General features: G+C 34.3%; 9 protein-coding genes, 1 long non-coding RNA gene, 1 other non-coding gene and 1 pseudogene across 19 annotated transcripts; 7 read left to right on the forward strand and 5 right to left on the reverse strand.

Moving 5' to 3' along the window:
• Positions 1-9,379: 9,379 nt before the first annotated feature.
• Positions 9,380-14,359, forward strand: LOC132617809 (uncharacterized). The gene is made up of 6 exons (XR_009573840.1): positions 9,380-9,510; positions 9,737-9,998; positions 12,132-12,269; positions 12,375-12,663; positions 12,887-12,986; positions 13,881-14,359. It is a non-coding gene; the product is annotated as an uncharacterized LOC132617809 (long non-coding RNA).
• A 10,674-nt stretch (positions 14,360-25,033) lies between these two features.
• LOC132618984 (bidirectional sugar transporter SWEET2a-like) lies at positions 25,034-28,870 on the forward strand. Of its 2 annotated transcripts, none has more exons than XM_060333969.1 (6): positions 25,034-25,218; positions 26,463-26,499; positions 26,611-26,827; positions 27,325-27,423; positions 27,573-27,692; positions 28,483-28,870. In XM_060333969.1, the coding sequence occupies exons 1-6, from the start codon at positions 25,146-25,148 to the stop codon at positions 28,591-28,593; spliced, it is 657 nt and encodes a 218-aa protein (XP_060189952.1). In that variant the 5' UTR covers positions 25,034-25,145; the 3' UTR covers positions 28,594-28,870. The 2 variants fall into 2 exon arrangements, with proteins under 2 accessions (XP_060189952.1, XP_060189951.1); XM_060333968.1 differs by having other exon boundaries at positions 25,037-25,218; positions 27,325-27,483.
• A 951-nt stretch (positions 28,871-29,821) lies between these two features.
• Positions 29,822-34,310, reverse strand: LOC132617122 (eukaryotic translation initiation factor 4E-1). The gene is made up of 5 exons (XM_060332044.1): positions 34,030-34,310; positions 31,895-32,060; positions 31,680-31,805; positions 30,169-30,234; positions 29,822-30,084 (listed from the first exon to the last, which is right to left on the reverse strand). Exons 1-5 carry the CDS (start codon positions 34,263-34,265, stop codon positions 30,034-30,036), a joined length of 645 nt encoding a protein of 214 aa, XP_060188027.1. The 5' UTR covers positions 34,266-34,310; the 3' UTR covers positions 29,822-30,033.
• Positions 34,311-54,431: 20,121 nt separating this feature from the next.
• LOC132619040 (glutamine synthetase cytosolic isozyme 1-1-like) lies at positions 54,432-58,084 on the forward strand (annotated as a pseudogene).
• A 2,585-nt stretch (positions 58,085-60,669) lies between these two features.
• LOC132616697 (uncharacterized WD repeat-containing protein C17D11.16-like) lies at positions 60,670-69,837 on the reverse strand. 8 transcript variants are annotated; one of them, XM_060331278.1, is made up of 19 exons: positions 69,686-69,834; positions 68,876-68,927; positions 67,885-68,019; positions 67,497-67,696; positions 66,821-66,897; positions 66,645-66,740; positions 66,415-66,538; positions 66,261-66,319; positions 66,115-66,180; positions 65,532-65,602; positions 65,350-65,446; positions 63,155-63,229; positions 62,946-63,044; positions 62,267-62,410; positions 62,123-62,152; positions 61,976-62,038; positions 61,735-61,812; positions 61,405-61,510; positions 60,670-61,324 (listed from the first exon to the last, which is right to left on the reverse strand). In XM_060331278.1, the coding sequence occupies exons 3-18, from the start codon at positions 68,001-68,003 to the stop codon at positions 61,424-61,426; spliced, it is 1,485 nt and encodes a 494-aa protein (XP_060187261.1). In that variant the 5' UTR covers positions 68,004-68,019; positions 68,876-68,927; positions 69,686-69,834; the 3' UTR covers positions 60,670-61,324; positions 61,405-61,423. The 8 variants fall into 8 exon arrangements, 7 of the variants coding, with proteins under 7 accessions (XP_060187261.1, XP_060187262.1, XP_060187266.1 ...); XM_060331279.1 differs by lacking the exon at positions 68,876-68,927 and having other exon boundaries at positions 69,686-69,837; XM_060331283.1 differs by lacking the exon at positions 69,686-69,834 and having other exon boundaries at positions 60,670-61,339; positions 61,423-61,510; positions 68,876-69,648.
• An 8,916-nt stretch (positions 69,838-78,753) lies between these two features.
• LOC132620265 (ABC transporter B family member 9-like) lies at positions 78,754-94,687 on the reverse strand. The gene is made up of 11 exons (XM_060334938.1): positions 94,484-94,687; positions 88,279-88,488; positions 86,536-86,780; positions 85,713-86,238; positions 85,347-85,620; positions 82,562-83,243; positions 82,433-82,467; positions 81,980-82,194; positions 81,250-81,516; positions 80,822-81,091; positions 78,754-79,398 (listed from the first exon to the last, which is right to left on the reverse strand). The coding sequence occupies exons 1-11, from the start codon at positions 94,685-94,687 to the stop codon at positions 78,754-78,756; spliced, it is 3,573 nt and encodes a 1,190-aa protein (XP_060190921.1).
• Positions 94,688-98,284: 3,597 nt separating this feature from the next.
• Positions 98,285-104,328, forward strand: LOC132618540 (uncharacterized). Its single transcript, XM_060333576.1, has 4 exons — positions 98,285-98,663; positions 100,875-101,506; positions 101,643-101,741; positions 103,979-104,328. Exons 1-3 carry the CDS (start codon positions 98,552-98,554, stop codon positions 101,733-101,735), a joined length of 837 nt encoding a protein of 278 aa, XP_060189559.1. The 5' UTR covers positions 98,285-98,551; the 3' UTR covers positions 101,736-101,741; positions 103,979-104,328.
• Positions 104,329-116,286: 11,958 nt separating this feature from the next.
• LOC132620266 (PKS-NRPS hybrid synthetase cheA-like) lies at positions 116,287-117,960 on the forward strand. Its single transcript, XM_060334940.1, has 3 exons — positions 116,287-116,361; positions 117,104-117,608; positions 117,677-117,960. Exons 1-3 carry the CDS (start codon positions 116,287-116,289, stop codon positions 117,958-117,960), a joined length of 864 nt encoding a protein of 287 aa, XP_060190923.1.
• Positions 117,961-117,975: 15 nt separating this feature from the next.
• LOC132620267 (uncharacterized) lies at positions 117,976-119,197 on the forward strand. The gene is made up of 3 exons (XM_060334941.1): positions 117,976-118,266; positions 118,424-118,480; positions 119,129-119,197. The coding sequence occupies exons 1-3, from the start codon at positions 117,976-117,978 to the stop codon at positions 119,195-119,197; spliced, it is 417 nt and encodes a 138-aa protein (XP_060190924.1).
• An 8,011-nt stretch (positions 119,198-127,208) lies between these two features.
• Positions 127,209-130,896, reverse strand: LOC132620268 (uncharacterized). Its single transcript, XM_060334942.1, has 9 exons — positions 130,345-130,896; positions 129,355-129,680; positions 128,889-129,102; positions 128,608-128,778; positions 128,476-128,508; positions 128,265-128,375; positions 127,982-128,183; positions 127,790-127,882; positions 127,209-127,665 (listed from the first exon to the last, which is right to left on the reverse strand). Exons 1-9 carry the CDS (start codon positions 130,888-130,890, stop codon positions 127,229-127,231), a joined length of 2,133 nt encoding a protein of 710 aa, XP_060190925.1. The 5' UTR covers positions 130,891-130,896; the 3' UTR covers positions 127,209-127,228.
• Positions 130,897-137,450: 6,554 nt separating this feature from the next.
• Positions 137,451-137,553, forward strand: LOC132620533 (U6 spliceosomal RNA). Its single transcript, XR_009574978.1, has one exon. It is a non-coding gene; the product is annotated as a U6 spliceosomal RNA (small nuclear RNA).
• Positions 137,554-138,758: 1,205 nt separating this feature from the next.
• On the reverse strand, positions 138,759-141,640 carry LOC132617893 (membrane protein PM19L-like). Its single transcript, XM_060332962.1, has 4 exons — positions 141,373-141,640; positions 140,482-140,701; positions 139,221-139,266; positions 138,759-139,088 (listed from the first exon to the last, which is right to left on the reverse strand). Exons 1-4 carry the CDS (start codon positions 141,506-141,508, stop codon positions 139,002-139,004), a joined length of 489 nt encoding a protein of 162 aa, XP_060188945.1. The 5' UTR covers positions 141,509-141,640; the 3' UTR covers positions 138,759-139,001.
• Positions 141,641-142,198: the final 558 nt, after the last annotated feature.

Consider the following 142,198-nt stretch of genomic DNA (forward strand, 5'->3'; position numbering starts at 1 on the left):
TGCGCAACACAATTTTTAGTTTAAGGATCGACTAAAATTGCAACAAATTGTCGATATGAACCAATTTTGAAACACAATGAGTTCAAAGTTAGGAACCTGAAATGTTGAACTCAATACTTAAGTCCTGGGTATATGTCTTTGCTTTATTGGTATTACGCGATACTAATTCAGATTAGTTGGATCTCATATCGAAACCGGTGCGAAACAAAAAATTGTTTTAATTACTTATATGGGAAAACAAACGACACATTATTAAATGATAGTCACCTCCAAATATATTTTAAGTTTTTAATTATTTCTTAAACTTGAATTTATTTTAGTCTTAAGAAACTTAATCTCTGCTGGAAGATAGGAGGCCAACAGGTTTCATGGATAAAGTCAAAAAGTTTATCCAAGAATTAAGCAAAACGTAATAGAATAGAACAGCTATATGGGGAGAATATTTTCCCTTAATCAACATGCGAAAATCTGACAAAGAAATATTTAACAATGAATAAAATATGGCTTAAGTTAAATAGCATATTAATGATCTGTAGGTTTGTTGTTTAAGGTACCACGTTGACATGATTACTGCATATTCTGGCAACAAAGACAAATTAAGATACTACCAAATTGAGATTATAAAATAACGAAAAGTCAAAAACTGTACGATTGGATCTCTGAATATTGTGGGCGTTTAGAAAATGCTCAACACCAATTATTATGCCTCAATCCATATCCATATATAATATAAAGTTAGGCATAGATAAGGTGATGTGACACCTCTCTATGGCCTAGAATGCTATTTATTTTTTTTCTCATTTTTTTGAATTTTATCTCTTTTATTTTAATTTATGTGATATTTTTAAAAGTACAAAAAAGTACCTCATTAATTCTCTAATAATTGCACCTTAATGTTCTCTACTATTATGATTAAATAGTCACGTTCTTGCTTTGGCCGGTTACAATTCTAAATCTAATCTATGACTTTTCATTTCCCCTAATCTTAGGTTAAAAGATTATCTTCTGATTAATTCACTATTGAAGAATGGACAGATAGAATCATTTCATCTTTTCTTTACTTTCTCTGAATTTGAAGAAGAGAAATTTTTATGAATCAGACACTTCTCGGATTGTGAGGTTGCATTTAGCTTCACAAGTCTCGGATTGCTTCCGATAATTAGATGTGCGGTGATTTGACATAAACTTCAAAGATGAATCCATTGGTAAGTCTTCAGTTATTGCAGAAATATTTTCAGGTAAGTTTGGGAGTGTACAAAAAGTCAATGAATCGTGTATGTGTATACTAACAAATCACGGTTTCATTTGCGCATAAGTGGGGCATATTACGACTCTTCGTGTTATTAGGTACATTCGAAGTCTACTTTCATTTTGTGGAAGTGCAAATAATTTTGTTAATGATTTAATGCTTTTTGGGTTATCTTTGACCATGTATCTAATATATCTATTCATACACAACAATATTAGCAGATATGCTAATATGGAAAGCCGATGAAAGATCTTAAAGACTAATTGTGCTCTCAATCTAGGAAATTAAATAAGGTCACATATGCAATGTCAATTATTGCAGAACAAGATCGACATATAGCAAATGAATATTTTGATACTGATGAATAACAAAATAACTTCAACATGACATATAACTTGTAATTGCACAAAAATGTGTTAAATTGATTTCTTAAAAGGTGATATTTTCCACCATTATGGCAGGATGAGCATTCTTCCTTTTGTGAACTATTTGTAACAGATATCTGCTATTTCGGATAGAAAAATAAAACATAAAATAGTTTTTGCAGGAATGTGTTTTAAATTGAAGCCCGACTTGATGAAATTGAAAAAGTTGGCACCAACGTGTATAGAAAGGGAGGCTTCGTCAAGTATAACAAGGTTCCAAGGAGTTCATTGAACGATAGTAGCTTATACATCTCCAGTTAATTTTTATGTTTTGCTTTTTCATGTTCATCTATACTAAATTAGTAGGGCTGCTTCATATTTGATCTAATATGCTCCTCACAATTCTTTTTGTCAATTTTTTAAGATAGAATGTTAAAAGAATCATGACGATATGTTCGATTTGTGATTTTTGATATTTTTATGATCGCGCTAAGCGCGGGTAAGTACACTAGTTTCAAATAAGATAGGATCGAATTACATGAGCGTTGTTCATTATTTTATTCACTTTGCAGCTTGTATAGGTAGCGACTTGATATTTTCTGAATCATTATATGAAAAACTACAAAGACAATTCTTTCAACAACGACATGAAATTAAGAAGAATGGGTCGACGAAATATTAACAGAAGACTAAACAATATTGATATACCCTAGAATAATAAGTGTTTTTACCACTAAATATATTGACAGCCTCCGATTATTTCATTGAATTAAAATTTAAAATAGGTATGCTCAACGACATGAATCATTTGAAAAATAAACATATTCGTTCTATATCATATTTTTTACACGATCAATTAGAAAATTGACTCTGGTTCGTGTAAAAAATATGATTAGGAGGACTACATGTGGAGAAATTTGGCATAAAGTTTGATATCGATTTCTCAGAATTTGATGACTCCAACTCCATTAACAATTAATTACGAATCATTTTCCGATTTTACACCTATTATCTCAAACGGATTAAACTAATACATTGAGAAATATAATTAACTAATTATTCATTTCAATTTAATATTATATAATTGGACGATGTTGACAATTGGGATTATTGTATCTTTGTATTCTTTTAGGTGTGCTAGGTGTCAAAATTAAAAGAGATGATATTTACGTATCTGTTGCTTTCTTTGATTTGCTACTCTATTTCTTGTTTGGATGTTATAGAGATTCAAAACGTCCAAAAAAATCATTTATTGATTAATAGTATTGACCAATTCTATAGACCATTTCTTGATTTTGTCGAATTGTATAAGCGTACGCATACATTTGTAATAACTTTCAGTTACATTCTCACAAAACTCTTTATATTTAATCTAAGAAAAAAGAATCAGATTTGCACATGAAAATATTCGAGATAAGGGTAAATAAATATTGTTTTTCGCTTTCTTCATTATTCTCTTTTTGTTTTTTTTTTGGAAAACCCTGGAACTTTTCTTTATCACAAAGTATAATTTTGTGGAAGTCCACAAAATTAAAGAAGCATCTAAAAACTCCCATTTTTTTTTTTTTGAAAAGTGGATCATACACTTCTCGACTAAAATCTGTACTAAAAACGAACTAGTAATTTAGTTTGTGGTAATTAGGATAGCAATAATTACCATGCTAACTTTCAAACGTGAAATTCAGTTGATCAGACAGCAAGTGCATGCTAGTAACTCAAAGCAATAGGCAAAATACTTTTCAAATATGGAGATTATTGGAGAGGGAAAAGATGAGGTAAAATAACTATGGATTAATTTGAAAATGATTGATTGTTATATAACAAGTTCTTTTAAATGAAAATGATTTTCTAGCAATTCCTTTATTGAAGAAAACGTCTAGAATCAAATTATATAATTAAAGCATCGTGGCTTGAACAAATAGAATCGGTATATTAATAACACTTTTTTGTTCTCTAGTGCAACCTTTTTTCTCTTCCCAAAAAGAAGAAAAATAGCATTTTGCTGGTATAAAATTCATTGTACCTATTTTAGAACTTGTAGTTCTGATCACATGCATACAAAGATTCCACTTATTGTTTTCTAGCTTTTAACTTACCAAAATAGTCCGAATGTGTCAAAATCTTACATTTCAATATGTGACAAAACAATATGAAAATTTTATTCAAAACTTTAAAGCAATGGATGTAATAGTTCAAGATTGTAATAAGCTTTTCAAGAAAACGTCGTTTGTACAGTCAATACAGGACAGATATATTCTCTAATACCTTTACGTACGTGTAATATAATGAAATTCTTGGGTTTACATGGTTCGAAAACTTCTATTTTAATATATTTTTTCTTACCTTTTTTATCGACTTAATATTGAGTTTGAGAGAGAAGGATTAAGGCGCTATAGTGAATCGATGGAACGAAATAATTAAGAGATAATTAAAATTCTAGAGCAATTAGACGTCGATGGACTTGGTTGAGGGGGAACATGTGAGAAAATTAATTAATTTAGAAGTTGCATATTTACAATATAGACGTAGTGATCAGTTTTGGTACGTTTTCACATAATAACAAGATATTCAAATTTTAAGATTTATGTTAGCATATGGTATACGCGTTATCCAACAATAGGTATAACTAGGAATGCATGTGAATCTTTTCAGATTTAGTAGGTAAAAGAAGAAACATTCGTGTTCAATTTCAAACCATGGAGATCATTAGAGAGTGTAAAAAGGGAAAAAGATATTTACTTGAGACACTATCAATTCAAGAATATTCTTAGTTCCATCCTCTTCTAAATGATTTTTTTTTTGTCTTATTCAAGAAAACTTGTAGAATCAAATAAATTATCATGACTTGAAAAAGTAGTTAGTAGGACTAACACTTCTCTAAAAGGGACAAATGTAGCAAATTTTAGGTATATATTATTTCCTTCTACCTTTCAAACACTTGAAGATAAGGTTTTTATCCACTTGTTATGTTAAGAATTCAAAATGTCTCAATAAAATGATACTCCTCTACCACAACAAGTGATTAGCCTAAAAATTGAACTAATAATCTCTAGCTAGCTATATATCACAATCGTGATGTCACAATCAATTAGGGTGGATTCAGTGTTTCAGCATCGGATTTATCCGATTTCAATATTTTTTGACATAAGTTATAAAGTTTTGTGTGAAAACTTACAAAAAGATATTATATCTGAACATAATTTAAAACACAATGAGACCAGTAATAAAAAATTTAAAAGAATGAGACCAGTAATAAAAATCTTAAAAGATCGAACCTGTCAAGTTAATTAAAATCCTGAATCTCTAAAATATCCATCAAGGAAAGGAGAATAAGCTAATTTCTTAGTCAAAACGGAAAGTGTAGTATTAATTTTGATAGCAACGTGAGACCAAAAAAAAAAAAAAAGGAAAGAACAGAAGAGATACGTACTGTTATTATTAAAAAGTAGTTACGGAGTCAGTGTTTTGGATTCGGGTTTATCCGAACTTAATATTTTCAATACAGAGTATAAAATATATTATGTGAAACTCACAAAAAAGAATTATATCCAAACACATAATTTTAAAAGTACAATGAATTCAACAATAAAGACCTTAAAGGTCAAACCCATCACGTTAAAATCCTGAATTCGTCTCGGATCTCAATCTCTAAAGTATCATCAAGAAATGGAAATAAGTTAATTTGTTAGTCAAACGGAAAGTGTTCTTTTTAATTTTGATAGCAACGTGAGACGCCAAAAAGGGAGGAATAATAAAGGAGAATTACGTATTGTTAAAAGTTGCGAGTTGTTTGCGCTATCGCATACACTTTAGATTAAATTATGATTATGACACTTTTAATAATGGCTGAATAATTAGGGCATAATCAATTATTCAAGGTTCAATTAACTAATTTAATAGGAATGATCAACTTACCCACATATTAAATGATCAAGTAATCTAATCGTAAAAGTGATAATACACAGAGTCCGTTTGAATTAGCTGATTAGAAAGTAGCTGATAAACATTAAGTGGTAAAAAAACACTTCTAGGTACGGAAGTTGATTCAATAAATAAATAGTATACTTAGAAAGAAGCTTTTAAACTAATAATATAACTACAGCGGCAATACCGCCCAAGAAGTGGCGATTTGGATGGAGTCTCGTTCATAGAGGAAGAGTACGCGTGCTCATTTAGTGTGTTTGATGAAAACGTATTGATAAGCAATATTTTTGTTGAAATGAATGTCTGAATAAATGTCCTTAAAGCTATTTTCAAAAAATTGGATTGAAATATATCTTACATAAAAACTGCAAACGAAGGAAATAAGATATAAAGATAATTAGGTTTTATGTTTTCGCAAAAGTATCTCAAGATAACAAAATATATTAAAGACAACATCATCGTAAAATTGTTTGGTCAAACTTATAATTAGTTGAAAGTCACAAGTTGAGGATAACCCCAAATACCCCAAAATAGCCCCTTACCCTGGCCCAAATTTATTTGTAATCGCCAAACTTATATAATTACACTTTAGCCATTTTTCCACCTCTAAATGCCTTCAGCCTTTCTTCATTCTTCACGCCCCTTTCATTTACAATTTACAATTTCTGTAATTTTCTATCTCTTAGGTTTATTAGCTACCACATTTCTATTGTTACAATGGATAATCCTCATCAAAGTCGATTAAAATACATTCGTTGTGGTGCTATTTTGTTTGAATAAGTGATGAATATATTCATTGCAAAATATGCGATAAAATATTTAAGCATGACAAAAGACCGGGCGCGGGTCAATTGCATAAGCACTTGGTGTATAAGTTCTCAGACAAAGATTGAATTTGATCGAAAAGAAGAAACAAAGGAAGAACAAAAGATCGTTCTTAGAATTTGAATTTTGATGATCTTTATATTTTTTAAGTTTATGAAAATTAGAAAAATCATGTTTGTATGTTTTAAAATTTTCAATGTTATCAACTTAAGTTTGAAGTTTCTATTTAACTTTTTGTAATATTATCAAATAAAGACAAATTATTTTTCTATTCTAATGTTTGATTTCTCACACATTGGTAAAAGATTTTAAATTTTAAATCTTTCTATCCAATAAGTTTTATGCAAAAAAATAGTTCAATATTAAAATAGTACGCAGACCCTTTTCCTTGTTTTCTTTTGAGCCGAGGGTCTTTCGGAAACAGCCTCCCTACCTTCCAAGGTGGGGGTAAGATCTGCGTACACTTTACCCTCCCCAGACCTCACGTTGTGGGATCCAACTGGGTATGTTGTTGTTGTATTAAAATGGAAAAGAGTCAGATTTGGTCGGTACTCTTCAGAAAAGGTTATAGCTGCCCTTCGTTATACAATTTTGCCCTTACCGTCCAACTTTGGGCTCATATTTACCCCTGAGCCGTTAGTTCCCCTTATTATCCTACATGGCGCTTACGTGGATATTATTTTCTCCCAATTTAAATCTAATCAAATTAATTCTGACCCACCCATTAAACCGACCCACTTGCAAATTAAATCCACCCCAAATATTCCCAATTTAATACCCACTTTAGTATTGGTCATCAATTTTTCTAGAAATAATTTTCGGTTACTTTACATAGTTGCCAAGGCTGAACTAAATTGATATATTGGTACCAGATTGCCGAGACAGATGAATTTTGAAGTGAATATGAACCCAGGACTATAATTAGGTGAATTCAGTATACTATCGACGTAGAAAATACCAAATTTACCCCCATTGCTTAAAGCCATGTTATCTATAGTTTCTGCCTAAGAAATGTAAAACTAGCTTCCTATGAGACTAAAAAAACCAGTCTATTTTAATCGGGCTTCCCCATTGATGACCTTCTTGATGAAGAAAGAAAGGTTGGAGTTGTAAGTTAACTGGGTGGGAAAGAGTAAAATGGTTACATCATTGTGAGAAACCATATTCTTGCAAAATGGAGGGAGAATGTGCAAATTTGGCTGTCACATGGGGCTTGGGTCTTTGGGAATATTTGGGGTTATTTTGCAAGTGAGTTGAATTTAATTTGACCAGATTTAAATTGGGAGAAAAAAAATTCACGTATGATAATAAGGTGGGGACAATGAGAATTAATGACTCAGGGGAAAATATGAGCCCAAAGTTGAATGATAAGAGCAAATATATAAAAAAAAATGTAATAAAATGTCTTCCCGAAACTTATGTAAATATCAATTTTATGTTTAAATTTTTTTAAAAATTACCTAGCCCGGCTAAGCCCAATTAAACTCCTAATGGGGTAGGGGGTGAGCCAGACACCTTTTTCCCGCAAAATCCATTTTCAATGTCTTCACTCCTGTGTACAATTCCAATCATCAGTACCAAAAATTCAAGAAATTATAAGCTTCCCTCAATTCCCTTTTAACTACTGTATATGTACGTACAACTCTTCACTTCTATGCATACATTTCTCTAATTTTGATATTAGGGTTTTGGGAATTAATAAAAGTTGTGTCTTTTTTTTTTTTCCAACTTGAGTTTTGAGGATTAAGATAAGTTTTTGAAGTGTTTTTGGAGTTGGGTCTTGGTTATTACTATGTGAGGTTTCAAATTTATTTGTTTTCTTATAATTGGTACTATAATAATGTTTTGATAAGCTAAAAATTGTGTCTTTGTTTTCCCTACCTTGGGTTTTGAGGATTAAGATCAGTGTTTGAAGTGTTTATGGAGTTGGGTCTTCGATATTACTAGTGAGTTTCAAATTTATATTGTGTTTCTTATAATTGGTAGTTTAATAATAATGCTTTGATAATGTTATAAATTTTTATTTTGACCTAAAAATTGTGTCGCTTTTTTCCCACCTTGGTTTTTGAGGATTAAGATAAGTCTTTGAAGAGTTTTTGGAGTTGAGTTTTGGTTATTATTGTGCGGAGTGTCAAATTTATATTGGGTTTCTAATAATTGGTAGTGTAATAATAATAATAATGTTTCGATAAAGTTATAATTTTTTTTGAGGTAAAATTTGTGTCTTTTTCCCCACATTGGTTTATGAGGATTAAGATCAATTTTTGAAGTTTTTTGGAGTTGGATCTTGGTTTTGAAGTTTTTTGGAGTTGGATCTTGGTTATTATTGTGTGGGGTTTCAAATTTATATCAGGTTTCTAATAATTGGTATATAATAATAGTGTTTTGATAAGGTTATAATTTTTTTTTCCTCCTTATTTTTGAGGATTAAGATCAGTTTTTGAAGTGTTTTTGGAGTTGGGTCTTGGTTATTACTATGTGGGGTTTCAAAGTTGGCACATTAAAGTTGTCTCGGCCCAATCCGAATCCATGAGGGGAAAAACTTTAAGGGGTCGGGTTGGTCCACTTGACTGACTTAAATTAGCATGAATTCATTATTTAAACGATCATTGAAGTATAGTTTAGTCAGCACCAATGCGTTTTCATCATGATATAACTCTTCAAATTATGATGGATTCCTTTATGGATTTTCAATGTTAAGATGGTTTTCTTTTTTAAAAACAAAATGTTAATAGGAACATTAGCCATGTGATTACAAACATTATCTTAGATGATCTTGTCAAAAATATCGTTTGTCAGTATGAAGATTTAAGTAGTATATTTCAAAGTCCTGAGATATTAGACGAAATCATATATATATATATATATATATATATATATATATATATATATATATATATAAGCAGGCCAAAGGCCCGACACGTGGCGCTTCTCATCAATCAGAAAACCCATTTTTCTTTTTCCTCATATTTTTGGCTTGAATCCTATTTTCCCTATTTGTTTAGTATTTGTTTTAGAAAAACAATAGTCACTTACCCGCGCCGCTTCCTCTTTATTTTTATTTTTTCCCACGCAACGCTTCGCTACCGCTTTCTCTTCCATTACAACACTTTCTCTTCTTTCTATTTTATCTCTCTGTTGCCCAAGGTATTCTCCTCTTTACCTTCCTCAGATTCTTAGGTTTTCTTTCATATTTCTACTTTTCAGAATTAAACCTAACCTTTTACGCATCTGTTTTCCAAATTCCTGTTTACACATTTATATAGGCATTCTTTCGAGATCCTGTTTTAAAAATTTATTTTATGTTTTTTGTCTACTATCTTCACATTATATATAGTCGATGCTTAATGCTTTGACTTATGTTTAATTGCAGCAATCAAATTTGCATTGTTTATTCAGTCCGTGTTGGCATCACAGTTGTGAAGAGGAACCACATCACAAATTGTTCCCAGCTTAATTGGGGAGAAATAGAAAGAATGTGACATGCTTATTGTGACCTCATGAACTGTTCGAAAAGATGCCCTATAGAGAGATCTTGGCCACGACTTCACGAAAAGGTGTTATTTACTCAACAGATGAAAAATTCCCTACAAGGACGGCTTCAGTAAAGGGTGCTATTTACTCAACAAATGCAGGTTGGTAATTCTTTGAAAGTAAATCCTTACCCATATATGTTCTTGGGATATATTTGCAGCATGTAAAATCTACTCCTTTAATGTTTTGTACATGTTTTATCATTTGGTATACCTGTAGTTTGCCTTTGTTGCATGAAGTTAAACAGTAATCACAGAACTGAAGATTTTACTCGCTCTGTCTATCTATGGGTACATGGTGGGTGGATGAGCCATTTTCAAGGGGTTAGCTGAGAGTTTTTGAGTAACCAATGTATAAGAAAAGGTGTTCTTCAGTTGATTATAACTCGTCTTTTTCTTATTCTTATATATATATATATATATATATTCTATTTTTAGAAGACTAACTACATTTTTGATTTAGTATGTAAGAAGTTATTTTCACAGTGGAGTACTCAGTACCCTTTACAAGGCGAGAATTAGGCTTTTTTTTTTGTCAGTGATAAGAATGTGTACTTGCTGGTTGTTAATACATAATGGCCGATGTTGCAGTGACTGCAATTTTCGTTTCGAACGTATCTTTTTGGAAACGTGGCACTCTCTTAGGCCTGGATTCTTATTTATCTACTTTCTCAGTTTTTTGACTTTTCTCTTATTTTCCTACCTTTTTGCCTTTTTCCTCATTGTTTTAATAGCTCATCTATAACAAAATGTCGTTTCACATCCATCCTGAAACAGTTAAAATTATAATGAAATAGTATTTACTCTCCCAAACGTAACCAATATCTCTTCTACACGGTTGTCTCGGAAATGTAAAGATTACCCTAAGGCCCTAACCCCATACTTTTCCCTGCTTCTACCTCTCCATGGTGATCGTTGCTTTGCAGGGGTTGCGGTGATCTTTTACCCTTCTTCATTTGATGTGGCTTAGGAGGAATTGAAACGACGGTCCCATAATTGCTTTGAGTTTTTTTTTTTTTTGGTTTGTGCCTTTGATGCAGCCTTCTTCCCTTCCTACATCCAAACCTTAATGCAGATTACAAAGACGAAAATAACAATGGGAGAAATCAATGCTCCCTTATTTCTCCTTTCAATTCCTTAGACCCATATTTTCCATGAAAAAGGGTAAGAAAGTTTTATTCAACTTTATTTCATTTATTGTTTATGCAATTCAATGCAACTTGTATGTGTGCTATGTATATGGCAGTTCTTTGTCAAGAGAATACAAAGTTTGTCTCCATGAAAGTTATTATGATCTTCAATATAGGTCTGATTTTGTCCCTTTTATTTTTCTGTCATTCAGTAATATGTTTAAGAGAATTTACCTCAATCTCAAAGTCATTGTTCATTAAGTGAAGGCTTGTCATACCATTGCCCCTCTCTTGGATCACTTCAGTATGAGTGGGTATTTGGTTTATTTATAATTCATCGAGAAGACTTCCATTCGTTCCTCCTTATTTTTTGTGATCTAAACCTACTATTTTTGTTAAACTGATAGGATAATGGCATATCCGCGGACACCCTTGCAAATATCTGTACTGAACCGATTCCTAAGACAAAAAAGGGAATAATAACTATGATATTAGTTTTATGATGGAGCCAAATGAAACAAGAGGCTGAAGAGAGCACCATTTTATGTATGCATCCATCCTCTAGTCCAAGCAGCCAAAAGAAGTATGCAAATAACATATATTCAGGGAATGACTTCTTGGTGATCTATTGAAGTTGAAAGTCAATAAGATTAAATCTCATGAATTTTGCATATTAATCTAAAGATTGAAAATAAGTATTACTGTGTGTTGTTTTTGCACTGCTGATTTCTCTTAGATGCAACACTTGTGTCTTATTCACTTTTCTCCCAATTGAGTGGAAAATTTAAAAGGTCGGTGCTCATTTTGTTCGGTTTAATTCTCAATTGTTTTTTTGAAGTTTGTTTTGAGTTTTTACCTCTTTGTTATGGCAAAGTACATAAGTAATTTCATGCAGATTTAATGATAATTGCTGACAACCACTTGTAAAATAAGTAACTTGCATTTTCACTGGAATAGAGATTTAATTGAAAACTCATGATCTTGGAACAAATATTTCCTGCTTCTCCATTAATTTAGGTGACATTTGATGTTGGTTTGCAACCACTTCTTGAATGTATCTCTCTGTTGATCCCCAATGAATTTGATTCTTTCTTTGTCTCTTCAGGAATATGATGTTGCATCAGTTTGCTATTGATGAAATCTTTTATCTGAAGTTGATTCGGGGATTTACTTAGACTTTTGGTGGTGTAAGGAAAGCCCGCAAGTACTTTAATATAATCCGGAAGATTAGAAGTTGTATGCAGTAAGTTGTATTTCTTCAAGAAATGGCTTCTTCTATTGCTAAACTGGTTGTCATTTATTAGCCTGCCATCATTCTCAAAATCTTTTACTGTTGTTTTTTTCCCAGTTTGCGACTTCATTGGAGCAGGTTGTTTCAGCGTAAAGAATGATGACTTGGAGCAGGAATTCTTTCGGTTATAAGTTTTATTATTGTTCGGCAAATTTGCTTTTGGAATTGTCGTTTTTCTTCACACCTTTGTCTACTAATTCTGGGAAGTTGCCACAACAATATTGATCAGCCAAAAGTTCATATAGAGGGAGAACCTCAGATGAGACTATGAATGCAGAGTATTACTTACATAACTGTTCATTTCCTGAAACTTTTCCCGAATAAACTATTGATATTCGAAAATCATGTGAGTATTTATGGAGTTCCGTTCGTTGCTTTTTTCATTTTACTTTGAATATAAATAGACATGTAATTTAGCGTCCATTTGTTTCTCAGAAAACAAGTTTAAGAGATCTTTTTAATCTATTAAAAATTTATGTGATCTTCTGTTGACTACATATTATGCTCGATATCAACTTATGGTTTGAGAACATGAAAGTTAACTATTATTGTTCATTTTTTGAATGCAGAAGGAAGTACTGAATAAGAAGACGCAAAGCAACGGGACTGATTGGCATGTCTTGAGGCGGGTCATGAAAGGGATTAAGACTGTTGACATCCCGAAACGATGTGAGTAATCATAGATTTCTGGTCTTTGCATTTTATCCACACTTGAAATGTGGACGAATATGTAATTTAGTGGCCACTGTTCAGAAAAACAAGTTTAACAGATCTTGCATGAAGGAAAATCAAAAGCTTTCACTTCTCCCTAAATTAAAGCGTGGTTGGAGGCAACAATAGTCTCTCTGAGTACCAGCTGGACTTTCTAATATAGGAAGTCTAAAATTTACTGTGGTAATTCAGTATCTAATGTTTCTTATGTTTTTAAATTAGCTAATTTTATCAAAGAGATTATTGAGGTTGATTATTTTGCCCATTCTCTGCTTTCCTCCAATTTTGTAATCGATAACATGTTCGCATATCAAGATGCATCAGGCCAGTAACTTAAAAAGAAAAGAAAAATGTTCATTTTTGTCGCTCTACAGAAAAGGAGGCTTTGCTATTGTGCATATGTTCTGTAATTTAACACTATCTTAGTGTTGTATTTTGATAAAGTACATTACCTTCCTCTAAAAAGAGTACATCTAATGTCATCAAGTATTTTACTGATAGTAGGGCTCCATCTCTGGCAAATTGAGGGTGCAGGTTAACTGTGACTGTATGGCTACCATATTGTATTCTTCAGCTACTACATATTTTGTATTTTGTTGGATTTAAGTTTTAAAAAATGGTAATACCTTTTCATGCTCTTTTAGATACTTATTTTAACATGAAAGAATTAACATCACACCCTTTTAGATACTTACGTTTTCTTGCGGCTCATGGAATTGTATGAACTATCATTTAGATTCTCTTTTATTCCCCTTTCGGCGTTCTCAGAAAGTTTAATAAAATTTGACAGTCCATGAAGAGGCTTTGTTCTTAATTGTATTTTGTCTTGATGTGATTTGATTTGTCCTGCAGGTGATGTTTGACTTGATTTGCTTCAAAACTGGTGTTTTCATAGTATATGGCCATGAGACTGTCCCCGCATTAACTACAGGATTCATGTTTGCAAATGGCTGGTGGGGAAGAACTAGATTTTATTCTTTTGGTATCAAAACTTATATAGGGGAGTATATCATGCACCTCCGGCAAACCTTCTCAAGGTAGTGATACATAGTGGTTTGCCGGGGAAGCATGATAATTCTTTCTTCTATAAGTTTACTTTGATAAGGATATGATGAGAGCTGCTGCCGGTGGTACAAGTGAAGACTTGGGAGGTGATCGAGTTTACTCAAATATCTTAAGTGGTATGAGAAGATCAATTTGCTTTTGTGACTCATTACTGAAGTATAGAATATCTTTTGGTTTCCTATTTGCTATATCAAAGACAGATGTAAAACATATTAGGCAAACAAATTCAATTAATTAAAAAGTAAGGAAGGTTCTATGAAATTCCTTAAAAGCATCACATAGTCCCAAGCAAATTAATGTCGATCATTTTTTATCAGTGAATGCATATCATTTTAGTTAACGCACTCAAAAAAATATGCAATTTTCATTATTTCTATCTACCATTAAGATTGAACTCATCGGGCAAGCGAGGTTTTGAAAATTGTTTATGTTGCCGTTGCACTTTATGCAAATGCATTACCATGTGAAGTACTGAGATATCTTTTATGGGTACACATGATGTTGATCCATGACACCATTGTAATTTAATTCTCAGTGTACATTTTTTTTTTAATCTTTGTGTTTAAAACTGTCTTTTTTATCTCGATTGTATATACAAAATTATATATTTCATAAACTTAAAATGTGTGTTATGATTGCGTGATGCGCGGGCAAATTAACTAGTTCTACTATAAATTTAAGAAAGTGAAATAAAAAATTGAATACATAAGAAAAGAGATATATTGAATTCTTGATGTCGCCTACACAGAAAGAATGAAGTCTTTTTTATTTATTAGAAGGTCAATAATAAAAAAGGACAAATGATGGACTTGTGGGCATTGCATAATTAAGTTACGTTTCGGATTTGCTTATGCCGAAATCTCCCTAGCCACCACCACCTTTCTTCAGGATGTCTTGGACCAATTTGCGAGTTAGAATTGTGGAATATGATCAACTCCGTATCAAATGCCAGGAGGAGCTTCTCGATTCCCAAAAAATTGAGGTGAGTCTTTTGAATGACACACAAGTGCCTCAAACTAAAGGCAAAGAAGGATTTAACTGATGAAGATAGAGTTGAAAGAGAAAAAGAAAAAGATTCTCGACCTTGAAAAACAACTACATGATGCAGATGTAAAATAGGACCAGAGTGAAAAGGAACTAGAAGCTACGGAGGCAGAAATCCTGTTTGAAGTCAATCATCTACGTAAGAGAACATTTTTGAAGAAGACGGAAATAAAAGACATCATCGTGATTGGCTGGATAAACAAGAGGCCCCAGAAACAAACTCTTATCACTCTTAGCACATCTTTCAAACAAAGCAACATTGCGTTATCAGATAGGCTAGTGGTAGAGCTATTAGGCATGAAGCATGGTAATGTGAAAGTCGATGCAGCTTATTGGTTGATAAATGGACATTTTAAAAACTTGATGAAGTAACTGCTAGGAACATCGAATTCGACTATGCTCTTTATGACGATGAGGAGGTGGAGGAGGAGGAAGAGGAATTTTCCTCTCGTGATGACTGAAATGTTTTCTTCCATTTGTTCATGTGAAGTCGAAAGATTTACTTCCATATTTTTGTTAAGTAGTTGAAACATTCTACTTTATGTTTGAAATGTATGGTCCTTAAATTGTAGAGTCTTATTTGCGGTGAAATTTCCTATTGTGAAAAAAAAGGTCAAAAATATATGACTTAATAGTAAGAAAATTCACTATTAAGTGTCACATTTTTTGAGTATTTCTATGGTTAAAAGATTACTGCCGGAAAAGTAAAAGTGAACTGTAAGTTAAAATGAAAAACTCGAAGATAAGTCTGTCATTTGGGCAATTTAGTGTTAAAGATAGAAAGGTTGGGGTTGAGCTTCGATACTTGACTCAAAATTATTTGTCAATAACAAAAAGATTGAAATATGAGGGTTGCAATTGGTTTGAACTGCTTAGCTCGTGCTTGTCGTTTCAATTTAACTAACCTCTCTTTTCAAATAATTTGATGTCATTAGTGGGATTTTGAATGCAAATATTAATCCCTAGACACTTCAATTTTATGTCATTTGTTTGAGGAGTCAATCCTTTATGGATTTTCAATGTTAAGATGTAAAAACAAAATGTTAACAGGAACATTAGCCATGTGATTACAAACACTATCTTAGATGATCTTGTCAAAAACAGTTTGTCAATATGAAGATTTAAGTAGTATATTTCAAAGTCCTGAGATATTACACAAAATTCTACTATAAATTTAAAAAAGTGAAATAAAAAATTGAATGCATAAGGAAAGAGATATATTGAATTCTTGATGTCATCTGCACAGAAACAATGAAGTCTTTTTTTATTTATTAGAAGGTCAATAATAAAAGGGGATAAAAGATGGATTGTGGGCATTGCATAATTAAGTTACGTTTAGGATTTGCTTCAGTTGGAAGCTCCCTAGCCACCACCACCTTTCTTCAGGATGTGTTGGACCAATTTGCGAGTTAGAATGTGGAATATGATCAACTCCGTATCTGATGTCAGGAGGAGCTTCTCGATTCCCAAAAAAATTGAGATGTGTCTTTTGAATGACACACAAGCGATTCAAACTAAAGGCGAAGAAGGATTTAACTGATGAAGATATAGTTGAAGGAAAAAAAGAAAAAGATTCTCGACCTCGAAAAATAACTACATATGCAGATGTAAAACATGATCAAAGTGAAAAGGAACTAGATGCTAAGGAGGCACTGTTTGAAGTCAATCATCTACGTAAGGGAACATTTTTGAAGATGACGGAAATAAAAGAAATCATGCGATTGGCTAGATAAAGAAGAAGGCCCCAGAAACAAACTCTATTATCACTCTTAGCACAACTGTTGAAAATAATAATTCAAAATTGTAGAAAACCAAAATTGGTTAGGATTTGATATTTTAATTCATGTCTAATTAGGATTTATAGTCAAATTAGTATAGGAATAGGTTTTCCTATTTTGAGTTAAAGTAGGTTTTATACTATTATAAATAGGGTTGCTGCTATTTATTTTATGTTGTGGAGATTATAGTGAGCATTCAGAGATTCAAAGAGCTTATCCATAGAATATTTTCCTTCAAATTGGTATCAGAGCTAAATTTCATAAAAACCTTGTTGACCTCATCGTATACCAAATCACACCCTCTATTAACTCCAACACCGTTGATAACCAGCTTTCCCCACAGTGCACTTTGCATTTTATCCAGTATAAATCTTTGTGGGAAGGAGAGGGTTCCAAACTTCTCCTCTACGAAGTTGAAGTAGATGATAGCATCTCGCAGACCAGTCCAATAAAGTACCCCTTTGAGGAAGATACAACTCCCAGAAAAACATGAACGGGGGTACTTTATTATTCCAATCTTTTCTTTGATTCTTCTACGGGAGTTGATTCCTAGAGTTAGAATCTTGATCCTATATTGTTTTTTCTTCTTGAAAACCTGAAGCAATTTGTATTTTTCCATATTCCGATCAAATTCCAAGAACAACCTAGGACTACGTAAGCCATTTGCATTAATCATAGAGGACGACAAAGCTTTTGTCTCCCTGGTAGTGACGTTATACAAGTAAACTTGAGTATCTTTATAGCTATAGAAACAAACAAGGCCATTGCAATGATTTGAGCAAGTAGTGATCTCCCTTGGGTTGAAATATTGACAAGGACACATGAGTTGTAAACGTAATCCTTTTAGTTTTGTTGGGGAATTGGAAGGGTTTTCTACAACTTCACTAAGGAATGAACGTATTTCAAATAAGAGGTGGGTGGCTAGGGGACGGGCTTGAGAACTAGTATTGTGGGACTTGGACAAAGTTGGGATCATGTTGTATCAAATTGTTCCAAGTTTTAGAAACACACCTAAATCGCATGAGAGATTTACCTGGAAGCCATGTTAGTAACTCGAATACTATGTCATCTGCAAACCCATGCTTCTCCTCAATTTGAAGGTTGGTGAGAAAGTGCATCAACAAATTAGAATGTTGGAGAGAAAGTGTTCCAACGATTGTGAAGGTTGAAGAGAAAGTGCTTCAACAATTGAAGGTTGGTGAGAAAGTGCATCAACAAATTGGAATATTGGAGAGAAAGTGCTCCAACGATTGTGAACGTTGAAGAGAAATGCTTCAAAAAATTGGAAGATAGTGAGTGACGGTTGAAGAGAAAGTGCTTAAACAATTGATGGGCTGGAAACAAGTGCTTTAACAATTGGAAGATGGTGACAAGTGCATGAAGAATCAGATATACAATTTTGAATTACGGGAGAATATTGGAAATAATAATTCAAAATGGTAGGAAACCAAAATTGGTTAGGATTTGGTATTTTAATTCATGCCTAATTAGGATTTATAGTCAAATTAGTATAGGAATAGATTTTTCTATTTTGAGTTAAAATAGGTTTTATTCTATTATAAATAGGGTTGCTGCTATTTATTTTATGTTGTGGAGATTGTAGAGAGCATTCAGAGATTCAAAGAGCTTATCAATAGAATATTTTCCTTCAACAACTTTCAAACAAAGCAACATTGCTTTATCAGATAGGCTAGTGGTAGAGCTATTAGGCATGAAGCGTGGTAATCTGAAAGTCGATTCAGCTTATCGGTTGATAAATGGAAATTTTAAAAGGCTTGATGAAGTAACTGCTAGGAAGACTGGATTCGACTATGCTCTTTATGACGATGAGGAGGTGGAGGAAGAGGAATCTTCCTCTCCTGATGACTGAAATGTTTTCTTCCATTTGTTCATGTGAAGTCGAAAGATTTACTTCCATATTTTTGTTAAGTATTTGAAACATTCTACTTTATGTTTGGCATGTATGGTCCTTAACTTGTAGCGTCTTATTTGCGGTGAAATTCCCTATTGTGAAAAAAAAAAAAAAAGGTCAATAATATATGACTTAATAGTAAGAAAATTCACTATTAATTGTCACTTTTTTTAGAGTATTTCTATGGTTAAGAGATTACTGCCGGAAAAGTTAACTGTAACTATAAAGTTAGAATGAAAAACTCAAAAATTAGTCTGTAGTATTAATGAGCAAAGTAGTTAATAGTTATGTAGTAGAAAAACATCGATCGATCTACGTTGCCCTTTGTACATCATGTGATAAAAATCTTCTTAGGTATTATATCTTAGTTTAACTGGACATAGGGTTTTTAAAGGGTAAGAATGCCTTTTGAATCTTGTGGAGGAATAATTTGATCCTACCATGATTCTTTATCGGGTACCAAATCAAGTTAATAAAGAAGATTGAACCAATCGAGGGTGGGAGTGAGACTTTCAACCAGACTTTGGGGGGGGGGGGGGGGGGGGAGTTGGGTATAGTTGTAATTTGCCAAGGCAAGGTTGGGCGGAATCAACAAATATTTGTGTTGTCAGGGTGAAGCGGATATTACTCCATGCTGCTTGTTGCGCGAAGTCAAACTTCGCGAAGAAAGAAATTACGACTTCACCAACCACTCTGGCCCAATCGTCCTACTTCTTTCCTCAAGAGTGCTAAATATTTAAATATGTCATGTGAGATGTTATAATTAAAGAGTTACAAAATATAAAGGATGATGTTTTTAACACAATAAAAAAGAAAAATAAGACAAATAAATTGATAAAGGAGGCGATTTATCAGCTATAAAAAAAAATACTATTGAATCACAAGTCAAACGTAACGTTAAAATCTAACTCGATGATTTTCTTATGTGATAATAATAATGGTAGAAATCACCACAAGGGTGTTATTTGAAAAGAAAATATTTTAAATAATTGCACTTTGCTATATTCCAGTTCCCAGTAACTTATTGACTAGAGAAAGATAAATGCTTGATCAGGCTATAAAGTTTATGAGCTTGAAATGCTAATTTTTCTTAAGTTATCGGGTTCTAAATTAATTTATATATACAATAATAAATAAAATTCTAAACTAAATAGAAAGGTTGAACCCAAAAAAAAAAAAAGATTTTGTCGAATTAGTTTGGATCTTTTCTTTTAAAAAAATATTAGTATGATATGATCTTTTCTCTTTCGTCGTTTTCACTGAAAGTATATGAATCAAAATTTAAAAAATAAAAGTTTGTTCATTCTTATCCAAACATTCATTTGGTTGTATGACACACACAATAAATAAAACATAAGACCATGGGGACAGTGTAATAGATTAATGATAGACTATGAAATAGTCAACGTAAATATTAGCATAATCTTTTCATAATTAGCAAATGTATATTAGGCTTGATCTCTTCCTTATGTATAGCTAATTAGGTTCTATAATTTAGCCTAGCATTATGCTGACAGTTACATACCTACTTTGTATATATTGACTATCATACATCAATACAAATCACGGATTGATTTCCTACATGGTATCAGAGCGGAAGATCAGCCACCTTCGATGCGTTGTACGCGGTGAGTTCGGTGATGTCAGTTGGTGGTATAATGTGCCCAAGTACGGAGTGGACGCGGGCTAGAACCTTGAAGAGATCACGCCTAATATACATTTGCTAATTATGAAAATATTATGTCAATATTTACGTTGACTATTTCATAGTCTATCAATTAATAATATCATAGAAAATATGGTCAATATTGGAAGATGCAAGTGTCCGAATAGAATTAATTTATGAACTAACTATTGTAACCATGTAGTCTCTTCTTATGGTTAAAATCTATTTGATTTTATAGATTCTCAGAATACTTTTAAGTAAAAATGAGGAGATGGTACGATATAATCAGTAATATTATCCAATAAAAGTTTTATATGATATATAATATCGATCTTAATTATACGTCTTAATATAAAAATCTCCTGGGAAATAATTGGCTAAAAACTAAGCATTTATAATAGGCTATATTACCTTTGATGTTAAACATAAACTACAATTCTCTCACCTAGTTTATTTTTTTGTAATTTATGTTAAATGGAAGAGCAAATTTTAAGGTAGGAGTTAGACGTGATTCCCACACCTAATACCTTTAATCCCGATTTATTAACTCTAAAGTAATATTTAATTGAATGGATATATATTTTTATATCCATATAATCATATGGGCCCCAATAAGATAATTGTTAAGTACAGGTGCACTTTAAGAAACAAGATTATACAAAGATTTGGATGTCAAACACATGGGATAGACATAAGATTTGGATTGGTTTATTTTTTAATTTATGTTAAATGGAAGAGCAAATTTTAAGGTAGGAGTTAGACGTGATTCCCACACCTAATACCTTTAATCCCGATTTATTAACTCTAAAGCTTATAGTAATATTTAATTGAATGGATATATATTTTTATATCCATATAATCATATGTGCCCCAATAAGATAATTGTTAAGTACAGGTGCACTTTAAGAAACAAGATTATGCAAAGATTTGGATGTCAAACACATGGGATAGACATAAGATTTGGATGTCAAACACATGGGATAGACATTAACGTTCCTACTAGAATTGTTTTCTCTGATTAATATTTTATACATCAAATTCCAAGTTCTTGATTTGTTTTTTAATATTAGTAAGGGATAGTCAATAGTAAAGAAAACAAGATATACCAACATGTGTGAACGTGGAGTGGTAGCTATATATTTTTTCATATTTGATTAGAGATTTTGGATTTGAACTCTGAGTATGAAAGTTTTTATTATTGAGCAATTTATCCCCCAAGTGAAAATTGCTGGCACGAGTTTAGATTTCATCAGACCCTAATACAAATATCGAACACTGGGTAGGCAACAAAAACAAAAAGAAGAGAAGATATAAAAAAGAATTGCATATAAATGGTTTAGAAAAATATTAGAATATGAATTTGAATGAACCCCGTATCAATACCGTGTTACGCTCTTGTCAGTAATGCCATTTTCTCGATTAGTCCAAATTTACATCGGAGCGGCTCACCAAGGGGTAAAATGTTCTCTAATACAATTGCCTAATTCTAATTCTTCATTTGAAATTTTGAGAAATATTCTGCATGTGGTTCCCCACTAATGGTTGCAACTATTTAGTACTCAATTTGGATGTACATTCATAAACTATGTGCCTGAGATGTCCTAAAATTATAACCACCCCGCAACCCCCCCCCCCCCCCTCCTCCCCCCACCCAAAGCCTCCATCTCAGATTAATGTGACAGAGTCGTACTCGGTACAGAGTTTAAGGAAAGAAAAATTAAAATTTATGTTTTTAAATATGTCATGATATTTTTAGGACTATAAAACATATCATTAAAGTAGAAATAAGAAATTTAAAATAAAATTCTTTCCAAATATATAGAAATATTGTTTTTTTTTTTTTTTACAAAAAATAAGAAACTAATGTTACATAAGATAAAACAAAGAAATAGTCCTTATACGTGCCATTACCACTTTTCCGTTTCAGTTTGTTTCGTAAGAATTTAAACTCTTTTATAGTTGAAAAACTTTTAATTATAAATTTTTATTTTACTTGTACTTAACTATTCTTATTGCTAGAGAAGTTATCCCTACGTTGTAATCCCCTCCTCCATTTCCGTACCCCTATGTAAAATAACATATATATATATATATATATATATATATATATATATATATATATATATATATAGAATAAACGTAACGTTCATATCTAACTTAGTGATTTTTTTGTGTGATAATAATAATAATAATAATCGTAGAAATCACCAAAAGGGTGTTATTTGAAAAAGAAAATCTCTTAAAGAATTACACTTTGCTATATTCTAGTTCCCGGTAACACGTTGACTAGAGGAAGATAAATGCGGAGTCAGGATATAACGTTTATGAGCTTGAAATACTATTTTTTCTTAAGTTATTGAGTTCTAAATTAATTTATACATACAGTAATAAATAAAATTCTAAAAATTATATAAAGATTGAACCAAAACAATTAAATTTTGTCGAATTAATTTAGATCTTTCCTTTTAAAATAATATTAGTATGATATGATATTTTCTCTTTCGTCGCTTTCACTAAAAGTATATGAATCAAAGTTTAAAAAATAAAAATTTGTTCATTCTTATCCAAACATTCATTTGCTTGTATGACACACACAATAAGTAAAGTATTGGACAATGGGGACAGTGATAGATTAATAATAATATCATAGAAAATATGGTCAATAATGGAAAATGCAATTGTCCGAATAGAATTAATTTATGAACTAATTATTGTAACCATGTAGTCACCTTCTTAAGGTAAAAATCTACTTGATCTTATAGATTCTCAGAATAAGTTTAGGTAAAAAATGAGGAGAGTACGAATAATCTGTTATAATTTGAAGAAAAGAAAATAATTCAACAAAGATTTCATTTGCAAATATTATCGGTCTCATACATCTTAAAATAAAGATTTCTTGAGAAATAATAGGCTTTCAACTTATAAAAGAGCATTTGTAATAGGCTACATAACATTTGAACAGTAAAACATAACTTACAATTATCACCTGGTTTATTTTATGTTAAATGGAAGAGCACATAATAAGATAAGAGTTAGACGTGATTCACACACCTTATTCCTTTAATCCAATATATTAACTCTAAAGCTTATAGTAATATTTAATTGAATGGATCGGATATACACCTTGATATCCGCATAATCATATTGGCCCCACGAAGATAATTGTTAAGTACAGGTGCACTTTGAGAAACAAGATTATGCAATGATTTGGATGTCAAACACATGGGAAAGACATTAACGTTCCTACTAGAATTGTTTTCTTTGATTAATATTTTATATATCAAATCCCAAGTTCTTGATTTGTTTTTTAATATTAGTAAGGTGTAGTCAATAGTAAAGAAGAGAAGATATACCAAGATGTGTGGACGTGGAGGGGTAACTATATATTTTTTCATTCTTGATTAGAGATTTTGAATTTAAACTTTTGAATCTGAGAGTTTTGTTAGTGAGCAATTTATCCCTTAATATGAAAATTGCTAGCACGAATTCAAATTTAATCAAGCATTAATATAAATACCGGTCACCGGATACGCAACAAAAACCAAAAGAAGGGAAGATATAAAACTACATCGAGATACATTATATATGTAGAACTGCAAACCGTAGGCATTGGTGGACCAAAAAAGAACTACATATAAAGGGATTTAGAAAAATGTTAGAATATCATATTACATTACATTAGAATCTTTCCTTTCGAAAAAAAAATAAAATTGAATGACCTGTATCAATACCTTGTTACGCCCTTGTCAGTACTGTCATTTTCTCGATTAGTTTAAATTTACATAGGACAGGCTCACCAAGGGGTAAAACTCTATCTAATATAATTCTCTAACTCTAATTCTTCATTTGAAATTTTGAGAAATATTCTGCATGTCCCACTAAACTATGTCTATCCTGAGATGTCCTATAATTATAACCCCCCACTCCAGACCCAATATGTCATGAAATTTTTCTGACTATAAAAGCATATTATTAAGGTTAAAATAAAAAATTTAAAGTAAAATTATTTTTAAATATATAAAGATATCATTATTTTTTGAACGAAATATAAGAAAATAATGCTACATAAGATAAAACAAAGAAATAGTCCTTATATGTGCCATTACCACTTTTCCGTTTCAGTTTGTTTTGTAAGAATTTAAACTCTTTTATAGTTGAACAACTTTTAATTATAAATTTTTATTTTACTTGTACTTGACTATTCTTATTGCTAGAGAAGTGACATGTAATATATGTACAAGATCATAAATTATAAAAAATATTTTATGTATGTAACAAAGTCTTTCTTTCATTTCTAAATTAGCTGATATATCACTCAATCAACGTATTTGTATGATTATAAAAATTTCTTAATGCCGTAATAATAGGAGTTTAAATCTTTTTTTTTTTTAAATAAAGAAATGTATCTTCCCTGATGGAGTAAAAGAAACGTGAATAATAATGTAATATTATGGGTCCCAGTAATGGCTGACAACTGTTGGTTTACATAATTTGGTTGTACTTTTCATAAAAATATTTCCCACTCTGAGCTGTCCTACAATTACATATCTAAAGTTTCCATTCTTTTCCAACAGAAAAAAAACAAAGACAAAAAGAAATATACATAAGTTTGCTTATGTGATATGTGAAGTTTCAAAATTGATTAATCAAAAATGGAAATGTCAGCAACAGGAGGTGGTTTGTTCTCAACTTATTCAATTTGCAGTAATGCTGCTGGAATTGCTGGTAACTCTTCTTCTTCTTTTCTTTTATCTGGCCTTCTTTCTAGTCTTTCGGGCCAATGTCCGAGATCACTGACACGATTAATCCAGATTCGTGTCACCTAGGATTATTTAAGGTGAAGCTTTCCGTACAAAGAATTTCTCTATTCTCATAATTGGAAACTTGAACTTCTGATTAAGAGTGGCGGGATATTTCCGTCTATCCCATCACGTTACTCGATAGTTTCTTTCTGGATCTACTGGTCTGATTAATTCAGATTTGTGTCGTGTAGAATTGTTTAAGGGGCTAGAAATTTCTCAATTCTCAAAGCTCGCACACAAAACCTTTAGTCAAGAGTGTGGAGGTACTATATATTAATCCAACCACATTATTTGGTAGTTTTCTTTTTGGTCTACTGCTATGGTATTGTGAAAGAACTAGTTTTCTTCCAAGAAACTTTGCTGGACAGGCCAATAATTGGATATACATTAGTCAAAGTCTCATAGAATATTGACTTGCTCCTTCTCATGTTGACTTCTTACTAATTGCAACTTATTTATATACATTCAGTGTTTGAAATTACTAGTTCGATTAATTTGGATTCCTGCTGTATAAGGTAACACTTAACGGAAAGCGTTCTCTGCATGGACCTTGATCTCTGGTCAAGGGTGGTTAAACACTCCTTGTGTTTCTGATTGCAATATTCATCTTTAAAACTTCTCTATTTGCTTATAATTTCGATATTTTCTTTAGGAAGTTTGTTTGTTTCCTTTATTTTCTTTTGGAGTTGGGGTTTTTTTTTTTTTTTTTTTTTTTGGGGGGGGGGGGGGGGGGGGGTTGGGTTTAGATCATTAATAATGTTATGGTGTTTTCCTTTTCTTACTTAAAGAATCTGTAATCAATGTTTCTGGTTATGGCAATTGATGGTCCCCTGATGTAGACTCTAGAGATGAATGTATGGTAAGTAAAGTTTTTCCTTTTTTTCTTCGCTGAATCTTATACACATGTGAATTGGACCTGCAGCTTCTTCTTTTTTGTTGGCATGTTCGGACTTCTCTATAACATTTCACTATAACGCTCAAATTTTTTTTGGAGCTGATCTTTTCAATTTATGTTGTATTATATGTTCTCTATAATAGTATTTCATTATAACGGACAAAAAATATCTAGACAGACGACACTGGTATAAAGAGGTTTAACTGTAACATTTCTTCAATTTGCCTTCCACATGCTAGTGACCAACTATTTTTGGTTTATGCATATTGCAGGGAACCTCTTTGCATTTGTTTTATTTGTGTCACCAACGTAAGTATCCTAAATATTTCAAAAAATTGTATAATATGTCGACAACATATGTATGTGTGTGTCTGTGTGTGCGCGCGCATTTAGACTGATGTTTTCCGTCATTTTTTCCAGACCAACATTCAGAAGGATCATCAGAAGCAAGTCAACAGAACAATTTTCTGGGCTGCCTTATATATATGCCCTGTTGAATTGCTTAATATGTCTATGGTATGGAACACCAATTGTATCTCCTGGCATTATATTGGTTTTCACGGTTAATTCTGTTGGAGCAGTATTCCAGTTAGTTTATATACTCATCTTCATCATATATGCAGAGCGATCAAAAAAGGTCAGGTCTTTTTACTTCCCGTTGAATTGTGTGACCATCTCATCTAAAAGTTTAAGTTGTTAGTGTGTTTTATTTACTTAATTTTGTATTCAAAATGCATGCCCCTTTACAGCCTGTTCTGATACAGTGTTGTCATCTCATCTAAAAATTTAAGTTGTTTGAGGAAATGCAACTTTATTTACTACATTATGTCGGAGCAGCATTCCAGTTGCATATATGCAGAGCGAACAAAAATGGTCAAGCTTTGTACCTGCCGTTGAATTGTATGACCATCTCGTCAAAAAGTTTAAGCTGCAGATAGAACACACTTTTATTTATTAACTTATAAATTCAACATGCCCCTTTACAGCTTGTTCCCGGCAAGAGAAAACGCGACTAAAAGTTTATGCTGTTCGAGAGAACGCTACTTTATTTACTTGATTATGTCCTCATATCCCTTAATTTTGTCAAACTTGCTAATAAGAAATGATGCTTATACCATTAGATGTTCAATGCAGTTGAAGATGTTGGGGCTATTGCTTGGTGTTTTTGCTGCATTTGCTGCTGTGGTTTCCATCAGTATCTGTCTATTTCAACCTCCAAATCGACAAACTTTTGTAGGATATTTGTCTGTCATATCTCTCATTTCTATGTTCGCTTCTCCATTATTCATTATTGTAAGTCGATCATTGAGAGCACTGCCTAATTATATTAGTAGCATCGATATCGCTAGCTCGATGAGACTAACAGATATTCTTTTTTGCAGAATTTGGTGATCAGAACAAGGAGTGTTGAGTACATGCCATTCTATCTCTCACTTGCAACTTTTCTTATGAGCCTTTCTTTCTTTGCTTATGGAATGTTTAAGCAAGATACATTTATCTCTGTGAGTAACTTGAATCCCTTCGTTTATGCAGTATTTTTTCCTTATATGCTCTATAATTTCTCTTTCCCTTTCTAATATGGGAAGTACGTCAGAGAATATGGAAGGGGAATATTGGAGTAACGGTAAAGTTGTGTTCGTGTGATCTATGTCCCAAGTTTGAACCATGAAATCAGTTACTGATTCTTATGTCAATGTAGACTACCTAGATTATACCCCTTGAAGTGCGGCCCTTCCTAGGACCCTGTGGTCAGGATGCTTCGTGCACCGGGCGGCGCATTATTACCTTGGAGAGTATGAAGGGAGCCCTTGGTGAAATTGTTTTAGTGTGACCTATCGGTCACAGTTTCGAGCCGGTAAAATCAGCCGCTAATACTTACGTCAGGGTAGATTACCTACATTGCACTCCCTAGGGATGCGGCCCTTCCTGGATCCCTGCGTGAATCTGGGATGCTTCGTGCATCGGCCGCCCTTTTTATCCAACTTTAGAGAATATGACTTTTTTCCTGAAATACCTACCTCAGTTGTGGTTTTTCCATAGATTGTTTTTATTTCTTGTCAGAGTCACATCCAGAATTTAAACTTTATAGGTTTGAGATCTAGGACAGTAACCTCAAGTGCTAATAACTGACTTCGGAATTTAATATATGCTCATATTTTGTGATTCTCTTGATACATATATACAAGGGTTTGGGTCGAAGCTACTGCTATAGTCGAAACCATATATTACACTCTATATCCGCCCCAGATTTCTGTTAATAGAATAACATTTTTGATCTTCTATATGAATCAGGTCCCAAATGGGATAGGAGGAGTTCTTGGGATCATACAACTGGTCTTGTACTGGAGATATAGCAGGCCTAATGAGAAGCCTACAACACCTCTCCTGGAGTCCAATGCATGATAAGCATTATGGCCGATACACGGGAAAGTGAAATATACTTACTCGCTTCAGGTGTTTACACCAAATTAAATAATTTATTTACGAGACGTATGTCTTACATTCATTGGTTTGGTATAAACATGAGTCTTGGCTAAAAAAAAATCACGTCGAGAAGTCATCCAAATTTAGCTTTTTCTTTTCTATTCTCATTCTTTTATTTTGTGTAATAAAAATGGGGAATTGGTGATGTCGCCACTTGGTATAAGTTGATGTTCCATTTGTGTTTTGTATACCAAAAGTGGTGTGATTTGTTACGTGCTCAACTTTTCATTGAGCGCAGCTAATGTTTAAAGTAAAGTGTTCCCAAATGCTGAGAAAATTTCAAGACACTCTCCGCATTTTTCTTTGTTATTTATTTGATTTTTGTGCTCCAAACCGACACGTGTAAACAAATAGAGTATACTAAAGCGCTTGAGATAATCATGTCGAAGAAACTTGGCAAAATGCATTCTTCACTTTCGGATCTCGCAAAGGGAATGTCTTTTTCCTCTGGTTTTAACAATTTTTATTTCCTTTCTCCGAGTTGAGAACATTCACTTGTTACATTAGGTATTGATTCGAGGTTAGTCAAACCATAACTCTTGATTTATTGTTTTGTCAATTTTTATTTAAAATCCACATGACATTAGGTTAAGAGACAGATAAAAAAGGCTCACAAAAATCAAGGTTTTTTCATGGACGTACTGGCAAAAAACTTCATATTGCCACACCCAATGAGGCAGTATATTTCTGCTAATTAACTGGTTAAACCTTCAAGTAAATGGCACCTAATTTTCTCCTATAAATGCATTATTTACACCCTGATGTTTCCGAGAGTACTGTGGTGGAATGAACAGAAATCTTCCATCATAATTAGAGGTCTCAAATTCAAGCCCTGAAATGAAAAAAAATCCTAGCAAGGAGCTTGTTGCCCTTTAATAGGTCTATCAACGTGAATCTAGATTAGTTGAGAACCCAAAAACGTACCAGACATCAAGTAGAAAACCAACAAAAAAAAAAAAAGTACTTTGAAGAGCTCTTTGCGACTAGTACTGCTATTTATGTCTCTCCAAAAACGCTATTCAACAATGCTAGTCACAAAGCTCTCAATTTCTTGGTTCCCCTTTTAACTGTCAATAACTTATGACCATCTTTTTCCCCTTCTTTAAAAGGATGAAAGTAGTGTTGCTAATATGATCCAGTGGATGCCTTTGGTATTTGCAATTTTTCTTTAGACATAACTACACAATCACATCCCAACACATCAAACAATTCAACCATTATATAATTTGTGAAGAAAATCTAGTTCAACCTCGTACTTCAACCTGACTTTCCAGTACATAACTACACAATCACACGCTCGTACTTCAACCTAAACTTTCCAGTGCAAATGTTTCTCACATTCCCACATTGCATCAAGAACTATACTGTGTAACGATTCTTGGCCTGTTTGTCGAGCTTCGTTGCATCATCCTACAAAAGAAGAAGAGTCTTTAAGAGTCTTACAAATTGAAGAGAAACTGATTTCAACGCATACTATAACCAAAAATGTCATACATGAAATATGAAGCCAATCGAATCGCTGTAATCTAGAAACTGCTTCCATTGCTTACCAATGCTAACCTGCAAAGAGATGGGAGAAACATCATGTTACGTATAGTAACAACGATACAAAAACAAAAGCTAACAATAAGCACTAACATAAAAATAATGAATCAGTAAACAACTTAAAGGATTCAATATTATCATTTTTTTGATGACATGGAAACCCGCAACCGCTACCCTTCTGGTGCCCACAGGATAAACCCAGCTCCTGTGCAATAGCTAGCTCGCAAACCACACAGGGGGATTCAATATTATCATTGATGCCCAAACGGGGATCCACTTGCAGAAGTTAAGACTAAAATGGTCTGGTACTTCAAATGAACGAGGCCATCAAAAGGGGGGAATCGGGGAATGTCGACCACTACATATACTCTAGTATAAAGGGGGTATAATACTGGAGAAAAAATAAACGAAGGGAAGGGGGTTAAAGAAAAAGATGGTTTTTTTTTTTTTTTGAGACTTGTAACAGTAGAAAAAGATGGTTTTTATCAAAGCATAAACACAATTGATGAAACAAAACAATATCAGGCATCGCAAGGATATCTAGATGTCTCATCGTTGTTTTTTTTTTTTTTTTTTTTTTTTTTGGTGACATGGGTGTCCGCAGCCGCTACCCTTCGGGTGCGTACAGGGTAAACCCAGCTCCTGTGCAATAGCTCGCAAACCACACAAGAGAGATAACCCGCACTAGGCAAGCCCCGTGCGACGAGCTCGACTCAGAAGGGAAATCTCCTGCTATCGTAGGCAAGGGGTTTCGAACCTGAGACTTCCATTTGAAAGCCCCATGCTCATCGTTGTGTATATGAACGAAGTACTTTCAACCATATGGATGTGAAATTAATACTTAAACCTTGGAACCACTAACAGGATCCCTCCACCCTTAACCTGTTAACCAGGGTCTCAGGTTCAGGTTCAGGTTCAGGTTCGAGCCCCGTGGAGAAATTTCTCATAAGGAGCTTCTATAACCAATGCCGGTTTCTATAATGTACGGCATCCTTCCTACATCAAAGTTTTGCCTTTCTATTAAACATAAAGATGAGTTGATGATGAGGTGCTCCACATATTAACACTTACCCAATAATTAATTCAACATATTATGGTAGACAAATTAACACTTCCTTTCATCCATAAGCATATTTCTTTTTAGCTTCCGGCCATATCTTTTTCTCATGAAAGCAATTCACTATCAAAAGCTATAAAGCTAGACAAATACACAATGTGGCGAAGTTTGAGATATCCTCTATTACCTAGAATGTAAATAAAAGTAGTGAAACTGTGCTATATATCAGATGACTTCTACTTTAACTTCTTGTTTTTTAAGGCTACTTTCACTCCAACTTCTAATATCCTCAAATGGTACTATGTATGTGATAGTATATCTTAAATAAACATCTGCACTACAGTATGTACACAACGAAAATGTCTGTCCTGATCGTTGACACCAAAGATAAGAAGCAAATTACCTGAGCTGTTTCATTTGCAGCATTCTTGGTCCACAAAGATATTTTTTCTCCCTTACCACGGACGCTAACTACAGCTCCACAGATTTCATCTCCATGATCGAATTGATGTCCAATCATCGCCAGCAGCTACAATAACCCCATATGAGAATAAGAGTTGAAATTATATTGAAGGGGCAAATAAAATTAAGAACTGGATGGAAATATCTTCGGCGTACCGTGTATAGCCAGCTGGTATCAGATTTACCCTTAGTAAAACTCATTTTCCACGTCCCTCCATTGGCACATACAGGATCTTCCCACTTTGGCTCAATTTTATGCTTAAAACAAATTAAGTCTGCTCCCACAACTAACTTGCTTGGGTGGTTGATATTATTGTAGGCACTGTTTACAGAATTCAAGCAACATAGTTCAAGGATTTCATCCAGAGCCAATAGCATAATAGCATTTACCAAAACCGTGATGCAGAATATCAAAACAGGCATGTCATAGTCCAAGTTGTACGATAACTCAACTGCCTTGAGAAATAGACCGAAAAAAGAACTCACCAAACAAGGTGCACGCATCCAAGGCCGACATCAAATTCACATTATTACCCAGCTAATGTTACTCAAATCAGAGGACTTAATAAAAAGGTCCATGAATGAAATTGAACTACTGCCCTGCAGCTAAGTTTAGTCTCATCAATCTAGACAGGAGGCGAGTGTATTCTGCCTAATTAAGAAATACTCCCTCCGTCCGAATTTATGTAAAGGTATTTGACTAAGCACAGAGTCTAAGAGAAAAGAAAGACTTTCGGATTTTGTGATCTAAAACAGGCCATAGAAATTTCTGTGAATCATCTTATTTAAGGTAAAATGGGAAGTTTAAAGTTAAATTGTTATAGAAAGGTGTCATTCTTTTTGGGACCGACAAAAAGGAAAGAGTGTGACATAAATTAGGAAGGAGGGAGTAAAAAGAATCTGTCTTTATTTTTAAATGAATAGTCAGCTTGGTATATGAAGACAAATGCACATAGAGACATCACAGCTATGAAGTACACACGCACTTGCTCTTATATGTGAACTTAAGAAAAAGTGTGGTAGTCGCCAGTCGATACTTGAAAATAGTAACGGTATAACTTGCTGAGGAGAGAAAATTAAGACCGAATCGTTATCCACTACCTTATTAGCTCAAAATGGTAATTTTAACATATCCTTTATAGTTGCAAAATATGGGCATTTGATAAACAAGAAAGAGGTTCTTAAATATGAAGCAAAAGAAACTATCCAGACGAAATAACCCAATTGAAGTCATTTCTATACAAGATTGTGCACAAAAGAGAAAGGACTTTTTATAAGGCTAACTTTTCCTAATAAAATCTATTACCATTTTTTCATTTAAAAAGACGCTAGCTTTTCTTTTCTAGAACTTCCCGGGTCATTCTTTACTCCATACTCCGAAATGTCTCAAATTTCCATTCATATTTTGCACGTCCCTCCTTTACACCAGATTATTTACTCTATCCCTATCTTTTTTTCAAAAGTAAAAGATAACAACTGATGATTCATTTCTCTATCCCTGTCTTAACCACCAAAAAGCATAAATATATATATATATATATATATTCATTGAAGGTTAAATGCACTTAGTTCGATCTATGAACCAACATTTAAATCGGTAAGAAACTAAAAGACCAAACTTCCATTTTTTTATTTTTTTTTAGAAGTCGCTAAACAGAAAAGTCAGCTGCACATACAACAGCACCAACAAAAGCAATATAAGTACAGACATATACAAACATATACAGACACTTATACCAACCTATACAAACATATAAGAAGGCAGAGAGAAAGAGAGAGAGAAAAGTTTGTGTCATTTTTTGTAAGAATTTAAAAAATGGGTCAATTTTGGTAACATTGTTGCCCCAATTAACATACAGTGTAATTTTCTCAAAATCAAAACCCTAATTCAACAAAGTCCAAATAACACCAACAAAATTCTTGAAACAGTATAATAAACACCAATAATTTACAAGCAAATAACATAACCAACAACAAAATCAAGCTTGTTTAATGAAACTAACAGCTCCTTAATAAAAATCCAATCTTCTAGCAATTTGAGCTAACCGGTATACGTAAATTATACACTCATTATACACATATCATACATAAATTATACATATACTATACACCCACCTGCTATTTTTAGTTTAAACAACATCCATTTAGGTTAATTTTCACCAAAAAAAAAAAAAAAAAAACCCCATGTAAATAAAAAAAAAAATTAATTTAAGCTAACAATAAACTTATTTAATGGAATATCTACATACTTAACCAAGGCAAAAAAAATCAAGAAAATAGTGAAAACGTACCCCCAAAAGTCTTCAACAGTAGAAAAAGTGTAAACCTTACGAAGTGAAATACCCCAAGCAGCTTGTCTTGATTTAGCCATTGGATTATCAAACCAAAATGTCCATGAATGTTCTAGTGGATGCTTCTTTGGTGGTGTTGTTATTTCTTTGCTTAAATATGATGTTGAATTATCATTTGATTCTTCAACTATTTCACCTTCTTCAATTTCATCATCTAAGGCAGTCTTTTTCTCCATTTCACTTGCACTTTTTTTTTTTTTTTTGTGTGGTGTGTTTTGTAGTTTAGACTTTATTAAGGAAAAGGGTAGAGAAAAGGACCAAAATCATCCATAATGTTTGAGTTTGGATCAAAATCATACATATTCTTTCACATGGAGCACTAATAGTACATTATGTTTGCATAAGTGGTGCACTTTTAGTCAAACTCCCAAATAAATTTAACGGAAAAGAACAAAAATGCCCCTGAACTTTTAGAAAAGGTATAAAAATACCATTTATTCATCTATTTTGCTAAAACTATCCCTCAATTCAACTTTTTGGCTCATTTATTCCCCTTGACTAACGGACAACACTAATTTAAAAATAAAATAAATTGCACATGACATTTTATTACTGAAAAATTGATTTATTCTTTTAAAAAGAAATCTGAAAACTCGTTATTTGTAGAATAAGGAAAAATAATTTTTCAACATCCGTTTCTTTAAAAAACAAATGTAGTAAGCCTTTTATATATATATATATATATATATATATATATATATATATATAAACAGAATTGGAATTTCATTAAAACATGTGGAATTTTTTTAAGTTTGGAAAACTTTTTTTAACGGGTGGAAACCCCATTTTTTTTTTAGAAAATTCAATTTTTAAATCTGAAAAACTGATTGTTTTTTTAAGTAAAATGTGCAAAACTAATGCTCCATACTTTTCTTCTAGATTTTAAAAAAAGAAGATAGTTTTTTTTTTTTTTTTTTAAACACAGTTTTTCCATAAAAAATTTAATTTTTTCAGATTTTTATAAAAATCCAATTTTTCACATTTTGAAAAGAAAAAAAATTAGTGTTGTCCGTTAGTCAAGGTTTTACTCGTTAAAAAAAAAATTTCAAATTTAAAAAAATTCCAAGGTTTCAGATTTCTTTTTAAAAGAATAAATCAATTTTTCAGTAATAAAATGTCATGTGCAATTTTTTTTTTTTTTTTAAATTAGTGTTGTCCGTTAGTCAAGGGGAATAAATGAGCCAAAAAGTTGAATTGAGGGGTAGTTTTAGCAAAATATATGAATAAAGGGTATTTTTATACCTTTTCTAAAAGTTCAGGGGCATTTTTGTTCTTTTCCGTTAAATTTATTTGGGAGTTTGACTAAAAGTGCACCACTTATGCAAACATAATGTACTATTAGTGCTACATGTGAAAGAATATGTATGATTTTGATCCAAACCCAAATATTATGGATGATTTTGGTCCTTTTATGTACTTATAGGGAGCTTTTCATCTTTCGGGACTGTGTTTGGGTAGCTACTTGTAATTACTAATAGCCAAATACACTATAAATTTAATCTCACACTTAGAGCCTGTTTGGATGGGCTTATGCCAATAAGGTTGCAGCTTATAAGCTAAAAAAAATAAGTTGAGGTAGTCTAACTTATTTTTTTTTTGGCTTATAAGCTGCTTTAGATAAGCTAAGTTAAATGGGCTCAATTATTTTTTTGAGCTTATTTTAAGCACAAAATGACTTTAAGCTGGCCAGCCAAATACTCAAAAAAGCTGAAAACAGCTTATAAGCAACTTATAAGCCAATCCAAACGGGCTCTTAATCTTGGATATCCCATCTTATCCCATCAAACTTGGAAGTATTTTATCCCACCTTTCAGTTCGGATAAATTAGTTCAAGAATTATAATAACAGGACTATAATCCCGATCCCGGGATTATAATTTTGGAAATTATAATTCTTGAACTATTTTATCCCATCTGGGAGGCGGGATAAAATAACTCCAAGTTTGATAGGATAAGATGGGATATTCAAGATTAAGTTTGCGATTAAATTTATACTGTGTTTGATTCAGTATAAATTTATCTTGATCGTCAAACAAACACAGTATAAATTTAATCCCACATTTAATCATAAATATCCAACATGCCAAACGACCCCTAATTATATTAATTTATTTTGGATAAATATATACTGTGAACCAAACCTTAGATAGGAGGGTTTGGAGGACCCAAATTAGGGTAGAAGGCTAGTAGATAGTCTCGTTATCCGTTCTTAATAGTAGTCACATTATTGCAATATAATTTCTTGTGCTCTGATTTCTGTTATTATCTGTTATTTACTGTGCTTTGGTTATCTTGTGTCATCTGCTCCGATTTCTGCTATTATCTGTTATTTCCTGTGCTCTGATTATCATGTGTTATCTGTGTCGCTTGCATTATTTCATTTCCATATCGCTTTAAATCTCTTATCCGAATCTCTTAACCTTATCTGACTTCTTTTTATGCTTTTATTGAGCCGGGGGTCTTTCGGAAACAGCCGTCCTACCTTGGTAGGAGTCAGGTCTGCGTATACTCTACCCTCCCCAGACCCCACGATGTGGGATTTCACTGGGTTGTTGTTGTTGTTGTTGTTGTATATACTGTGAACCAAACATAGTATAAATTTGATCTTGTGATACTCCACCTTATCGTGACGCATACAAAACAACCCCTAATTATATTAATTTGTTTGGAATGATTATACCGTCAATCAAATACAATATAAATTTAATCCTGAAATATCCTAACTTTTCTGGCATACGACCCCTAATTATATCAAATTTGTTTGGAATAAATCTACCTTATCGTGTAGACCAAACGACCCCTAATTACCTATGTTAATCTGTTTGTCTGTCGTAATGTAATTACAATAGTATAATTTGTAATCTTCAATTGTGGAAAAAGCATAAATATTACTAAGAGCCCGTTTGGATTGACTTATAAGTTGCTTATAAGCTGTTTTCAGTTTTTTTGAGTGTTTGGCTGGCCAGCTTAAAGTCATTTTGTGCTTAAAATAAGCTCAAAAAAATAATTGGGCCCATTTGACTTAACTTATTTAAAGCAGCTTATAAGTTGAAAACAGCTTATAAGCAAAAAAACAATAAGTTAGACTACCCCAACTTATTTTTTTTAACTTATAGGCTGTTTGCAACTTATAGGCATAAGCCCATCCAAACAGGCTCTAAGTGAACTAATCCAAGCAGCTTGTCTTGATTTAGCAATTGGATTATCAAAACCAAAATGTCCATGATTGTTCTAATTTATGCTTTGTTTTTGTTATTTCTTTGCTCAAATACGATGTCGTATTGTCATTTGATTCTTCAATGATTTCACCTTCTTCAACTTCATCATTTACATCTAACGCTTTCTCCATTTCACTTGACATTTTGTTTGTGTTATGTGATGTGGTTTTGACTGAATGTGGAAAAAAGGATGCATTTATAGGAAAGCTTTAATCTTTAGGGACTGTATGGGTAACTATCAAATACGGTATAAATTTAATCCAAACTTAATCCTGAATATCTCATCTTATCCCATCAAATTTGGGATTATTTTATCCCCACCTCTCAGTTTGGATAAATTAGTCCAAGAACTATAATAACAGGACGATAATCCCTCCCAGGATTATAATTTTAGGAAATATAATCCTTGAACAATTTTATCCCGTCTGAAAGAAGGGATAAAATAATCCTAAGTATGATAGGATAAGATGGGATATCCAGGATTAAGTTTGGAATTAAATTTATACTGTGTTTGGTTGACGGTATAAGTATAAAAACAAATTAGTATAATGAGGGGTCATTTGGTTCGCGAGATAAGGTAACATATCCCACAATTAAAACTGAGATTAAATTTGAACTGTGTTTGGTTGACGGTATAAATTTATCTTGACCATCAGCCAAACACGGTGTAAGTTTAATACCAGACTTAGTCCTGAGATATTTCACATTATCCCGCGTACCAAACGCCCCCTAATTATATTAATAAATTTGGGATAAATTTGTACGTCAACTAAACACATTCTACATTTAATCTCAAACTTAATTCTGGGATATTTCATCTTATTCCGCGTATTAAACAACACTAATATTATATTAACATGTTTGTTTGTTAGAATGTAATTATAATAGTATAATTTTCAATCTTCGATTGTGGAAAATGTGGACACATTACGAAGTGAGCTACCCCAAGCAGCTTGTCTTGATTTGACCACTGGATTATCAAACCAAAATGTCCATGATTGTTCTAATTCATGCTTCTTTGTGGTTATTTCTTTGCTCAAATATGATGTCGTATTATTTGATTCCCCAATAATTTCACCTTCTTCAACTTCATCTTCTATATCTAACGCTGTCGTTTTCTCCATTTCACTTGACATTTTCTTCGTGTGTTCTGTAGTTTTTGACTTCACTGGGAAAAGGGTGTGTACTTATAGAGAGCTCACCCTTAGGGACTGTTTGTTTTGGACCATAATGTAATTTCTTTTGTTTTTTTTTGGTAATTTCTAGACTGCGATTATTTTATCCCACTTTCTATATAGCATACTTTTTTTTTTTTTGGTTTTTCATCCGGTACCCGCATTGGGGCCCGACTAAATCCGGATTCCTGCCGGGTAGTCCCACATTGGGGGGCAAAACACTCCCTAACAATGGTGAGTCCGTACCCAAGGGGGCTCGAACTCGAGATCTCTTAGTTAAGGATGAATTAGTACCAGCCATTACACCACAACCCTAATTGGTCTATGTGGCATACTAATCCCACTATTTTTAGTATAGTTTGTGGGATAAAATAATCACCACGAATAATTAATACCCAAATTATTCCTTTTTTGAAAAAAGAAAAGTTATTACGTCGCCGGACAAACATGTCTAATTATATAACTAGAGAACCAGATTGATTGTCGATAATTTCCTCAACAGACTGAATGGGAATCCATTATAGTTATCTAAGGTTATCATATCTAGTGAGTGGTATTAACAAAAAAAAAATTCAACCAGCTAGAAGGATTTCTTTAGATGATTGTCACAGGATAGCTTTTAGTTTTCAGTCTGTTGCTTTAGATGAATTTCATTCATACTAGAACGCAGGAGTTTCAAAACACCATCAGATGGAGAGTTTGCCGGTTTACTGCTTGAAGTTGTTCACATGGATTTGATACCATAGCACCTGGTGAGAGCTTGAGGTGTCTGATAGTGACATCAATCCAAAGCCGCAGATGATTGCATACTTGACTGATAGATGGAAATTTTGTTACCTCTGCATCAACCATGAGATTTTCCTGTTTTTTAGCTTTAGTTTTAGTTAGCATAGATTATTTCTTGTTCTTGCTTTTTGACTTCTTTGTGTAAATAATTTACTCTTTATAAATAAATCATCACCAACTATTGGTGTGTGATTCTTTTGCTTCAAAATATTTAAGCAGTCTTAGCATATATAAGATAAAAATAAGTGCAGAATAAGAACTACACCATCCCCAGGGAATCTAGTCTGTAACAGTACAAGAGCTACTAAATAGTACAAGTCTGAGTGGCCATACAAGGCTTATAAACATAAAAGGAATAATTGTCCGAAGACAATTGACAGATAATGAGATAAGTGGAAACTCGGGTTGCAGGTCTGGCAGTAGCTCACCCTGAATCTCCAAATAGGATTGCCTTGGGAATCACTCACGAGGGTCTGAAGTGGATCCTGTAACGAACTCTACACTCAGAAAAGAGTACAACAAGGTAGTATCAGTACAAACACTATGTACTGGTAGGTATCATAGGTCGATAATAATTAGTTCACATATATGAAGAAAGAAATTGACAAGTAGACATGTAAACAATCAAGAACACTCATAATACCAAGTCAACATAAGGTAAATCCAAGTATCAAGAGTCAAGTATGAAGTCAAGCAATAAGAAATGTATGTAAGTGTGAATGCATATGCGATGTAATGCACTGGCCAACTGTCAATATAGTATACACATGCTAAGAACGGAAACCTCCACGTCTCAATAGTCATGACCCATGGGGGACCCGTGAAGTCCATGTACACCCTCATCTCGGCAAGAAACCTCAGGCAGCGAGTATAACACATTCCGCTCCGGTAACAACCTCGGATCACAGATTCTCATCTCTCTTTTGCACGATCCGGCAAAGACCTTAGATGTTCCTTTGTCTCACTTATCATCATCAATACCAAGTCACAGTTCATATCAATACATCATATGAAATGAGAATGTATGCCATGCAAGATATCATAATCAACACTAAATCATAATCAAGATCTCATCCCACTCTTATCATAAGCACACATCACAATTCAAGCCTAATCTCATGATTATTCCTCTTTATGATGATAAGTGACATAACAAGAGAGGGATGAATGCATACAAAAGTCACAACATAGCAAGTAAGGCGACAAGCCCACAAACAAAACAACCAACCTAATAGAATTTCACCTCAACTCCATACTTGAAGGCCTAGCATGCTTTCCCTGTCAATATCTAACTCCTACATATGCTTCACTAATTGGAGTCTAACCGAAAGGATAACCGTAACTTACCTCGATGCCGAGCGGGTGCCACGAACTATCCAACACGAGCCTTGCCCTTCCGAAGAGCTTCTGAATAATCAAAGTCTATTCAACAATGTAATCTTCATTAGAAACGAAGGCTAACGATTTCCATATTGCTACAATACTATTCAATTCCGAAATAAACCTTTTTAAAGAGAAAACCGAGCCCACAAGGGCAAAATAGGAATTTTGGGCAAAAATCAGTAAATCAACACTTAGGAAGTCTATTACTATCCCTAAATTACTAATTAAGCATAATGAATGATCAATTTCACCCTTTTATAAAAAAAAAAAACCCAAATTACAAATGAACCTTAGCCTTTCATATTCATAAACCAAAAAATTTAGATAGATTCAACTTAGTATCCACTTAATTCAATTAATTCATGACTAGATTAAACAAGATTTACCAACAAAACTCATTTTCATAGCATAAGATTTCAAGATGTCAAAACTTAGAGTTACAACCTTGCTTTCCAACTAACCCCATTAATTCCACCATGGGTTCTAGCTTAGATCATAAAATAAACATAAATTAGGGTTAAAAGAACTTACCCAAAGATGATTCAAGCCGAGAACTCCTCAATTCGCCCTTAGTGGTTAGTACTCTCGAGGTTTCAATTTGGTGAATGGAAAAGGAATTGTTCGAATTGGGAAAGTATAAAGGAATTCAGTTCAGCAGTCTCTGCTTATGCAGAGCAAGGATCTGCTTAGGCGCTCCTGCTTCGGCGGACCTCATTAATGACTCAGTTTCTGGCGTCTGCGGGATAAGTTCCGCAGAGGCAGAAACACACCCGCGGAAGCGAGATATCAGAAAACCAGAAAATCTATTCACCAAGTTCCACCCAAAATCCCGACATCCATCCGAGACCTCCCGGATACAAACCAAACATGCAGACACATGTAAAAATGCGCTACGGAGACAACCGTGGCCTCGAAATTCCCAATAAAGGTCACCTTAACCCGGTCAACCCCCAAACGGCCAAACTAAAGTTTTCAACCAAGGGTACAAAACGCTCTCGAATGCCTTGGGAACTGAACAAAACATCCCACCAAGTCATAATCGACCCTCCGAACCTCATGAAATCGATGAAATTTTGAAAAAGTCTGTTTACCCAAAAGTCAACTATCGGTCAAACATTTTTTGCTTTAAGGTTCTAACTTCCTCAAATCCTATCAAAACCCGCCCGATGACCTCGGGAACCGTGTCACCCATCCCTGCGGGTCAAAAACACTCTAACAGGGCCAGGGGAAGGGCCAGGGGAAGAGTCAACAGGGGTAAAAGGGTCAAAATGCACATAATGACCAAACATGTCGTTACAATATATCACATCAGTGACGGACAAGAACCCTGGATTCATTATAAGAATTAGGCAATCCTCCTCCCTTTAAGCTAGCTTTTGAGGTGTGAGTTAGACCCCATGCCTAATTTGACATCTACTATTACCACTCAATTTTTTTTAACCTATTACTTAGGCCAAACACATTTCTTCTAAAAAAAACATTTCTTGTAAAAAAAAAAAAGAACTAACATGTCACGCCCCAAACCATGGCCTGGGCGAAACACGACACTCGGTGCCTTACTGCATGTGACCGAGCGAACCACATGGCTTGCTGAATCATCATGAGGCATAACATGAGCGGGATACAACGTGAATGCATGATGAGCCTTTATAAAACATAATAAGTCATAATACTTAATAAAAATACTTGTTTAAACATGAGTGTGGAAATAACATGAATAAGCCAAAAAAAATGGCTATACGACTCTGAAAGTCTGACATAACATAACTGACTTGTCTAGTCTATGAAACCTCTATCATGAGTCTGACTGGAAAACATACTTGCTGGGATAAGGCCCCTAGCGTACCTTAGATGCATAACTAATTATAAAACAAGGAGTTAACTAAACCCCGAATGAGATGGGGCTCACCAATAAGCTGATACGAGTGCTGTCTTACTGAGCAGATATGTCGTCTTGTAAATCAGTACCTGCATCGTGAAATGCAGGCCCCCGGGCAATAGAAAGGGGACGTCAGCACTTTGAATGTACTGGTATGTAAAGCAACTGAATGAAATAACATGGGACATGAAATAATAATGATAAGAACTGAAAGTGAAACTGAAACCTGGTCATGAATATGAATAACTTATAACCGATCCTGGTAAAAATAACATAAGTAGGGAGAGCAATAACTTATAACCGATCCATGGTCTGGTGCTTGCGTCCCGCCAGCAGAACACTCAGTCCTTGCCAGGGAATATGAGATTTAATAAAATATGAAAGGATCCAGTCATTATGAGAGATCGTCCGGGACATGGGTGGAGCGATCCTCATCCTACGGTGGCTACGTAGTTTCAGGCTATCTGATGCCTTCCTCGATAATTAAAGCAACTCCCAAAAACATGAACATGTAAAATAAGTGGCACTTGCTGCCCATGGTTTTCATGAATATAATTTGCTTGTACATGGATATCATGAATTATAGCTTGCTTGCATGAACTTGTAAAACATGTATAGTATTTTCTTGAAAATAGCATAATATATCATAAACTAGCATGCATGAATCCATGGAATGAGATATATGGGTTTTTCATAGATTACAGACAGATTCTTAATAATCATAAAGAAATATTAAGAAATCAATTATGGAATTATAACAATTCATACATAATATAACCATGGACATGGACCTAGGGTTATCATAAGCATGGTATAAAAACCCTAGTTTTCGTAAAGAATCATAATTTATGGATTATGAGGCGTGGGGAAGAACAATGATGTTTTCACACGTAAATAGTAACCCTACATACCTAGTAATGCTCCAACTTGTATTAAAAATCCGAACTTGAAAGAAGAATCCCAAAGCCTAGTCTTGAATTCCCTTAATTGGGTTTTCTTAAAAACCCTAAGTTAAGGACAATAATTTCTTGTCTTAGATTACAAGGATAATTGTTAGACTTGACTTGGCAGGCTTGGAATATGCTTACCTTAATGCCTTGAAATGGTTTGGAGGAGAAAAATTTCGTCCTTAGGGCTTGAGAGACTTCTTTAGGTTTCTTTTATTTAGAAAAAATGGTTTAAAACGAAGTGGGAATGAATATAACGAAGTTGGGCTTTTAACAGGTCGTGTTCAGTGCGCGGCCGCGCAGCTGGAGGCCCACTTCGCGGAGGTGATCGCGCAGCGAAGGCAGTAACACTGCCTCTGGTGCGCGATCGCTCACCTGAAGGGCACTTCGCGCAGACTGCGCAGCGTCCAGTAAAGCGGTCATAACTTATAGCACACATCTCTGTTTGAGCTCCATAATATATGGTTGGAAAGGTATTTCAAAGACCTACAACTCTCATGTTTTGAGTTTTCTTAAATTCCTAACGAAAATACCCGAAAACTGGTCATAAGTACAGACAGTCTCAGACTTAGACGAATTTAGAAGGCCTTAAGAACTTGACTTCAAAACGACTGTTTATCACCCGCGTTCATCCCGAATGGATTCATATAGCTAAAATATCACCTTTATACTAGATTCATATGTTCACACCTATCTCGGATTTACGGAATGTTACATAACACTTCTGATTTTCTAGAAATTTTATCAAGCATGCGATTAAGCTCTTGTGAAAAAATCATTATAAGTTGATGTTAGGTTAGTAAATAAGGCTTTTACCACATTTGACCGCTCGATCAAATCATCACAACCGCTAGTCAAATATATAAAAGATATAAACCAATTATGTCTAAAATATGTACATTACATATTATATATAAAAAAAAATACATATTTATCGTCTATTATTTTAGTGGGCGGTTATAGTAACCAATCCTAATAAATAAGCTCTAAAAACGTTCCTTTTTTTTTTCTGCCAGTATACTGATTTTGAGTGTTCATGTTTCAAATTCAATGTGAAAACCACTCGACACGTAAGGTATAATGGCATCAATAAATCCTGAAGACAACCTTTTTTTTAAATAATTGTAATATTATACATTTCTCGATTCTTTGGTCCCATTGGGTTTTCGCATTTAATACATACAATATATTTAATCGATAATATATATAACATACATTAGTTTACCATTGTAACTAAATTTCCCTTTAGTTACCGATTTCATTAAAGATTATGAATCGTATACAAAAGCCCATAACCTATTTGTTCTTCACCAACGTGTGCTAAAATGTTACTTACCATAAAATATATTTATTGCTAAAATAAAACGATATCGTGATAGCCGTGCGATAATATTTTAAAGTTTAACAGTAAGTAAATGCTATTGTTTAATTACATGAAAAATGAAGGCGATGCGTAAGATGTTAAAAGCGATGATTGCAAGTAATAATCATAATCATAATAATAATAATAATAATAATAATAATAATAATAATAATAATAATAATAATAATAATAATAATAATAATAATGATGATAATAATAATGATAATAATAATGATAATGATAATAGTAGTAGTAATAACGGTAATAATAAAAAATAAAAATAAAATAGCTAATGACTGTAGTAGGATAATGAAATGACGATATTAATAAAAAGCTAAAATTTGTAGTAAAGTATAAATAATTGTTCCTAAAATATTAGAAGCGCCAATAACTATTTTGGGAAGAAAGGCGGGACAAAATTGGGTGTCAACGACTTGTCCCTCTTTGACCGGTAATGATGAAAGAATTTTCGGGCAAAGACGTTGACTCAGTAGCCTATTTTGTCCCGACTAAAAGGATTTTGGGAGACTAAGGGTAAAGAAAATTTGAGAGGATTATGGCCGAACTCCGGTCTTCGAGTTGCCTACATATCTCGGGCTGCACGAGAATCAGGCCGTGTGTAGTTCTGGGATAAACTACGACACCTATGAACAACGAATCCCGATTGGCGTGAATCTTTGCAAAATATTGTCCCAGTGTCGAATTATGATGACACTGAGTATTATGATAGAACTCGAGAATTCTGAAAATTGAATGTGCTGGAATGCAAGCGGAATATTTGGGGTTGGAGATGAGTGTTCGAGGTAGATCCTTGACCCTTGTCGGGAAGTTTGATTATCCTTCCCAACAAATTGCCCCAGTTCGCTGCCGAAGAAATAGTTCCACGTTGCGCTAAAGCTCCTGCGAAACTTAAACTAGATAAAATAGTCAGTAAAAAATAAATATCGAAAGTGAAGCGAAGTAAAATAAGCCAATAAAAAGCTGCAATGATTTAAATAGATGATAGCCTTTGCTGAGGCTGATGCAAATGAGGTTCTAGGCCGATGATTCATGAGAATGATGCCTTTTGGCGATGATTAATGAAAATGAGGCCTCAAACCGGATATGAATATGGGCTATTTAAGCCGAATGATTTATGATAAATGAGGCTTTCTAAGCCGGCATGATGCGATGTGTTTGCAGGGCATTTGAAAGTAATAATGCAATAGATGTACAGTGCGTTTGCGAGCATTGATGCAGTGCGCTTGCAGGGCATCTGAAAGTAATAATGCAATGCAGGTGCGGTGTATTTGCGAGCAATGATACAGTGCGTTTGCAGGGCACTTGAATGCAATGTATGTGCGGTGCATTTGCGAGCATTCGCAGGGCATTTGAAAGTAATGATGCAATGAATGTGCAGTGCGTTTGCGAGCATTGATGCAATGCGCTTGCAGGGCATCTGAAAGTAATAATGCAATGCAGGTGCGGTGCGTTTGCGAGCAATGATACAGTGCGTTTGCACGGCACTTGAAGGCAATGTATGTGCGGTGCATTTGCGAGCATTCGCAGGGCATTTGAAAGTAATGATGCAATGAATGTGCGGTGCGTTTGCGAGCATTCGCAAGGCATTTGCAATGCATGTGCGGTGCGTTTGCGAGCATTGGCAAGGCATTTGAAAGTAATAATGCAATGCATGTGCGGTGCATTTGCGAGCATTCGCAGGGCATTTAAAAGTAATAATGCAATGCATTTGCGAGCATTCGCAAGGAATTTGAAAGTAATAAAGCAATGTATGTGCGGTGCGTCTGCGAGCATTCGCAGGGCATTTGAAAGTAATAAAGCAATGCATGTGCGGTGCGTCTGCGAGCGTTCGCAAGGCATTTGAAAGTAATAAAGCAATGCATGTGCGGTGCGTCTGCGAGCATTCGTAGGGCATTTGAAAGTAATAAAGCAATGCATGTGCAGTGTGTTTGCGAGCATTCGCAAGGCATTTGAAAGTAATAAAGCAATGCATATGTGGTGCGTCTGCGAGCATTCGCAGGGCATTTGAAAGTAATAAAGCAATGCATGTGCGGTGCGTTTGCGAGCATTGATGCGGTAAAAATAGTGCAAGTGCAACCTCAGTGCGCTTTTTGCAAAACTTAATATGTCCAATTTTAAGGCGGACATGCCTAAATAAATTAATCAAGTCCTAATATAAGGCGGATGAACCCAAATGAAATGATTAAGTCCTATTGTAAGGCGGACAAACCAAATAATATTGCGTTCAATTTTAAGGTGGACAAACCTAAATAAATAAATAATTAAATCCTATGATAAGGTGGACAAACCTAAATAATCAAGTCCTATTTTAAGGTGGACAAACCCAAATAATCAAGTCCTATTTTAAGGTGGATAAACCCAAATAAAATGATTAAGTCCTATTGTATGACGGACAAACCTAATAATATTGCGTCCAGTTTTAGGGTGGACAAACCTAAATAAATAATTAAATCCTATTATAAGGTGGACAAACCTAAATAATCAAGTCCTATTTTAAGGTGGACAAACCCAAATAATCAAGTCCTATTTTAAAGTGGACAAACCCAAATAAGTCCTATTAAAGGCGGACAGACCTGAGATGTTCAACTAAGGCGAACAAGCCTAAAATGTTCAATTAAAGGCGAACAAGCCTAAAATGTCCAATTAAAAGCAGACGAACCTACAATGTCCAATTGAAGAGGACGAGTCTAAAATGTCCTATTAAAGGCGGACGAGCCTAAAATGTCCTATTAAAGGCGGACTAGCCTAAATGCGGTGTTCGATTTATGATTACTAAAATTGGTGCGGAGCGAAGAGCTTGATGTGATGCTTGATTTGTAGTAGCGAGCATTCATATGCGGTGAGACGATCTTGACGTAGTGCGTAACTTGCGGCAACAAATACTCATGATGCAGTGCCAATGAATGGGGATCTTCTACCCTGCCAAAATTTACATCTAAAAAGTTCCTGCACTCAAAGAAATTTGTAAGTTTCAAATTTAATCAGTATTAAGTTGGCTTTGCCCTTTGCTTTATCTGAATCTTGCAATTGCCGACTTGATACTATGCGATATCCTTCAAGAATAACTAAAATATGCCCCTGCATTACTCAAAGAAAATTTGTTAGTGTAAAATAAAATGATTGCCTTGCATTGAACACTGAAGCTTTGGCGTTGAATCTGCATTTCTCGTGGTGATGGCATTACAACAATCTGGTGACGCTGATTGTTGCTCGGGATTTCGATTCATGCTTTTGTCGAATAATGATAGGCCATTTGCAAAGCTGCCCCAGTGTTGCTTTGTGGGGAAAATGGAATTTTTCACTATATCAAGACCGTGTCCAAGAATGGACTGCCTACTTATCCCGAAGGAATCAGGTCAAAAGTAGTTCATACAAAGCTTTAGCAAAATTACAAGAAAGGAAGCTGATCATAAGGCGGGTGGGTGGAGAATGCTAGTGACGGCAGATCCTTTTAATCATCCTACTTAGTTTTACGCTTCCTTTTCAAATGTCTCGGTGCCAATCTTGATGGATCACCGGTAACAATAATTGCATTTGCAACTGGAGGGCCATCATTGTCGCACAATTTATTTTGTTGCACGCTGATCTTATCCTTTTCAATCATGTTCTGAATCTTATGCTTAAGTGCTGGGCAATTTTCTGTGTCATGACCTGGAATATTAGAGTGGTAAGCACAACTCTTGGACCAATCAAAATCTGGCGGTAGGCTATTAGGGATCCATCCTTTCTTTGGCTTCAAGAGTCTCTTAGCTTTCATTCTGTCAAATATGCTGGTTAATGACTCTTCAAGAGGAGTAAAAGTGCGGAATTTTACGTGCTCTGACTGTCGTAAGCTAGACTGTGCTTGATCGGGTTGATATTGAAAGCCTCGTTGGTGAAGAGATATATGATCACGCAAAACTTGATGGTTCTGTCGTGACTGCGGCTGATATGTAGACCTGACAGCTGAATCGGTTTCTCTCTTTTTGCCTCGCAAGTTGTTGAATGTCTCAGCTTGAAAAGTTGCTTGTACTGATGAAGTGTCAACAATTCTTCCTGCTCGAACGCCCGCTTCTACTTGCTTTCCAACTTGAATTAGATCAGAAAAGTCACGTAACCGCGCACATAACAACTTTTCATAATATATGCCCTTTTGCATTTGGATGAAAGTTGAAATCAACTCATTCTCAGGCAATGGAGGGCGTATTTTTGAAGCTTCCAATCTCCATCGGATGGCATATTCCTAAAAAGACTCATGTGGCATTCTTTCTATCTCACGCATATCATAAAGATTTGGACTAACCTTGATATTAAACTTGAATTGTTCTACAAAGTCGCGGGCCATGTCCTCCCATGTGTACCATTTGTGAAAGTCTTGTTCTGTGTACCAATCTAATGCTAACCCTGATAGGCTCTGAATGAACAATTTCATTCGTATGGCTTCATCTTGTCCAATTCCCATTAATCTGCTACAATAGTCCTTCAAGTGCGTAACAGGATTTCCTCTGCCATTGAAGGTGTTGAATTTTGGCACTTTGAATCCTGGCGGAAACTCAACATTTGGAAGCATTTGTTTCATCCCAATTAATTGCATTTGTTTCATTTCTCGATCTCTTGTATGGGCATATCGCTAGCTGATTTTGTTGTCTTTTTGTGAAGGGTGCTGCAAGTGCAGGATTTTGGACACTGGGCATCAACGTGACTTGCAAAGCTTCTGGTTTAATAGAGTATCTTGGCGGTATATATGTAGGAGCTGGGTGAGGAAAAATAGTGAAGGAAATGTTTTGGGTTGAGCTGGAAGCTGAAGTTGTGTTAGGAAGAAGGCTGAAGGTATTTCCTAAATTGACCAAAACGCTTCTTTGAACCACATTCTTTTTGCTATCATCACTTTGTTCTCGCACCAACCCCATGCCAGTGTTGAATGATTCAAATCTCTTTGCCATTTTAATCTCGTCCTTAATGCAGATGCGCATGTTGACACCCAATTTTATCCCGCCTCTCCTCCGAAATACCTATTTACGCTTCTAATATTTTTGGTAAATTAAAAAATATATTTATATTTTACTATAATTATTAGCCTCTTATCAATATCGGCATTTCATTATTCTATTACAGTTACTAGCTATTATTATTACTATTATTATTATTAGTTCAAATACGAGCTCAATTTACCCCAATATTTTCGGATTAACCCAAAACAATTTTCATAGGCCACTACCCATTTTAATTCACCCCAACCCAATAATTACCCAAACGGACCAGCCCATACCCTTTTAATTTGTACCCGACCCGACAGCCCAATTCGTTCAAAAACAAAGGAAACCCATTAGGGTTTCCTTCCATTTTCCATCAGCCGCACACCCCTTCTCTTCTTCTCCCTCCTTCGATCTCTCTCTCTCCCTCATCTTCCCCACGTTGCCACTGCCACCCCCATTCCTTCTTGTTCCCCACTCTCACTGTCATCTCCACTCTCTCTGTCCCCCCACGCCACTGTCACCCCACTTCGTCTTGTCCCCCCGCTCCTCTCTCTCTTCTTCACACAAGAAACCCTAGCTCGCAACTATAAATACCAGTCCTTGCATCCATTTGAGGGTTTTTTTTTTGGACTGAGGAAATTCCCCAAGAAACTGAAGTTTCCCAGCGGCCAAAATCCCCTGAAAATTAAAGATCTTGAACCCGAAGATCCACTGAAAAAGGGATCTTGAAATCCCGAAATTCTCTAAAATATATATATATATATATATATATATATATCAAGTTTTCTGTGGTCATAAGAAATTCTAAACGTCGAATCAAGAACATTAAATCAATTTTCTATTTTTTTTTACTTGCTTCTGTGTCGCTTTTAATCCGAGCATCGCAAACTCGGATTTAACGAGTGTTCGAGTGTAGATTGGAGACCCCGCATCCACTTCGATGCACCCGAAGAAGGTAAATCCCATTCCTTTCCTTTTTGGTTTTGTAGTTTTATGTGTTTATATGGTTTAGTTGGATGTTTAGCTTAGCTATTGTATTTAGATGAGTCATTATTACGTTTTAGCTTAGTTTAGATATTGTCGGATGTTGTTGTTGTTATTTAATTTAATGTGTGTAGCTTAGTTTGAGTATTGTTTATTTGTATGTTGATAATTCAATCTAGTAAATTGTATAGATTTATTTAGGTTTCATTCCTAGTTAATTTGGTTAATGATCAGTTAAGCATGTATAGTCACTTGTTGTTTCTAATTGTTTATGTTTGTTTAATTGAGTCAAACCTAAACTAATATGAACCTGTCTAGGTCATTCAGGCTTATTAAAGGCCTGTTTTAGATGATTTCAGTCCAGCCAGTATCAGTGGTCTGTGTTGTTAATTCGCTATTGGGTTTAGTATCTGAAGATCTCGGAGTATGTTTCTTTAAAGGGATACAAGTATGTAAACTCAGTTCTGTCCCTTTTGTTTGGACTCTATATTTAAAAGAAGGAAGTTTCAATTTGTTGAGGTTGTTGTCTCCTTACCATGATTTTTTGCACTCCCCTGCCTTGAATGAAACTTACTTGCCATGGTTTTCATGCATGATGTTGCCTTACAAGTCTAGATTTCCTACACTATTATACTGATATAATGTCATTTTATTCCAAGTTAAATTGGCTAGGTTTTCTCTTAAAAGCTTCTATTTATATACAAATCATTATATTTTGCAAGTCTCATTTTTACAATAAAAATTATTATTTTAAGCTTAACAACATTTATAAGTTTTATTTTTAAGTGGACTACTATGTATTTCTTCAAGTCAGTTTAAATAGCATCATTATGTTTTCCTTTAAAACCTCAATAACATTTACAACCTATTTTTCTTAAGATTTAAGCATTATATTTAATCTGAATTAATTAACCTAAGTTTGGTCGGATAACCGTAGTTAACGGATTCTAAAGGATGCCTAACCCCTTCCCTTTAGGATAATATAGAGCCCTTACCTAGAATCACATTGGTTAAGCAGACTATTAACAGAGGTTTAGTTTTAACTTTACCTTAGTTAACATTTAGGTGTCCTAATTCACCGTTAAATTAATTAGGTGGCGACTCCTTAAAACAAAATAAACAGGAATCACCAAAATGTTGTACTCCTGATTTAACCCGGTTAAAATGGGGTATAACAGCGCAGCCCAAACAATGTTCAATGCAAGGCAACCTCTAAAGAATGCAATAAAACTAAACAAACACAAAATAAAATGTTAGTGCATGAGAATATGCATAGGAATTAAATGCACAAAATAATAAAATATGTGATAAATTAGTTCGTGATTTGATTAAGCAAGAATAGATGACCTAAGTCGTAGCACGAGTGGAGGAGAATGACTTATTGGCTAGTAGGCTCTAATGCTTGAGAATTAATAGAAGAAAAAGCAAACTATATTGGAGTAGAATTTGAAGTTTGAAGAAAATTTGAAAATTTGAAGTTGGAAGAAAAACTGACTTATGCTGAACACCGAAGCCTGGCTCTAACTTGATTCTTATCCTTTGCTAACTCCGACGTATTTCAAAAATGTTGTCCCAGTCTTTAGGACGTTTTTGAAGAAGATGTTTTGGTTGCATGCCCAAAATTTGCCTCAGTTTCATGCTCCTTCTTGGGGGAATATTAGAATTTTGTAATAAATAAGACCGGGCCTTATATAGGCTGCCTACGTATCCTGTATCCGACAGGAAATCAGGTCAAACGTAGTTCGCCTTGCCTAACAAGGGAATTTTTAATAATGCAAAAGATTGGTCATTTAAGCTTGCAAAAGATCATGATTTATCAAGCGCACGACAGTTGAATTTAATATACCCGAGAGTTGCGAAGCATTGGCGGGTTGCAAAAAATGTCAAGGATGAAAACCCTATGAGATTGTCCCTCGACTTGCATGCCAAACCTTGAAATTAATGGGTGCGCGAAGATAAATCTCGGCGACCCAAAATAAGAATGACGCAGTTAAACGGGTGCAGACTTCAAAGAAGTAAGGTACTTGGAAAGTCGGTTCTGAACAACATGATGGCAAAATCGAACAAATATCGAGAAGTGCCATTTGATAGATTGCACAAATAAATTTGGACATCTACCAATTTAAGAAGCAATAAATGGTGAAAATGACAGAGTTTGAAAGTAAGAGGTCCATGACGTAGATCGAGTGCAAAACGGATTCTACGAGGCATGGAGCTAACGGGCCAAATGTTCCGTCGTTTGAGACAGAAGATCATACCCGTAAAGGAAGGACACGAAAACGCTCTAGAATTTGCAGTTTGATGTGAGACAAATTATTTGACACTAATAGATTTGATTAACTGAGCCAATAACGATGGGACAAACAATTATAAGAGAATGCCTGTTAAAACAAAGTTGGAATGATAAGAGTTAACTTTAAGTGTTTGGCAAAAAGAATTTTCAAGGCTAGTTCATGGATGCGAAAATTAGAAAATTTCCTCCGACGATTAGAACGTTGTTGAGTGAAAATCCTTCTTTGTAGAAAAACAGGAATCATGCTAGGAATGTGAACGATCTTAAAGGTGCTCTAGAGTCGCTAAAGTGCGCTAATCGCGGAATAATTTGATTATTATTATTTTAAAATCGTGAAGGTGATGCATGCAATTATATATCAAAAATAAAAAGATAAACAAATGTGGATTCAATATTCTCTTCCTTTATCAAGAGAAACGAAGAAGACATTAGTAAATATCAAGTAATAACATTTCACAAATAAATTCAAATAAAAGCCTATTGCACATAAATTTAAGTAATGCGCTTAGCATCAAGTGATAATCGCAAATAAATTCAAGAGTAAGCATATTGCAAATAAATTCAAGTAAACCACTTAGCAAGCAAGCACGCAACTTAAAAGCTTATAACACAATAACAGCCACGCGTGTTAATATGCAGGGGACCTCCTTATGCCCGAGGTAGGCCTAACGCCAAATATTCGAGATTATGATAGAGTGATCCAAGCCATTTAATTGAGACACTTGAGTTTGAAAATAAAAAGTCAAGTTTCATTAAAATAACAAAAGCGAGTACATTGATGAGACAATAAACCAAAATACATAAAAGGTGACAACCAAAATATGGAGAAATCTTAAAATTGACCTACTTCTTTTCATTGTATTGTTTGTTTGCTCGCTTATTTTTCTCTTAAAAGTTTATTTAGTTGTTGCTCCCAATGGAAAAACCATACATTCTTAAGCATTAGGATGAGACAGATTCTTACGTTTACAGTGCTAAGCGCTCGTGTGCAAAGTCTTATTGCTCTATATGGTACAAGGAACACATCTAGTCCAAAAGAAATTTTGCAGCTCTAAAGTTATCCATCTATGCTCCTATATCCAAAGCACAAGAGCTAATTGCAGCAATTAGCATAGTGTTTTTCCAGCCAAATGTGCGACAGGTTCCCAAGGTACATCATCAGTTCTTGTGAGCAGCAGCATCTCAAATACATTTAAGGTGAAAACTCTCCAAGCCCCTTAAAAAAAAAAAAAAGAACTCAGGAACTGTTTATAACACATATATGACATAGAGTGTCAGGCTTATGAGATCCAGGCAATAAAGGGGGTCTATCGGAAACAACCTCTCTGCCCCGCAAAGATAGATGTAAGGTCCGCGTACAATCTACCCTCCTCATATCCCACTTGTCGGATTACATTGGGTATGTTGTTGTTATTGTTGTATATGTATAATGGATTAATGGAATCCTTTTCTTCTATATGGATATATTGTTTTGAATTAAAATGTATTGTTTTGATGTTAATTTGGTTCTTGTTATGTCTTTATTTTTAATCAGGATTGGTGGATCAGGAATGGATGTCAGGAGCAAAGCCAGGGTAATTAAATCTCTTTTATTTGTTTATTTATTTAATATAACATATTTTTTTTTTTGGCTATTACATGAAGAATTCTAAATCAGTGTTTTTATTTTTTCATACAAAGACTCTATCTGGTCCTGTTGATGATCCTTCAAAGCTACCCAAATGGAATTATGATGGTTCTAGCACAGGGCAAGCTACTGGAGAAGACAGTGAAGTGATCCTATAGTAAGTTGTCTTTAGTATGTAAATTTAGCTAATTTATATTATATACACACCCTTTATGAAAACAATTATTTGAATGTAATCTTGTTTAAATTTAAACAGTCCTCAAGCAATTTTCAAGGATCCATTCAAGGGAGGCAACAATATCTTGGTGAGTTGCACGTTTACCTTTTGAGTTTAATTTTTATACACTAACAATAATAAAATAAAATATATAATTAACCGTCTATAACAAGTTTGATTAGTAACTTGAAAAATAAGACACGTTACTTATTACAGTCTACAAGTCCTATGTTACTCCGATCCTCCAAAAATGCAGCGGGGTGCTTTCTCCAATCCTCATAGTTGTACATTTTTTGATGATCCGACAAGGATGCAGCGACATTTTTGGAGGATCTGAGCAACATAGAGTACAACAGGTTAAACAACACTAATAGTGTAGAAATTCGTTATGCTATCAATGTTCATAAGTTAAATCCTAAACTTTTTACATATCATTAGATCTTGCATTTACTTTTGTTCTTTAGTTCACTATTATTTGGAATATGTGAATAATGTAATTGATATTTTTTCATTCATTTTTCCTCTGTTTTTTTTTATTATTATTATTTTAAACTTAAAGATCATCTGTGATTGTTACACCCCAGCTGGTGAACCCATTCCAACAAACAAGAGGCACAATGCTGCCAAGATTTTCAGCAACCCTGCTGTTGTTGTTGAGGAACCCTGGTATATATTCGCAATGTTCATTTTTTTAAAATGCTGTTTGGGCCAGTTTGCCTGAATATTGACATATCCATTTTAGCTTTCAAATTACATTTTCTAATCCATATATCATTTTGGAAATTCCCTAACTATGTGATAAATTGTGCAAATTCCCTAACTATGTGACAATTTTTTTCCCACTTCACATGGCAATTCTCCTCTTTTTTTTTGTTATTTTCCATCTTTCGGGACATGCTGCTTGGATCCTTCAAAAATGTTGACCCACCCGTATTAGATCCTCCAACACGTGTGTGGCAACATTTTTGGAAGGTTCGAGCAACATAGCTTTCAGGCATTTGTTCTATTAGATTTATGTTTACATGAAAAAAATAGAATAAAAGGAGGAAAATGTGTAATTCAACATGGATGTAGTAACATTTTTGGAGGATTCGAGGAACATAGCTTTCAAGCATTTGTTCTCAGTACCTAATAGGCTAATACGATTTCTGTTCACATTGAAAAAATAGAACAAAAGAGGAAAGGTGTAACATATTTAGTTCCTCAGCCATTACCTTTGTCTCGTTTTTAAATCCTTCCCTCTTATAGTTACACTGATGATGACACTATGCCAATATTGCTTTTCTCAACATGTTATCAAGTTGTGTTAAAATACTAACTAAGAAAATGTGAACAATTTCCCTTTTGTTTCAAGCAACTTCCTAAATCTACAGAATCACATGATTTTTCATTTTACTTATAGACAATCTTAGGTGAATTCGAATTTTCCCTTGTCCTATCGCAATTTGTGATGAATTTTCTAACTTTATGATGGCTTTTAGGGACCATACTACTGTGGAATTGGAGCTGGAAAGGCTTTTGGACGCGATATTGTTGATGCTCATTACAAGGCATGTCTCTATGCTAGGATTAACATTAGTGGTATCAACGGAGAAGTGATGCCCGGGCAGGTAACGAGCCTACTCGCCCTTTCGTTATGTATTTTTGTTAGCAGAGGTGAATCAAGAATATAGAGTTAGTCTGGTCAAAACGAGTGTCATATATGGATACAACTTGGACTATTTATTGAACTTTAGTTTGTTTTTTTTCAATGTGATGTAGTGGGAATTTCAAGTTGGACCTTCAGTTGGCATTTCATCAGGTGATGAGCTATGGGCAGCTCGTTACATTCTCGAGGTAATGTAGCTAAGTTATAGATAAATTTAGCCTTAATTGCAATTTATTTCTCTTACTACTGAGTGGATTTTGACTTGAATTCACTTATTGAACAGAGGATTACTGAGATTGTTGGAGTTGTGGTGTCATTCGACCCCAAACCTATTCCGGTAAGCTCACTAATTTTTATACTCGTAGTGTGAAACAAATACCCTTTTCAGTTTCACCATCAATAACTCTTTTTTTTTCTTTCAAATTTCAACCATATTATGTCTAACGCTGAATTTCCTAACTTCAAATAATCGTTTTTCCTTTCTCGACTATCAAGGTGACTGGAATGGTGCTGGTGCTCATACAAACTACAGATAGAGTTATAAACTAATAACATTTCATATTTCAACTCCTTAATTGATATTTTTCTCTAATTGTGATTGAAAAAAATGAAATTTTCGAATGTTTTTTCCAGCACAAAGTCTATGAGGGAAGAGGGAGGCTATGAAGTCATAAAGAAGGCCATTGAGAAGCTTGGACTGAGGCACAAGGAGCACATTGCAGCATATGGTGAAGGTAACGAGCGTCGTCTCATCGGAAAACACGAAACAGCCGACATCAACACATTCAAATGGGTACGTGAAACTACAGTCTTTTATATTGCCAGTGTATATAAGTTAAATCTTTTTTCAAGAACGAATTCCCTGGAAAATATTTCTTGTATCTCATTTTGTGTAGTCTTTTACATTGTCATTGTATATAAGTTAAATCCTTCAGAAACGAGTTTCCTGGAAAATTATGTCTTGTATCTCATTTTGTGTAGTCTTTTAATCGGTCAGTGTATATGAGTGAAAGCCTTTGACAGGAATGAGTTTCCTGGAAAATACGTCCTGTATCTCATTTTATGTCGATCTTTTGTATTGTCTCGGGCGTTGCAAACCGTGGTGCATCCAGTCGCGTGGGAAGAGACACGGAGAAGGAAGGCAAAGGGTACTTCGAGGACAGGAGGCCTTCATCGAACATGGATCCATACGTCGTTACCTCCATGATCGCCGAGACTACCATCCTCTGGAAGCCTTGAGTGTGTAGCCGTCTTTCTTGAGGATTCAATTAATATTTCTCAGGTGCAACGTTTGGAGAAAGAATTGAACTTCTTAACAACCCTTTCCTCACTTGTCCTTAGAAAGAGTATAGCTAGTCATTTTGATAAATTCTGTTTGTTTGTTGGTTTCCATTTGTATTATACTCAGCAAGGCTGAGTTCATTGCCCGTGATTTGGCAATGTTGTTAAAAAATAACAGTTGTAAATCTTATTAATAACAATATGGAAGGGTTTAACTTAGTCTGTTGCTCTGAGATGCATATGTTATGTTTTCTTAGTTGTACTTGTTTTAAGGTTTCCTTCACATAAAAAGAGGCAACTCGGTGGACTAAGCTCCTGCTCTGCGTGGGGTCTGGTTAAGGACCGGACTAATATTGGATCATGTACGCAACCTTACCTTGCATTTGGCAAGAAGTAGTTCTAGCTTTTTGCAGCTTGAACTTGTGACCACATGTTTACAGAATGACAACTTTTGCCATCGCGCCAAAGCTCTCGTTCACATATTTATACAAAATCGGTCTGATAGAGAAAATTCTTTGATCACTGGTGCAAACAATTTGTGGATTTGATCTCAAGAATATAACATGTCCTACATTGTCCACCTATTCAATATATAGCGGCGCAGCGCTACTTCATATAGACACTAAATGGATCTTTATAACTAGTACAAAGAATTATCAAGACCTTGACTAATTTTTCAATTCCAGTCATGAGTTCACCACATATTGGGTCAATTGAAGTGACAAAAAATACCAATTGATTGGTATAAGCACATAAACAGTTAGAAAAATTAATGAACCTCGAATCTAATTTTTATAGTATGTCCCCCTAACCTATTCATTTATTTTCTTTCTTTGTTTTTCCTTAATAAGAGAATTCATTTTACGGGCAACATAAAATTCATACAACAAATACTCCTACTACACTTTAATCTCAAGCTAGTTGGAGTCGGATGTATGAATCCTCAATATGATGAATGTTGTGTTTGAGTCTATACATTTCAATCTGCTTGTAAGTTCCTTTTCTCAATCCATACAAGCTTGTTTGTTGCATTTACTGCTTTTTAGTGTTAAGATAATCCTCAAGTAATCTGCTTCAACAACCAAAAAAGCAAAAAGAAAGATAGAAAAAGAACATTCTAAAGAAAACTCAATAAAACTTAACAAAAGAAAATAAGTAAAGTTCATATCATATCCTAACCATTACAGACTCTGCTATTTATAACCATCATTGATCATATTCTCTGCAGTCCACCAGTATTTTGATAGCTTTTTCAACCTGGATCCACATCATACATTGCTTCTTCTTTTTTTTTTTTTTTTCTTTCTCATCTAAAGGGTCATTTGCACTTTTGTCCTTATTTTGTGCTGGTCTATAATTTTTGTCCTTAAGATGGGCTGGTCTTTAGTATTTTCCCTTCAGAATCGAACTTATGCCTAGAAGGGCATAAGTTACGCATCATAATATCCACAAGTTATGCCAGCTCGCCTAAAGAATTTATGCCCCTGCTAGATACAAGTTCGATTTTGAAGGATAAAAATTAAAAACCAGCCCATTTGAAGGACAAAAATTAAAGACCAGTACATTTTAAGGATAAACCGTGCAATTACTTCTCATTTAAACAACTGGCCCAAATAACTTTTTTCTAAATTAGTTTCTAGCCCAATAGTATAATTAGTCATGGGCCTGTTCACAACAATATATGTAGTGCTACGCATGGATTATGATCATGGATTGGTGCTGAATTATGGTCAACTATAATGAATACAGCTATTATTCATTATAGCCGGTGGATTACATGCATGTCCAATTTGACGCATTGAAGAAGATAAGACTTTGTCAGATTTGGAGTTTAGACTTTTTAGAGAGTGGCAACATGTAGTTTTTTGATTCAATAAAATTAATGGAAGTTGAAATTCTAGCAATCTCTTCAATTAATTGCACATTAATTACTCTTTATATTAAATGATAGGTCCTAAAGGTCTTTGGTTTTACTTTTTGACAGGTAGTTATTAAAAAATTGAGGCGTGCATATCTCCTAATATAAACTGAAAAGGATTGTTTTTGGATTAACTGGCATCACCTCAATAGCTTCAAAGAAATTTATAATGAAGTCTTTTCAAATAAAGCCGCATTGTTAAAACTCATCAAATGAAGCATTAATTTAAGAAATTAAGGTACTAACGTCTTTCTATATAGCATCATAAAACTTGACAAAGTGCCTCATTTGTTGATAGTAGTTTTTGGACACGTAGGTTGTTGGAAGTGGAGAGTGAAAAGACCAATACAGTATAGAATGGCTACATAAAATCGAAATCCACTGATTCAGATATATTATTGACAAAGAAAGGTCTCACGTTTGGCACGTGTATACCTATGCTTACTGGTACAATGTGCAAAATTTTTATTGGCTTGTTCACTTGGAAGGCATCACTAGCCTTAATCCTTCTTTCTAGCTCTAGTTGTGTCAAAACAATACCCTAGTTGCAAGGACAAAGACTATAGAAGATTTTATCCTTGTTTCTTTCTCTTGTTTGAGACGAGTCATGAATCTAGAATAGTATGGCCTTTTACAGGGAAAGAAGTTGAGACAAAGTTGTCAATTATAGTGCTTGTTGGGGAGTGAAAAAACTGTTTAAAAAATGTTCATGTTAAACATCAATGATAATGATAGCAAATGGGAGTGTTTAAGGAAAAAAGATTGAATACTAAATTTTAGTAATAATAATGCCTAGTTGCAAGGAGAATGACTTCGGTCCATACATGAGTGAAAAATGACTCATCGTACCAATCACAAACAAGGAAACTGAAACTAACCAAAATGAGGGGAAAAAATGACTCTGTTCCAGCTTCACATTTCATTTTTTATTGGGAAGCAGTCCAAAACAACACAAAGATAAAATACATTGAAGAAACAGGACTAAAAGGAAACATTCTGTTTTTCACAAACAGATAATTTCCCAGAACTGCATAATATATTATCAGTCCACTTGTGTGATAACTTGAATCTTTCTGGCTCTCAAACTATGCTATGGAAGTCTTGCTGAAAAAAGGAACCAAAATAGATCAAGATTGTCATACGTGCATATTTCACCTGATGGACTTTCGTTAAATAAAAAAATCAACCAACATGTTCAACAAACTTTCTTTTTCCTGATAATGGTAGTGTCCGAACAGCCGCACCTCAACTATTACATCATCGGGAATCTGTTACCTCCCACCAACACAAGTACAAGATAACTCAGCCTAACAATGTTGAAGCACATAAAAAGAGATCGCCTTACGTTTTTTGTAATCTCTGGTAAAATTTAGACCCTGGTCTCCGATACATGTTCAATGAAATTGTGTAGGTTATGTCCCAAAAAACACACACCTATCTTGATTCCACCAAACTCTTCACTTCCTCTTTCAATTGGTCCAGGCAATGTGCAGCAACAGTACCATGCTCATATGATATATTATGGGGAGACAAAAACCACCCTGCCAAAAACCACCCTACTAAACTGCAGATCAAAATTGACAGACTAGCTAACACTTTCAGTATAGAATTCAACAAATACCTTGAAAGCTACATTTACATTATGATTTGGGTGGCGACGGCCTTTTTTGTGCAACGTATTTCCCATATTTCTTCAACACGGCATCTTCTGACGCAATATCCCATAGCTGCAAATGATAAGCAACGACAATTTCTCAGCCCAAAAACACAAATACAAAAAAATAACTGGATTAGCTACGAACTTCGTAGCTAATAATCTGTTAGTAAATAGGATTAGCGACGGATTTTTCTGTTTAGCTACAGAATTTGTATGTCGCTAATTCCTGTTTTTTTTTTTAATTAGTGACTAGAGCAGCAACAAATCAAAAAATTCAAAAGGAACACAACTCACCTGCAACTTCCCTTTAGAGCCACCAACAGCAAGCAAAAAGGGGCAATCATCTGAGAAGGATACAGAGAAGACAGCTCCCTGATGACAAAAATAAAATAAAAGGGTCGTCATGATAGTATTCCACTAATCAAAACGTATAAACAAACATCTAAAACCTTGTTTTCCTAACATGTTCAAGGACATATATGATGCATCAAACTTGAATATTCAAGAACCACAAAAACATTTGCAAATCACATACAGCTTTCGGATTCCTAGATGCAATGCAAGAAGGTTGATTGTTGGTCAAATCCCATAATTTAACCTGCAGCACAATAATTAAATTAATAACCAGTGGAATAAATCAAAACAAGGTAATAAGCAGCAAACAGAGACAACAAGAAAGTACCATCTTGTCTGTGGAACCAGTTGCAAGAAGCTGCCCAAAATACAAGGGAAAGTGAGGAAAGGCAAATGTTAATAAGGATAAAGTGAAAAAAAGAAAAAGATTCCGCTTACATTTAAAAAAAAAAAAAAAAAAGATCCCGCTTACATTTGGAACTAGAGGATTAAAGGACAACGAGGACGCTGCTTTATCATGAGCATGGATGGTGAAACTTGGCTTTGTCTCCGAAGTCGTACCAGAACTAGCAGCGCGGATGTCAAAACTAGTAACTGTACCATTCTCCAAGCTGACCTGAAAGTTTTAGGAAACTGTTGGGCAGTCATTTCCTAATATCCAATACACATCAAGATTAAGATTCCTGAACTGACTTTAAAATGGATTTACTCATCCTTCAAAGAAACCATTTAGGTGTCATACAGTTATACGATACATAATTAGTGATTGGGCCAAGGGTAAACAGGATTATATGGCGGTTTGAATTTATGCAGTGTTTATTCTTCATTTTAGTCCCATAGACCTGGAGGCAGATAAATACTTCCTAATTTTATGCATTAAATAATACGTGTCGATTTTCAACAAGCAAAAAATAAAACTAATATGCACATGGGAAAAGTAAACTAATTGCCAAACTTAATTTCAAAATCATTCAAACCCCAACCATAGTATATTTACCGAACCATCCAACACAATCCCATCCATCCTCAGTTCCCATACTAATGGTCCCCATGTTAAGAAAATCATTAACTATCTCCCAACTACCGATTCCCATATCAGAATCAAACGTACCAAACAAACAAAGCCTTAACATAGCAAACAAAGAACTGACCACAAACGAATGCTCAGAATGTGGATCCCAAGCCAAGCTTTCAACATCAGCGGCAACTGGAAACTTAAATCCACTGTGAGAAGGTTTCCTACCGTCCTTCTGCAAGACATGTTGAAAGTTGAATTAGCATCTTAAAGTAAGAAACTAATCTACAGTCCTAGCTTTCCAAAACAAAAAGTAAAAAGGAAAAAGGGGAATTGTTTTATCACCAAGCAAACTGTATGATCGAATGACCCGCTCAGAAGAATCTGTGGTGCAAATGGATTCCATGCAACTGCTTGAACCTGCCAAACACAGCAAGATGATGAATCTGCTTCTTTCATAATTTAGCAAGCTGGCCACTAATGGTCTATAAGTAATTCAATTTTCATCAGTTAGATTTCAAAACTCTAGCAAAGACTATATATATCAACTTTAACTAGGTTATTATTGGTTTTTTTCTTCTTTTTTTTTTTTTTTTTTTGACAAGGTAAAAGTAAGGTTATTGGGGTTTCCGATACAAAAGATGAAATGTCTAGGGATATTAGCACTTTTGATCCCTAAATTATTGATAAATTCAGCTTTCGGTCCTTGCGTTACATGACTAAGCATATTCATCCTTCAATTAATAAAAATGTGTCTTTGGTCCCTTCATTTAGAAAATATGTTATATTTGACTATTTACATTACATTTTTTCTTTTTTTTTAATAATGAGAACAGTTTCATTGCACTTGCTGCCTATATTTGGGAACCAGTATTTTAGAGTGACAAAAGAAAAACAAAACAATACACTAGTTACTAGTATTACCGAAGCAAAGCGCGTAGTATAAGGAATACTGTGCTTGTCTGGTTGCTCCATGTGACATATTTCATTGCCTCCACTTTGGCATTAAAGTCTCCTACTTTGCTTCCTTTCCTCTTTTCACACACACTAAAAAGTCCTACATATTTCTATACCATTCTCCCCTCCCCCAATGCCCACACAACTTTTTATCATCTTGTCTAAAATTCAGATCCAATTGAGGCTTTAAATCTTGGAGAGAAGCCTCATTAGATCTTCAGATCAAAAGAGAGTCATAGATTTCAGTACATATGGCTCCACTTACACACTCTTGCAGCTTTACTACGGTACTTTTAGTACTTTGTCCTGTTTTTGTATCATTCACTCTTTCATTCATTCCTTCCAAGAACCAAACCAAACTCATCAAATCAACCACTACCTCTTCCAAGAATCAAACCAAGCATATCAAGACTTCTTCTTCTTCTTCTTCTAGCTTTGGTTCTACCAAGAACCAAACAAAGCTTTCAAAATCAAAACTTCCCTTTTCTGATTCGCAAACCAAGAATAAAACAAAGCTTGTCAAGCCTAGTTCCAATCCTAGTACTAACATTACCAAATCAGATAAACTTACCTTCAAACCCCAGCTCCAAAAGAAGCTCAATCCCACTCCCTCCAAGTCCTCAAATTCAACCAAATCAGTTCTTCCACCACCAAGAAATCCTCAGATCTAACCAAACATATCTCAACCGCTTCTCCCAAGAACAAAATAACCAAAGCCACTAAACCCCAAGTAGAAAAAGGCCTCAGTAGTGAGTCCAAATCCAAAACCCCAAATAAAAACCAGCCCACCAAAAAAACAGCCAAATCCACTAAACCCCAACTGGAAAAAAAAGACACCAATGAGTCCAAATCCAAAACACCAACTAGTAAAAACCAGCCCATAGAGAAGAAAGCAAAGACACAACAAACAACAAAAAAATCACAAACAGCTGGCTTGAAGATGACGAATATGACTTTATTTCTGGATTTACAGATTTACCCTCAAAATTTCAAGAAACACTTTTACCAGATTTGGAAAAAAATTCTATAACCTCAAAGGTTTACCTCAACAAAGCAAACAAAGAAATCACAAGGAACTTCAAACCTTATGTAGGTAACAAATATGCACCAACAATAGCCTCTATAATCTCATTTGCATTCATTTTAATCCCTCTCATCCTTGTTTCACTCATTTTCAATAAAATTAAAGCCTATTTTTTCTCTTCAAAAGCTCTTAATTTTCATCCAAGTATACCTCTCCATTTACTTCTCAATCCTTTGCCTTTCCTCTTTAATCACTGGCTCAGAACCACTAAAGTTTTTCTATGCAACTGCACAATCCACTTACATATGCTTACAAGTGTTGCAAACTCTAGCATATTATTTACATTACATAATTATATTGCCGTCATATATAAAGTAACAATACAAATATAACATATCACATGAGTAATTGAGTGTTGAAACAGTTAATAATTAGGTTAAATTTTTGAATATTCACAAACAAATGGATCAAAACTTCAATTAATTGAAGGTTTAATGTGCTTAAGTCAGGTATTATTAACCAAAATGTTTAAAGAAATGCTAATTTTTTTGAATTCTACCTTGTCAGTATGGTCCTTCAAAGTGAGATTACAAGCTTCGGTAGTCACATCCCAAACCTTGACTGTATGATCAGCACTAGCACTGGCAAGTATATTCCTGCATTGATTGTTGAATAAGACAAACTCTGAAGTTTGACAAATACTAGCAAACATCAAACGCTCAGTCAATCAAAAGTCTATACCTATATTCCTGGTTCCAAGAAAGACCAAGTACTGAATCTGAATGGCTATCCTTCTTGTATTTGATAGATTTCTGCAAGAGGAAAAATTGCAAACTAAGCAAATGGAGCATAAAAGTAAGTTTTCTCAGACAATTATCAAAAACTCAGTAAGGACCATCCACCATGCAAATGATAATAATTGGCAAACTGATTGTTTCCCTTCTTCAATTCTTAAAGAGTAAGGTCCTAAAACTTGTTGGAGGTGGGGAAGGGATTTTCAGCATTGGTATTTCTACGGGGTAGAATGTGGAATAAGAATACGAATATTAGCTATATCTGAATTAAAATAACAAAATTATCCTCGTCACTTTAGACTTAAAACCTTTCTTGTTCCTAAATACACAACAAATAATCACAACATTGTAATTCCTCCATTATCATCCTCACATTACTAATCTTTGCATAACTAATGAAAATCATTGACTGATTTTCTACCTTTAACATCTAGGGAAAATTTCAGCTGGACAAGCTGACCTTGCATACAAGAGCATTCCAAATAAAAATTGGATCAAAGACAGTAGAAAGGTCAAATTGCTTAATTTACCTTTTTACCCTTTTTCTTTATATCAGCAATGCCACCTAAAATAACAGATGGTTGCACCTCATCCATCTACAGAGAAAGAAGATAGTGAGATACAATCAGCAGTGACTCACGAGCTAGTTCATAAAGATCGGTGTGGAGTCACTTACGATGTCCATATCCCAAATTTCTATTGCTGGTTCCATTGAGCCCACAGCTATGAAGTTACCTATCAACAAGTTCATTCATTTATTAACATGAGCAAATAAGAAATCACTTTTAAAGTAAGAGAAAATACTTCAGCAGCATAAAGCTCAACCATACCTTTCTCGCCGCCTTTAACAGGGCAATCGAGCCATGCTGTGCAGAGAGGAAAGGCAGGTATAATATTACAATGGTGAACATACATGTTTGTTTCACCATCTGATGAAACTTCCAAAATCCATATCTGTTGGCACGGATCAGAGTCACAAATTAAAGGGTGGCTTAAAGAAAATTAAAAGGACAATACAGATGGAAGTATTATTAAGTCGTGAAGTAAGTTTTTTACTTGCCTCAAGCTGACTGACATCATCCTCATTGCTTGCGCAAACTATAACAGAATCATCAGGTCTTATTATCATGTCGTCATCATCTTCAGAGTCATTGTCCTGAAAGGAGAATTCTTCTCAGTCAGCAATAATTGAACGGTTAAAACATGATGGAACAACAACCTGATCATACTGCAAACCTTATCCTTGAGATATGGGTCCATGTCATTACTTGGGTAGTACAAGTCTTTAAGTCCTGAACCGAAAAGCTCAATGCCTGACCATGCCAAACACATGCAAAGAGAGAAATGCAAACTAAATTAAAATCCATTCAAATATAACATTTTAGAATTAACCTTAGGAACAATTTTCAAAATAAAAACAGATAAATCACAGTGCAGACCATAGTTTTATTCAAAGCTTGAGGTGTTTGGCCAAACTTTTAGGAGAAGAAAAAGTGTTTTTGAGTATAAACAAAAGCTGTTTTTGAGAAGCTAAAAAAGTAGCTTCTCCCCAAAAGTGCTTCTTTTGAAAGCACTTTTGAGAAAATACACATTGAAGAACTTTTTATAAAGCTTGGCCAAACACTTATTGCTGCTCAAAAATGTTTTTCAAATTGATTAGCCAAACACAAACTGCTTCTCACCAAAAGTACTTTCTTGAAAAGCACTTTTGAAAAAAGAACTTTTCAAAATAAGTTATTTTAGAAGCTTGGCATATAAGCCAGGCATGGGGAAAATGAGTATGAAAAATCTTTATCTTATCGAAAAGAGTTGAATATGAAAAATACTGCCAGTTCATCAGAGATATAAATAACAAAGAAACAAAAACTGTGTTCAACACAAATCAACATATTAACCAATGGACTTAAGTTACCATCCTCCTCGTCATCATAGTTGTCCATGTCCAATTCCTTTAAACCATCTGTTATGTCATCAGTTCCTACAGAACCAACTTTTGTTGCCTTTCCAAGTGCATCAGCAGCAGCTAACGCAACAGCAACTTCATCATCCTCATTTTCCTTGGATTCATCAACATTCATTTCTTCTTCAGCTTCCTCATCGTCACTATTTTCACTGGAACGGAAATGAAGAAACAGACTTTCAAGAGTAAGGCAAAGCAAAGATTACACTGAAAGGAAGTACCAAGTTTAATTCCAAAAATTATAGGTCTTAAATCGATCAAACTTTTAGGCACAGCTAGGGCTGGCAAAATGGTTAAAATTAAAGCACCACCGTTGGGAAAAAAATCAAAATAATAATACCGTTTATCAAGAAGACCACTCTTCAGAATCTCCTCAATTTCCTCCTTTGAAGGGGGCTCAGCCTCAGCTGGTATCGACTTTGCAACCCCTTTGGGAATCCACGAAATAGCTGCTATCATTTTTATACTGGTTTATCTACATCCACAAGTAAAGAACCCCTTATGAGAAGAGATCAACAACCGAGATTAGAATAATCAACGGAATTACCAAAAAACCAAACTTTTCACAAGAAACCTGTTCAGCTAGCTAAGCATGACCACAAAAAAATCGATAACAATTTAGTCAAAAGGTAGAGACAAAATGTTGGAAATTTCTACATCAATAAGCAGAAAAAAAAAACCATAGGAAATTGATACGATCATGTTCTATATCCAACAACAAAACGATCATGTTCTCTATCCAACAACAAAACGATCATGTTCTATATCCAACAACAAAACGATCATGTTCTATATCCAACAACAAAACGATCATGTTCTCTATCCAACAACAAAACGATCATGTTCTATATCCAACAACAAAACGATCATGTTCTATATCCAACAACAAAAGAAAAGAACATGATAACAGGAAATCAGCCAATACCCAAAAAAAAACCGCAGATATTTACTGTACAAAAGAAAATCTTCCTAGAAATAATACATTCAACCGAAAGTGAGAAGCATATAAAAGGCGACAATGAGCCCTAAAGGGAAACAGCAAAAATATGAAAATAACCAAAAACTACCAATTTTGAACCCTAGCAGCTATGTTCAGCAAAACCAAAACTACCAAATTTGAACCCTAGCAGCTATGTTCAGCAAAACCAAAACTACCAAATTTGAACCCTAGCAGCTATGTTCAGCAAAACCAAAACTATAAATAAGAACATCAATACAATTGAAACAAAACATTGCAAATATTTCTATATGTATAAGCAAACATAACTAAAACCCGTCAATATAAAAATAAAAAACCTTAGCAACATCTGAAAATTAACATAAAAACTTACATTACCAGAATTTCCTTTTTCAGCAAGTCCTAAAAACCTGAACTTTACAGAACTATCACAAACAAAAGGTTAAAATATTTGCTATATAAATAAGAAAATTAAAACCATTTTTTTCGACCGACTATCAGAAACTAAAGGTTAAAAAATATGAAAATAACCTTGCACAAATAAGTAGAACAGAAAAGGGCCAAAATTACCTGAACTTTGACAAATAGTTCATTCATAACTTTAGTTATACTTTAGGGTCAATTATACCCATACCGTTATACTATAGGGTCAATTATACCTTTATGTCTAGCAGCTGCCACGTGATCATCCCAGCCCTTCAAATTTATTTTCTCCTCAAATAATTTTTTACCCACTAAAATAATCCAACCAGACCCGACCCAACTCGATTTTTTTTCCAGCCAAAGTGACACAGACCCAACCCATTACCCCTTAGCTGAAAAAAAAATTCGGGTCTGATTGGATTATTTTAGTGGGTAAAAAATTATTTGAGGGAAAAATAATTTTAAAGGGCCGGGATTGGCAGCTGTTAGATATAAGGGTATAATTGACCCATAGAATAACGGTAAGAGTATAATTGATCCTAAAGTATAATGAAGAATATGAATGAACTATTTTCTAAAGTTGTAATTTTGGTACTTTTCTGTAAGTAGAATAACAAAATAAATAAATGGAAAAAAAATGATTTTTGAACCCTAGGCAGCTATATTTAAGCAAAATTAAATCAAACTAGTAAAAACATAACATCATGAAATAAAAAACTGATTTTTTTTTTTAATCGAAAATATAGTAGTAAAACTATACCTGAGTATTTATATCAAGAGGATATTTCAACTCAAAATGAGGAGAATTCCCAAGATGGTTCGGGTTCGGGTGCAGTGATGACGTGGCGGGTAAAGGAGTGGTGTTATTTGAGTGAGGCGGCGGCAGTGATGGAATTAATGTGTAGTTGTAGATCACTGAAGCAACGAGCCCTATTTTTTGCTCTATATATTTTTTTTCTGTAAAACAAAAAAAAAAAAAAAACTTTAGTTTTCATTTCATCAATTAATTACATTATGTATCAGTATTTCTCTTCTCTTATTATATACAGTCCTAACATCTCCACTTATTACTTTTAATTAACTAGTGAATTTATCGGCGCTTCGCGTGGTTATAAAATAACTTGTAAATTTTATCAAACTAATTTTGTAAAATGTCGAGTGCTAAAAATATTCTAAAGACTCTTTAAGTGTTCAATTTTAATATATCAAATTTCGAGTTTCAATTCAGCTTATTATTAGTACTTAATTTTTATATGTTTGGTGATTTTTAACAATCTAAAAGTCTTCGGTCTTTTGAAGATGTTTTTTGCATCATCAAATTACTCTCTTTATTTTTATAAAGAAAGGAACATTTTGATTTTAAAAAGTTCAAATTTATGTGCACGTGCGCGCGCGCGTGTATATATATATATATATATATATATATATATATGTATGATTTTCCTTTTATATCTAAAATATATATAAGCTTATATGTTTAAAAAAATATTAAGCATATACATGTATCTAATATAAGTTTTTAAAACAGAATATATTCTTCCTTTGTTTTTAATTATCTATTTTTTTTCCTTTAAGTAGAGAGTTAAGTTTTTATGGTTTCATCCTACAAACGTAAATGTATACACTGTATTTACCTCAAATAAGTTTATGCAAAATATATTAAAAACATGAAAAATATATTATATGTTTAGTAAATGCACCAATATAGAGTACAAGGGGTAAAGAATCAAACAATAAGGCAGAATATTACAATATATTAGAAAGAAAGAACACGAACGTTAGTAAACATATTCCGAAAACCTCAAATTAGTATTGTCTTTGCATTTTGTGATATACCGCTTCTTTGTTTCATTTGCAGAGTATTGAGTTCCTTTTGAATACTAAGAAATAAAAAGTAAAGTAAGGTGGAGGTGTACTTTAGTACCTAAGCCTATTTTAGGCATAACATAAGAAAATAGGGAAGATAATGAAAAAAGAGATGATAGATCATAGTAGTGAGGAAAGATATACATATATATTGTATCGTAATTTTACTGCAAGAAAAACAGTTTATGTTTATATTTTCGACATTTTTTTTTGTTTTGTTTGTAACTCATGTTTATGCATCTAGCCCAGCTACAATATGGGCATTTCATGGAATCTAAAATAATTAAATGAAAGGGTGAAACACACTGTCTAAAAACATACAAGAACATTATACTAAAAAGAATATCAAAGGAAAACGAAAAATAGAGGTGAAGTTTGAAGCTTTACAGATGATACAAACAACTTTGAGATCAACAACTTGGGCTTCAAAGTTGAGACCCTTTGTGCTTCGAATTCTTCTCCGCCATCTTTTTCGCTGAGCTTCGATCTTTTGTGTGTGTGTGTGTGTGAGTGAGTTATGGCGCAGCTCCATTGATCCACCTTCTTTATCTTATAATTTGCCAATTACTTGAAAAATTTGGAGCAATAAAATTGGTTGCATGACCGGCTAGAGAAGTTCATAATTTGTAGAAGAAGAAATAGGAAGGCAAAAATAATACTCCAATTGGCTCATAACTTCTTATAGTTAATGGTAATTAACTGTTACTTAGAAAACTTTTCATTTTTTATATTACATAGAGAACTTTTCATTTTCTATACTTCATTACGTTCTCATTGAATACTATTAGATAGCTAATAAATATAAAATTAATCCCATAATAATTAAAAGTCATATTTTTGCATCATGAGAAGGACTTAATAATATACGGCAAGCAACAGATTTTTTTTGCACACGATGACACGAACCTTTCTTTATTGCATTACTAAATGCACAACCGAAACTGCAATTGAGAAATGAGAAAGTTGGGAGAATAAATAGGAAGTGGACTATTAATTATTGAGCCATTTAGGAGGAAAAAAATAAAATAAAAAATTAGAGAAAAGGCAAAAAATGGAGAAAAAAGATAAATATGATTTTAGGTCATAGAGAAGTGTCACATCACTTTGTCTATGTCTAACTTTATATTATATATAGATTAAATAGGTCAATTTCTATGCACTGTGTAAATTTATTTTCTAAAGGACATTCAAAATAAATGCGTCAAGGATTGGGATATTAGCTAAGAGACACAATACATAAGCCTCGTGATTTTTATTTTATTTTAAATAGTATTGAAAAGAAAATAAAACTTAAGATAGAGAAATAATTAAAACCGAAAGAAAATACAAAAGAATTTATAAAACAAAAGCAGGAAATTTAAATATCATTCAAATATCTGAGTAGAAGAACATTCGCATGTTGCACGTGACAAAATACCAAGTCATCAAATTCTAAATAGTATGATTAATTTTTATATTGTATAAGATTGTAGTCGAACTCGCACAATTCCATCCTGATGGAGATGTCATAGTCTAGTTATCCTTAAACTTCTGTGGTTGACGGAGAAAACGGAAACAAAAATCTGGCCCTCGCCTTGTATTTTGTTCCAAATTAAGACCTCTCGCAAGTTAGGTAAGTTTGAAACAAGATATTATGAAATTTTATTTGTTCCTTAAGGTGGATTGAGTGAATTTCATTCAAGAGGTTGTCACTCCTATATCGTTAGTCAGAGGTCTCGGATTCGAGCTCTGCATATGGAGACGACTTAGTTAAGAAGCGCTTTACCCCTCAATGTGGAACTTTCCGGCATGAATCTGAATTTAGTCGAGTTCCAATATGAGTACCGAACATTGGGTGGAAAACAAAAAAAAAATCATTCATGACTAGTCACAATTTAGCCTTTTTGAACCATTCATTGGTATGAAACTTATTTTGTTCCATCGTCCATGATCTTTCCATTGTCTATAATTGAATACAAAATATGCGGTTGCTCTTCAAAGAATTCTTGCTTTATTTATCATCCATTAATTTGGTCTCCAACACATCCATTGCCTGGCTATGTACTTTTGCTTCTCTAGTTGTGCTGCTTTTTTCTTTTCTTAGCACTCTATTTTTTTTACACCAAAAAGCTGGTTTCAATATTTCTATATGTATAAGCAAAGATAACTAAAACCCGTCAATATAAAAATAAAACACCCTAGCAACAAATAAGTATAATTAACAGAACTATCAGAAACAAAAGGTTACAATATTTGCTATATAAATAAGAAAATTCAAACCAATTCTTTTCGACCGACTATCAGAAACTAAAGGTTAAAAAACATAACACCATAATATAAAAAACTGATTTTATTTAGTAAAGATAGCAGTAAAGCTATAGTACCTGAGTATTCAGTCCGGTGGCAGCTATGTTTGCTAGAAATAAAACAAGTTTCTAAGGGTATATTTGTTAGAACAATTGATCTCAATAATTCGGGGCGGGCTGTGAAAGATTTTGGGCCTTGTGCTGGGAAATTGCACGTTTTGACATCCGCTCATACTTCCTCCACTCCTGGAAAATTCACACACTTAAAGCGGTTTCGCAGTTCGCGCCCTGACACTACTAAATCACCCCCTAGTTGGATCGATCTTGTGGATTTAGTCGATCGGCGGTGCAGTCGACAGCCACGAACTTTCCACTCCCAAATTGTCCACTTGGGGGAACCTTGTGTCTAGTAAGCCAAATCTTAGAAAACTTAAGATAGAGCTATGCCACCAATTCTATTTAAGTCATGCATGTATACATAAGCTTTAGGTGGGTCGGTCCTTGGTATCGACTCCACAATTAGGAAATCTACCAAATTGTCGACGGGTTTCATAACCCAACGATCAACAAGCATATTATATGTAACGTGATAATGATAGAAGGATCCAAGCCTAACTATGACATGTCGAGTTTGGGAACCATTTCCTTTTGTAGGAAGTTTTAACATCCCCAAGTTCTGAACTTTTCAATTACGTCGCTTAAAACAAAAAAAAATATATTCTTTTGTAAATCAAGTCCTTGAATTATCGGAACAAGTAAATATTTTTGAGTTCGAGTTAGTTGTCGTCGTTGGTGAAAAATGATCTACTCAACTCTCGTCGCCTCCGTCGCTGCTCGACAAAAAGTAATTTTCTTCTTTGTCGTAGTTTAGTTCTATTTTTTTTTTCGTTAATTTAGATAGTAATCTTCAAACCCTTGTAATTTCATTTCTTAATTTTGATTAGCTTTTCAAAAAAAAAAAAAATTATGTGTTTGTGTGCTTAGTTTGTTTTTGAATTCTATTTTGGCTGTGCAATTTTGTCCCCACTTGTAGTTGGTTTAATTATTAGCCATCAGTTTGTGGATAATATTAGCCTGTTGCTACTATCAATTTGTTGTTGGTATCAATATGTTAGTTTGTCTGCTAAAGCAGGCTAATTAACTGATGGGACTGTTTAGGGGTTTAGGGTAAGGAAAATGTTTGCATTAACATATGATGCCATATATGCTTCTTGAGCTGTAGCTTTAGCATCTCTCTTATGAGAATTATTTTTGTTTCTTCGTTAAAGTAAATATGATGATTTATGATTAAGTAGTAGTATTTGGCACGTTGATAGAAAGGAAAAGAAGAGGATTGTTATATGATTTGTCACTTGTTGTTATTCTCCCGAATAAGCATATATGAAACCCAAAGGACCTTTCAAGGTTCTCAAACACATAGTTGATTTAGCTGCTTCCCAAAATAGTAAGCAAAACCCACAAATCTTTTGTTCCGATTTCTGTTGTCATGCCCAGTTGGTGTTTAGAATTAACCTCATTTATAGCTCCAATTGAAATCAGTTAAGGATCTAAGTTCGAAGGAATCAAGTTTGATTTTCTTAGGAAAGTTTGAGATTTTGTTTCAAATTTGTATTTGAACTATGTTTTAAGATTTGAATGAGTTTTTGTTTATCTAGAAAGCATAAGCTGTTACCTTTGCTGTTTGACATTACAATATATGCTTAAATGTTTGTTAAAATGCTTCCCTCTCTGATTTCAAGTTTCATGGCTGGAAATTTTTTTATTTATGATGTTAGTTAAAGGAACAATCTGTTTCTTCTTCATTATATTTTTGTTGGCCTCTATCATTTGCAATAAGAGATGTTAGTCTGTTAATCTCTTCTTCCTTTATATAGTTGCTGGCTTTGTTTGTTACATTATAGAGTGGTTGTTTGTTTAATCCAAAAAATAAAAATGATTTTTGATATAGATCTTGTGCGTTCATACCTCCTTCAGCTTTGAAAATTTGTATAAGCCATGCCTTGCTCACTCTTCACTGTCCAAACGTAAACAACATAATAAGTCTTGTCTCCTATGTTAATCTGCTCATGAGATGTAAAAGGGATAAGGTGACTTGGGGTGGAAGGTCCTCTACTTCTAAATAGTAATTGTTTGAGTGATTTTCTGTGAAGGTGGATAGGAGATATTGGTTGTTTGAAGTGTTAGAGTGATTGTGTGAAGATGTTTGGTTCCTTGTCCTAAATATTAACCCATGTTGAGCATGAAAGTGCATCTTAATAGTTCTTTTGATATAAGTTCCCAGACTCTTTCTTGTACCTAATCATTGCGGTTATATTTTGAACCTGCTTAGATATTCTTGAAATCTGAGTACACGTACACCATTTCTTTAAAATAAAATAAAAAAAAAAAAGGTAGAAAAAGTGGAAGGCACAATTAACGTTTTTTGGTTCTTCAATCTAAAAGTTACACTCCAATTTATTTAAAGACGAAGGCATGTCCTTTCTAAAAGAAGAATATTATTGCTCAAAATGACCCCACACACAGTACTACACCTTTGTCTTTTTTGTGTTCCTGAAGAAAAAAAAAAAAGAGCGCCGCTGCTTATGTTGCTCCCTCCTGCCCACAATAAATCACATTAGCAAAAAATATGCATATGAAGAAATCAATAATGTAATGTAAAGTTTATTAAATTTTCCTATATAATAATAATAAATTATTTTTTCTTCTTAATTAGAGCATGCACAAGTAGTAATCCATTTGACATTGAGAATCCAACAATACCAACTTACTATGTGGCTTGCTCAATCATCATTTAGATGTTACTTTAACTTGTCATTTTTTGTCTAAGGGTATAATTGAAAAAGCCTAGCCAATTTATATCTTGATTTTCTAAGGTGACACTTATAACGGAATAATTTTTTTTGGTTAAAGTGATACTTATTATGGGACGGTGGGAGTAATATATAAAATGGTATATATAAAGTGGTGAAAGTGAGATGGGAAAGTATTTTGTTTTGAGATGAAGAGGAAGACAAAAGGGTGGTGAAAAACCAAATCAACGTGTTGCTTGTAATCAGTGTTTTAAAACGCGTTTTTGGGGCGAGCCCTGGGGCGGGACGTACCAAAAATGCCCCGAGGCGATGAGTCGGGGCGAAAGTCTCCAAAGGTGTACGTCCAGCAATTTTGGGGCGTACGCGCAGGCATTTGGGGCGAGTTTTTTTTGTTGGGGTGTGTTGGGGCGTAAGCCCAGAAAACTTCTTCGAACTAAAACGAAATTTGTTAAATAAGTCCTTAATATAATGTCCGAATTCTCAAAAGTCAACATGTAATTACTCAAATGTTTTAAAAAGGAACTGAAACATTAAATTTAAAAGTCAAGACCTTTTTTTATTGCTAGAATAACTAATATATATTCTTTTCCAATTATTTATCTTGTCTTCTACTATCTCAAAAAAGTAACGAGCAGTCACTTGTACTTGTAAGTAGCGTATAATAGATAGTTCTAATTAGTTTTTTTGTGGGGCTGGAGCGCGCGCGCGCACACACACACACACACACACACACACACACACATATATATATATATATATATATATATATATTCTTTTTCAATTATTTATCTTGTCTTCTACTATCTCAAAAAAGTAACGAGCAGTCAACCTGTACTTGTAAGTAGCGTATAATAGATTGTTCTAATTAATTTTTTTGGGGGGTTGGGGGGGGGGGGGGTGTTGGAGCATATACATATATATATATATCACTTATTTATAATTTTCTTCAATTTTTTACGCTATTTCACCTATTTAAAAGTATTTATTATAATTATATCATTTTATAAAATACTAAAAATTAAAACCCCATGGGGCTTACGCCCCGTGCCTCGGGGCTTACGCCTCACTGAGGCAGACGTAAAACGCCCCGCCTTATGCCCTCGCCTTTTCAAATTAGACACCTGGAAGTTCATAAGCCTCTGATATCAGTTCAGTGTTACAGCAGAATTACTCAAAATGCGGATATCAATGTACATATACATTTACCGAAATGCCCTTCGTCGTTCAGATGACTTTCACTTATTAATAGTAGGGATAAGACACTATTAGCTCCTGAACTATACCCGAAGTTGTTAAGACACACCTTATCTTTTTCTGGGTCCTATTACCCCCCTAAACTTATAAAACAGAATATTTACCCTCCTAAACGTTGATGTCCACTCTCATATGGGAGAGTGACATACACTCTCCTTGCCACATGTGTATTTATTATTTTTATTTTTTTAAAACAAAATTTCAGCTTACGAGTCAATTTTTTTTTTAAAAAATAAAAAACTAAATTTTCTTTAAAAAAATGATTTTAAAACCCGTTTAAAAAAATTAATTTTTTTTAAAACAGGTTTTAAAAAAAAAAAACTGAAAACACAATTTTTTTTAAAATATGGAAAAATGGATTTGTTAAAAATATGGAAAACTTGATTTTTTTTAAGATGTCTTAAAAAAATCTTGATTTTCATGATTTCATTTTCTTAGGGCACTTTTATTTTTCAAATAAAAACCGGAAAAAGTGTTTTTCTTGTCAAAATGTGAAAAAACTGAATTTTTATAAAATTTTGGAAAAATTAATTATTTTTTTAAAATGTGGAAAACCCGTTTTCTAAAACTAAATTTGGAAAATTGGATTTATTTTCATATATAGAAAAAATATAATTAGTTTTCCAAATTTAAAAAATGTCCAAATTTTTTAATCAGAAGACTCAGTTTTCCAGATTTATTTTCTAAAAAAAGGGATTTTTCATTTTTTTTTAAAAACAATTCAGTTTTTCATATTTTAAGAAAATACATATTTTTAAGAAAAAATATTAAGTTTTCCCGTTTTGTATGTTTCTCACTCTCAAAGAGAGTGAAACACACTCTCCTTGCCACGTCAGCTCTTAGGGGGTTAAATATTCTGTTTTAAATAAGTTTAGGAGGGTAATAGAGCCCAGGGAAAGATAAGGCGTGTCGTAGCAACTTCGGGTATAGTTCGGGGGCGCCTTATTCTTTAATAGTAGAAAAGAAATTACATTCAATTACAATGTGGCTTTGCAAACCCGTCATGAAGTTGATAGACTTTTTTAACCTTTCATACTCAATTTAATTCCTATAAAATTTCATGTACTTGTGAGTTATTTTAATTAAAAAAGAGTACAATATATTATGTCTCGACACGCCCTTCACGTGTGGCCTAATTCTTTTTCGTTGGGCCAAATACATGGAATATGATGTTTTGTTTTTAAAGCTAAAAGAGAGCTCTATAGGAGGAGGTGGTCAAAAACAAAAAATGGAGAAGTCTTTGAAGAATACAAGAGAACTAAGAAGGCGATTAGTAAATGGTTTATGTCAAAAGCTAGGGACACGTGAATTGAAAAAAGAAATGTTTAAACTAGCACGACTGAAAGAGAAGAAAAGTAAGAATATAAACCAAGTGAAGTGTATTAAATATGATTCACAACAAGTGTAATTGACAAGAGATAACGAGATCAAAGAGAGGTAAAAAGGCTATTTATATAAATTGTTCAACTCAAACCAAGAGAATACATTTCGGACTATGGTCCCTAAATATGTAAACTTTAAGAAGATAATAATGTAACCATTTCTACAAATATTTAAGATAGTTACCAACAAATACAAAAATCTTTTATCAAGCTTAAAGCTCGAGTATTGAATTAAGTTGATCCTGATTGAAGTGCAACCAAAGAAGCATATATCCCTTGAGGAGTGTTCAAGAGCACATCATGTGTTCCTTTTTCAGCAACAACACCATTTTGAAATACTGCAATAACATCAGCATTTTTAACCGTGGTCATCCGATGCGCAATGACGACGGTCGTCCTATTCACCATCACTCGATCCAACGCTTCTTGCCCGATACGTTTCGACTCTGTATCAAGCGCGCTAGTCGCCTCATCGAGCAGAAGTATTTTCGGATCCTTTAGTATGGCCCTCGCGATCGCGATTCTTTGCTTTTGACCACCGAATAATTGAAGCCCTCTTTCTCCAACTGTGGTTTTATAACCATTAGGCAATGAAGATATGAAGTTATGTGCATTTGATGCCTTTGCGACTGAAATGATCTCTTCCTCTGTTACTTCTCCTTGTCTACCATAAGCAATATTAGAACTTATTGTTTCATTGAATAGTATTGGCTCTTGACCTACCAATCCCATTTGTTGCCTCAACCACCTTAAATTTAACTTCCTGATTTCGACTCCGTCGAGATATATGTTACCTTGATCGGGATCATAAAATCGTTCGAGCAGGCTTATCACCGTTGACTTCCCGGAACCACTTTCTCCTACGAGCGCAACTGTCTGCAAGAAATTTTAAAGGGGAAGTCACACATTTCGACGCTTGTCAAACATATTTACAACTGCTAGCCAATATGCATATATTATTCACTAATTATACTTATTATACATTTGGCGGGCGGCTATTTATGTTAATTTCCCTATTTTTAAAATCCTTGTCGAGTTTATGTTCTATGCACTAGAGGTGTAATAAAAATTTACACAATCGGGTGAATTGTAAGCTAATTACAGATAAATCGTTATGATCAGCATTATTGGTAACCTGGTAACTAAGGATGGTGACTGACCTCTAGTACAGGGGCGGAGCTACACTATACGAAGGGTGTTCAGCTGAACACCCTTCGCCGGAAAATTATGTCGGGTATACAGGTTAAATATGGTATTTTACGGATATATGCCAGTTATTGAACACCCTTGTCACAACTAAATGATGCGGCTCAATGGTTAAGGGTGTTCATTTTGGGTCTCATCTCGCGGGTTCGAAGCTCATTAAAGCGCTCTTTTTGTGTTCCTTTTTAACTGAAAACATACGCTGTTTGACAAGCATTGCACTTCGTCAAATAGGATTCAATCAAAGGCAATTCTCTACTTTCCTTTCTTTATAGGATTCAATCAAAGGCAATTCTCTACTTTCCTTTCTTTAAGTATTCTTTTTAAATATTAGTCATAAGTATATGTTTAAAAAGGTTTCACTCAAATCTTCTTGAATATCTCAAATTATACGAGTAGCCTCTAAACATTTACCATTCTATGAAAGAAGAAAAGTAGATATATAAATAAATTATTTATACGAATTATAAATTAATTAGGCATTAAACCCATTAGACACATAGTTATTTTCTTTTTTTATAAGAAAATATGATAATGAAAAGTGCAGTCCAATGCAAACTTTAATTCTAATAAAGATGTTTATATTTGTGATTTTATTAATATATAATATTAATTTCTATATGTATATACCTGAAAACATCTCAAGTAAAAATAAAGTTCGTTTGATTTGCTTTGTAGTTACTCTGAAAAATCTATTTAAAACCTCATCGTCTCCACCCGTTGGACGCTACAAAGATGGTCGCCCGGTTCATTCTTCTCTGTCTTTTTTTATTTTCTTTTATTACCTTTCCAACTTTTTTCTTCATTGGTGCTTAGTGATTTTATTTATTGGAATTTCTTAAGTGATTTCTTTGCTCAACTAAAATTTTCAGCGAAAATTTCAAACTATATTTCAAATTAATGCTTGGATTATGCTTAAGGACAAACAACAAAGCAAAATGGCAGCTAAATGTTATCTAGTTCGATTTAATTTTTTTGGTGCACCCAATCATGAAAAAATATGTTTACTTTATAATTTTGAACACCCTTAGCTAGATTTCTAGTGAAAATTTACTAACAATGTAAAAATCAATGTATGTATAAAAAAAAAAAAAACTTTGTCGAGTTCATGTTCTATGCTCAAGCTCAAGTCTCTGAAGATTTGCATGTCCGGTCTTGTGGGGTATTTAAAGCTAATATGCTGGAGTTCGATATTGCCTACGATAACATCTAATTTGATCCCCTCACTGTTACTTGAATCAATTCTCGGTTTGCTCTCGAGTATTTCAAATATTGATGCAGCAGCTCCTTTACTTTTACTCAGATCAGAGGGAAGGTTGCTAAGAACAGAAAGCCCAACCGATGCCATCGTTAAAGCAAAAAAGACCTGCAAAATTAAGTTGCTTAGGAAACTCTAGTGCTAGTTGAACTTCTATACACTGACAGTGTAAAAGAATAATCGTCCATAACAAGTGAGGTATTTAAAATACAAAATTTATACCGCTAGTGCATATAAGTTAAAGCAAAAAAGTTATAGACATGTACCTTAAAGACTTCTGAAAATTTTGCTTTGTCATGCTTCACGAGAATGGCTCCAAGGTAGAATGATAACGCGTAAAGGCAGAACAGCACGAAATTACTGAAGCCTATACCAACTCCACTAACAAGTCCGGTTTTCACTCCTCGTTTCAAAGGACCTTCCGATTTCCTTTGATACATTTCCATCACTTTCTCTTCCGAACAAAACGATGAGACAGTTGTAATGCTCCCAATAGCATCATTTGCAACTTGACTTGCTTCTTCATTCATTAACTGCCAAACACACAACACATTCAGATTCACTGATCAAACGTGCTTGGTGAAATTTAAGAGTTTTGCTTTAATTCGTTGTCGGTGAGATTTATACTATTAGGTCACTTAAAATATAACTACGGGCAGAGAGGCAGCCAGGATTGAAGCTTATTGGTTGGGGATTCTAGTCCATTTAAGTTACTGGTTCTAAATTAATAATTTGTACATATTCAATGGTATTCTTAATACAAATACAAGGTTTGAACCAAAACTACTGGGTTCGGATGAACCCTTAACCCGTGTTCTTGCTCCGCCCTTGACTACGGGTAACTGCCTGAAATAACTGAACTAATTATTCCTAAAAGAATAAGTCAAGCAACTTGTTACAACAGGTTAAATTACCTTGATAGCGCAAAACTTGTTTATGTAAGTTAAATTCAAAATGTAGTTGTGGAAAAGGCTAGTTTATTAAGGAATATAATACCTCGGCATCAGGATTCGACTCTTGCAAAAGTTTGATCTGTATGTACCCCACAACTAGAAGAGGCATTATCGCGAGTGTTATAAGTGCAAGAATCCAATTCGCTATAATAGCTATCACTATTCCAGTTACAACAGTGGAAACATTTTGAACTATCGTTGCTAATGCGTCTCCCACCATATTCCGGATAGTCGAAGCATCACTAGATAGTCTTGCACCTATAGCACCACAACATTTAATAAAATTCCAAGTCAAGAAAATTTGTCAAGTGTAGAAAACAATAAGTAGGCGTTTGGACATGAACTGAGTAATATTTGAAAAAAGAAGTATTTGAAGTTGAAGTTGGAAAACGGTATTTTGAAATTGAAGTTGTGTTTGGACATGCTTTCAACTTGAAAAAGGAAAGTTGAAATATTGTGAGTGGGAAAGAAAAATTCACTTAAAAACAGTTTAAACCAGTCTCGTCTTCAAAAACTAACCAAAAAATCATTCTATTGTGTAACCAAAAATTATTTTGAAAAGAAAAAAAGGAAAAAAAATCATGTCCAAACAGGCCCTAAGATTTCACATACTAGCAAAATTTACCTTGAGTTTGCAGGGTCGTCGAACCAACTAATCTCTTGGTACACCAACTTGGCAAACGTCATGGAACGTATTCGTTGGATCAATTTTGCACCAGCAACACCAAATGCATAACTTTGCAAAGGCGAAACAATCATGACAACAATTCCGATAACCACAAACATCAGAGACCAAAATCGAGAATCCTTTCGAAGCTCGTGATGTGATTCATAAAAGATTTTAATAATCGTCGATACCAGAAGACCGAATACAGGGAAAATCATACCATTTATGGCAGCAGCTACGGTTCCCACTACTATTATGGGAATCTCGGGCTTATTTAGATATGCAAGTGACATTAGCTTTCGAGCAGAAACGTTTTTCTTACTATCTACAACATACTCACTGTTTTCAGCATTATCATCCCTTCTGATACTTCCATGGAAATCAATGACTCCAGTAACTCCCAAGTCATACGCTAAGGAAAATCTACTGCTCGATCCTTTGCTCGCAAACTTCCTACTACCTGAAATAGAGAATCTCCGACTCCTACCAGAAATGTTCTTCGAGTAACTCAGACGTTTTTGTGGATTCGAGTCCTCAATTTCTTTTCCTTTGGTGTTCTCGATGGGTTTGTTCTTTTGCTGCATTTGAACAAGTTGAGAATATGCTCCGTCAGGATCTTTGATCAACTCATCATGTGTTCCTGTAAGTAATATCAAAGGGTAATATATCAAGATGTGAAGAAGTAATCTAGAAATTAGTATGAGCACAATGAAACAGGAAAACTCTACATCGCAATTTCCAAAACTACATAAGACCCAATGTGGTCCGGTCCTTCTACATAAGACCCAATGTGTCCGGTCCTTCCCAAGCCTGCGCATAGTGGGAGCACTTAATGCACTAGGCTACTCTTTTTTTTGTTTTTTTTTTTACTCATTATCAAGATTAAGCAAAGATGTAACAATTACGACATGGATCACTTATTATCATAATAATATTTCAAAAAATTTACTACATGGATCACTTCTATTTGGAGAATAGAGTAGTGATAAAACATCACAAATAGGGGCGGAGCCAGCTTTTTAGCTGCGGGTTCGGCAGAACCCAATAACTTTGGTTCAATCTTCTTATTGAGTTAAGAAATTCATTTGATATGTATAAATAAGTAATTTTTACTTGGCATAGCTTACTATGTTACATATTTATGTAACATAACTATACTTTTTAATAATTAAGTTTAGTAGCTATAATATTATATTTTTGCAACTTATAGCTACCCACTTTTCTACCAATTAACTTATCACTCCCCACACCCCTATTTTTTAGCTGCACACTTTCTCTCTCCCCCCTTTTCCTAAATATACACGTTTCTAACTTCCCATCTCTCCTAATTTCGTGTTTTTCAAATCAGTTTCTGATTTCTTTCACTTCCTTTTTTTACTCTACATTAACTGTTCATTAATTTCAACCTTTTACCCCCAAAATTCAACTCTATTTCCTAAAATATGTAAGATTCTCTGTTATTTTTACGTTTTAAACGACGAATATATATTTGAATTCATCTGTTGAAATATCGAATTCAAGTTGAGTTCATAATTGAGGTAACAACGTTTTCACTGCAACTTTTTTTTTTTCTGAAATTTTGAAAAATATAGTCAAAATATATGAAAAATATATCTGAAATATAGTCAACAGAAATCAGAATAAGTAATATTGAACATATTAATCAAAATATAATTAAAAAATATGGCCAAAATATAGTCATAATTGAGGTAACAACGTTTTCACTGCAACTTTTTTTTTTTCTGAATTTTTTCTAAATATAGTCAAAATATATGAAAAATGTATCTTAAATATAGTCAACAGAAACCAGAATAAGTAATATTGAACATAATAATCAAAATAAAATTAAAAATATAGCCAAAATATATATATGAAAAACAACTAAAAAGTTCAGAAAAATATAAAAAATAAAAAAGTTGCAATTACATGGTGAAACGTGTAATTCAGTTGATGAACAAATCAAGCTTTGCATGATTTATGGAACATTAAAAAGAGATTTGTTTTAGTTATATTTTGGGAAAAAATATGAAGAGAGTTTTTGAATTCAAATTTTATGTGAATGATTAGATGTTGAATGAGATATGTGATTAGATATGGAAGAGAATAAGATTTGCGTGATTTATGGAACATTAAAAACAGATTTCTGTTTAGTTTGAAAAAGATTTCTTTTCCTTAAATAGAGGCATTATATGCTCAACAGTTCCGTGTATTTAGTCTATATTTTGGCTATATTTATGCGACGCGTCCAGGACCTAAATATAGGAAAAACCAACTACGAATTGTAAATAATGAACTTGTAGTTATAGCTTGTTAGAAGCAGCTAAAAGGTAGCTATTTGTGAAAATTTTACTATAAATAATACATCAAGAACCAATAAACAAAAATAATTATAATTCAAAATCCATAAACTAAAAATTCTGGTTCTGTGTCTGATCGCAGAAAAGAATAAGAAACTTCTCCTTTAAGAAAAGAGAGTATCATAGATGGAAAAGAACGAAAATACTATCAAACATTTATATTTAACCTTTGAATTGCTCATATATATCATAAGTATTTATTTTATACAGGAAACTATTCCTAGGAGAAGTTCGAAACCGTCCCATACAGATATAACACATGTCATTCTCAAAGCAAAATGAGAGCATTTAAAGTAGTATATAGGCGCTAGCGACCTCTAATTAGGTCTTATATTCATTAGGCCGACAATAATTTAGAACGAAGGGAGTAGTATTAAATGTATTACCTTGTTCAACCAATTTCCCGACATGCACTACTGCGATGATATCAGCATTTCTAATGGTCGTCAAGCGATGGGCAACAACCACAGTCGTCCTATGTACCATAATATTACTTAGAGCATCTTGTACAATGCGTTCCGATTCCACATCCAAAGCACTAGTCGCTTCGTCTAGTAGAAGAATTCTTGGATCTTTCAAAATGGCCCTCGCGATGGCGATTCTTTGCTTTTGTCCACCAGATATCTGAGAACCATGCCCACCGACCACTGTGTCCAGCCCCTACAAATATGTATGCACAATGCTAATTTAAAACCTAAGAAATAAAAAAAGGTGTTCGCGTGTGTGTAGTTCTTAAAAAATGTTGCTTCAACCTTCGGAAGCTTGTCAATAAATTTAGCTGCATTAGCGAGCTTGATCGCCGTTCTGATCTCGTCCTCACTGGCATTTTCTTTCCCATACATTATATTTTCCCTAATAGTAGTTTGGAATAAGACGGGCTCTTGACTTACTAGCCCCATTTGCTGCCTCAACCACTTGAGTTGAAATTTCTTAATATCAACTCCGTCTACAAGTACTTCACCAGCATCGGGGTCATAGAATCTCTCTAGCAGACTAATAACCGTTGATTTTCCGCTTCCACTTTGCCCAACTAAGGCTGCTGTTTTACCACTAGGAATATATAACGAGAATCCAGAAAATATTTGCACGTCGGGTCTTGCTAGATACTTGAAGCACACATCTTTCAGCTCAATTTCCCCTTTAATATCTTCCATTAGAATCCCACTAGGATCATATGAATCTATTTTCAGTGTACGTTTAATAGTCTCGAATATCTTGTATGCTGCAGCCTGGCCCGCTGAAAATGTGGGCAAACTCGGAGCTGCTTGACCTAGTGAACTGAAACATAGAAAGGTTCATTGTAATTCAATGACTAAATATAAGTACTCCCTCTGTTTCAATTTGTCTTAGTTTGACTAGGCAGTAGGCACGGAGTTCAAGAAAACAAGGAATACTTTTGAATCTTGTGATCTTAAACAAACCATATAAAATGATGGAATTACAGAGTTACCAGACATAGAAAGATGCATTCTTTCTCAAACAGACTAAAAAGTACGACACTTAATTGAAATGGAGGGAGTATATCACATGGACAAAATCAAATGGATTATATAAAGCTAATTAATTTACTCTTACCCTCCACCTAGCATAACAGCGAAAATTACACTTATAATGTCGCCACCTTTGTAATCTTTATCTATGATCAATTTAGCTCCATACCATATGCAAAGTCCATAACTAAAGAAGATAAGCATTAGTATCGTGCCAAGTCTGAGTCCTGAAGCCAACGCTTGTTTGACAGTAGCGCTAGCGCTTTGAGCATTTTCCAGCTTATTATTATATTCTTCTATTGCCAAATTCTCTCCTGTGAAAGAAGCAACCTAAGGAAAGGAGGAATAAAGTTAAACAAAATGGAAAAGTCATAAGCTACATTGCTCGGACAGTAAAAAAATATCGACGGGTGTGTATCATATCCTCCAAAAGTAGTGCATTTTTTAGGATCCAACACAGGTGCAACGGCATTTTGGAAAGTCAGAGCAACGCAGACCATAAGCACGTAATTCAAAAGATTTAAAGTTATTTTTTTGGGTCTTATATAGCGTGAACAAAGATAAGAACTCTGTAATTGGGAGATAAGAAGTGCAATTCACCAGAATATATTTTGCAGAAAATTTACTGAAAAAATTTGAAGTTTACCGTTCGAATTCCTCCCACTGTTTGTTCAACTACTTTTCCTGCCTCTGCATAAGTAACTTGTCCGCTCCCCGACATTTTGGCCAAAATCAAGGATACACATACAAAGCTAATGGCAGTTGCGGGAATGGATGTGAGTAAAACCAGTGTTGAGGAGCCATCCTTTGATAAATGCGACTACAAATCCTCCAATGAAAGTTGCGATGTTCATAATGAAATTCCCAACCTAAACACATTCAAGTTGTAAGAACCTTGTTTCAAATACAAAAATGCAAGAGTAACTCCACACGTATGACCATGGCGTGTGGTTAGTCTCAAATCTAGTCTAGACAAAGGAGGAGGGTGGCGGTACTAGTCAATTATGGAGCAAATGGATGTAGAGGATTCATATAAACTAACTTCAAGTAGCTTAGAATTAAGGCGTCTTTTTTGGTATGCATTTAAACTACGAGAGTAAGATTATTAAGCTTACGTACTTATAGATCAATAACTCAATAAATTAATTCATATAATATGTAGTTACTCAAAGGTGGTCCACCCCTTCTGTCTCTCCTCCTAATCAGAGGCGAATCCAGGATTTTAAGGTGATAGGTTCACCATTGCTGTTAAGATTTTTTTTTTTTTTTAAAGACGCAAAAGTGCATTTAGTTGGGTTTAATCCCAGGACCTTAAGGGATTAAACCCAACACTTAACCAGTGCTCCACTCAATCTTGTTTGACCATGTGTTCCTTCAGTTAATATTAGATATATTTTAAGAATTATATACATAATATACCGAGTTTAGTCGGGTGATCATGTGTTCACGTGACCCATTTTTCCTACCTAAATTTGCCCCTGCTCTTAATCCTCATGACTATATAGTACTCCATTTGTTTTAAAGAGAATGACAGAGTTCGGAGTATGAAGGTCATCCCAATTAACTTTAATTGTGATTTCCGACATTAATTCCTTAAATTTGTTTTGGAACAAAATTTACATATTTAGGAACCACATAGAAGTATGACTTAAACAACAATTTTATACTTGAATACATATTTAAAATGCTTGAACATTTATGGTAAAAAGCGTTTTAACTCCTCAAATCAATGATAGTGTCATATAAAACGGGACAGAGGGAGTAAGAGACGATAGTAAAAATTTAGTCAGCACAACTAAAATCATAGTTACTCGGAGTTAGAACTAACCTTGTCACCCATGGCTTCTTGAACTAGGATAGTGTCTCCCGACATTCTTTCAATAAATTCCCCCGTTGCTCCTTGAGTATCGAAGAATGCAATATCCTGTCTTAAGATTGTTTTCAAGTATAAGCATTTTATTCGAGTCGCTTGTCGTTCTCCGGTGACCATCCAACATGCTACCTCTGAAATGGTTAAATAAGACTTAGAAGAGTTAAAACATTAAACATGTCATGTCCATCAACCAAATTAGTGCTAGATCTTTTTCTTCCAATGCTTATTTACTCATTGACTTCAACTCAGGGGCGGATGCAGAGCACTGATATCTGAACCCAGTACTTTCAATGCGGAGCATAAATTTATGTTTAGAAATAAATAAAAAATTGCACCCCATAACTTTAAAATGCAATAGATTCAATGCTAAAAACTTTAAAGTTTGAGCTCGTCAAGCTTAAATTCTGGATCCGACTCTGCTTCAAGTCTATACATTTTTCCCTCCATCTGATCAACATAATAAGCAAAAACATGTCTGGTTCAAATAATAGGTAACAAATCTTAAATAGTCCTTAAAGCTATGTTGCTCGGGTCTTGTTCGGATTCTTGAAAAATGTCGTCGAGTATGAGTTGGATCCTCCAAAAGTTATGCATTTTCGGAGGATCCAACACGGGTGTGGCGGGATTTTCTGGAGGATCCGAGCAACATAGTCTTAAAGTAATGGGGTAGCTTTTATTTGATCCTTAATATATAGCCTTGAACCCAAATAGTCCTTTCATGTTTGTAAATCTTGAACACAAGTGGAAACTGCAAAACCACATGCATTTTGTTCTAAAAAATAGCCTGTCACGACCCAACCGCATGGGCCGCGACTAGTGTCCGTGCTGGACACCCGTACGTACCCAATAACCCAAACTAGCATATAAACAGAATATACAGATATAAACGTCGAAAGGCATTACTAATTATCGCAGATAAACAGATATAGCGCGTGGAAGCCGATAAGGCTATCATAAGACATAGCAACCCAAAACATATACACAACCCACATGTATGTCTACAGACCTCTACGAATAACAACAGAAACATAAGACGGGACAGGGCCCCGTCATACCCCTGAATAACATATACATATGTACAACAGAAAAGTATGTACCAAAATGTAAGCTCCGGACAAAGGAGCACTCCAAGATAGTAGAATAAGATCCTAAGCGGGCGGATCAGCAAATCGAGCGTCTGTACCTGCGCGGCATGAAACGCAGCCCCCGAAGAAAGGGGGTCAGTACGGAAAATGTACTGAATATGTAAAGCATGGAATATGGTAAATAAAGTCGTAACCGGAACAGAAAGTACAGAAAATAAGTGTAACGTCCAGAATATCAGAATGCATATTTACAAAACGTAACCAATGCATGCAAAACATATGCCATATCCGGCCCCGTTAGGGGACTCGGTGAACAGAACGCGGTCGCCACCCCGACACTGGCGCCACAACACATCATACTCCAGAGTAGGAAATAGCTCCGTAACATATCATATCATATCATATCAGATGGCCATATCATATCGTATCATATCATATCAGAATATGTGTACATGGCACAGCATACTCCACAACCCATGTACATGTATACCTGCCCCCTCACATCGAGGCACGACGAACAATGCAGTGGAATACGCTTGATAACATATCCTGGCCCGGGCTCAGTGAAGGAAACATTGAGACATCCACGAGTGGAGTAGTGAGAAACTAAATGCAATATAAAACATAAACCATTTACCAAGACTCGACAGAACCTCTCAAATGAACAGTCGGACAAACGGGACTAAGCAATAATCATAGTGCATATTTTCCGGAAGTCATATTGGTTTGAATCAAGATAATCCTTCTAGGACCATTTTACGCTTCAGAACATATTATGGAACTCAATAGAATAATTAAGATGACTATCGTTTAACAATTAGAAGAAAACCAAGAGTTTCCTTTGAACTTCGCTAAAAAATAAGTCACATAGAGCAACGAAGAAAAGTTCGGAAATAGTGGGCCCACCTCGGGTCAATTGAGGTGGTGAGTTCAAATTACGTACATTAAGCTTATAGAGTCACCTATGAAGGTCTTAGGGCAAATCTATAACCTTTTAGGCAAATTGTAGAAGCTTACACGATTCTTTCAACAAAACATGAAATGTAGGATTCAATTCTATTGAGTGAAAAAGGGACGTTTTCAAACTTGGATTTCTAGGAATAGAGTCGTCCCCGAGGCTCGTGTCCAAACCTATTATGTCTAAGACATGCCAAAGGAAGGAAAGGTAAAGCTTTACATACCTTAGTTGCGCTTTACGCTTCTCTAAACTCAAATCCCGTTTCCTCCAAAATCTACAATTGGTCACATTTACCAAATATTAATTATTAGGCTCTAGGAATTCAATCTTAGCCCATACTTGTCTACAGAAATTTGGGCAGCATCTCCCCTATACATACAACATCCCTGAGATTTAACTCGGCCCAAATGTCAACAACCATACCAACAACAACATCAACAACACCAACAATCAAAGTAAAACACATGTTAACATAAATAGTCTTCTTTCCTATATAATGCGACAACTTCCGATCTAACTTCGCATTTCCAACCAATATCAATGTTTTCATATTCATTTACTAATCAAGATCATTCCAATTCAATTCGGGAGCATTTCATATCATTCTACAAAATATTTACAAAATATACCAAAATTTCCACCAAAACCATAATTCATCCGAAACCTCTAATTTTCGACATAGATATTCATAACACATTTTCGTCTCCTCATTTCATTAACAATAATCATAATTTATACCTTAACAATTTATTTTCATAATTATATAAATTCCCCATAAATCCACAAATCTTCCTACAACACTTAAAACTACTTTTCTTACAAATTTTTGGCTAACATTTCTCTACTTACTCCAAAAAGCCACTACAACACAATTAACATAACAAATAAAATTTTAATCATCCCCCTCCATCACACCATTTTCGGCCATACACACCCACATACCTATAACACACAATTTTTATACTTTACATTCGTTTCCATATTCTACAACACATATATATTTCTTCCAAGATAAAAGGAGTAAAATCTTACCTTTTTCTTCTTAGCTTCTTCACTTGTCCAAAGTGTTAAATCGACGAAACAAACGGCCTATCTTTCGAAACAACTACACCACGTTGTAGAGGGTCCTTGAATTAGTAGGAATATCACAAGAAAATAATTTTAGGAGCAAGATTTCAAAGAGCTAAAATTCCATGGTCATGGCCGAAAGTTGGGGTGGTCTTTTCCTTCTTCAAGTTTCTTGATTTTTCTACAAGTTAAAGATGACTTAGTCATCTTTTAATACTGCAAATTAGACCCCCACATGGGCTTGGGCCATCATACTATGGCCGGCCACCCCCAACAATTTGGGCCTTGTTTTTTTTTTTTGGCTCTTTCTAGCCCAATTAATTATGGGTCCTATTTTGTAATTCCCGAAACTAATTTCCGAATTTCCCAATTTTGCCCCTAGCCTTCCTCGATATTTCCACATTAATATTTCATGATCAACACACATATTTTAATTAAAATCAACACATGACCTTGTTTCTTACAAGTCAAAATTATTTCGAATTTTCCGAATATGCAAAAATACGGGGTATAACATAGCCTCTCTTTTTCTTTATGGTAGTATAATACAAAAATTTACACTCCTTAACATATGGTTTCACCATATATTCAATATGATAACTAGAAGCCCAACAAATTTTACCCATAAATTGGAAAAAAAAACCTCACTGAGACTGTTTGAGGACTTTCAACAAACAGTTTGTGGGCATTATCTACTGTCACCAAAAGTGTCTTGCATTTCAAACATGTAATATATTAATGTCCAATGCCAAATATCAGGATCAAATTATACACATAACTATGCTTTAAAGACTACTCTCTCCGTCCCAATTTGTTTCACACTTTTCGCTTTTCGAGAGTTAAACTTCTTAATTTTGATCTGACCGTGTATTTAAATATAGAATCTTTAAATTTTTTGAAATAAAATTAAATATTTGAAAATTACATAAAAGGTATTATAAGTCACCATAATTAATAATTTAAAATATTTAAAAGACAGGCATAAATAACGGTCAATGAATAACTTATTTGACTCTTGAAAAGTGAAAAGTGTCAAACAATTTAAAACGGAGGGAATACTATTTAATTCTTTTACTCAAAAGATAGCATCAACATAGATATTATTAATTGAAAAAAAAGGATAGTGATAGCATCAAAATAGACAAAAAAAAAAGAAAGTTGATTGACATATTGATGAGGAACAGAAAAGAAAGTTCATGTAGCAATTATTTTAACACATTTTACAGCAAAGGGCTGATTTACACAAATATCCTTTTTTCATGTCAGCATTTAGATTTTGTCGCTATTTCAAAAAGTTGTGCAAATATAGTCTTGAGAAATTTCCCTCCGGACAACATTACATTCGGGTCAAATATTTGCTCATGTATTGCTCAACCTTACGGATAAAATATTAGGTTGTCGTGTAATATTTGTAATAATTTACAAAATTTTAAATAGTGATAAAACATTTTTTTCACAAGTTTTTTAATTTACTCGGGGATCTTTAGACTATGATCCAAAAGGTCCACAAATTGCAAAAAATAAATAAATAGAGGATCATTTACTAAATAGCTGAATAAATAAATTATTCTTTTGCATGCACTATTAATGCAATTTAACTCGACAGATTACTTATTTTAGTTTTTAGATTATCGATTAAAGTGAATTTAATTTCTCTCTATTCTTTCTCTTTTACCCCTCTGCCCTTTTAAATGGCATACGTTTGTTATTTGGAAAGTCAAATAATTTTTTCCGTATCAAATTTTCTAGCGTGTTGTGAAAATACTTATTTACAAAACTTATATTCCATCTATCCCAATTTATATGATACATTTTTCTTTTTAGTCTATCTCAAAAGAATGATATATTTCTATATTTTGTAACAATTTAACTTGACTTCCCCTTTTACGTACCCTTAATGAAATGATATACAGCCACATAAATTTCTATGACTTGTTTTAGACCGCAAGTTTCAAATTCAGTCTTTCTTTCTTAAACTCCACACTTAGTCAAACTATATCGCATAAATTGAGACGAAGGGGTAGTTTATAGCACTATTGTGTAGTTTGTGAATTTTTCTATAAAAAGGAAATCAATATCCAAATTAAAACTAAAATTAGATTTTATATATTACTCGAATAAAACTTACGGAATAGTGAAGCTATGCCTGAACCAATGGCCAAGTAGACGAACTTGAGAGATATCTGCATATATTACGTAGAGAAATTTAATTTACTATTCTCAAAAGTTAAGTTAAAGAAATAAAATAAATGATTTACAATAATATAGAGAAAAAAGAAAATATTTAAACTGAATAGAGGATTTCATGTGATCCAACAATACTAGAATATTTTTACTCCTATTAGAATTTATATGATCATCCAAAAATTCTCAAAAAAAAAGAAGAAGAAATGATTTTGTATTTCAATATAGGAAAAACTTATTCACGTTTTCAACATTTATATAAACCATATTAATATATTATGATGATTAATTGATTAAATAAGGTGATAGGAGTAGTATACATTAATTTACCAGTTAAGCAATAAGAGTACATATTAAAAAATAAAATATCATTCATTAATTTGATGTTTTATCCGCAGCTATAGATAAGTATTTTCCTGTCAACATGACCGCTTGGTTAAGTATTTTCGCTAACACCATCAAATAATGATAATGAATGATCATCACAATGATAACAATAACAACAACACTGATACAACAACTATATGTATATCACTACTAAAAAAAAAACGTAAATTTCCAGTTGATGTTTTTGTCCGAAATTCATCGATTTTCAATGGAGAATCCGTTGATAAACGTTACCGACAAGTAAATTTTCAACAGAAACTCCATCGAAAATTCACGGTTTTGTAGTAGTAGTACTCCTATATGCACTCAACTCTTAACTAGAGGTTTCACGTTCAAACATTAAGAGCGAAGAAACTCTTGATAATTCAAAGCGCTTGAATCTAAATTAATCGAACTAGAAAATTGTACCGGACACCAAATGGTTAAAGAAAAAAAACAGTAACACAAAGTACTTTGAAGTAGGGAAGAATATAAGTACCCCAGAAACTTGATCAAGAATGTTGTTTTGATCAGATTTGCCATACGAGTTAACAAGGTCACCAAATATAAGAGACATCAATGGCTTTGAAATCCCAGAAGCAACAGCCGCCATCGTTCCCAACAACATTAAAATTACATCATTTCTGTCTGCAAATGCAAAAAGCACATAAAATGGAACTTTCTCCTCTCTTCCTCCTGCCATTTTGTTTTCTTGATGAATTGAAATTGAGAAGAAAGTATATAAATGTATGGAACAAAGTGTTGTAGGGAGAAGGGAAAAAAACCACTTATATGCTTACATGTCAATTTAAGTCTAGTAGGTGTTAACCAATGAATTTCAGTTATGATTTTAAGTTTTATGTACTGAGAACATAAAATATTTTTATAATTGGGTCTAGTAAAAATAATTGTACGTAACTTTACTAAATAAAATTTATTTATTGTCTAAAATAAATGATAACACTAGACTTCTCGTTTACCTTTTATGACATTTTATAGCCTAACAAGCATCATGTTATGTGTAAAATCACAAGTTCAAACTTTTTTTATTTCTTAAAATCGTGTCTAGTGAGACATGTTTACATAAACTGATACGGAAAGAGTGTATAATAAGAGATATTTAAAGTTTTTTGTAGCCCATCCTACCACGACTGTTGTAATTTTCAATAGGAGTTTAACTTTTATTCATTGATAATGTAATTTTTGAATTATTACTAGTGTAAGGCATGTTACAGCAGATTGCCTATTTAATTTTTTATTATTATCAATGTTATTAAGTTAAGATCACAATTTATACAGTCAGCTTCTTCTTCTAGAAATGCTATCGATCAAGCACTACTATTGCAAATAAAGCTTTTGTGGGCTATAAATGAAATTCTCTAGGATATGTAGGGTCGATAAACCTACCTTTTGCCTAGAGAAGAATGAACGCCTATATGTATTAAATGTAATATTTGCCAAATTTTTTCTTTATCCTACATGTATTTTAATTTTTCTTTTCCTACATGTATTTCACAAAATTTTCTACTTTTGTCTTAGTTCATTAATTGTGTTTCTTTGGACCACTATAGCTATAAATCTTTGCTGAATCTAGTGTGTGTATTATTTCAGAAGAGTAAATACTATTCCGCGCAGCCATCTGCCCAGCAAGCTTTAGTTATATCTTCTACTATGTGCTTAAGCAGAAACGGAGCCAGAAATTAAAAAGAAAATTATATAAAAAAAAAGATTCAACAACTTATATATATATGCAAGAAAAATTAATAGTGTTTACTTATTTACATAGTATAATTTTTTAGGGAAGAGGGTTCAATTGACCCCTCCTTGCACCCATCTGGCCTCTGCCTTCGCCCTTGTGCCTAAATGGCTGAAGCAGAACTCCCACCAAGAAAATTCATCATCTATTATATGAATATTTATAAAAAATGATATTGTATATACCACTGTAGTTTCAAGCAAGATTTTTTGAATGAACTGTTAGGTGTGCGAATAAAGTCCCACATTAGTAGCTGAAAAGAAAAAAAAAGTTACTTATAAGGTATATACTCTTAATGGTGTGAGGTCTTTTAGAAAAAACCGTGCGAATTTAATCCAAAACGGATAATACCACACCATATTAAAAGTATATTGGAACCGTCGTAGCCCAATATGAACCCCCTTCTGCACCTCTAGTTCTGCCTTGGTGCCTACAGGTGCGTAGACTTATCAAGTCATGTTTAAGTTATATGCATTTGACGGTATAATTTTTTTTAATGTCAGTAAGTAAAATTGACCTACACCTATCAGGCTATCACGCAAAAGTCATACAGGTTACAATTTTTACCAAACCTATATGCCTATAATAATTATAGGTTGGCATTTAGATAGTATGGTGAATTTACTCCTTTTTTAATTGTCTTAGAGCCTGTTTGGATGAGCTTAAAAAAAACAACTTTTAAGCAAAAAAAAAAAAAAAGTTAAGGTAACCCAACTTATTTTTTTTGGCTTATAAGCTGAAAATAAGCTACTTCTTTTAAGCTAAGCCAAGCGGGCCAATTTTTTTTTTTTGACTTATTTAAAGCACAAAATGACTTATAAGTTGACCAGCCAAACACTCAAAAAAACCGAAAACAGCTTATAAGCTGTTTTCAGCAACTTATAAGCTAAGCCAAACGGGCTCTTGTCTATTCTTTTAACTAAAATGTGGACCGTTGAGTAGACCCCTTACTAGAGTTTGGAGCTGAGCCAAACTCAATTGAACTACTAAAGTATCGACTCAAACCACGACTTTATGCTAATTACATGTCTAATTAGAAAATTATGTTACGCTATTATCAACCCTTTAATATATATTTCCATGAAAATATGTCATAATCACCAAGCAAAACACTGGAATCAAACAACAGAACTAAACATATTTTTAGTTTTGGGTGAGGGTGGTCGAGAATTCATGGTTGGTTGTGATGAGTAGTGATGGAAGTGCATTTTGCAGATTTTATTTTTTATACGAGATAATGATTGGGCGGGATGATTTAAGCGGTACACTATTAAAAACATGTGAATGTTTTTTGGGAATTTTCAAGGGAAGTCCGTCGAAAAAGCTTCCGATGAGCCAATTTTCGACGGACCTCCCGGAAAATTTTATTATTATGTATTAAAAGTGGAATAATAGTGTGAGTTATTTGTAAATATGAATTTTATTTCGTATATTTATATTGTTGGGCTAGTCCATTTATGTTGGATTTCTAGTGATAAGTTCACGTTGTTAGCCCAATATATCATATATGCCAAGACAGATCCAAACTCGTGTCACATGTTAAATGACATGATATATATTCGAAGCTAAATGAAGGAGCTAATAAGACCATGCCACATGCAAAATAACGTGGCAAGCCAAAGGCCAATAAATATGCATCACGCGTACAATTGACTTGCGTTTGCCAATCATGCCACATGCCAAAGACCAATAAATATGCATCAAGTGTACAAGTGACATGCGTATGCCAATCAAATGTGCTAATCTTGTCATTGTCTTAATTTGATTGGCCAATCACTGAAAGTCAACTCATTAAATTAACTCGTGATTGCAGGGACAAAATAGAAAAAGTTAACTCGCAGGAAAACTTTTGAAATTTATGCTTCAAAATGATCATTTTTGCAAGGATAAAAATGAATATATTATAACTAAATTGTTAATTAAATATAGAATATTTTACAAAAAAAAAAACTTAAAAGAGGAAAGAGTGTCTCATGAATTGAGAAGGGAGTACAATCAAACCTCTCTATAACAACATCATTAGGTTCGAAATATTTTTGTTGCTATCGCGAATGATTGTTATACATTTATAGCAATATTGACATTTAAATAATATTTTACTATTATAGGAAAAAAGGATGCATAAAATCTAATTTTTCATTTTTAATTCACAAATACTAAACTTAATCACACTTTGTATAACAAATCAAAATCTTTTAATAATGAAAATATATATATTCATATAATATTCTTTGTCATAAATAGTGTATTGAAGTGTCAAAATATTTGGTAACCATCTCTAGACCTATTATCAGTGATCTTAGAATTTCTATTTTTATAAACATGATTAATTATTATATTACCCAAAAAACGAATGTAGCTATTATAAAAGGGTACTTTTACAAAGATCGTACTGTTATAGAGACGTAAAATATAACATAAAAATCGATTACGAAAAAAACTTGACTGTTATAGAAAGATGTTGTTATTTCATGTATTTAAGGATGCTGTTATAGATAAACATAAATTAAAAACCAAACATATAATAAATAAAAATATATATATATATATAAAAAAAAAAAAAAACATAATAAGTCCAATGCAGAGGCAAACAGGTGACGCTACGTTCCCTACAAAATCTGTTACTCTTCTCCAATAGTATTACGATTTACCAAAATCAGCCATAGCCATAGCCCACCACAAACACAAGAAAACAAACAGATTCTTTCCATTAATAAATATAGAAATCAGAAGGATCCATTGGAACATACATCCATATATATATATATAGATATACATATGGACACATATATATAATAGAAGAATAAAATCATGCCATCAGGTGCCAAGAAGCGAAAAGCTGCAAAGAAAAAGAAGAAATTGGGAGGAAATAATAACGCTCAATCATCCAAGTCTGCTACTGTTACTAATTCTCACTCTCATGGTACTTTTCATACTCCGTTTTATTTATTGTTTTCTCTGTTTCAATTTATGTGTCATACTTTTCATTATTTAGAAGAAGAAAAAATTGTACGTCTTTCCTATGAAGGAGAAAACACAATATATAAGAAATAAGTAAGTTAGCCTTTTAAAGAGGGGATATATGAGACCTAGAGGTCTGTTAACGGCATAGGGGCATAATTGAGCCAGTTTTGCTAACGAAGAGGGCATGTTTGTTGTTTGTCCTATTTGTAATAGTTTAGGAGCATTTTGGATAAAAAGCCAAACGAAGGACATTTTTGTTCTATTTTCAATAGTTTAGGAATATTTTTGGCCCTTTTTCCGTTTTATCTTTATATAAAAAACACAATGGGCAGCCCGGTGCACTAAGCTCCCGCTATGCGCGGGGTCCGGGGAAGGGCCGGACCACAAGGGTCTATTGTATGCAGCCTTACCTTGCATTTCTGCAAATATATATGAAATAAGCAGGGTAACCTTTTTGTCGAGGTAAAGTCTATCTTGGCAAGGAAATAAATTTTACGAGGGGATGCATGAGACTTGGAGGTCCGTTAACGTGATAGGGGCATAATTGGGTCAGTTTGGTAACGACAAGGGCATATATGTCCTACATCTAGTAGTTTAGGAGCATTTTTGGACAAAAAACCAGACGAAGGACATTTTTCTTCTATTTTCAATAGTTCATTATATTTTTGGCCCTTTCCGTTTTATCTTTAATGATGTGAGTTATAGCCACGCAAATGTTTATTCAAATCACAAGTTTCAAAACGTTTGTTTTCTTTCATAAATTTTGTCTACAGTCAAACACCATCACATAAATTGGGAGGGAGAAAGTAGGAGTGTAGATGTATATTGAGTATTGTGCGCTTTGACATGAAGGAAAATGTTTTCCGGCTAGTGTTCTTTTTGGAATAAAAATTGATTGTATCTTGCAATGTAGATGTTGATGAATCATAACATTTGATGATGTACAAGCTGTATGATAAGGTAGGAGGATTGAGCCCTTATCACATGGCCCTAATCCGGATAACTAATTATTTTTTACACCATGAGGACATGAAACTTTAACTCTTATAGATATTGTTTAAGTTATATGCATTGACAGTGCAATATAATAGTTGAAGATATATGACAATGTACAATTGATGAATGACGACATATGGTACTCGTACTAGCTATAAGATAAGGTAGGAGATCTGAGATGTACGTGGCACCAATCCGGATTACTTAAGATGTTTGATTTTGTATGCACAGACAATGTCGATAACTTTTAGTGACTTGAACACCGTTAGTGCATAAAACTTAAACATGAATGAGTATTAGAGGTTAACAACAATATCTAAATTAAAAAAAAGGACAGCCCGGTGCACTAAGCTCCCGCTATGCGTGGTGTTCGGGGAAGGGTCAGACCACAAAGGTCTATTGTACGCAGCCTTATCCTGCATTTCTGCAAGAGGCTGTTTCCACGGCTTGAACCTGTGACCTCCTGTTCACATGACAGCAACTTTACCAGTTACTCCAAGGTTCCCCTTCAACAACAATAGCTAAACGTTGATTGAAATAAAGTAAACTGATATAAACTTGGAATCAGGTTGGCTGTAAAAGAAAATTACTACTTTGGAAAAGTCATTTCTCTGCTTTTGGTACTCTCAACAGTTTTAGATAATCAAACAGAAAACATTTTTCTAGTGTACCCCTTTTACTATTCCTAATCAAATATGGACATACTTGTCTGCAACTTTAAAATCATTTTCCGATCTTCAACACCTTTACTGTTTGATCTGTCCTCTCAACTTTGGCTTTTTGGATTTTGCTTATATTCTCTTGTTTTGCACTTTTGCTTACATGGTATCTTTTTTACCTTTATGTCTCTCAATTTATTATGTAGTAAGTTATCAGTCTTTATAGTACATGTGTATTGCTTTATGTTTATTTGTGTGTGATGTGTGCTTTCCCACTTCATGATATTTTGCTGTTGTAATAATTTGTTAATAATACATTCAGGTTTCAGTGCTGCACATGTTACTTTCGTTAATGTCCGAATAGATACTGTTAAATTCTCTCGAACCATAGTAATATTATTTGATTAGATCATCGAATCGTTCTGTTATTTTGGATTGCATCACTTGTTGGATGATCGCTAATTTGTGAAAATACTTTTGTGCTGGATCATTGGGCTTGAACCAATCTATGACAGGTGAGGAGGATTTAAGACCCGGTGATAATAAAGAGACCGATGGTGGGGAGGTTAGTCACCTTGCATCTCAAGATCACCAATTGGAAATTTCACATAGTAAATCGTCCATTGATGAGAACAAATCAAATGCCGTGAAAAATGGAGACAAGAAAGCGAAATTAGTAGCAAAAGGAGACGGAGGTAGCATTCAGGTCGAAAGAGAATCGAAGCTTGAGGGTGAATCTACGAGCCATAACAATAACATTGAGCATGCGGGACCCGTGAGATTCCCTCATGAAGGCGGCTTACGAAGGAGGTCAAGTAGCAGCAGCAAGCCTGCTATGTCGGAGGACATAGTTCAAGTGGCCACAAGCGCTTCAGACATTGATGCGTTGACCTTACATCCCATCGGGTCATCCAAGCAGGAAAATGAGAAGAGAAAATTGGGTGTTATGGATGAGAAAACCAGAGCTTCAGACGTTTTTGTGAGTACGGGATTAAAGAAAAGGGACGGTGAAGCTGTAGCAACTTCAGATGCAAAGCCCTCCGTGGATCTAAAAGATGACGACAAACTAGAGCTTTCGTACGATGCGCCTACAGTTGATGCCAGCGTTCATGGAGGTGACATCAACGGTTCTCCCCATGACCATCAGGTTTACCACTTCTTCTCTAGCTTTTTATTAAGGCAGTGTCATAATTATTAAGGCAGTGTCATAAGAATTCTCAGAGTCCCTGGTAGTTTACTCTTTTTTAGTCTTGTAAACTTTTCCCTTTTGTAAATATATGCAGCCACCAATAGCTTTGGGTCCACGACCAGCGCAAACTACTTCCTGGAAGAGTTGCTGTGGCTTGTTTGAGCTGTTTGCAGGATCAAATAAATAACTTCAGGTCGGAAATCCCTTCTTTTTTTTCTTTTTTTTTTTTTTGCTTAGCTCAATCTTTTTTTTTTTTTTTTCTCTTGGCACATTGGCGAAGGTATATAAGAACAAAATTGTATGGCTCTATCAGTTGGATGATATACTTTTGACCTTTTGGTTTTCTTTGTGTTCTTTATCCTTGGTTTCATTCTATGGTGATGTAATAATTAAGTGCTTCTTAGTCTGAAATTGGGCTCTTTTCTTTTGACACTAATTGACCGGAGAAGTCAATTAGTTGAAGATAGGATAATAATAAGAGAGATTGAAGACCACGGAGAAGTCAATAAAATCAGAAACAGCTGTTGCTTTCTCCTAAAACTTCTGCATACTTCTCTAAACTCAATGATTTAATAGTTCTACACTTTCTTGGAATTCACCGTTATGTCTGCTTGAAATGCACCCTATTAATGGTGGTTCTACAATAAAATCATGTCATATCAGAGACCTTTTATGTATAGATTGCTTACGCTATACATAGTGCCCGGTAGTTCACCCAAAACAGGAAAATTAGGTGTCTGCTCTTGCTGTTCTGTCACACAGGATTTGTTTTGTCAAGCTGCAGTGCAGTCAATTTGCTGTTTACTGGAGCGTTAATGTTTTCCTTTAATTGCTAATTTGCTACTTGTAGAATGGATTTAGAATCTTCTTTTCATCATGCCACCTGTGAAAGAGCTCATATGTAGGGTGGACTGATGAGTTTGATTTGTTATATGATACTCCCTCTATTCCAGTTTATGTGACCTTATTTCCTTTTTAGTCCGCTTCAAACAAATGGCTTCTTTCTAAATTTGGAAACATTTTAAATTAAACTTCGGATTTTACCCTTAATGAGAACCTTTTATAGCCACACAAATGTTATGGCATTTTTAAGACCACAAGTTTCAAAAGTCTTCCGTCCTCTCTCAAACTCCATGACAGTCAAGTAGGTTTACACAAATTGAAACGGTGGGAGTACTATTTATCATAATGCAAAGGATTTGATTTCTACTTTCAGACGGATCCTGATTAGCAATTTAGGTAAACTAAGCAACTAATCAGAATGGACCATTGGGTAATGATGACGAAATCTGAATTTATTTAAAATTGAAAGTTGAAAAAGTAATATTTTATAAACCTCGAGAACAATGAGAGATTGTTGAACTAAATGTGACAAACAACTCTGTTTATTACCTATGCAGTTGTCAAGGTTGCATGATTTAAGCAAGTTAAGCTCTTAGGTAGAGTGCATGGGGAGTATGGTCATTATGGCTAACTTGGGAAGGAAACTGATAAAGAGATGAAATTTAGGAATATGTGGATTGAATTCAGATATAGATAATTATCACTACTGACATTTCATGAATGCTTTTCCACTTGTTCTTCGAGGCAGATGGTGCTTATGATCATTGTTTAGGTCAGCAACATGAGTTTTTCACTCCCATCTTTTTCACAGAATCTGGATTTAATTACAATATTATTGCTTGTGGCTCTTCCATTCTGATAATTCTCTCTCTCTCTCTCTTGCTCTCTACCTTCATTCTTTTTTCTCCTCCACGGGAGGGTGGGACTAAAACTAGAAAGCCCATCTTTCTTCCGGCTTTTTTCTGTAAGTTATTCCTTGAAACTGATATTGAAACTGATATCACTGGTTTCAAATTGATTTAGAGATTGATTTGGCTAGAACAGGTGATTTTGATCACCTTTTAGATCATCGATGCTTAAATTTCAATTTCCTTAATCTTAGAATGATTTGGGTCTACTCTAGAATCTCAAACAACTCTGCCTCATAGGCAGCGGTGCATGTAGCCTTGTAGTAGTGGGTTCATCTGGACATGATACTTTTGATAAAATTCATTAAAATTGCAACAAATACTGTATATGAACTCATAATTTTCAAGATACAATGAGTTCAATGCCAAACACTTAAAGGTTGATCCTATAAAATTTAAATCTCTGACAAGTGTGAATTTGCTATATTCAGGAAAAAAATGAGGTTGTTTGAACCGTGGCCTTTTAAATTTTCCAACTCTTAGCATTTGTTTTCAAACATATTAAGCTTATGTGTTTTTTTTTTTTTCTTCTTTTTTTTTGTCGCATTCACCTTAATAGCACCCGATCGATATTTAGATTGGAGTTTAACTCCTTTACTGTATCTGGCAATTGACATTTCTCTGCAACTGCAACATAATTATACATAATGATTCCAAGTAAATGTTTTTTGTGATGCAGATGAGAGAATGAAGGTCGAGCAAACAAGCAACTTCTCGGAGTCTTTTAGTGAATATATAGAAGTTTATGATAGTGTTCATCTTCTTGAACAATCACGAGTTAGAAGCATCGTCTTGCAAACTTATATTTCTGTTATTCTCGTTTGAAAAGCAGCTCGGCGCTCCTTGTTTTTTTGCACTGATTTCCTGGTTTTCTGCAGTTTGCTTATTGGCATTTCGAAGGAGGGTTGTTTCTTTAGTTGCGTAGGAAACTTAAAATTAGATTTGGCCAGCACATATTTTTTACAATTCATTGGTTTAGCTGAACATATGCTTCCAAAATATATTATTCAGCAGTTACCCTTTTCATAACTTCATTCTTCTGCACCAAGATGCATATTTTTCAGGAATTTTTGTTTCTGGTTTATATCTCATATTGTGTAAGACTAATTTTTCCTGTTGAGTTTCGATCTTTTGAATTTATGTTGTTTGGACTTTTCAGAAATATTGCCGGTGCATGTCAATTGTGCATTTTTAGAGGATCTAACACCGACATGACAACATTTTTTAAGAGCCTCAACAACATGATTTTGAATGGTTAAGGAATCTGATTGTTTCCCTTATTCAGTCTTCCTGGGGAAAAAAGATAAGGAAGGCTAATATTTTGTGTATGAGTTTAACTTATATATGCGGCCAGTACAAGGGAATTTTTATACTGATAAGTCACACAAAAGATGTATACATATGACCCTCTAGAAAAAGTGAGATTTGTAAGCTTGAAAATAAAGTATGTTACATGTTAATACGTGTAAAGAATCATCAATAATGTAAACGTTCTTTACAGCGTTAGTGGATATTAGTTGAACTCCTTGTGTATTAACTTATTTGTTGCATAAAAATTCAGTGGATATATAAATAGTTGAAAGACAAACAGCAATCCTCTGGCGAAATTGTACACGGAAGAACTAGAAATTACAGAATTAAAAAAGAAAAAGAAAATTGGCAAAGTACTCACTGTTATCTGGTACCTGTTGCTGATGGGAGGTGGCAAATATTCCGTGAAATTAGTCGAGGTGCGCGCAAGCTGACCTGAACACCATGGTTTAAAAAAAAAGATAGAATTATCAAGAATGCTTCCACTGTTATCTGCATATTGATCAAAACACAAAATCGATCATATTTATGAGGTATAATAGCATTTTGGCCCCTCAATTACTAATAAATTCTAATTCAACCCTTGTGATATCTGACTAAGCACATTTAACCTTTTATTAACTGACATGTATGTTTTTGATGCCTTTAAGGAAATAATGTTTTGGACTATTTCTAGATCTATATTATCGTAAATGTAGAGTAACAGTACAAGCTTAACATAACACATGACAAGCAGAGGCGGAGCTAGCCCTTCGGGCGTGGGTTCGGCCAAACCCAATAACTTTAGTTCGAACTATATATTTGTATTAAATTTTTTGTCGAATATGTATAAATTATTAATTTAGAACCTAGTAACTTTAAAAAATTAGAACCCCGAACCCACAAGCTTCAAATCTTGGCTTCGCCTCTGATGACAAGTAAGTGGCGGAACAATTAATTAGTGACAACACAGATAAAGGATCTAACCATATGGAACAACCCCAATTAATTTGTTCTATAACACAAAAATATAATATTAAAGTGATGATGAAGATCTTGGGCGGACCTATGTATTAATTTTTGGTGCTCGACACCTATTAACCGTGACAGATACTCTATGTAGACATATAGAAAATGTTGAAGTTTTGGTATAAAATAATAAATAGCACCCAAGAATCAATAAAAGATCTTGCTGTTTTGGTTAAAAGGTTATAGGCTTTAGGTTAAGCCATGAAGGAGCTGAGTTCAAATTCCACTCAAAGCAATATATCTTTTGTTGATTTTAAGGTGAGCACCCCGGACCATTAAATCTTGGGTCCACCACTGATTGAAGAGTTAGATGAACATGACGATGACGACAGTGAGTCAATGACAATGCTGATGATTCGTGTGAAAATGGTAAGATTTATGGGGAACAAATTAAAGTATTAGTGATGATGAGACTCTAATGATGAGGTTAAGTCAAATAATAACAGTGAAACTTAGGACGATGACATGTAAGGAGTTATCATCAATCTTCATTTGAACCATCTTTTGAATCATCTGTATTAGAAGAAAAATCATCATCATCACTACTATACTTTGTGTTGGGAAGAAACAAGCAATAACCCAATTGCACGACGAGGTAACAACGGAAGAAATATCAAGTCAAAACTTCCCACACTATTTGAACCAAGAGAAGACAATATACACTAGCACAAATGGAAATCCGGACAGCAACTATACCAACAACAAATAACATAGTCACAGGAACTGGGTCAACATCAACTAAGCTCTCATTGCTCTGAGAATCAACCTTTTCAGCTTTGTCAAAATCTTCAATTGTCTGGTCTTCAAAGAACACAACATCACGGCTTCTAACAAGTTTCTTCTCAACTGGATCATAGAAACGATAGCCAAATTCGTCTTGACCATAACCAATGAAGATACACTGCCTAGTTTTAACTTCCAGCTTTGACCTCTCATCCTTAGGAACATGCACAAAAGCCTTACACCCGAAGACTCTCAGGTGAGCATAAGGGACATCTTTACCAAACCAAACTCTGTCAGGGACATCACCATCCAAAGCAACAGTAGGAGATAAATTGATAACATAAGCAGCAGTATGAAGTGCTTCTGCCCAAAAAGAATCTGGCAGCTTATCATCTGAAAGCAAACATCTAACCCTCTCAACTAGAGTTATGTTCATCCTCTCTGCTAAACCATTTAACTGAGGATTCTTTGGAGGAGTTTTCTGATGCCGAATACCCTGCTGTCTACAATAATTATCAAAAGTATCAATGTATTCACCATCATTGTCTGAGAGGATGCATTTTAGTTTCTTCCCTGTCTGTCTCTCAACCAAGACCTGAAAAGTCTTGAACACATCAAGTACTTGGTCCTTGGACTTCAAAGGAAATACGCAGAGTTTGCAAGAGTGATCATCTATAAAAGTCACAAAGTAAATTGCACCACCAAGAGAGCTTACTTTAAAAGGACCACACAAATCAGAATGCACCAACTCTAGCAAATCATGCTTTCTTGAAGGCGAATGACTTTAAAAGGAAACTCTTTTCTGTTTTCCGGCTAAGCAATGAACACATCCCTTTAACTTTGCTTGTTTCACTCCAAAAAGAAAATTCTTTTTAGCCAAGTTGTCAATCCCTTTCTCGCTCATATGACTCAGCCTTCTATGCCATAACTCTGATGAAGTATCATTCTCCACCAAATTTATTGAGTCACCACAAATAGAGCCCTGAAATAAGTACAAGTCAGATATTTTGTTATCTCGAGCCACAATCATTGAACCTCTAAGAAGCTTCCACTGGCCACCACCAATGGTTTAATCATAACCCTCATCATCAAGCTTTCCTACAGAAATCCAATTCAGACGAACATCTGGAGCATGTTTGGCATTGTTAAGAACCAACCTCGAACCATTCTTACTTTTCCAGCAAACTGTGCCAATACCAAATACCTCAACCTCACTATCACTGCCCATTCGTAACATTCCAAAATTACCTGGAGTATAAGAAGGAATTAAGTATAAGAAGAAAATAACTCCTTCTTTGGCGTGACATGAGAAGTGGCACCTGAATCCACAAACCAGGTAGACTCATCACAAACAAGATTGATATCATTTTTACCACAAGCAATAAGAAGATCATTTTCAGCAACAATAGTAACACGATTTTCATTATCGCCTTCTTTCTTTTGCTTTTTATGGTCTCTCTTAAACTTGTAGCAAAGTTCTTGATGTGCCCTTTCAAGTGACAATAGTCACATGTAAGATTCTTGTACCTGGAGAATCTTGACTTGCTTCTACTTTTACCTCTATCATTTTGACCTCTGAAACTGCTTCTCCCTCTGTCGTCAGTAACCAAATCATCGAAGTGTGAAGCTGAAGAGACGAAGCTTGAGATCTTCTTCTCATCTCTTCATTCAAAACACCACTCTTAGCATATTCCATAGTTACACCATCACTGGGAGCAGAATTAGTCAAAGAAACTCTAAAGGTTTCCCAAGAGTCTGACAAAGTATTAAGAAGCCAAAGTCCTTGTATTTCTTCATCAAACTTGACACCCATTCCAGATAGTTGATCCAGGACAGCCTGAAAATCATTTACATGATCAGAAATAGGACTGCCCTCTTTGTATCAATATTTATCAATTGTTTCAGTAGGAACAACTTATTATTGCCAGTCTTCGAAGCATAAAGTGTCTCGAGCTTTTCCCACAAGCTTTTAGCATTTGTCTCATTCACAATATGATTTCGAACATTATCTTCAACCCATTGCCTAATATAGCCACAAACCTGTAAGTGCTCAAATTCTCAATCCTCATCTTCAATAGGCTCGGGTTTCTTAGAAGCGAACACAGGTAAATGCAATTTCTTGACAAATAAAAAATCTTTCATCTTGCTTTTCCAAATATGATAATTATTGTCATTTAAACAAACCATCTTGCTCATATTTGCCTCTATCATTCAAATAAATGATCAACACAACCAAATACAACCAGAAGCTCTGATACCACTTTGTTGGGAAGAAACAAGCAATAACCAAATTGCACGACGAGGTAACAACGGAAGAAATACCAAGTCAAAACTTCCCGCACTATTTGAACCAAGAGAAGAAAATATACACTAGCACAAATGGAAATACGGACAGCAACTATACCAACAACAAAATAGCAAAGCAAGCAAAATTAATCAATTGCAAGAGACACCAAATTTACGTGGTAAAACCTCTTCAAGGTCAAGAGGAAACATCCACGGGTCCAAAAGCTCCACTATATCAAATGAGAGAGTTACAAAGTTCTCCAAAATATCTACAATATGAATGCCAAATGCGGAGCAACAATAACAACAAGAACAACCATCAAACAAGAGAAAATTGGAAGAAAGTCACCCAAAAACGCAGCTACTGTTCACCAATGAAAATCTGGAGCTACGGGTCTCCAAATACACCTCTGTCAGTTCCCAATCAAATATTAAGATGAAAGGAACATGCTGTCCAAAAATCAGCTCAATCGGACAAGAAACGAAGCGGGAATCGACAAAACAAGTTTGCTGCACAAGCTGATTTTTAAGAAGAAAAATCTGCACTCTCCCTCTCACTATTTTTAGTTGAAAGGCTGCTCACTCTCTCTCTCTCTCTCTCTGTTACTTGCCTCCAAATCAGACCTAATAGGTCTTTCAATGTATGGGCCAAAAAATATAAGTGGGTTGGACCAAGTACATATATATACATCTTTAAAGTAAATATTTACAAAACGCGACGACAGTTTTCAGTTTACAAGATATAACAGTACAATACTTACAAACCTATACAAAACCCAATTAGAGGCCAACCCCACGGAATCACGCACGCAAATACCGTTGCTTCCTACTCTTCCCATAATATCTCCCTCGATTTTTCTCCCCCAATTTCGCTCAATGTTTTCGCCCTATCTCTTCAGTTTTCATTGAGGATTCGAATGTGATTGAAGAAACAACTGCAACGTTGATAAACAATCAATTCCTCAATCAAAAACCATTGAAGTATCAGAAGTAATACAAATTTCGAGTTCCAAAAAAAAAAAAAAGGAGCAGGTATTTTCCTTTTTTTGTTGTTGATATTTTGTGGAAGAATACAATCTGATTTAATAGAAGTCGATTGATGCATCAATTACCTAAAAATATTATCAATTATACGCGATTGAAATTTCAGAAGAACCATTCAAAATCGTACGGATCAAAGCTTTATTAGTGTAACAATGGCGGATAGCACAATGCAGTCAATAATGATACAACACAGTGGAAGATGGGACGCATCAGGTGAATATATTTGAACTCCAAATACATTATGTTTTGAAGGCAATTAAAAGCATGTAATCTCGTGCATGAAAGAATTTGTATGAAAAGTTGTATGAACTTCATATAATAAGTAGATTCTGTAGTAATATATCGTTTTTGTTCAGGAAAAATTTGTCTATTGGAATATGTATGAATTTTGGTTGAAAGTTGTATGAACTCCGTATACTAGGTAGAATCTGTAGTGTGGAACTGATTTTGTTCAGGAAAAAATTGTCTATTGGAGTATGTATGGATTTTGGTTGAAAGTTGTATGAACTCTGTATACTAGGTAGAGTATGTAGTGTGGAACTGATTTGGTTCAGAAAAATTTGTCTATTTTAGTATGTATGAATTTTGGTTTAAAGTTGTATGAACTTCGTGTAACAGGTCGATATGTAGAATTCAAAATTGAAGGAATCCAGTACGACTCAAATTCGAACTATAATGGATTGATTTATACAATTGCTGCTCAACTGGGGATAGATACCACAGTCCAAACCATAATGATTAAATACATTGTTAGTGACCGATGCCCACCAATGATCATACACAACGACATGGGTGTTTGGGTATATTTAGATTAAAAAAAAAAGAGTACAAAGATTTCTTCAGTAGGTTTCCTTTATGTATCACATTGGAGGATAGTGAAATGGAGGGAATTGAATTCCATCATGATGGTGAAAGTAGTTCCAGTTCAATAAACAGGGGTCGAGAAATTCAATCTTCATACATGGGAAATATTATTGAACAGATTGATATGGCTTCAAGTGAACATATTGAGTTGTTGGATAGTTGTGAAACTGAAATAATAAGCGACCCTCGACATGAATTTGTTGTGGAAAAACAGATTTACAAGGATAAAGAAACACTCGATGCAGTTATGAGGCAATATGCCTTTATGAAGCAGTTTCAATTTCGGGTGAAAAGGTCTGGTACAAAAAGGTACGAACAAATATTATTGTTTATTGTAGATAAATAAAAAATGTATGAAGCATGTATGTATGTAAATCACATATATAATATAGGTGGGTGTATGAATATTGTATGATGTATGTATAAAAATGTATATTTTTCAATATTTCTGATGTGTACTTCTTCATCAATAGCTATCATCTCGTATGCCCTGGTTGTTATACCCCATTTTAACTGGGTTAAATTAGAAGTACAACACATTGGTGATTCCTATTTTCTGTTTATTTTAAGGAGTCACCACCTAATTATTTATGGTGAATTAGGACACCTAAAGTTTATTAAAGTTATTTTTTAAAGTTAACTCTGTTTAAGGTCTGCGAAACTTAAGATTCTAGGTAAGGGTTCAATTAGTCTAAAGGGAAGGGATTAAGCATCCTTTAAGACCCATTAACAATGGTTAACCGACCGGACTTATAATTAATTAGGCTAAGTGTAAATATAGTATTATAGAAAAAGAAAGTAGCTTTGTAAGTATGGCTAAAGTTATAGACAGACATGTAAGAATGCTATTTAAAATAGAACTTATAGAAAATAATAATTTGTATAAAAGAGTTAGTTAGAAATAAACTAAAAGAAACGGGACCTGTAATGTTTAAATGTATTTGGAGAAAAGTGAGTTATGCCGACTCACAAATTAAAAAAAAAAACAAGGAATTAATGTAAAATTAACATTAAATAAATTTTAAAGACTTCATAGGGAGACTACTAGTTCAATCTATATTGTGCGAAAGTTGTTTTTAAACAAATATGTATTTCAAGTGTTGGAAAGGAACTAAAGTGAAAAAGTTATCCGTTGAAACTAATTTGCTTTTTATTTCTTAGAATAAGCTAACGTTAGTGTAAGATTTGTGACATTTTAAACTTCTAAGATAGTAAATATAAATTATGATTCCCTTAACCAAAAGATGTAGTCATGCTACTTTGAAAATCAATTACTCAAATAAATGTTATAGATACTATAAATAGTTTTAAAAATAGAAGTGAATGTAATTTGTGAAATTAACTACCCATTACTAAACTAAAACCCTTAATGTTACTAAAGTTTATCTTAATTAATAAGCATAAATGTTAGTCATACAATACAAGTTAAATGCACACAGAAATAAAAATAGAGGGGTAGATATAATGTAAATGGGCTTGGCCCATTTGGACTACTGTGATCTGTTTGCGGCTGGGCTTCGTAAGTGGTGTCGTAGAGTTTCAAAGTGAAACTCTTCGGCTCCGGTGAACATGCAAAATAAAGAAAAGTAACAAATTAGAACAACGAGATAACACAATGAAGCAAATGACCGAATTCGGGATCATATCACATAATGAGACGAGTATTTGCGATACTAGATCGAAGGGCAATTTATCACAATTCCTCAGCATTTTAAACATGACTAACCAAATATTGAATGACGAACCCTTTCTTTATTTATCATAGAAAAGAAAAGAGTAATGCTGCCATCTTTAACAAACACATTTCCTATTTTACCTTAAGAAGCAGCATATATATTTTGAACAAGGCCTCATGAAGCAACGTTATTATCCATCATAGTTCCATGCTTATTCAATTCAACAAATAGCTATTACTGCTTTAAAATGTTTATTACATCCCCTATTGGAGCATGAGATTAATTTAAAAGTCAATTCACTCTTAAAACAGTATTCCCAGATTATTATGTATATCTAGAATATAAGATAAAAGAACTCTTAAATCTTGACTCCAACAAAACGAACACACATCTGGCACCTAACTGAGCTTGAACATAAATATAGAACCTAAAATGTGATCTCTATCTTGAAAGAAACTCTTTAAAGAACATTTTTTTTTTTCACTACACGAACCACAAGCTAAACTGAAACATAAATGCTCATTCATAGTTTTCTCACAGGGGATACTTGACTGAACACTCATGTATCAAATGGTAAAGATTTTAATATCTCGAGTAAAACATAACGACATGCTTCCGGACCACCTTACAGTCGTATCTAACATTTTTTAGAATTAAACATCTATCCCGACTTAGCATATAGTGATTCAACACAAAACACGAGTGAGCAGCATGAGTGCACTGGATCATACTAAATTAATAACGAGTTTTAATCAACCAGTTCATCTCTTAAGACTATACCATCTCAAAAAGCTACACTATACCAAAAACTTTCGACACTAGTCACATAGTCTTGTTAATTTTAATTTAGCAGGAACAAGGCTACCACACTAATATAACAGAACTAAACCAAATTAAACAGCAGCAAAGAGAAAGGAATATACAAGGGGAAACCAGGCCGCATGCGTGTGTGTGTGTGTTTCTAACTTAGTTAGGTAGGTATTAGAATGTGCGTAAGCCCAATAACATGTACAAGTAACAAAAGAAATGAATAAAACAGACCCAACATAAATGGAACAGTTTTAGTTTGGTCACGGGCAGAAATGTCTTAAAACAATGTGAAGCAAAATAAGATGTGATCTAAGAAAATCAGATTTTGGATCTGAGAGCAGAGTGATGTAAACAGTGCCAAATCGACATTTTGGTTCATGATAAACATTTCATTCGTAACTACAGAGAAGACGTAAATAGACATGATTCATGAGCACATTTTAGAGATATACAATCCTTTATACTAAGTATACCATAGTGTCTATGCATAAGCCGAAAATGAAAATCACTTGTAAGGCGAAACTTATGCCCAGCTTAGACAGAATACATTATATCCTATAGTAGCGTACAGAAATCGACGAAACTATCCAATTTGCATTCAAACCATACTATTTTTAGACTAAGCATGTACAGCATCAAGCAGATTCGGATAACATATAAGTGGGCAGAAAGTTGAGCACATTCCTTTACTCGTCTAACATATAGGCCTTATGTATGACTACATGTTTTAACCATATATACTCAGTATACCTAAGATACACACCACGATGCGTATATCAGATGTATATCGAATGTATACCTTCTTCTTACCTTGATAACTCACCGTATATCCTGTGTATATTCGGTCTTAGACAGTATCCAAACTACAGTAGGCATCTTTCAAATTCATTTAGCGCAGATATCTATCATAACTCCCAATTGATCTAGCTTTGAAGTTCATTTCTAATTTCCAATAATTTCTCTGCTTTGTGTCGAAAAAAAAAAGAACAGCTAAAGAACACTGAACAGAATAAGAGACAAAAAAAACAACGTATTATATTTTAGTGTTCCTCAACATATTATGTGTAGAAAATCAGGGAGGTCAAGATAGGCATCAAATGCGCACAGAAAAGGGGGGCAATAAACAGTGGTGCACTAATCTGGTTAGACATTATAACTAGTGTCTAATGATGGAGTCATGAGCATTTGGTGCAGTCTACTGAATGTGTACAGATAGAGATGGGATAATCTGTCAGATTCTCTTAACAAATGGATGTATAAGCTAAGTGATTTGGTTTTGATAACTCAAAGGAAAACAATCCCTTTGCAGGTTCATACAATGCATTTAAGACAGCAAACAAGGATTTTCTGAAGAAGAAACATGTACAGGTACAGGGGAAAGGGATCAAACATGGTATGCTAGGATTCTTGATTTCATTCTAGGCAAGACACATGTGGCATATTTGCATAGCATTTTCCATAAGGTTGTCTATAGGTTTAGAAACCAAGAAACTAGTTAATGGAACAAGATATATGCATATTTAACACTGATGAAGATGAGACAAAGATCATATGCAATGATAGGTTCAAATCCTCCAAATTCGATACACAAATAATGCTAATAGGTATATAATGCAAGCAAGCTTGTCATAAGCCTTGAATAACATGGTCAGACACTACAGACATAAGAATCACACTTAGACAATCGTAGGCATATATTTAATTTGTACAGGATCTTCCTAAGCTAAATTTGGCTCAACTAATCCACAGAGAAACCAAAGTTTGTAGACAGATGATGAAAGAAAGGAAACACAAGCGAGGAACAACAAGCAGATGTAAAAGGAAAATCACACAGTAACATGAAGGAAACAGGAGGTAAACATATAGAATACTGAATATCAAAGGGAAGCAACATTCAGGCAGTGTGAGTAATCAAATATGATTACTGGGTTCATGTTCAACAGGGCACATACAGGTGTCTGGTGACAGAAGAATGCAACAAGGAAAAAACAAAGAGGGCAGAATCAAATTTTAGATTAACAGTACAGGCCTTTCTAATATCATTAGAGATAGACAAGGGCATATTGCACTTCAACAAAGCATATTCCCTCCCCAGAATCTTAAGTTCTCCTTTAATATCCCAAGAGGGCAGATCCTGATTCTTTTAACGTTACTGTTTTCCTTTCAGATGGCAATCAGGGTGTCAGAGAAAGAAAATCAAATAGCATTTTGAGTGACAATCAAGATCACAGTGCTGGACACTTATAGCACAAGAAAACGATCAACCAGGTTCTATACACACATAAACATGTGTTAACAGATCTATCACATGGGTTTATATGTGCGGATGTAGTCTAAATAAGTATGATCATACTTTCAAACCATCTGGGTATATCAATCATAGCATACAACAGTCCAAAACATGCTCAAAATCAGTCAACTACTCCTTTAACGTGGACAGCATTTTGTATATATAATCAACAAACTTGCATACACCCAGATCAACTGGACCAACTCATATTAGGAAATTAAGCTAAAGCTAATCTGAGATCGGATCGAAAAGGCATAATTATCAAACGACATATATTCTAACCCAAAGTACCATATAACTAAGGAAAACTGAAAACTAAACTAAAGTAAGACATAAACATACAGATGCTGTTAATTACCAAACTGAAACTAAATCGAACTAAGGCACGGGCATATAAACATTATTAATTACTAAATCGAAACTGGATTCACTAAACATGAACATGCATAATGACACTAAGCTGCTAAAATGAAATTAAACCGACTGAAACAACAACACACACGAACATATCAGAAACTTCAAATTTGAGAGAAAAAGAACATACTGACCTTTTGTGGGTGCAGTGAACGAGGCGACGAAGTCTCGAATCTACTCTCTCGTATGAGCGACTTCGAAACTAGAGTTGGGTGAGTCGAACCCCTTGGTCGCGGTTAAAGTTCGCCGGAAAAGGGAAAAACAAGTTTTTAAGATTGATTGTGTACCTTAAAAAAAACACTGAATAATTCTCTCAAAACACCCAATAAAATCCTCTAAAATACTGAAAATCCCCCCTTCGGCTGAGTTTCAAGAAAATGTTTTAAAACCCAATTGATGAAAATTGTCCGTTTTCTCAGAAATTTGAGGTGATTAAACTTATGTTTCGTGGGGAGATTTTTTTTTGTTTCCAGATCTTCCACCCTTTTCGATCTCTCCCCCCGAACCGATTCAACTTAGGACCCATTTATAGAAAATAGAGGAGCGTGGGAGAGAGACGAAATGGACAGGCGTGAGGGGACAGTGGCGAGTGGAAGTGGCAGGGAAGAGTATGGGAGAAGGCGTGGGGGAACAGAGGTATGGTGGAGAGGAACGTGAGCGTGGGGAGACAGGGGAAGTGGAAGGGAACGTGGAACGTGGGAGAGAGAAGAGGAAGGAGAGGAGAAAGAGAGAAGAGTGGAGAGAGAGAAGGGAGGCGGCGGGTGAGGTGCAGAGGAAAATGAAATGAAACCCTACTGGTTTCATTTCATGTTGTGGAACGGACCGGGTCAGGTATGGAATGTGTGGGCTGGACCGGGTAATATTAGGTAGTGGGCTGATTTGTTGGGTAAGTTATTAAAGAATGATTTGGGCTGGTCGGTTAAGTGAGGAAATAGGCTGGTCTGATGAAATTAAAAACATGGGTTGGGCCATTTATTTGGCATATTGTGCTTTGTTGTTTGGGCCAGCAATTGGATGAAAATATGGATCCTTCTTCCTTTATCTAAATTATTTTTGGGCTTCTAATTTAATAACTGCTACAATATATATTATGTAAAGACAAATAATAATTAATATGTAGAAAAATAAAGATTTTGCAAAGTGTTGTCTTGTAATTAATTTAACGAGTCCAAACCCGAAAATGATTTGTGATAAAGTAATGGTCGTAATGTTGAAAATAAAAGTAACGATATTAATAGTAGTAGTAATAAAATAAAAAATAGTGAAAATAAAGTGTTTAGCTCGTCAGTAAATTTAGAAGCCCGAGTAAATAAAATTAAATAAAAGAGGGACAAAATTGGGTGTCAACACTGGTGACAATTGTTCATGGTGTTTAAAGGCCTCAAGTCTAAATGAGTCAAGGCTTTTCAAGATTAGGAATTTCTGTGATGTGCACACATGCTTGTTAAAGGATAGAATTTATGAACAACGTCAAGCAACTTCCAATGTCGTCAGCATTATTATAATGGATAAGTATGAAGATCCAAAAACAATATACACACCCAAGGATATATCTAGGGACATGAGGAAACAACATGGTGTAACATTGACCTACATGCAAGCTTATAGAGCGAAGCAAAAGGCAATGATTATGTTACGAGGGGATCCCACCGACTCGTACAGTAAAATTCCAGCCTACTTATACATTTTACAGAAGACATATCCGGGATCGGTTGTAAGATTGGAAAAAACAGAGAAAGACCGTTTCTTGTATACCTTTGTAGCACTGGAAGCTTGTATTAGAGGATGGGAGTATTGCAGACCTATAGTGGTGGTTGATGGAACCCATCTTAAATCAACTTACAAGGGGACTATGTTAATTGCTTGTACATTGGATCCAGGAGGTTTGTTTTTTATCTTTTAAAAAAAAAAAAAGTTTATAACTGATTGTATTATTTGTGTATGGAAACAGGTAGTATACTTCCGCTTGCATATGGTATAGTTGATTTCGAAAATGATTCATCTTGGACATGGTTCTTTGAGCGGTTCAGGGATGCTTTTGGTGAGAGGGAGAACATGTGCTTTGTGTCGGACAGGCATGAAAGTATATGGAATGCGAGTGCAGCAGTGTACCCTGGGCTGCCTCATTATGCCTGTATTTGGCATTTGTGGAACAATTTAATTAAGCAATGCCACAGAAATAAAGAGCAGATGAGGAAATTATACTATGAAATGGCTAAGGCATACACCCTCTAAGAGTTTAACGAATGCATGGGAAGGGTGACCAAAATAGATAGGAAGCTGAGGAGATACTTGTTTGAGATTGGTTATCATAAATGGACACGGATACATGCAACAGTAAAAAGAACATGGACACAGACTTCAAACATAGCTGAATCTATAAACAATGCTACAGTGAATGCTAGGGAATTGCCGGTGGCAAAATTATTGGATTTCATGAGGGAATTGGTTGAAAGATGGAATGCGACGCACAATGAAGAAGCAAAGAATACATTCACAGATCTTACTAAAAAGTATCAAGAAATTATCAACAAGAATGGGGTATTATCACACCGTATGACTGTAAGATAATCCTTCTGTTAACTTATATCCTTTTTTTTTCTGTCATATGTATGAAAACTCTATAATATGTGTATATATGTTGTATGTTTAGTGTATAATTTCTGAATTACTTGTACAAATGTAATTTTGATTGCAGGTACGAGCTTCCACTGAATTTCTACATACAGTGATTGATGGTGTTAGGAGGTTCACAGTGTGTCTTTGAGCTAGGACGTGTACTTGTGGAAGATTTCAACTGGATGAGATACCTTGCGGGCATGCTATGGCTGCTATAGTGTATAGGCACCAACATGGAGCGGAATATACCTCTGCCTACTACAACAATAAGAATTTCCTAGATACATATGCAATACCAGTTGTGCCTCTTCCATGTGAAAGTACATGGGATATACCGAGGCATGTAAAGAAAGAGATTGTGTTGCCACCAGATGGTAAAAGACCACCAGGAAGAACAGCTACCAAACGAATGAAACCATTCCACGAGGGGAAATTTAAGAAATCAACAGTGACATGCAGCAGATGTGGTACAGAAGGCCACAATAAGAAGACCTGTAGCAATATTCCAAACGGAAATTAAATAGTCAACAATGTTATGGCGGTGATATTTTTTTTAATGACAGTAGAAACTCTGTTTTTTTTCTTTTTTAGTAACAGTAGAAACTGACTCTGTTTTTTTTTTTAGTAACAGTAAAAACTGAGTACAATTTTAATAATAATAATGTTGAAAAGTTGATATGAATTTGGTTATCAACATTACGTGTTTGGTTTTGGTTGGCTATAATAAAATCTTATAGTTTGTCTGCAATATGTATGGTTACTGTATGAATAATGTATTTAACAGGATGAAGTGGAAGGGAACGTGGAACGTGGGAGAGAGAAGAGGAAGGAGAGGAGAAAGAGAGAAGAGTAGAGAGAGAGAAGGGAGGCGGCGGGTGAGGTGCAGAGGAAAATGAAATGAAACCCTACTGGTTTCATTTCATGTTGTGGAACGGACCGGGTCGGGTATGGAATGTGTGGGCTGGACCGGGTAATATTAGGTAGTGGGCTGATTTGTTGGGTAAGTTATTAAAGAATGATTTGGGCTGGTCGGTTAAGTGAGGAAATAGGCTGGTCTGATGAAATTAAAAACATGGGTTGGGCCATTTATTTGGCATATTGTGTTTTGTTGTTTGGGCCAGCAATTGGATGAAAATATGGATCCTTCTTCCTTTATCTAAATTATTTTTGGGCTTCTAATTTAATAACTGCTACAATATATATTATGTAAATACAAATAATAATTAATATGTAGAAATATAAAGATTTTGCAAAGTGTTGTCTTGTAATTAATTTAACGAGTCCAAACCCGAAAATGATTTGTGATAAAGTAATGCTCGTAATGTTGAAAATAAAAGTAACGATATTAATAGTAGTAATAATAAAATAAAAAATAGTGAAAATAAAGTGTTTAGCTTGTCAGTAAATTTAGAAGCTCAAGTAAATAAAATTAAATAAAAGAGGGACAAAATTGGGTGTCAACAGATGCCCCTCTTCGACCGTAGACGATGTAAGAGTCCCCGGGCGAAGAAGTTGACGTAGTAGCCAATTTTGTTGCGATCAACAAATATGAACTCGGAAGAACTTGAGAAAATATGGGTTAGGAGAATTGGTGGAAAATATTACGAGGGCAGAAGGAATTATGGTCGAACCTGTTAAGAGAATGTTATTTATCAATTTATAACTTTTCAAGGGTTGTGGACAGGTGACGAGAATGGAACATATGCTTATAGCCTCCTAATTATAAATGTGGTGTACAACACACCCATAAATAGGACTCTACTAGACACGATGTAAATTCTCCAAAAAAAAATGCCCCAGTGTTGAGTTATGGAGACACTGGGATATAGAAAAGAATACGAGATTTATGAAAAGAGTTGATTGAGTAGAGTCTTAGCGGTGTATATGAAAAATAATTTTGATAACCTACGTATCACATTTTGTGGACGTAGGCGGAGTCGAGTTCGAGAGTAGATCCGCGACCCTTGCTTGTGAGTTTGATATTCCTCTTTAGCATGTTTGCCCCAGTTCACTGCGTAAGATAAAGTTCCACGTTGTGTTGCGTCTCCGCAGGTTGTACTTTCTGCCAAAACTGAAATTCATGTCAAAATTAGTAGTAAAGTTGGAAGTGTAAAATGATAGTAAATATGAGTGTGGGAATGAAGATGAAGCCGTGTGGCTTTTAATGAAGCAGTGTGGCCAGATGTTGTCTCTGGTTGTCTTCCAGGACTTGAATGAATGCGCGATGTTTATGCTGAATATCTCCAGTTGTATTTGAAGACTTTAAATGATAATGAGGCCTCCGGCTGTCTTCCGGGACTCGATGATAAATGATATCTGCGGAATTTAAGGTAAAGTCATTAAAGTAGGTAAAGTAGATGATGAAATAAAGCGATAAAGTATAGAGTAAAGTAAGTGGGTAGCCGTTTGGCTTATGCAGGTGAGGCTGTGTAGCCATATGATGTCTCCAGTTGTTTTCGGGGACTCGATGATATATCTCCGGTTGTCTTCGGGGACTTGATGATATATCTCCGATTGTCTTCGGAGGCTTAATGATAATTCCTTTAAAGTTCAAGGTAAAATCGTTAGAGTTGGTAAAGTGAATGATAAAGTAGAGAGTAAAGTCATAGTGCAGCCGTCTGGCTTATGCATATGAGACTGTATAGTCGAATGATGCCCCCGGTTGTCTTCGGAGACTCGACGCCAATCCTGTAAAATTCAAGATAAAAATGTGAATTCTTATTTTAGGGTGGAATGACCCAATATGTCCTATTTTAGGGTGGAATGACCCAATATGTCCTATTTTAGGGTGGACGAACCCAAGTATCCTATTTTAGAGTGGAAGAACCCGATATGTCCTATTCTAGGGTGGACGAACCCCAGCATCCTATTTTAGGGTGGAACAACCTGATATGTCCTATTTTAGGGTGGACGAACCCAAGTATGTCTCCGGTTGTTTTCGAGGACATGATGCATATGCCGTGTGAGGCATTTAAAGAAATGATATCTTATTAAAGGCGGACGAGCCTAAAGTGTCTTGTTAAAGGCGGACGAGCCTAAAGTGTCCTATTAAAGGCGGACGAGCCTAAAGTGTCCTATTAAAGGCGGACAATCCTAAAATGTCTCATTAAAGGCGGACGAGCCTAAAGTGTCCTATTAAAGGCGGACAATCCTAAAATGTCCCATTAAAGGCAGACGAGCCTAAAGTGTCCTATTAAAGGCGGACGAGCCTAAAGTGTCCTATTAAAGGCGGACAATCCTAAAGTGTCCTATTAAAGGCGGACGAACCTAAAGTGTCCTATTAAAGGCGGACGAGCCTAAATGTTGTGCGTTTGCGAACAATGATATTGTCCCTTTGCAGGGCATTTGAAAGTAATAATGCAATGCCGGTGTGGTGCTTTTGCAGTGCGGGCATTTGAAAGCAGTAGTGCATAAGCAGTGCGGGCATTTGAAGAAATGATGTCCTATTAAAGGCGGACGAGCCTAAAATGTATAGTTATCCTCGGAGTGTGATATTGATTTCTACAAAATTTAAAGTAAAGTCATTAAAGTATTTAAAATAAATAATAAAACGGAGAGTAAAGTAAGAGTCAGATCGCTCGGCTAATGATATTGATGGTATTGTGACAGGCCAAATTAAGGACACGAAATCTTGATTTAATTCTCCTTCAATCTCGTCAACCTACAAAAACAGGTATATAAAGTCATAAAATTATTGTGATAAAAATAAAATAAAATAAAATAAATTAAAAGATAAAGTTGGAAGTAAAGTCGTATGGCTTTTGAGGCGAGGCCATAATGAGCCAAATGATGCTTTTGGCCCCGATTGATAGACTTGACTGTTGATCTCACGATTTTAGGTTCCTGCACTCAAAGAAAAAATCTTAGTTTGGGAGGGGGAAGTTGATTCGTGTTGACTCGAAGCTTGACGTTGTTGGCTGCTCCATTCGTCTTATTTGTTTGGATCTTGTGATCTCCGTTCAAGCCTCGGTAGATGAACAGTAGTGAAGCAATTGAAAGAAAGTGTTTTATTTGAAAGGTATGTATGTAAGTATATGTATAAGGAAAGATATATACGTAAGTATATGTATATAAGAAAAGATATATGTGTAAATGTATATATATGTAAGTTGTAAAATATTCTGCCAACTTTAGATTGTGACACTTCTAAAGTAATTGGTTCATAATACTTCCTGTCTGGTAGCCTTAATCTTGTCGATGCACAATTGTTCTTTTGTCTATATCTTTTCAAAATATGCCCCAGTTTTGGGTTCAGAAGAGTATGCTAAATTTATGTTGCGGTATGACCGAACCTTGTATAGGTTGCCTACGTATCCCTCCAAAGGAATCAGGTCAGAACGTAGTTCATAAGGTTCATAAAAATGGTTTGAAATTTTCTAATAAAGGGACCGAACCCGATGTGGATTGCCTACGTATCCCACCAAGGGAATCAGGTCGGCGTAGTTCTGTTATACAAATGGTGAAAGATTTGTTGGATTTTTATCTGGGTGTGACGGACCTGTATGTTGATAGTCTACGAATCCTGCTGAGGGAATCAGGCTATATGTAGTTCTCCTTGTATAAGGATTTTTGAATTTTTTTCTGTTATAATGCAACCGAACCCTATATGGGCTGCCTACGTGTCCCACCTCGGGAATCAGGTCGGAACGTAGTTCGTACGGTGTTTAAAGGAAAGGTTGCAAACTATGTAGTCTGATCTAATATTGTCTTTCAATGTCTCGTTGACTGATAGCTTTCATGCTTGTGTCATTGTCTATCGGCTATTTCCATTTCTTCCAAGTGGAATCTTGTATTTTCCTCTAGTTTTCTTTGTTACTCTCTCGAGATGTACGTTATTCGTTCGTTCATTTTATGTCACAATCATAGAGTTGGCAGTTTTGATAAATAAAGTAGAAAATAATAGTAATAGACAATTGAGGCAACTCAGAAATGCATTCATAGGTTTTAAACTTCCTAAAGATGAAGCAAAGCAAACAAAGTTTTGGGCAAACATCAATTTTTAAAATCGTGCTGTTTCAAAAGCTCACTACAGTTCAATCTACCAAGACTCTCGGCGAGCCAAGGACGGAGTACAAGTCAAAGTCTTCAGAGTCTCTCCTGATTCGGCACCCCGCATGGTCGGTGTCTTGGTGTTGTGAGTAGTTGTTGCAGCAATCTCTGTTGGTGTTTGTCTTTGGACTGTTCCCACAGGAGCAGCAAAAGTTGATGACATCCCCTTTTCCATTTTTCCGACTGGTATAATGGTTCTTTTCAAATCCTTATATTCCTCGATAATTGTCATGTTCACGTTGGCATTTTCGCGAGTAGGTAGAGGATTGTTATCTACGTTGGGCCGAGCTCCAGTGAGCTGGATTGCTCCTTCCTTGATCAGGGCTTCAATTTTGTTTTTGAGTCCATAGCAATCCTCAGTGGCGTGCCCAGCAACTCCAGAATGATATGCACAACGTTTGGAGCCATCAAACCATTTTGGAATAGGATCGGGAGTTTTCCTTTCAATTGGTTGTATTACGCCTGCGGCTTTCAGTTTTTCGAACAATTGAGCCAAAGGTTCAGCAAACCGAGTGTAACTACGGGTGTTTTTTATGACAGGATTTGGACGGGCTTTATGTGTGGTATGTGGCCGATTTTGATAAGTGGGAGCTTGAACAGATTGGTATGGACGTGTGTTTTGATAGTGAGGTGCTCGAGGTTAGTGGTAATTTGCTTGGATGTTGTAGACAGGGTAAGGGAATAGCGGAGCTTGGTAGGGTTCAGCGTAGTGGTAAGGGTAAAAAGGTTGTTGTGGATGGTGAAAGTATGTAATGGCTTGGTTTGGTGCGACGTTCCTAGGTTTAGGAGGTGGACTTTGGAGTGTAACGGATAAGTTGGTCATGTTGCTAACCCGATTTAATTCTCCGCGTAGATCCTCAATTTCTTGAGTCAGGCGGGCGATATGTTCATCACGTTGAATAGTAGTTCCGTGTTCGGAAGTCTCGGGGGGATCACTAGAGATCACGATGTTTTCCAAACCAGTTTAAATAGATGCGGCTGGATCAGGCATAATAATTTCTTTTCCTTGAATAGCCCAACTACGTCGCGGTAATGATGATGTCTTTGACCTTGTGAGGTAAGGATGGTCAGCCATCTCGAGTGTCAACACGAATCAACTTTTGTTGGGAATAAAATAGCAGAAACATAAAGTGTAAATGATGTTAGTCTCATTGACATATGTAGGTAAAGTCATGATCACGTAGAGTCAAATAAGTCATGTAGCAAATAATTCGTCAAATAAAGTCAAACAAATCGTCGAACAAATGTAAACGATTATATCAAACAATAATAACGCGTCCTAATATGCATGTGACCTCTTTGTGCCAGAGGTAGGCCTAACGTTTGTTTGAAGGGTAAAGTGTGCCATAATACGTCATCCCGTTGCTTTGATTAATTAAACAAATTCTATTTCCCCAAAATAAAGTACAAAAGTAGTATAATATTCATTACATATCAAATGAGTACAACATAAAGTGTTTTCCTAATCTAAGTAAAGTAAATACAATTTCCTGTATCTAAATTTCAGCTCTGTTTTGTGATGTCATTGATCTTCGTCATTCATTGTACTCCAATGCAAATCCATACCTGTCATAGAAACGTTAGTCATTCTCTCACTCCTAAAGTTTAATTAATTAGAGCAAATAGTCAATATTTAGGCACAATTATCCTTCAAACATGCATATAAAGTATGATTATTGTCACCTGGGGTCGTGAACCCACTTGGACGTTTGGGTAAAGTCATCTAATGGGCTTAATACACCAAGGGTATTAAACCTCCTAGGTCATGAAATGTATGCTCTTAATAAAGGGTGTTGGTTTAGCTCTATCTTAGGCTGACTAAGAGTTGGCTTCCTATGACACAAGGTTCCCCCAAGCGGACAACTTGGGAGTGGAAGGTCCGTGGCCGTCGACTGCACCGCCGATCGACTAAATCCACAAGATCAATCCAACTAAAGGGTAATTTTGTAGTGCACGGGCGCGAACCGCGAAGCCGTTTTAAGTGTGTGAATATGTGTGAGTTTTCCAGAAGTGGAGGAAATATGAACGAAATGACAGTTTATCAAAGCAGTTACACATAAACAGTTTATATCAAACAAACAATTAATAGCATGTAAAAAACAGTTAACAAATAAATAAAGTAATTTCAAATAAGCACACAAAGCCTATTTAAACTAAGTCCGTTATGGTTAGAACCTAAGTGATTCCCCAGCAGAATCGCCAAGCTGTTATACCCCATTTTAACCGGGTTAAATTAGAAGTACAACACATTGGTGATTCCTATTTTCTGTTTATTTTAAGGAGTCGCCACCTAATTATTTATGGTGAATTAGGAAACCTAAAGTTTATTAAAGTTATTTTTTAAAGTTAACTCTGTTTAAGGTCTGCAAAACTTAAGATTCTATGTAAGGGTTCAATTAGTCTAAAGGGAAGGGATTAGGCATCCTTTAAGACCCATTAACAATGGTTAACTGACCGGACTTATAATTAATTAGGCTAAGTATAAATATAGTATTATATAAAAAGAAAGTAGCTTTGTAAGTATGGCTAAAGTTATAGACAGACATGTAAGAATGCTATTTAAAATAGAACTTATAGAAAATAATAATTTGTATAAAAGAGTTAGTTAGAAATAAACTAAACGAAACGGGACCTGTAATGTTTATATGTATTCGGAGAAAAGTGAGTTATGCCGACTCACAAATTAAAAAAAAAACAAGGAATTAATGTAAAATTAACATTAAATAAATTTTAAATACTTCATAGGGAGACTACTAGTTCAATGTATATTGTGCGAAAGTTGTTTTTAAACAAATATGTACTTCAAGTGTTGGAAAGGAACTAAAGTGAAAAAGTTATCCGTTGAAACTAATTTGCTTTTTATTTCTTAGAATAAGCTAACGTTAGTGTAAGATTTGTGACATTTTAAACTTCTAAGATAGTAAATATAAATTATGATTCCCTTAACCAAAAGATGTAGTCATGCTACTTTGAAAATCAATTACTCAAATAAATGTTATAGATACTATAAATAGTTTTAAAAATAGAAGTGAATGTAATTTGTGGAATTAACTACCCATTACTAAACTAAAACCCTTAATGTTACTAAAGTTTATCTTAATTAACAAGCATAAATGTTAGTCATACAATACAAGTTAAATGCACACAGAAATAAAAATAGAGGGGTAGATATAATGTAAATGGGCTTGGCCCATTTGGACTGCTGTGATCTGTTTGCGGCTGGGCTTCGTAAGTGGTGTCGTTGAGTTTCAAAGTGAAACTCTTCGGCTCCGGTGTACATGCAAAATAAAGAAAAGTAATAAATTAGAACGACGAGATAACACAATGAAGCAAATGTCCGAATTCGGGATCATATCACATAATGAGACGAGTATTTGCGATACTAGATCAAAGGGCAATTTATCACAATTCCTCAGCATTTTAAACATGACTAACCAAATATTGAATGAAGAACCCTTTCTTTATTTATCATAGAAAAGAAAAGAGTAATGCTGCCATCTTTAACAAACACATTTCTTATTTTACCTTAAGAAGCAGCATATATATTTTTAACAAGGCCTCATGAAGCAACGTTATTATCCATCATAGTGCCATGCTTATTCAATTCAACAAATAGCTATTACTGCTTTAAAATGTTTATTACATCCCCTATTGGAGCATGAGATTAATTTAAAAGTCAATTCACTCTTAAAACAGTATTCCCAGATTATTATGTATATCTAGAATATAAGATAAAACAGTATTCCCAGATTATTATGTATATCTAGAATATAAGATAAAAGCATCTTATTGGCCTTTTTAGAGAACACTGATTCCCTGCAAAATAACAGATGTTTTAAAATTGTAGAATAACATGTGTTAAATAAATAATTCTCTGCAAAATAGCTGATGTGTTCAATACAGACCTCCCATGTCTTGTAGACATTTTCGATTTCACCCAATCCTTAAATTCGGTGATCAGATCATTGTCAACATCAAAGCCAATGCAATTTGTGAATGGGTGTTTAATGTGAAAGTATGTAGGAGAATTGATTGTGCTGCTGCCGCCTGAACTAAAATCAGTGTATGGTGATTTACCATACGGTCCAGGATTTCTATTTCTTGCTTGTTGTTCAGGTGTAACGATGTCACCACCTTTGGTTTCAATCGCTACTATTTTAGACTCGGTAAATGGAGGCATTTCAAAATCATCAAGGGTAGGGGTCTTAGTGGCAGAATTGCCCAAAGCACCCAACTTATCAATGCCAGCAACCACATCATCTAGATTATGTTCTGTAAAATTTGAACATTTAAATTTCATATCAAAATCTTAACCAAATCATTTAAGATGTTATCATGTAAAATGTATATTTGTTTAATGCATATAGTAAAAATGAAAACTGAGTGGTCTCATTACCTGAAATCAGAGTATCAATAGGATGACTCTTCAATTCGTCTGGGTCAACTATATATTTATCACATGCTTCACCATCTCCAACTTGCTCACCAACTTCATGTTTCACATAAAGGCGTAAGTTTTCTTATTTTTCTACATTTTGCATACATTTACATGGGTCTGAAAATGTGTAAAATATAGAGGAAACTATACCTGGAATAGAAGCATTAATCCCATTCTTCAAAGCAGATGCATCTACTACAATGTGATTGGATATTTGCTCACTTACATCCTGCCCACCAATGTCAAAATCACCTATCGGTTCATCAAAATGAAAATATAGGTTGTGCTGAAGTCCATCATTCTTGTTGCTTGTCTTTGGTTCTTTTGTAACATCCTTAACACTGCCGGACATCTGTTTATTAAGATATGTATAAACACATTTAGATAGAAAGGGATAATACAAAAGACATTAACTCAAATTTTGATAAATAACCTTAGCTTCAGGAGTTTCAGTTTGCCTGCCAAACATGGACTTTAGATCTTTAAGTAAATTCATAATTGACTTGTCCATGTAGTCTTTCATGTCAACAAACTGTTCACCGACCTGGGATAAAAAGGAAAATATGACAAGAAACCTAAGCTAATCTATATACTACAATGAGAATAAAATTATGAACTTTGAAAATTATATTAAACTTGTCAACCTTTTTCTCAAATGATTTAAGATCTTTGCGGACCTGAAAGATGTAGAATAACATTAATGAATGTCTTAACCACAAATACAACTATTTCATAAAAAAAAAATATGAATGCAATTAGTGAAAACACATGCTTACATTTGCAACTTCCTTCTTCAACGCATCAAATTCAGAACCACGTACAGAGTGACTCGACTGTGTGGGATCCTGTGGTTCTAACACATCTTTGACCGCTGTCTCTTCTGGAAACTCCATAAAGTTGATAGCTACCTTCTCCTCATCTGTTGGGAGAATGTTGGTAAAAACCAGCTACCAACATTTAAAAAAATGTATAAGCTGACCAGTTAGCATGTATAAAAAAAAGAATGAATGAAATGTGTATGATTAATGTATGACAATCAGTTAGCTTGTATTGTTACCTGATTGCTGTACTTTTTGAACATCCCCTTCTTCAGATGGGAAAAGTAGACTTTTTGCAAAGTTGTTCGCCAATTAAAAATACGAGGGAAGTGGTTTCCAATACGGGTCGCAACCGTAGGATCTACCTTCGAGCAGCATTCATAAAACCATACTTGAATGGCCAGGGGAAAACCCTCAAACCTATAGTAGGTTGGATCATTCGCCAACTTGTGACTGATTTAAGACAACAGCGCTTTGAAGCAATCATTTCCCCATGGATAATTCATATATTCTCCGCTTTCAACCAAGTCAAAGTGTAACTTGGGAACAAATGCTCTATTACTCTCAGTTGAGAATAAGAATGTGTTGATAAAATAAAGTATTGCTATCTTAAAAGCATCAGCATCCCCAATTTCCTTTTTTTTTTTGTGATGAAAAAGCTCAATCAAATCATTTTTCGGCACTTTGGTTAGTCCGTTAAAGTACATATCCATTAGTCTGTTGGGGGAATCGGGGTCCGCGACAAATTCGTTGTCCATGCCACATTTTAAACCAGTCACAATGGCAAACTCTCTAATGCCGAAATGAAGCTCTTTCCCATTCAAATTGATGATAAACATATCATCCCTATCATGCTCTGTCTCGGCATACATCAGGCATCGAATTAGCTGTGGCTGAACATTCAGCTTTGGCAAATCCAGAAATAACCCAAAAGGGGACTCCCTAAACAGCTTCAATTGCGCGTCGTTAAGGCGGTCCTTAACTTCAAGTGCGGCTTCCACGTTGGTGTAAGAACACCAATGAGTCTGTGTCTGAATATATTAAATAAGAGATAGTTACAAAAATGAAAGCATACATAACTATAAAGCGAGTCAAATCATCTAAATATGAGATATACCAAAGTCCATACATATTTTATACACCAAACTCAAGAATCCAATGACATATCTAGACACATTATATCCACAAAAATGCATTACAACTTTATAACTAAACATGTTACTCAAAAATCTTACAGTCAGCCCACTTTTCATACATATTTCATACACCACCAAATCTAGAATTCAGTGTTTGTTCTCTAGATAAATTGAAAACTTAGGAACAGAGAACACAAAAAGGGAATTGCTGATCATGAGGCCCAACGGTCAATGCAAGACCACAAAAAAACACTTATCATACACCAATTTAATTAAATCTAAAACAAATAATTAGACATTAGCCACTTCTTTTCAATACTGAAAAACCAACTCAGAACACTTTCCTTACATTTTTCATACACTACCAATTCAGAAATAAAGTTATACACAATTGTTTAAGAGAAATCATACAGTCAGACCACTTTATATACATATTCCATACACCTCCGGAACTCAAAAAAGCATATAAAAAGACCAATCAAACCCTTTTTATACCACAAATAATACACATGCAAGTAACCAAATATTCAAAGACTAAAGTGTAAATGCTTTTTTCTACCTTCTTTGTCGGGTTGTTTTTCTTCCTCTTTGATGTTTCACCTTTCTCGACTTTCTTCCTCTTTGATGTTTCACATTTCTCGACTTTCTTCCTCTTTGATGTTTCACTTTTCTCGACTTTCGTCTTCTTTCCTGTTTCACCTTTCTCGACTTTCTTCTTCTTTACTGCACCACCTTTCTCAACCTTACTTTTTTTGGCTTCAGGATGCTCAGTTTCTTCTTCGAAATCAGAGTCGTCAGTGACTTTTTTTGACTTACTAGTTGACGTTTCTTTTCGCTTCCTTTTGGAATCATTCCGGGGGGTTGATTTGATTTCAACAATAGTGGGACCAACATTACAAGGATCGTTTAGAACTTTCGTCCTAACTTCATTTTGAACAAACAATCCTTCATCATCAGAATCTTGCTTTTCCCTTCCTCCTTTTTTTACCGGGGTTTGAGTGAGTAAATTGAAGTTTGGAATTGGCCCTACTTTCGGGCTTGTTGGGGGCCCCAAAAATCTAGGGCTTTTGCGCATAGGAGAATTTATCGAATTGTTTTTACTCATTTTCACAAAAAAGGGGACTGGAATCACAACAATTTAAGTTGGTACAAAATGATGCGCACACAAAACACCTGGAAAATACGAAGTAGAAACCCTAAATAAACCGTTCAAATTGACTGAACAAGATGAAATTGATTGAAATGAAGATAGAAACACATCAATATATATTCGAAACTAACACAACAATAGATGATTGAAACTATATGATTGAAATTAACACAACAATATATGATCGAAACTAAAGGAATTGTGAACCCTAGATTACCTTTACTAATCATGAAATGGAACGAAATAGAGGAAAATGGAATGGAGAATCACACACATGCGCACACAAAAAAACTGGAAATACAAAGTAGAAACCCTAAATAAACCGTCCAAATTGACTGAACAAGATGAAATTGATTGAAATGAAGATAGAAACACATCAATAGATATTCGAAACTAACACAACAATATATGATTGAAAATATAATTGAAAGTACCACAACAATATATGATCAAAACTAAAGGAATTGTAAACCCTAGATTACCTTTACTAATGGTGAAATGGAACGAAACAGAGGAAAAATGGAATGGAGAATCACACACTTTACATGTACATTGCAAACACAGTAGAGAGAGAGAGAGAGAAAATTTGTATGAGATGGTGGGTTAAGAGTAGAGAGGGAATATTGCAGAGGAGGAAGAGAAGCATTCGCAGTTGGGCTAAGATGAAATGCCAAAGCCCAAAATCGCCCAAAATTGTGGTACGGTACTAAAGCCCAAAACGTGGTACAGTACTAAAGCCCAAATCCGTCATGTTTCGTAAATTGTCGTTATGTTCCGTAAATAAGGAAAAGTATCGTTATATTTTGTGATAAAGAGTCTCAAGTTGGTAGTCTATGTTATTTTCCCATTTATTTATCCACATAGGAAGGGAAAAAACCCAAAATCCAACACTTTGGTACCCATAAATCTTACCATCTTCACATATTTCCACTTGTTAGCTTGCATTTAAGGAGTTATCCGAATTTGGGAAGGAGACCGTTGGCTTAGTAATATAGCCGAGATAGTGATATTTGTATTGAAACTATAATCAATAGGGGATTTAGATATTGATTGAGGAATATTAGTATTTGCATGCCTCCTCTCTTGTTTCCACGTCGAAGACAGCTGTGGAAGGTAACATAGATAGTAAACCAAGGGATTTCTGGAGAGAGATTGTTATCAACTTTGATTGGAAATAAAAATATTAATGTCAGAAGCTATGATATTTGGAGTAGGATCATTAATGACTGGATCAACCATCATATCAGAATCATTAGAAAGCACATTAAAATTATGAGCATGCTTGATTGTTCATTGAAACTGATTTCACCAGTTTCTAACGGACTAAGAGGGTGATTTTGATGGAAATCAGGCATACGCAGCGGAAGCAAATAGTCAGGATCGAACTTGCATGTAATAGAGACAACACATAATCAAGATATTAATCAAACATAAAATTGATACTTATCTCTTGAAGCGTGACCGCGACCAAGAATCGAATCTTCAACCACGAGCACACATCATCCAGTTGATCGTCATCCTTCGGTTCCACAGTCTTCTGCTGTGCAACCCGAATAATATTAGAATTTGTGAAATTCGTGTGGGCGAATTTCTATGAAAAAGAGTAGAAACTTGTAAAACCCTTGGCCTCCTTATGGAATAAGACCCCTATTTTATAACTACAGGTTTAGGGTTTTCACCCTTTTCCAAAACCTGTTGGGTCTTTATTTTCCACCAAGAAATAATATTCCATTTAATTCTTTATTATTCGGGCACAACAGGAACCACATAATTTAATTAACGAGGCTTCCTATTATGGAATTAATTCAAAAAATCTGAATTAATCCTATCATAATAAATTACGAATTATTCCACTAAAAATTGTAACTGCACTCCTCAGTTCAATTTCAAAATCATACATTAAAACTTATTTAACTCCCCATGTTAAGATTACAGATACCAATCAATTAAATTAAATTACTGACAATTTAATTCATTGACTAATTGTATCCTTTATATTTCTGCTTAACTTACATCATGTGACGGATACAAAATCATTATATTTCTGCTTAACTTACATCATGTGACGGATACAAAATCATTATATTTCTGCTTAACTTACATCATGTGACGAATACAAAATCCACCTGCAGGGTTTTCACATGAGACTTATAAGCATCCATAAAGGGGTATCATCAATCCCAAAGTCGAGATATGGATTCTATCAACTAATTATTATTTCACAAATGTAATTTGTCATTATCCAATTCACCAGGAATACATAGACCCGCAATTGAGTCGTACCTTTTAATAAATCAAAATAATGAACAAATCACATTGATCATAATAATTATATCAAGATTAAGAGTATAAGTACATTTAATGAACTAGAGAATTTGTTTTATATATTCAGTACAAAAACACTTATCTCTACTTGGTCCGTTCAATACATACAAAATGTACTAGCACAAGAAGACGGAACTATACCGTTTCCATAATGAAGATACATTATATTAATCTTGGGCTGCAATCATACCAAATGTACCATACCATACTGTACATTAATGAACCACGGAAAACCACCATCCAAACAGGGGGTTAGGGTTTCTCTTTCTTTTTCCTACGGTTCTTCTTGTGGTGTTAAGTGTTCTAGCTTAATTTTGGCATCATTCTTTTTTATCTACATTGGGAATCAAAATGTGTAATTCCCAAACTATGACGTGGATGAGATTTCAGATTAAGGAAGTAAAGTCATAATTGTGAAGGTCTGTTTGCTATTAAGTCTATTAACTTTTGATGTGTTATCTGAGGATATGCACAAGGTAAGTGCTTTTTGTTAATTACACTTTATTTGGGTGGTCATTACCTATTGTAATGTATTGTGTTATTACCTTAAATACAATATTTATTTTATTTGTTACGTAAATTCATAGATTTGGTGTGATCTTGTCGTTATCTTTTTTTGTCTTCTCATTTTGTGTTTGCTTATTATCAAATAATCTTATTTTATCCTTTTACCCTACATTTTTATAGTAGCTCTACCCCATATCCTACTTTTCTTGTAGATTTGTCCTTCAAAGTACTGATGTGTGACATTAAATAACGACGTTAAACGATACAATCTATCCAAACATTGTGTTCAGCAAAACAATTAGTACAGTTCGATACAATACAATATAATACCATACATTATGAAACAATACCTAACAACCATCCAAACAGTGTGTAAGGTTGAAATATTTATATTGCTAATGATAGTTATAGCAGAAGGAAAATTTTCATGAAGATTATCAACTATTTTTCGTACATTTAAGATCATGTGCAAAACACATGTTAGTAACTGTGGTAGGTATTTATAATTGGCTTAATGCATATGCCCCCTAAACTTGTCCTTTTTTTTTATTTTGGCACCCTAACTAAGTTTTGTTCCTATTGAACCCCTGAACTCGTCCTCAAGTGTGTCTATCAAACCCTCTAAATCTGATTTTTATTAGAAGTAAAAATTAAATTGTGGTAATGAAGGTGAAGTAATATTTTAGACGTGTGGTAAGCTATTCTTTAGGTTATGGATGTGTCAGTTTCTGCTGCTTCTGCTCTTCCACTGTCAGTTTAATTAAGAGCTTATTCTTTTTTTCCCTCTTAATTGTTGCTAATCATAGCTAAAAGATGACATAATTAAATTAGAATATATATTAGCATGTTGCTACATTGAAGATAGAATACTATGTAAGTCAGATTGTGTTTGATAGACACACTTGAGGACAAGTTCAGGGGTTCAATAGAAACAACACTTAGTTAAGGTGTCAAAATGGAAAAAAGGAGCAAGTTCAGGGGGCTGCATATGCATTAAGCCTTTATAATTGTTATTGTATTTATTTATTGATTGGTGTAAATACCCGGTGCGACAAGTTTTACCGTCACGCTATCGATAAATACTCGCAACAAAAGCGAAAAATAGTAAAATCAATTACTAATATTAATGTACTATTGATATAGAGGGGGTAATTGTACAATGAATATATTGTTATGTTATTTTGAGTAAAAATCAGTTAAAATATAAAACAGAAAATCAGTTTCAAAGAAAACTTGATTGCTATAGTAAAATGTTATTATAGAGGGTGACTGCTATAGAGAGATCGGTTTGTATACATGTATTACTTAACCATAGTACTTAATGGTACTATATATTCATTCTCACTTTATTTTGTTTGGTGTGTCTCTGTTTGAGAAGGAAAGGAAAGCCTTCAAGGCACCAAAAAAGACAAATTAAAGGTAGCAATTTTCTTAAGATGGCAGAAACAAAGGACAGTCCGGTGCACAAAGCATCCAGCGTTCACGCTGGTGAAACAGTTGATAGAATATCAGAGTTTGCATATAATTCATCACATCTTCTCTAAACTCAACCAAAAAGAGGCTGCCAAAACTTGTGTCTTGTCCAAGAGATGGTACTATTGTTGGACTTCCAGACCTATTCTGGTATTCTGTCAATTACCATATATGCCCCTGGAGAAGTTTGTCAAGTTGGTTGATCAATCCTTACAACCCCACCTTGAAGAAAACTTACATCTTGAAGAATTCAACCTTCAATATCCTCCGGAATTGGCTTCGCATCATATCGATAGATGGATTGATTTGGCAGTTAAACTTAATGTCAAAGTGCTAAAAATTGACACTTCGGATGATTCCGGTTCCCATAATTTACCTGATGTTATTTATGCTGCTAAAAAGCTGACAACATTGAAGCTAAGCAGATGCAAGTTTGAATTTGACATTAGCACCACTAGCATTATAAGATTCTGTTGTCTTAAGGATCTTCACTTGAGTTATGTCCATATCTCTGAATGCCAATTACAAAGAGTATTCGATAGATGTCCGTTCATCAGGAATCTAAGCTTGTCTAATTGCGAGGGAATAAGCAAATTACATGTATTTGGCGGCCTAGTACATCTGGATAATTTGAATGTTGCATTGTGCAAACTCCGTAGTGTGATAGTCCAGGCTCCAAATCTGATGAAATTCACCTTAATACAGGTGAGGAATCTAGAAGAAGTCGAGATTCAAGCTCCAAATTTATTGGAATTCAATTTTGGGGGTGGCAAAATGGCCTTCTCATCTATGGATCCTTCTTCCCTGGAAAGAGTCCAACTCAGTTTTTGGTTGTTTGAGACACCAATAATAATTAAGTTTGGAGATGTGGACAGTAGCTGGTGCACCAACCTTCAGCACTTTCTTCAAAAGTGCAACTATTCTAAATGTCTGATATTAGTAATATCTTGCTGCAGGGTAAGAGTTTCTCTTTTCTTCGATCGTTGCAGCTTCATGGATAAAATAAATTATTGGTTTAGGCCATGTCATTGACAAAATATAATATTGCAGACTCAAATCATCCTTATTTATGAAGATCCAAGAGAAATTATTGTTCCCCCATGTCCTAATATCGAAATATTCGTTGCACCTATGCAGCGTGTTGAATCAATCATACACAGGTTAATGTTCAGGCCTCCCAAGATCATATCCGTACTTCCATGTACAAAGAGTAAAGTACTCCAGGTAATTTTTTTCTTTACATGGAAATCCTTTCAAATTAGATAAACTCTCCGAGTTGTATATATAAAATAGGTTTAACTATTGTACATCGTATCTGTGTATATAAGTTAAATCTAAAATTTAAACATGCAATAGACATTTGCTTTTATGTTGATTGCTAGCTTGTCTCTCATAATCATTAGTTTATTCTCTATATCTTATGTTTGTTTGTTTAAAATACATGTGCTGCCTGAGATAAAAGGGTGTCCAAAGAAGCGAAAATCTGGTAAAGATTGTTTGTCCAATATCGAGTGTTTTTATTGTCAACGCGAATTAAAAAGAAGTAGGCAATTTTATGGACACAACCGATGAGGAAATGGCCTCTTGGTATTCTTGGTTGAAATCCACGCCTCTGATTGACCAAGTGACTACCTTCACGTTCAATTCTTAGACTAGAAACGTGATTTTGGTCAGTTGTTTGATTAGGTAATTTTGGTCAGCTGTTTGATTAACTTTTGGATCATAGATGGTTAAATTGCAACTTCTTGAATTTGCAATTTTGAAGATACAATGAATTCAATGCTAAAACCTTCACGTTCAATTCTTAGACATGCCGAAGAATTCTACATTAGATACCTTGGTCATGATCCAAGATTGGCTTCTCATATGGATCATTGGATTTCGTTGGTGGTTAAGCTTAAGGTCAAGGTGCTGAAAATTAAGCTATTGTCTGTAAGTTATTCATTGAAACTGATATCACCGGCTTCAAATGGATTTAGAGGGTGATTTGGCTAGAAAGGTGATTTTGATTAGCTCTTTAATTAACTTTTGGATCATCGATGGTTAAATTGCAACTTCTTAAATTTTATCTTGGTTGGCGCATGCCAGATGCATAATTCTTTCCATTTCAAAAGCATGTTGTCATCATTCTATTTGTTAGCTCTTCAGGGGATGGGGACATTATGCCTGTTGTAATGCCAATAAATTTAGAGCATAGATATAGGGTGCTTGTCCCTTCGGTGACATCCATATAATTCGAACAATACGGAGAAGATTAGCATGGCCTCTGCACAAGAATGATCATACACAAATCAAGAAATGGTCCTAATTTAAAAAAAAAAAAAAAAATAGATGTAGGATGATTTGGTCTACTCTAGAATCTCAAAAGATCTGACCTCATAGGCTAGAAAGTGTGAATTTGCTATGTTTAGGAAACAAATAAGGTTGTTTGAACCCTTGCCTTTTAAATTTTCCATCTCTGTTAGCATCTCTTTCAAGGCTATTAAGAGAGTGTGTGTGTGTGTGTTTGCATTCATCTTAATAGCACCCGATTGGTAGTAGATTGGAGTTTACCTCCTTTACTGTATCTGGCAATTCACATTTCTCTGCCACTTCAGCATTGAGATACATTATATTAGGAGTGTTAAATAGGCCCAAAAAATGATGGCCCGCCCAACCCACCCAAAGTTTTATGGGTTGGGCACAAGATAATTTCATGTGGGGCTGATTTTAGCCCAACCCAACATATCCCAGATACTGTTTATTTTCTTCAACAATCACGAGCTAGAAGCATTGTCATACAAGCTTATGTTTCTGTCATCGTCGTTTTATTTAAAAAGTAGCTCGAAGCCCCTTGTTTTGTTACTGTTTTCTTGGTTTTTCTGCAGTCGTTAGCTTATTGACGTGATGCATCCGATTTTGAGGAAGAGTTGTTTCTTTAGTTGCATAGGAAACTTAAAAATTGGATTTTTTTTTTTTTTTTTTTTTTTTTTTGATGTTTTAACCAGCACATACTTTTGATAATTCTTTGCTTCCCAATATATTACTTCAGTAGTTACCCCTTTTCATAATTTCATTCTTCTGCACCAAGTAAGAAGCACATTTCTTGATGAGAGGAATTTTTTTTGGTTCCTCATGTAATGATTTTAAACTTTATATCTCATATTGTGGAAGACTTGACTTTTTGCTGCAAAGCCTGGATATTTTGAATCTAAATTGTTTGGATTCTCCAAAAATATCACCGGGTGTTTGTCGAATCCCTCAAAATTAGTATATTTTTGAAGGATCCGACATGAGTACGGCAATATTTTTGGAGAGTCCGAGCAGCATAGGTCTAGATATTTGAATGGTTAAGGATCTGACTTTTTACCTTATTCAGTCTTCGTGTTGGAAAGGCGAAAAAAGGCCAAGGAAGGCTAATACTTGTTTATGAGTTTTAACTTATATACACTATCAGTGTGAGGAAATTTTCACTATCAGGTCATCCAAAGATATATACAGATAACCCATCATAAAAAAAGTGAGATTTATAATCTTGAAAATAATACACGTGTAAAGATGACCCAATTGGGGAAAAAGTACTTTATAAGTTTAACTCTTTTATGTATTACTTATTTGCTCCAGAAAAATTCAGTGGAGGTATAAATAGTTGAAAGACAAATAGCCATCATCTGGCTAAATTTGTACACACAAGAATGAGAAATTACAAAATTAAAAAGAAATTTTTTTGCAAAGTAATTCACACTCTTCACACTTTTATGATTCAGATCCCAAAAGCTCATTTATGTCCTCGTTGAAGCACCATGAATTGCAGCTATATACACCAGTTGAGTGAAACATAGGATTATCAAGAATGCTTCCATTGTTATCTGCAAAATTGATGAATAAACAAAAGGTAACATATTTGTAACATTATTCTTTTTCAAAAAAATTCAAATATTATTAATGAATAAATTTTTGGGGATTATTAGGCGGGTAATTCAGTTGTATCATTAACTTACCAATCTGGCATTCCTAAGTTGCAGTTCAATTTGTTTCCAGGCAAAGCTGCACAAAAGAGCATCCCAGTTGGTATAATACAAAGACATAATGGCATAAAATTTGAGAACAGGGACAATCTAAATAATTATTTTTTTACTATCAGCGTAATTTAACATGTTATAGTTAGCAAGTTGTCTGTCTTATTTTTAGGTAGCTAGTACACCTATTGTGGGCAGTTACCTGAATATATGACCTGATACGGTAAAAATTCTTTTACACTGCCAGTTTATGGACCCTAAACTTACACGACGTTGTCTACCTTATTTAACAGGTAACTAGTCCATTTATTATGGTAGTTACCGGAAGTTATCTTTCAGATCACCAGATAACGTAAAAATTCTTTTTAAGTTGCCAGTTTATGGGCCCTAAACTCGAAAGACGTTATCTGCCTTATTTTCCAGGTAACTAGTCCACATATTGTGGGAAATTACTTGAAGTTATCTTTTAGACGACGTGATAGCGTAACACTGTCGGTTTAGACACAAAAGTCAAATGACTTTGCCTACTTTATTTTCCAGGTAACTATCTACTTATTGTGGGTATTTACCTAAAGTGATCTTTTAGATGACTTGGCAATGTATTGCCAGTTTACAGACCCTAAACTCGAAGAACTTTGCCTATCTTATTTTTCAGGTAACTAGTCCACTTATTGTGGACAGTTACTTGAAATTATCTTTTAGATGACCTGATAGCGTAACGTTTCCAGTTATAGAACCTAAAATGACTTTGCCTACCTTATTTTCCAGGTAAGTAGTCCATTTATTGTAAGCGGTTACCTGAAGTTATCCTTTAGATGACTTGATAGTGTAAACATTCATTTACGCGCCTGATTATAGACCCTAAACTCACATGACTTTGTCTACCTTATTTTCTAGGTAACTAGTCTGTCCATTTATTGTGGCCAGTGTACCTGAAGTTATCCTTTAAATGGCTTGATAGCATAAAACTAACAGTTTAGATCCAACATTCGAATGACTTTGCGTACGTTATTTTCCAGGTATCTACTTTAGTTGAAGTTATTTTATAGATGACCTTATAGTGTAACGCCTCCAGTTTATAGACGCTAAACTCAAATGACTTTATCTACTTATTTTTTAGGTAACTAGTCCACTTATTATGAATAGTTACCATAGTTATCTTTTACGTGACCCGATAACATAAAAAAAAAAAAAAAAAAAAAAAAAAAGAGAAAAGAAAAAAATTCAAGTTGTCAAGATTTACCCCATGGCAAGAAGTGTAAGACTCCATGAAATAGTGGCAGCCGAAACAGCAGCTTGTAAGCTATCAATATTCCAATGGCGAATGTGGTTGAATCCACAAAGGGCTGATGCCACTCCCACAACACCAGCAATTAAAGCAAACACAACAAAGAATCCAGTGGCTGCATTTCCCACTGGGAAGTATATTGGAGAGAAATGTGCCGGAAGATTAAATCTTGGACCTGTTAAAAAAAAAAAAAACAAACTCTGTTAATTTGTAAATTATATATCCATAGACCATCTTGCTTAAAAAGTTGGATCATAGGTGAATTCAGAATATAAAGTGATCAGTGGGTTCAGAATGAGTGTGATCTCATCATATGCATGTATATTTAAAAAATGTGACATAATTCGAGCTAAAAACAATGAGTTTAGTTGAACTTGCGGAACCAGCCCCGAAACTGCATCGGTGTTGGACCGACTTTGCTAGTCGTTAGGTGAACCTTTTGTAGAAATAGCGCCTATTGGCTACTTTACAATCATGTCTTTGAAAAATACCACAGTACTGGATTTTCAAATTTCACGAGTGAAACTTCAAAACATTATCATAGAGTTTCACTTGTGGAGTTTGACACTCTCGAATAGTGGTTATTGTTTCAATTATGGGGGCTAGAAAGTGGCTTTTTATGAATCTTCCCCCGAATTCTTTGCATGTATCAATTATTCTGTGAAATGAATGATAAAATTCTCGCGACCAAGTACAAATAATAATAGAATTCAAATCCAGCTAATTAGACTGGATATGGTAGAATTCTAAATCTGAACCTCATAAAGTTCAAATCCCGAATCTGCCACACTTGAGATTTAATCACACTTTCATATATTGGAGTGTTTGAAGATAATATATGCTTACCTATGATGAAACCATGATCAATGCCATAGTTCATAGCCCATCCACCAATGCCTAAAATAATGACATACATGCAAAAGTTGAGGACCAAAAGCAAAGTTGCAACTGGTTTTAGCTGCCCATTAGCCATTTTGGACATAGAAATTAATTGGTATTATAAAAAAAAGGAAATAATTCTTGATGAAGATATTATAATTAAGGGTTTTGTAGAGGGTTTTAGGTACAAGAAGAATTTGTGCAAATACATGTGTTTCTTGCAACTTCTTTGGGGTTATATATACATTTTGATAATATATTTATGCTTATCATTGAAGGTTTTGGTTCTTTTCTTGTAAGGATGTCAAGGGCTTTGTGGTGTTGTAAAGATCATACATATGATGCTTCATTATCAAGTAAACCAAGAAGAAAATATAAAAAATAAGAAGAAAAAACAAGATTCTTTCTTGCTAGTAATTCTTTTCTCCAAATATTCCTTCTTTTGAGATGTATATTCCTTGATTTCGAAATCAACATTCTTATTTAGTTATATATAAGTTCTTTTTAAAAAGGAAGTGTTATACCTTGCCAACCTTGTAAGAGCTCATTTTAAAAGTATATATTAATAATACTATTTTATGTTGGATAATATTTATAGGACTAGTTTATTTGCAATATTACTTCAGAGATTTCCATTTGGAATTTAAAACAAAAACTAACGACACATTATTTCATGAATCATCTGTTGCTGAACTCCAGTGGGTAATAATTATGACAGAAAAATGTCACATAAACAACAAGTTTCAAAAGTCTTATTTCTTAAATGCTACGCTCAATCAAATAAATTCATATA

This window comes from Lycium barbarum, chromosome 11, assembly GCF_019175385.1.
Source record: "Lycium barbarum isolate Lr01 chromosome 11, ASM1917538v2, whole genome shotgun sequence".
In the NCBI taxonomy this organism is placed as follows: Eukaryota; Viridiplantae; Streptophyta; class Magnoliopsida; order Solanales; family Solanaceae; genus Lycium; species Lycium barbarum.

Coding starts and splice junctions, on each gene's coding strand:
- LOC132618984 (XM_060333968.1), top strand. CDS start 25,146: ATGGAAATGTCAGCAACAGGAGGTGGTTTGTTCTCAACTTATTCAATT. Junction 25,219..26,462: donor TAATGCTGCTGGAATTGCTG/GTAACTCTTCTT, acceptor TGCATATTGCAG/GGAACCTCTTTGCATTTGTT. Junction 26,828..27,324: donor ATGCAGAGCGATCAAAAAAG/GTCAGGTCTTTT, acceptor TGTTCAATGCAG/TTGAAGATGTTGGGGCTATT.
- LOC132617122 (XM_060332044.1), bottom strand. CDS start 34,265: ATGGAGAAAAAGACTGCCTTAGATGATGAAATTGAAGAAGGTGAAATA. Junction 31,806..31,894: donor ATACCAGCTGGCTATACACG/GTACGCCGAAGA, acceptor GGGTTATTGTAG/CTGCTGGCGATGATTGGACA. Junction 30,085..30,168: donor CGATTGGCTTCATATTTCAT/GTATGACATTTT, acceptor CTTCTTTTGTAG/GATGATGCAACGAAGCTCGA.
- LOC132616697 (XM_060331279.1), bottom strand. CDS start 68,003: ATGATAGCAGCTATTTCGTGGATTCCCAAAGGGGTTGCAAAGTCGATA. Junction 66,181..66,260: donor AAATTTGGGATATGGACATC/GTAAGTGACTCC, acceptor CTTTCTCTGTAG/ATGGATGAGGTGCAACCATC. Junction 65,603..66,114: donor TAAAGAAAAAGGGTAAAAAG/GTAAATTAAGCA, acceptor TTCCTCTTGCAG/AAATCTATCAAATACAAGAA.
- LOC132620265 (XM_060334938.1), bottom strand. CDS start 94,687: ATGGCAGGAGGAAGAGAGGAGAAAGTTCCATTTTATGTGCTTTTTGCA. Junction 85,621..85,712: donor TTATTGACAAGCTTCCGAAG/GTTGAAGCAACA, acceptor ACATATTTGTAG/GGGCTGGACACAGTGGTCGG. Junction 83,244..85,346: donor CGGGAAATTGGTTGAACAAG/GTAATACATTTA, acceptor TATTACTTACAG/GAACACATGATGAGTTGATC.
- LOC132618540 (XM_060333576.1), top strand. CDS start 98,552: ATGCCATCAGGTGCCAAGAAGCGAAAAGCTGCAAAGAAAAAGAAGAAA. Junction 98,664..100,874: donor TACTAATTCTCACTCTCATG/GTACTTTTCATA, acceptor AATCTATGACAG/GTGAGGAGGATTTAAGACCC. Junction 101,507..101,642: donor GTTCTCCCCATGACCATCAG/GTTTACCACTTC, acceptor AAATATATGCAG/CCACCAATAGCTTTGGGTCC.
- LOC132620266 (XM_060334940.1), top strand. CDS start 116,287: ATGGACAGGCGTGAGGGGACAGTGGCGAGTGGAAGTGGCAGGGAAGAG. Junction 116,362..117,103: donor GAAGGCGTGGGGGAACAGAG/GTATGGTGGAGA, acceptor TGGTGTTTAAAG/GCCTCAAGTCTAAATGAGTC. Junction 117,609..117,676: donor TTGTACATTGGATCCAGGAG/GTTTGTTTTTTA, acceptor GTATGGAAACAG/GTAGTATACTTCCGCTTGCA.
- LOC132620267 (XM_060334941.1), top strand. CDS start 117,976: ATGGGAAGGGTGACCAAAATAGATAGGAAGCTGAGGAGATACTTGTTT. Junction 118,267..118,423: donor AAATTATCAACAAGAATGGG/GTATTATCACAC, acceptor TTTTGATTGCAG/GTACGAGCTTCCACTGAATT. Junction 118,481..119,128: donor ATGGTGTTAGGAGGTTCACA/GTGTGTCTTTGA, acceptor TGTATTTAACAG/GATGAAGTGGAAGGGAACGT.
- LOC132620268 (XM_060334942.1), bottom strand. CDS start 130,890: ATGAGTAAAAACAATTCGATAAATTCTCCTATGCGCAAAAGCCCTAGA. Junction 129,103..129,354: donor CCCAACAGACTAATGGATAT/GTACTTTAACGG, acceptor GTCTTAAATCAG/TCACAAGTTGGCGAATGATC. Junction 128,779..128,888: donor TCAAAAAGTACAGCAATCAG/GTAACAATACAA, acceptor AAATGTTGGTAG/CTGGTTTTTACCAACATTCT.
- LOC132617893 (XM_060332962.1), bottom strand. CDS start 141,508: ATGTCCAAAATGGCTAATGGGCAGCTAAAACCAGTTGCAACTTTGCTT. Junction 140,702..141,372: donor TGATCATGGTTTCATCATAG/GTAAGCATATAT, acceptor TTTTTTTAACAG/GTCCAAGATTTAATCTTCCG. Junction 139,267..140,481: donor CTTACACTTCTTGCCATGGG/GTAAATCTTGAC, acceptor TCTTTTGTGCAG/CTTTGCCTGGAAACAAATTG.